This window comes from Dendrobates tinctorius, unplaced genomic scaffold, assembly GCF_039654945.1.
Source record: "Dendrobates tinctorius isolate UK_male_01 unplaced genomic scaffold, ASM3965494v1 ptg000016l, whole genome shotgun sequence".
In the NCBI taxonomy this organism is placed as follows: domain Eukaryota; kingdom Metazoa; phylum Chordata; class Amphibia; order Anura; family Dendrobatidae; genus Dendrobates; species Dendrobates tinctorius.
In genome coordinates, this window is record NW_027361684.1 from 34660619 (window position 1) to 34786112 (window position 125494).

Below are 125494 nucleotides of genomic sequence, written 5' to 3' on the forward strand. Positions count from 1 at the left end.
TGGCAAATCTGCTCTATGTATGCAGTCACCTCACAGACAGATGTCTTAAGGCCCCGTCACACTAAGCGATATCACTATAACGTCACTGGTATTGTGACGCAGCAGCAACATCGCTGTGTGTGATACCTCCGACCGGCTCCCCCGCTGATCGCGCGAGAACGTCCTGGGCCGTTTCTCGTCGTCAGCTTCCTGCTGTGGCGACGCATGGACGCGGGTGGGAGGACATCAGGATCGCCTCATCTGACAGTTAAGTAGCGTCCCCTGCGATGTCGCTGGTGAGATCTGCCTGTGTGACAGCTCACTAGCGACTACTTAGCGATGCACCAGCGATCCTGACCGGGTCATATCGTTGTCGGGATCACTGGTACATCGCTAAGTGTGATGGTACCTTTAGGCTATGTTCACACTAGGCGTTTTTTAGCGGTTTTATGTGTTTATAATATGCAAATGTTCAGCTGCGTTTCAAAATATCAGCGAACTTGATGAGATTTGAGAAATTTCATGCTCACATCTTGTTTTTTTATCGTCTATATTTTGTGCTTTGCATGGTGTTTTAGACAATAGCACATGTCACTTCTGTCACCCATTTAAAGTCATAGGTGGTGAAAAATACTGGAAATCCACAGTAAAAAATGCAGGTATCATGTTTTTCAGTATTTGTTGTGCCAGATGGAATAGTATGATGTCTTCACAGCCCAAGTATAATGTCCTTAATAGCCCCCTATTCAGTATAATGTCCCCCACAGCCCATCTATACAATATAATGTCCTCACAGCCACCTGTATATGGTGAACCAAGTGCATGGTGCCAAATACTGCTCATATAAGAGGGTGGTGGCAAACTCCTGCATGGGGGCCTACCGGAGGATTCTCCTGTTCTCCTATGGGCCAGTCCAAGCCTGAACTTGCCTCTCCCCGTCTGACCACACCTACTTACATTCCCTTCCCTCTCCTCTCCATGTGCGCAATCCCCATTCCACAAAGTTGCACACCCTCACAGAAATCTCAAGCACCTTGATTTACTCTCACTTTCTGAGCCCCTTCTCCCTCTGGACAACATAAGCTATTTGCATGATGCAGATGCTGCTGCTGCCGCATTATATAACTCCACAGCAGCTGCAGCTCTCGAATCAGTTGCACCCCTAACACATACCAAAGCTTTCACAATCAACAGGCAACCCTGGCACACCGGCCTGACTAAAGAACTGAAGCTGGCTTCCAGGGTTGCTGAGCGAAGATGGAAAAGATCCTATTCCAACGAGCACTTCATCGCATATAAACAGTCCCTCACCAATTTCAAGACCACACTGCAAAACAAACCTTATTGTCATCTCTCATATCCTCGCTGTTTCACAACCCTAAACAGCTATTCAACACTTCTAATTCTCTCCTCCGTCCCCATCACCTCCTCCCTCTACTCTCATCTCCGCTGAAGACTTTGCTTCATTCTTCCAGCAGATTGACAACATCAGAGAAAGCTTCAGCCTACATTCCCCACAGCCCCTCCTCATAACTACTCGGCTCTCTTCCAAAACCAGCTTTTCTGTCATTACAGAAGATAAACTTTCCTCTCTACACTATAGATCACATCTCACCACCTGTGCACTTGACCCCATCCCGTTCCACCTCATCCCAAACCTCACCAGTTTTCATTCCAATCCTAACTCATCTCTTCAACTATTCTCTAATAACTAATATCTACCTCTTCTGCTTTTAACTTGCCTCAATCACACTCATTAAAAAAAAAGCCCTCCCTTGACCCATTCTCTCTGTCTAGCCATTGCCCATATCACTTTTCTCTTATGCCTCAAAATTACTGGGACAGCATATCCATCTTGAACTGTCCTCCCACCTCTTCTCCTGCTCCCTCTTTGACCTGTTACAATCTGGCTTCCGACTCTCCCACTCACACATCACCACCTCATCTTGCCCCCTGTCTGTCAGTGTCTCCCAAGGTTCAGTCCTAGGACCCCTGCTCTTCTCCATCTACACTTTTGGCCTGGGACGGCTCATAGAGTCTCACAGCTTTCAGTAACACCTCTATGTTGATGACACACAGATCTGCCTCTCTGAACCCAATATTACTTCCTTACTAAACAGTGTCCCACAATGTCTGTCTACTATTTCATCCTTCTTTGCTTGAATTCTAAAACTTAATATGGACAAAACAGAATTCACCCGCTTTCCCCATCTCACTCAAATCCCCAATAGACCTATCCAAAGTCAATGGTTGCTCCCTATCCCCGGTCTCACAACCTTGCTGCCTCGAGGTAACTCTTGACTCTGCTCTCTCCTTCTAACCACATCTGTAAGCCCTTTCCATGTCCTGCCAACTCTAACTCAAAAATATCTCCCGGATCCTCAACCAAGAATCTGCAAAAACACTAGTGCTAGTGCATGCCCTTATCATTTTCTGTCTTGGCTACTGCAATCTACTACTCTGTGGCCTCCTTTTTGACACTCTCGGACCCCTTCAATCTATCCTAAACTCTGCTGCCCAACTAATCCATCTGTCCCCCCGCTATTCCCCAGCCTTTCCTCTCTGCCAATCCCTTCACTGGCTCCTCATTGCCCAGACACTCCAAAACCCTAACAATGACATACAAGCCATCCGCAACCTGTCTCCTCCATACTTCTGTGACCTAGTCTCCAGGTACTTACCTACATGCAACCTCCGATCCTCACAAGATCTCCTTCTCTACTCCCCTCTTATCTCCTCTTCCCAAAATTGCATACAAGATTTCTCTCATGCATCCTCCCTACTCGGGAACTCTCTACCCCAACATATCAGACTTTCAACTACCGAGGAAACCTTCAAAAGGAACCTGAAGACCTACCTCTTCTGACAAGTCTACAACCTGCAGTAACCCTCACTCCACTATAACGCTGCACGGACAGCTCTATTTTCACCTACTGTATCCTCACCCATCCCTTGTAGACTGTGAGCCTTCGCGGTCAGGGTCCTCTCTCCTGTACCAGTTGGTGACTTATATTGTTAATGATTATGGTACTTGTTTTTTGTTATGTATACCTCTTTTCACATGTAAAGAGCCATGGAATGAATAGCGATATAATAATACTCTTGTATTGTCTAATGCAGCCAGGCAATTGTTATGGATTAAACAGCAGTCTGGAGACATCCCTTTGAAAAACCACTTTTGTACTTTGACGTTTCAACTCTCAACCCTGCTTGGTTCTCAGCTGGAAGAAATTCTCAAGTCCAGTAGCGAAGGGAAACGTATGTATCTTTTCCCTAACACGTTTTTCTCCTTTTTGTTCCCAAGCCAAGAGATCTCCAAAGTTCCACAGAAAATTCTATAACAGGATACACTCCAGACACAAGTCTGATCCCACTGCCTCAAGAAAAAGTTCCAGAGATTGACATGTGATTCCCAAAGTTCACCTCTAATAGGAGGAAGATTGTCCTTGTTCTGTCTCATCTTGTCCATACCGTCATCAGATGTATGGGTATCAGCCTTTGTTAGAAGGGGCTATTCTCTGGAGCTAGAAAGTTTCCACCAAACCACTTCATTGTAAAAAGAAAGCATAACATCTAGTTGTCATGCATCTTATACAAAAATTTGTCAAAGGCGTGTCAAAGGCGCTTTAGAACAAGTGCCCTTTCATGCCATAGGTATGGATGTTTACTTTACAATTTTTTACTGTATCCAAACCAGGAGAGAATTTGCATTTAAAAATAGATTTGACTTACTTGAACAAATTTTAAATAAAGAAAAAGTTAAAAATTAAGTCTATTCATGTAGCCATTTTTATCTTACAAAAAACCCTCTCTCTCCACTATAGATCTCAAGGATATCTATCATCATGTCCCTGTTCTCCCAATTCACAGGAACTAGCTCAACATTTTTTTGTTTTCCACTTGAGATTTCGGTAGCTTGGAGAATATTTACAAAGAGGGCAGCAGTTTATTCTGCAGCCCTCAGACTGCAAGATGTCTGTCATTCCGTACATAGACAACTGGCTAATCAAGGCTTCTTTGGAATAACATCTGATTCAACATCTTCATACAACTCTCAATTGTCTAACAACTCATTGGTATCAACAAGAAATCCCAATTATGGCACAAGAAATAGAATAGGCACATCCATACAATACAAAAGCCTACAAGAAATGGGGAAGCCGATGCCCAATTGAACAAAACAAATAAATCTTTATTAATTTCGACAAAGAACAATAGACAACATGAATGCTAAAAAGAGAAACAGATGCAAAGTATGCTAGATCACTCCGAAAGTTGATGATACAGATCTTTCCTAAACATGATCCATATAAAGTGCCATTTATATACCCAACATTCGAATAAACAGGATAAAACACCAAATTAATAAATAGTGCAGTGCAGAAATGGCCAACTGCTAATTAGTCCAAAATACATACCATAAGTACAGTGCAATAAATAATGTCACAAATTCATAAAATTAGTCAATAAATAAGGTATGACATACAAAATATTAGCAGAAACAGTGTCAGTGTATAGGGGACAGTTGTTCAGGTGTGCAAAATTAAGACCAAGTGGTCTATAGGGGGTGCAAAAAAGCACAAAGTCCTTAAAAGTATTAAGAAGTTAATAAGTCACAACTATTTGGTCCTATTGATAAAGTGCAATGCAAAGTCTAAATAAAGTATAAACAATAAATAAAGATAGTAAAATTTAGTAGCATAAGTAAGGTGGAGTGCAAAGACTCAAAAGACCAAAAATGGTTATAAACATTGACATAACACCAAATAGTGTCAAATAGTGGAACATGACAAGCACTAAATAAATGAAGATCAAGGCATATAGAACCTAAGTGGTGATAGCAAAGATGTCATGTCATTCCGTACTTAGACGAATGGCTAATCAAGGCTTCTTCGGATTAAGATCTTATTCATCATCTTCTTACTGTTAGGCATCGGGTTCCTGCAGCTGCACAGCAGGAATCCAGAGCCTTGCATCCAGCGGTCTCCCATTCTCCGACGGCTCAAGAGCCTGCACAGCAGTCTCAGCGTCTCAGACGCTCTGCTCAGACCAGCTTTGTAGGACTGGTTGTTGCTGCCACATCTGGGTCAGCAAAAGCAGCGCAGGCTGTCCTGCAGCAAGCCACTCCAGTGGCTAAGTCCTCTCGTCACGCTACTGGGCATGCTCACGAGACGATCTCCCATTGGAGATCGGGAGTCACGTGCTCAGGTCCTTCTGATCTGATTGGTCCATCCCAGAGATCTGGAAGGTCCCGCACGGCTATAAAAGGTCCGCATAGTTGCTCGGCCATGCGCTAGTATAGACTTTACTTGCTACTGTGTGAATGATGATGGATGCATGTGCCTGCGAATGACTCATTAAGATCCCCTCCCTCTGATATTACATGTGTGGATAGGGACTTAGCCTTAGAGTCAGCGCCAGTCAGTGGCACGCTTCAGGCCACATTGCACATCTACACAGTGTTAGCGCCCGACAGTGCGCCCCCTCTTGGGCATTGTCGTGCAGCGGCTAGTTCAGTCGCCTCGCTGCAGTCACCAGCACTTGAGGCGTCCGCGGTAGCGACGCCGCTCGCATGGTAGGTCTAGACGGACACCGACCCTGAGTCTTGGGCCCGAGTCCTGTGACCATATACCGTGCGTGCACACTGCTGAGACCTGTGTGGTCAACAGGCTCGGCATTTATGTTTATGCCTTAAGGCGTCTCTGTGAACATAACAGAGACGTTCAACCCGTGTGCGATATACCGCCATATTGTGCGTCTGCCATTATATAGCAACAGTTTAACACCTCTGCACGGTGGACCCCGGGCGGCGAACGCACTTTCTATTATTTTATATTTAGTGCATTCCGCAGTCCCTAACACTTACTACTCTGAATTGCCTAACAACTCATGGGTTTCTCATCAACAAATACTCCCAGTTAACTTCTTTAAAAACTTCAAGTTTCTGGGATTTCTCAATAACACTCATGATATTAATTCTTTAAGATGACAGAATCCACAAGCCTCATGCAGCAGTGTCATCTCTGATTTATAGCTCTATGATCTCATTCCACATTCCAGTATGAGTGTTCTTTTCCTACTCACCTATGCAGCAGAAGCTGTCCAATAGGCAAAAGCTAATTTCCAAGCTCTTCAATCCAACATCTTCAACTTGGGTCAAGGACCCTTGTTCCCTGAACTTACTCATTAACATTCTCCCATCCACCAAAGAAAATCTGAGGTGGTAGGCATCTCTAGGTTTTCTATGGATAGACAAATCTCTTCTCCGCCACTGGCCTCTAGTTCTCACTTTGGAAGCATCCCACTTAGGTTGAGCTGCTCATGTAGGATATTGTGTTCAGAGAATTTTGACCTTGAAATAAGGTCTCCTCTTACACAACCTTAGAGATTTAAGAGTGGTCAAACTAGCACTGTTCCACTTCCACTCATGTCTTGTACCTTAACAAACTGAAAGGTACAAGAAGTCCAGTACTAGCAAACGAATGTCAACAGATATTCATCTGGGCTGAATTGCAGAGGTGTATCTAGGCTTTCTGGCACCCAGGGCAAGAATTCGGTTCGGCGCAACCCCCCACCCCAAGCACACATGCGATTTGCACACTTAGTCATGTACCGACGAGCTGCTCTCCCTAATGCTTTCAATGTTCAGTGAAAAACTGAGAGAAGCAGGAAGAGAAGCTCGTTGTCACAGAACCATAAGTATGAAAATCACATATGAGTGAAGTGTCCATGTGATGAGTTATGGAACCTTCAGAGCTGAATCCTGACATTGCAGGCTTCTGAATTCTCACAACGAATGCACTGCACACTTTTAGGATTCTCCCGTACCGGTGGCAAGAGTACACGGTCATGTCAGCACAAGCATGTGATTTACAGTTAGGTCCATATATACTTGGACAAAGACAACATTTTTCTAATTTTGGTTCTAGACATTACCACAATGAATTTTAAACAAAACAATTCAGATGGAGTTGAAGTTCAGACTTTCAGCTTTCATTTGAGGGTATCCACATTAAAATTGGATGAAGGGTTTATGAGTTTCAGCTCCTTAACATGTGCCACCCTCTTTTTAAAGGGACCAAAAGTAATTGGACAGATTAAATAATTGTAAATAAAATGTTCATTTCTAGTACTTGGTTGAAAACCCTTTGTTGGCAATGACTGCCTGAAGTCTTGAACTCATGGACATCACCAGACGCTGTGTTTCCTCCTTATTGATGCTCTGCCAGGCCTTCACTGCGGTGGTTTTCAGTTGCTGTTTGTTTGTGGACCTTTCTGTCTGAAGTTTAGTCTTTAACAAGTGAAATGCATGCTCAATTGGGTTGAGATCAGGTGATTGACTTGGCCATTTAAGAATATTCTACTTCTTTGCTTTAATAAACTCCTGGTTTGCTTTGGCTTTATGTTTTGGGTCATTGTCCATCTGTAGTATGAAACGACAACCAATCAGCTTCGCTGCATTTGGCTGGATCTGAGCCCACAGTATGGCTCTGAATACCTCAGAATTCATTCGGCTGCTTCTGTCCTGTGTCACATCATCAATAAACACTAGTGACCCAGTGCCACTGGCAGCCATGCATGCCCAAGCCATCACACTGCCTCTGCCGTGTTTTACAGATGATGTGGTATGCTTTGGATCATGAGCTGTACCACGCCTTCGCCATACTTTTCTCTTTCCATCATTCTGGTAGAGGTTGATCTTGGTTTCATCTGTCCAAAGAATGTTTTTCCAGAACTGTGCTGGCTTTTTAGATGTTTTTTAGCAAAATCCAGTCTAGCCTTTTGATTCTTGATGCTTATGAGTGGCCTGCACCGTGCAGTGAACCCTCTGTATTTACTTTCATGCAATCTTCTCTTTATGGTAGATTTGGATATTGATACGCCTACCTCCTGGAGAGTGATGTTCACTTGGTTGGCTGTTGTGAAGGGGTTTCTCTTCACCATGGAGATTATTCTGCGATCATCCACCACTGTTGTCTTCCGTGGGTGCCCAGGTCTTTTTGCATTGATGAGTTCACCAGTGCTTGCTTTCTTTCTCAGGATGTACCAAACTGTAGATTTTGCCACTCCTAATGTTGTAGCAATTTCTCGGATGGGTTTTTCTGTTTTTGCAGCTTAAGGATGGCTTGTTTCACCTGCATGGAGAGCGCCTTTGACCGCTGGTTTCTTTCACAGCAAAACCTTCCAAATGCAAGCACCACACCTCAAATCAACTCCAGGGCTTTTATCTGCTTAATTGAGAATTACATAACGAAGGGATTGCCCACACCTGTCCATGAAATAGCCTAGGAGTCAATAATCCAATTACTTTTCGTCTCTTTAAAAACAGGGTGGCACATGTTAAGGAGCTGAAACTCCTAAACCCTTCATCCAATTTTAATGTGGATACCCTCAAATGAAAGCTGAAAGTCTGAACTTCAACTGCATCTGAATTGTTTTGTTTAAAATTCATTGTGGTAATGTCTAGAACCAAAATTAGAAAAATGTTGTCTCTGTCCAAATATATATGGACCTAACTGTATATACTTCTGGCCACAATCCGACTAGACGTGCCTGGCCTCACTCCATTTTCATGGAGTGAGGTCACACGTGTCTAGTCAGCATGTGACCGCATGTATGTAAATTACCGGCACGAGAGAATCCTAACAGTGTTCAGTGAGCACTCTGAGAATACAGGAGTCTGCAGTCACATAGAATGTCTGCAGACTCAGCACAAACCTGGACAACTCCTTTAATGTTCCTAACAAATAAAAACATGAGAATTAGTCAGTATCACAAATAATATTTACATCCAGGTACCTTATAGATGACGTCGTCTCTGGAGTGGTTCTTCTTTTCTTCTTCTTGTCAAGACCCCATGATGAGTTTTTTCATCCACATCTCGTCACTGCAGACTTCCATCTTCTCCGGTCTACTGCAGCAAATCTCTGCAAGATAGAAGTGTCATTATAATGCCCCTAAGTAAAATTATCTGCAATATACTGTCGCCTCACACTATTTCCCTCCCTCCTCATACTGTCTCCTCTAATATCCCACCTGTTCACCATACTGTCTCCTCATATATTTACCCCCTCACTCTCTATACTGCCTGCTCACACATACCTGACTCCCCATACTGTCTGCACACATCCCATCACCCTCACTCCCCATACTGTGTCCACATACAACGGGTAAATGTAACGTCGGCGGCCGCGCCTGCCACCGTCCCACCAGCACCGGGTCCCGCCGCTGCATCATCTTACTCAGCCGCATCCTGCCGCGCTGCTTCCTGCTTCATGTGCGCTCCCTCCTCCTCCTTCCTCCCGGTCAGCTGCGGTCCCGCACATGCGCCTTAGGCCGCGGGCGCGCTCCCGTCTGATTTCTTAACCCTGCGGTGGGCGGCTGTTGGATCTCGGCCAGCCAATCACCTGCCAGCAGAAGATATATCAGGCGTCTCCCATAAGGGGAGGACGCCTGGTTATCGTGTTCCTTTCCCTGCAATAATCTGGCCGCCTATATCTAGTCTATAGTCTTTTCCTCAGTCTCATGTTCCCCCCTGTCCCAGCCTTCGTTGTCTCCGCCACTGTGTTCTATTTTCTGCCTCCCTGCCTGTCTTCCGTCCTGCCTGGTCCTTGTTCCACAGCCTATGTCCCCTCTGGTCTCCGTCTCAGTTCCGTCCTCCAGTGTCTGCCCCGCTCCCTGTCCAGTTCTCCTGCCTGCTGTCTGTCGTCCTAGTTGTTCCTGGTGCTAAACCGCTCCATGCCTCTCTCCACTCTTACTGCACGGAGTCCTGTACCTTGGTTCCTGTCTGGTATCCCGGTCCTGCCTGTAGCCACTCCGGTCCTTCGAGCCGCCCCTCTTGGTTCCAGCTGTCGCGGTGTCTGACCCCTGCGAGCCTGCCCCTAACGGTCCCTGTATAGGGGTCGGTTCCACCTGGCGCGCTCGCCCTGGGGGCCTCAGTTCTGTGACCCAGAGGGTCCACTCTCAGACGCTGCCAATCCCTGAAGCGTCACATCCGTTCACTCCCCATACTGTCTGCACCCATCCCCCTCACCCCCCATACTGTTTGCTCATACATACATACTCTTCGTTGTGTCCTCAAATCCCCCCACACACATTAAATCCCCCCATCCCCACTCCAAATCCCCCCACACACACTAAATCCCTCCTCCAAATCTCCCCACACATTAAGTACCCCCCATCCCCATGCCAATTCCCCCCACACATTAAGCACTCCCCAACCCCCACTCCAAATGCCCCCACACATTAAATAACCCCCCATCCGCACGCCAATTCCCCTCACACATTAAATAACCCCCCGCCCCCACTCTAAATCCCCCCACACATAAAGTGCCACCCATCCATTAAATAACCCCCATCCCCACGCCAATACTCCTCACACATTAAATAACACCCCCATCCCCACTCTAAATGCCCCCCCACACACAGTGTCCCCCATCCATTAAATAACCCCCATCCCCACTCTAAATCCCCCACACACATTAAATAACCCCCATCCACACACCAGTTCCCCTCACACATTAAATAACCCCCCCGCCCCCACTCTAAATCCCCACACACACAAAGTGCCCCATCCATTAAATAACCCCCCATCTCCACGCCAATTCCCCTCACACAAAGTGCCCCCCCTCCCTTAATCTTCGGTGGTTTCTTCAGCTCCACAGTGGAGCACACTTACCACCAGCATCATGGGCGCCGGCGAGTGACGTCAGTAGCGCGATCACATGACATGATCACGTTGCTGTCGTCGCTCTGACCCAGCGGTCAGAGCTTCAATTGTACTGGCACTCAATGCCGACTTTTATTCCCCATTGACTTGCATTGGGTTCGGGTTTCGGACGACACTTCGACTTTTTTTTGCCCTAGTCGGACCAGTTTCATCCGACTCAAATTTTGTTTCATTCGGGTTTCACGAAACCCGATCGGACCAAAGTCGCTCAACTCTACTCAGAAGCTAATAGTTTCCAGAAAAGTTAATAATACTCTAGCTGCTGCGACACAACCTCCTACCATTAAAGTGTTATTTTCAAGTTGTATGTTGAGTATCACACACTCTTTTACTTCCTGGTTTCTAGCATGGAGTTCATTTCACCTTGAGTGCTAGTTCTGGGGAGCAGTAGTATTAGCAGAACTATATAACTCAGCACAAGTTCTGCTATAATATATTCTCAGAAAGAGATTCTGAGGGATCCAATGGCTGGATATCCTTAAGGATAAAAATGTCCAGGAAGGATGGGAAATTTTGAAAAATTAGATTCTCAAAGCACAATCGTTAACAATTCCGAAGAGAGGGAAGAATAGGAAGCATTTAAGGAAACCAGGATGGATGAACACAGAACTTAAACACGAGCTAAAAAGGAAGAATATAATGCCGTCTGCAGAACCTGCAGGGGACTCATCTGATTATCTAAATCTGACAATGAATTAAGGCTTGCAAGAGATGTCAAAAGCAATAAAAAAAGGATTTTGGGAATATGTGAAAAGTAAAAGTCAAAGATGCTATAGAATTTTTACAAGATGAAAATGATGAAATCGTAATTAAGGATGTTGAGAAGGCCAAACTTTTAAATTCCTATTTTGCATCTGTTTTCTCTCAGAAAGGAAATGTAACATCAACTGATCTTCACTGTCCTATTAAAGAAATAGAAAAATCCCGGATATCTATAAACAGAAAGATTGTGAGGGAAGACTTAGCTAACATAAATGAATTCAAGTCTCCAGGTCCAGATGAATTACACCCCAGAGTACTGAAGGAGATAGCAGAAGAAATTTTTGAACCACTCTCCATAATCTTTTAAAATTCTTGGAGAACAGGAGAAGTCCCAGAAGACTGGAGAAGAGCAAATGTTGCTCCCATCTTCAAAAAGGGGAAGAAGGTAGACCCAGGGAACTATAGGCCCGTGAGTCTGACTTCTATACCAGGAAAGATTTTCGAACAAATTATTAAACAACATGTATGTAGATACCTGGATAAGAATGAAATGATTAACCAGTCAGCATGGGTTTGTAACTAATAAGTCATGTCAGACTAACTTAATTTCCTTCTATGTCAGAATTACTGACTGGGTGGATCAGGGAAATGCTGTAGATATTGTATATCTTGACTTGAGCAAAGCATTTAAACAAAGTATCTCACACCATCCTTATTAAAAAAAAATGACTAAGTATGGAATGGACAAGTCAACTGTTAAGTGGACTCATAACTGGCTTAGTGATCGGACCCAAAGAGTGGTCGTAAATGGCTGCACATCCACTTGGAAGAATGCCTCAAGTGAGGTACCATAGGGCTCTGTTCTGAACCCTGTATTGTTCAACATCTTTATCAATGATTTAAATGAAGGAATTGAGGGTACACTGATTAAATTTGCTAATGACACAAAGTTAGGCGGGATAGCTAATACTAGAGAAGAGAGAGGATTTAAAAAAAAAAAAAAAACGAGCAGTGGGCAGCAACTAACAGAAGGGTTTTAATAGGGAAAAATGCAAAATACTACATACTACATCTGGGCAATGAAAATGAGAAAAGCATATACATAATGGGAGGAATAGGGCTAAGGAACAGCACGTGTGAAAAAGACTTGGGTATACTAATAGATCATAAACTAAATATGAGTCAGTAGTCTGATGCATCAGCAAAAAGGCAAATACAATTCTGAGATGTATTAACAGAAGCATACAGTCTAGATCACATGAATTCACTATCCCCCTCTACTCCTCTTTTTTCAGACCTCATCTGGAATACAGTGTCCAGTTTTGGGCACCACATTTTAAAAAAGACAACAAACTGGAGCAAGTTCAGAGAAGAGCGACCAGAATGGTGAGCTGTCTGCAAACAATGTCCTATGAGGAACGGTTACAGGATTTGGAATGTTTAGCTTGCAAAAAAAGAAGACTGAGAGGAAACTTAATAGCTGTCTACAAACATCTCAGGGGCTGTCACATTGTAGAAGGATCATCTTTATTCTCATTTGTGCAAGGAAAGACTAGAAGCAATGGAATGAAACTGAATGGGAGGAGACACAGATTAGATATTAGAAAAAAACATTTTGACTGTGAGGGTGATCAATGAGTGGAACAGGCTGCCACGAGGAGGCGAGTTCTCCTTCCATGGAAGTCTTCAGAGGCTGGACAGACATCTGTCTGGGATGATTTAGTGAATCCTGCTTTGAGCAGGGGGTTGGACCAGATGACCCAGGAGGTCCCTTCCAACTCTATCGTTCTATGATATTCACCGATTAGTGGTTTGTTCTGGAGTCCACCCTATTATCACTTTATTTACAGAGAGAGACAACAGGCCATTTGAAAAAGCACACAGCTTCCAACAGTGAGAGCCATGATGGGGAAAAATAATCTGAAAGCAGTTAATGATGAGGGCTGATGATTTTGCAAAATTGTATAAGCTTGTCAAAAGCTGAGATGATGGGAAGGGAGGTGAGCAGCTAATTGCTGTATAGAAATCAATGGGCTGGAGAGAGATGATTAGTATATTAGGCATTAACCCCTCTCTTGGAATATAACTACTAAATACTTTTTAGTGGCCAAGCTGCATGCAAACCAGCTGTACACTATGAAAGATAAAAGCTTTAACAGCAAGGAGAATTACAGAAGACAGAAAAAGCAATTCAATTGCAAATTTGCTTATTTTCATGCTAAGTAAAGCAACTTAATAACTTGAGCATACCCCTTCAAGCTCTAGTTTAGAGTCTGGAACTTCTTCATCTCCTGGTGTAATCTTTAACAGTTAGCTTCAGGTTCCATTGTGTCTACACTGCGCACATTTATTAGACTATGTATTTTTGATAATTATATTATTGAACAACTACAGTGCTGTTGGTCAAACCAAAAGATAATCAACCTTAAACATCAATATTTAAGAGAGTAAAAACAGGATTTTTTAGGTTGCTTACCGTAAAATCTGTTTCTCGGAGCCTTCATTGGGGGACACAGAGACCATGGGTGTATGCTGCTGCCACTAGGAGGCTGACACTATGCACAAAAAAGTTAGCTCCTCCTCCGCCGTATACACCCCACCGACCGGCAGGAAATTCCTCAGTTAGTGAGAAAGCAGTAGGAGAAGTAACGGAATAGATTGAAAACAGAACGAACAACTCAACTGTAACCAATCGACAAACATAAGAACAGGAGTTGTAGAACATGGGAGGGTGCTGTGTCCCCCAATGAAGGCTCCGAGAAACAGATTTTACGGTAAGCAACCTAAAAAATCCTGTTTTCTCGTTCGCCTTATTGGGGGACACAGAGACCATGGGACGTCCCAAAGCAGTCCCTGGGGTGGGAAACAAACTTCCATCAGGCCAGTGGACTCACCACCGCGGCCTGCAGAATCCTTCTACCTAGGCTGGCGTCCGCCGAAGCATAGGTGTGGACCCTGTAGAATTTCACAAAAGTGTGAACCGAAGACCACGTTGCAGCTTTGCAAAGCTGCAGCGCGGAAGCTCTGTGGCGCACCGCCCAGGAGGCACCCACCGCCCGGGTAGAGTGCGCTCTGATCCCTGAAGGAGCTGCACGATGCTTGACCCGGTATGCCTCCAAAATTGCCGATCTGATCCAGCGAGCAATAGTGGCCTTTGAGGCTCGGTGACCTTTCCTTGCACCGTCTGGAATGATAAACAGAGAGTCTGATTTCCGCAAGGAAGATGTCCTGGCTAGATAGACTCTCAATGCCCTGACCAGGTCCAGCTTGTTCAAGGATCGCTCCCGAGGATGAGCTGGGCTCGGGCAGAAGGATGGCAGAACAATGTCCTCATTGAGGTGAAACGAAGATACCACCTTCGGAAGGAAAGAGGGCGGAGGCCGCAGAACTACCTTGTCCTGATGAAGTACCAAGAAGGGAGAGCGGCAAGAAAGGGCCGCTAATTCCGACACACGTCGGATGGAAGTAATGGCCACCAGAAAGGCCACCTTCCAAGAAAGGAGGGCAAGGGAAACATCCCTGAGAGGTTCAAAAGGAGGACCTTGCAGAACCCCAAGAACGAAATTAAGATCCCAAGGATCCACGGGCGCTCGGTACGGAGGAACCGTGTGAGCCACACCCTGAAGAAAGGTTTTGACCTGGGGCCGGGAGGCCAGCGTCTTCTGAAATAAAATGGACAGTGCCGAAACTTGACCCTTAAGGAACTGAGAGCAAGCCCCGCATCCAGCCCTGTCTGAAGAAACGCCAGAACAGAAGGAAGCGAAAAAACCATGGCCGCAATGTCATTGGCCTCACACCAGGAGAAATAGGCTTTCCAAGTACGGTAATAGATCTTGGAAGAGGAAGGCTTTCTGGCGCGGATCATGGTATGAATCACTCGATCAGAGAATCCTGCCCGTTTCAAAACCTCGGTCTCAACAGCCACGCCGTTAAATTGAGCGACCGAGAATTGGGGTGGCAAATCGGGCCTTGCGACAGCAGATCTGCCCTGTCGGGAAGCTTCCAGGGGGCGTCCGCGAGAAGGTTGACAATGTCCGCGAAGCAAGACCTTCTGGGCCAATTCGGGGCGATGAGGACGACTGGAATCCCTTCTGCCTTGATTTTCTTCAACAGCTTGGGAAGAAGAGGCAAGGGAGGGAACAGGTAGGGGAGCTCGAACTGTGACCAAGGAACGGCCAGAGCGTCGGCGCCCCCTGCCAGGGGGTCCCGAGACCTGGACACGAATTGTGGTACCTTCCTTTTGAGGAGAGACGCCATGAGGTCTACGTCCGGGGTTCCCCACCGACGGCAGAGCAGATGAAACACCTCCGGATGTAGGGACCATTCCCCTGCAGCGAGACCCTCGCGGCTTAGAAAATCGGCGGCCCAGTTGTCCACGCCGGGAATGTGAACCGCGGAAATTGTTGGAACAAAGGTCTCTGCCCATTGAAGAATTCTGGACACTTCCGCCAGGGCTGAGACACTCCGTGTCCCCCCTTGTCGGTTGATATACGCCACCGCTGTGGCATTGTCTGTTTGAATCCTGACAGGCAGGCCCTTGAGGCGCCGTTCCCAGTGGATGAGAGCCAGAAGGATCGCTTGTATCTCTAGGACATTGATCTGCAGAGCTGATTCCTGAGTCGACCATCGACCCTGAACAGTGTGATTGCGGAACACTGCACCCCAGCCGATGAGGCTGGCGTCAGTTGTGACAATCTGGGAAGAAAGGACCGCCCCGAGAGAATGAGGGGAGATGTCAACCACCAGTTGAGAGACCGCTTGATCCGGCATGAAAGACGAACCGGACGATCCAGAGACAGAGCCGACCTGTTCCACCTGGACAAAATGGCCTGCTGGAGGGGCCTGGCGTGAAAACTGGGCAAAGGGAACTGCCTCTATTGCTGCCACCATCTTCCCCAGAGTCCTCATGGCTGTCCTGAGAGATGAAAACCGTGCGATCTGTAGTGATCGGACGCCCTGCTGCAGGGAAAGAATCTTGTCTTGTGGGAGAAATACCCTTGACCGACGAGTGTCGAAAAGAAGGCCCAGAAACACAAGGCGTTGAGTAGGGATCAGACAGGATTTTTCCGGTTGACGATCCACCCAAAACTGGACAGGGTGTCTAGAACGATTGCCACACTTAGGCGGGCCTGATGAAAGGAGGGAGCCTTGATCAGAATATCGTCGAGATACGGAAAAAGAACAAGACCTCTGATCCTCAACAAGGCCATCAATGCCTCCATAATCTTCGTGAAGACCCTGGGAGCGGTGGCGAGCCCTAAAGGGAGCGCGACGAACTGATAATGTTCGTGGTGAATCGCAAACCACAGGAACTTCGGATGTCCGGGAAATATGGGCACGTGTAGATAGGCATCTTGGATGTCTATGGAACACATGAATTCCTGCTCCTCCATGGAGGCAATCACCGAGCGAACCGACTCCATCCGGAAGTGGCGGAGGCGAACTCTCTTGTTGAGTAACTTGAGATCCAAGATGGGTCGAACCGCCCCGTCCTTTTTCGGCACCACAAACAGGTTTAAATAAAACCCTGTGAATCGTTCCGATTCGGGAACGGGCACAATCACCCCGGAGCTGAGGAGAGAGGCGATGGCCGAACCGAACCCCGGGATCAAGGCAGGATCCCGTGGCGGACGGGATTGGAAGAAGCGATCCCGTGGAAGAGAAACGAACTCTATTTTGTATCCTGTCGATACAACCTCTCTGACCCAAGCGTCCTCTACTGAGGCGAACCAGACGTCGCTGAAGAAAAGAAGTCGACCTCCCAATTGGAAGGGACCCACGGAAGACCGATGATAGTCATGCGGACGTAGACCGTCCAGATCTAGATCTGGGTGGTCTTCCCTGGGAAGAGTGGGACCACCAGGACGGAGTGAGCCTGAAGGAGACCTTCTTTCTTTCCTGACGTGCTTGTGGCCTTTGCTGGTTGGAAGGGTTTTCCGCCGCATTGAAACGGCGGAAAGACCGAAAGGGACGGAACTGACGCCTTGGAGGAGGTCTGCGAGACTTGGATTGGGGGAGAAGAGAACTCGTACCTCCGGTAGCGTCCTTAATAATCTGGTCCAATTGGGACCCAAAGAGACGCACTCCTTGAAAAGGCAGATTAGTCAGACTTTTTAGAGGACAAGTCCGCCTGCCAGGCCTTGAGCCAAATTGTACGTCGGATTGCCACGATGTTGCTTGACGCCTGAACCGCGCAAGATGCGGCATCCAAGGAAGCAGAAAGCAGATAATCCCCCGCATGGGAAATCTGATTGGCGAGATCGGCCAAATGCTCCGGTTGTGCCTTATCCAGAATGCCCTGCCGAACGTCCTCTGCCCAAGCGGATATAGCCTTTGCTGCCCAAGATGAAGCAAAGACTGGACATACCGCCGCAGATGCCGCCTCGAAGGCAGACTTTGCTAGGGATTCTATGATTCTGTCATTAGAATCTTTTAGAGACGCTACACCCGACAGCGGAAGAACAGTATTATTAGAGAGTCTGGATACGGGAGGGTCCACTGAAGGAGAAGCGGCCCAGTTGTCCGTGAGCTCTTTAGCAAACGGATACAGCACGCCGAGACGCTTTCCTCTTTGAAAGCGTCTAGTCGGATCTTCCCTTTCCTTGGTAAAAATCTTCCCAAACTCGGAATGAAAGGGAAACACCCTGGAAGGTGTTTCCGCCCGTCTGAACGAAACCTCCTGATCTGAGGATTTCGCAGGGGCGTCAGTGATGTCGAAGGTATGGTGAAACGCGGCAATGAGGTTCTGCACCGTAACCTTCATGTTCGCATCCTGATCCGAATCCAGCTCTAAGACCCCTTCAGATTCCGAAAGCGCTTCACTTGACTCGGGAGAGGAGGCCCGAGAGGGAGACTGCTGGGGAGTATGGGGTGAGGTAGGGCGAGGAAAGGACTCCGCCTGGAGATCCTGCCTGGGTCTCTTGCGACTGACACTGGCTGGCTCAGATGGGACGTCCTGGGACGTGCTAGGTCCCGCAGAAGCTCCCAAGGGCAACTTATCCAGAACGGCTACTAGGGACCGAGACACCTTGGTGAGGTCTGCCACCGACTGTGATAGGGAGGAGGCCCAACCCGGCAAGGGGGGCTCACCCCTGGGGCTATGGATGGCTCCTGAGCGGCGTCGGGCTGTGCAGGGGAGGGCCGAAGAGCGGGTACGATCAGCCTTAGGGATAGACATTGTGAAAAACCTGAGGTAGTGCCGGAAGGTTGGGGGACAGAGGGCGGAGAAGGGTCAGTCTGCCGTGCAGAACTACTCACGGTCCGGTGTCCCCAAAAGCGATGCTGCTCGACCTGTCCGGGGATGCAGATCAGGGAGAAGTCCGGCTGGCCGTCCCTAAGAGGCAAAAAGCTGCTTGCAGAAACTGCTCAGGGGCTGGGGAGCCTCTCCAGCTGCGTCCGGCTGGCAGGCTGTGAAGATGGCGCCTGCCTGTAGAAAAGCGCGGGTCCCGGGGAAGGGCGGTCCTCGCAGGGTTAATAATTGCTGCCCTCTAGCCATAATATGCTGGGCAGGAGAGGGAAAGGCGGGGGGAGGGCCTGTGGAGAGCGGGAGTGAAGCCCGCTTAGTAGAAAGGGGCGGGGGGCGTGGCCGCGACGCTGCGGTAGGCCCGAACACAAGCCGGGGCCTAAATTAGTTGCGGCGGCCGCCTGTCAGCAGGGGGTCGGCGCGGAAGACGCGTCGCAACACCGGGCCGCGTCCCTGCCCAGAACTGCTCGACTCCAGCGCTACCCCTGCCGAGATGGAAAAAAGGGGGAAGCACAGAACGAGGCCCGTGAAGACCCGGGGCCTGCATGGATGCGGTGACCGTGGGGGGATGCGGGGCGTGCAGGGACCCTAACGTGGTCCCCCTGGCGACCGCTCCAAGAGAAAACGCAGGGGGAAGACTGACATACTCACCCAGGCAGGGGGCCTTACAATAAAGGTACCTGAAAATCCCACGCTGTCTGTCTCTATGAAATCCACGCCTCATCCAACCTTCAGGCTCTGGTAGGCGAGAGGGTGGGAGGCGGGGGGCAAGGACCGTCCGTGCGGCTGGCACCTACTTGTGCGAGGCTCCTGGTCCTGCTCCGGAGACCTATGAGGATACAGGGTGGCAGTACACGCCGTACTCATAGTCTCTTTGTGGGAGTACGGATGTGACTGTTCACTCCGTATCCCTCCGGAACCTGCAAAGAAATGACGCACACTGAGGTAGATATGGGTCTAATAAAAGACCCGTGTCCACCTCCTACTGACACTAAGCTAAACTGAGGAATTTCCTGCCGGTCGGTGGGGTGTATACGGCGGAGGAGGAGCTAACTTTTTTGTGCATAGTGTCAGCCTCCTAGTGGCAGCAGCATACACCCATGGTCTCTGTGTCCCCCAATAAGGCGAACGAGAAAGTGAGATGTTGTCTTTCTTAGGATATCTATCTGCAGGTGCTGGTCACAAAATTAGAATATCATCAAAAAGTTTATTTCAGTTCTTCAATACAAACGAGGAAACTCATTATATAGAGTCACTACAGCGTGATCTATTTCAAGTGTTTATTTCTGTTAATGTTGATGATTATGGCTTACAGCCAATGAAAACCCAAAAGTCATTATCTCAGTAAATTAGAATACTTTATAACACCAGATTGAAAAATGATTTTAAAATCCAAAATGTTGGCCTACTGAAATGTATGTTCAGTAAATGCACTCAATATTTGGTCGGGGCTCCTTTCACATCAAATACTGCATCAATGCGGCGTTTCATGGAGGCGATCAGCCTGTGGCCAACATTTTCTGAAAGCCTGGAGCCCCTCCGCAGAATCGCACCGAAGAACAATCCCTCCTCTCAGCCTGGAGCATTGCCCCACTTCTGCCACCACCACCACCAGCTGCCTGTAGCAGAGACCCTGCTCTATTGCAGCTCCCCAGCAAGCTACCGTGAAAGCAGACTATAAAACACCCATTTTATTAAAAACATTTTTTTCCTATTTTCTCATGGTCCAGTGCATCTTATAATCCACAAAATACGACATATAGCGTCTCCATTCCTCCACATACAGTATTTACTGTAAGGCCCCATCCCAAAAATCGATTTGTAGTTTGTAAATCTTATCCTCCTATAGACAGGATTTACAGCTCCACCTTTCTCCTATTCTCTTTCCTTGAGTCATTTGACTCTAAAGCTGCTGATTTAAAGGATTATTTCTTGTTAAAGAAGGAAAATGCTTTAAAGCTCATTAGGACTGTTAAATAGACAGTAAGAAAAATTGGATAAAGATCTTACAGGTAGGAAACAAATCTTTTACTATCCACTTTTTAATGCTAAAGCTTTTCCTGCTGGCTTTATGGCTGACAAATTCCTGCAGAAGTGAGATAAATCTGAAAAAAGTTACAATATTACATGCAGTCAAATCAAGACCCTCTATTATCTGGAGGGGAAAGTATGTGAATTATAGGATCATCCTCCTAAAGTTGACTTGGCCGTAGCCAAGCTCTCTCGGAAGTCTGTATTTCCTTCTGATAAATCCTCTTTGTTAAGAAATGCCATGAACAGTAAAACTGACATCTCCCGAAATAAAGCTTTTTCTTCAGGATTTTGTAGAACTTCCTTCCTGTCTTTTCCAGTTTCCAGAACGCTCAGAATTTGTGTCAGTGAATTTCACATCTAGAGAATAATTACTGGAAATGTTTCCCATTATGAAATCCTCCTCTGATTTTAGGTGACTTTCTTTTGGATTTCCTGTGCTTATTAGTGATGAGCGAGCGTGCTTGCCAATGCTCAATACTAGATCGAGCATCGGGGGTTCTCGGGTACACTCGTTACTTGATCGAGTATCGGGGATGCTCGAGCGCCATTCTCGAGTCTCCTCCCTGCATGTTTCGTGGCTGTTACATAGTAAACATAAACATATAAATAAGATATAAACATAGGGATTTTTGTGTACTCACCGTAAAATCCTTTTCTCCGAGCCATTCATTGGGGGACACATAGACAGTGGGTGTTATGCTGCTGCCACTAGGAGGACACTAAGCAATCAGAAAGAAAAAAGTTAACTCCTCCCCTGCAGTATACACCCCGCAGCTGGATGAGATATCTCCAGTTCAGTGAAAAAAGCAGTAGGAGCTTAAACAGTCAACAGTAACGAACTATGTCAAAACCTAAGAATGCTACAAATGTGCCAGTAGGCTAAACTGGGCGGGTGCTGTGTCCCCCAATGAATGGCTCGGAGAAAAGGATTTTACGGTGAGTACACAAAAATCCCTATTTCTCCTACGCCTCATTGGGGGATACAGAGACAGTGGGACGTCCTAAAGTAGTCCCTGGGTGGGGAGCATACATCTGCTAATACCCCATGTACCTCTGAGTTAAGACTGAGGTACTGCAGCTTGCAGGATGCGTCTCCCGAGAGCTGCATCTGCAGAGGCCTGAGATTTGGTAATGTTTTGAAAAGGTATGCAGACTGGACCAAGTTTCAGCCTTGCAGACCTGTTCTGCCGTGGCCTGGTGCCGAATGGCCCACGAGGCGCCCACTGACCGGGTAGAGTGCGCCTTAATCCCGGCAGGGGCGTTCCTGACACGGTAGGATTCCTGAATCACAGAGCGAATCCACCTGACTAGCGTTGCTTTGGACGCGGCTAGGCCTTTCCTATGCCCCTGAGGAAGTATGAACAGGGCATCTGACCTGTGGAAGGGAGCCGTCCGCGAGATGTACCGTCTCAGCGCCCTAACCACATCCAGGGTGTGGAGGGCCTTCTCAATGCGATGGACTGGTGCCGGACAAAAGGAAGGCAAAACAATTTCCTCATTGAGATGGAAAGAGGAAACGACCTTGGGCATGAAGGACGGGGACGTTCTGAGAACCACCTTGTCCTGATGAAAATTCAGGAATGGAGAACAGCAGGACAGAGCTGCCAATTCCGAAACTCGTCTGATTGACGTGATGGCTACTAGAAAGACCACTTTCCAAAAGAGGATAGTCAATGACACATCCTGCAGCGGTTCAAAAGGATCCTCTTGTAAGGCCCCAAGAACCAGGTTAAGGTCCCATGGTTCTAATGGATTCCTATAAGGAGGCGCTACATGGGAGACTCCTTGAATAAACGTCCTGACCTGAGGTTTGGTGGCAATTCTTTGTTGGAAAAGCACTGACAATGCCAAAATTTGGCCCTTGAGCGAGCTAAGCGCGAGACCTGATCTTAGTCCGGATTGAAGAAACTCCAATATTCTCGGAATGGAGAATACCAGAGGGGAACGACAATGATCCTTGCACCATGAAAAGAATATTTTCCAGGTGCGGTGATAGATACGTCTGGATACGGGCTTCCTAGCACTAATCATGGTGGAGATGACGTCAGGAGAGAATCCAGCCTGTGCTAAAATCCAGGATTCAACAGCCATGCCATCAAAGACAGGGCCCTGGAGTTCTGGTGGTAAATCGGGCCCTGAGAAAGCAGATCCGAGCGATCTGGAAGTCGCCAGGGAACGTCGGCGACTAGCTGTATTAGTTCTGCATACCATGCTCGGCACGGCCAATCTGGCGCGACTAGGATCACAGGCATTCCCTCTGCTCTGATCTTATTGACGACCCTCAGAAGCAAGGGAAGAGGGGGAAAGATGCATGGAAGCCGGAACCGATGCCATGGAAGCACCAGGGCATCCGCACCGATGGCGCATGGATTGCGCGATCGGACAATGAACCGAGAAACCTTGTTGTTTAGCCTGGAGGCCATGAGGTCCACATCCGGAGTCCCCCAACGAAGACAGATCTGGTGAAAGACTTCTGGGTGACGAGACCACTCTCCTGAGGCAATGCCTTGGCGACTGAGAAAATCTGCCCCCCAATTTTCCACGCCGGGGATGTGAATTGCTGAGATGGAGGAATGGTTGGTCTCAGCCCAATGGAGGATGTGACTCACATCGTGCGTGGCCATCTTGCTCCGGGTACCTCCCTGGCGGTTGATATACGCTACAGCCGTGGCATTGATTGGATCCTGATGGGGTGACCTGCGAGGAGATGGTGGAAACTCCGTAGAGCTAATCTGATCGCTCGAATCTCTAAGATGTTGATGGGGAGACGAGATTCTTGGGTTGACCAACGGCCCTGTGTCGTGTGGTGACGAAAGACCGCACCCCAGCCGAGAAGACTTGCGTCGGTGTTTACTATCAACCATCTTACTGGGAGAAAAGACCTTCCTTGATTCAGGGAGGACTTCAGAGTCCACCACTTGAGGGCTTGCCTGACCCGCAGGGACAGAAGGATCAGACGGTCCAGGGAGAACGGGTTCTTGTCCCAAGCTGACAGCAACTGGTGTTGTAAGGGACGCAGATGGAACTGTGCAAATGGAACTGATTCCATGGCAGCTACCATTTTTCCAAGAACTCCCATGCTGAAACAAATGGAGTGAGAAGCTGGACAGGAAAGAGTTCGCACTGCCTGTTGTAAAGCTTGCGTCTTTTCTGGAGGGAGAATGACCGACCCGCGGGAAACCGGTTTCAGGGAAGACTTTTCGAAGTTTATCTTCCACCCCAGGCGTGAAAGTGTATTTACTGTTTTCTCCACAGATTCTTCGCAGGCAGAAAGGGACGGACCCTTGATGAGCAGGTCGTCGAGATACGGTAACATTACTACTCCCCGAGAGTGGAGAATGGCCATGACAGCCGCCATGACCTTGGTAAAGACCCTGGAGGCAGTGGCGAGTCTGAAGGGCAAGGCCACAAACTGGAAGTGTTCCTCGTGAATTGCAAAGCGCAGGAGCTTCTGGTGAGATGGGCAGATCGGGATGTGAAGGTAAGCGTCCTTGATGTCTTTGGATGCTAGGAACTCTCCTTTTTCCATGGAAGCGACCACTGACCGGAGAGATTCCATTCGGAATCGCCGAACCGTGACCAACTGATTTAAGTTTGAGATCCAGAATGGGACGCATCGAGCAGTCTTTCTTTGGAACCACAAAAAGATTTGAATAAAATCCTCTGAACCTCTCGTGATGAGGGACCGGAATGATGACGCTGTCCCTTAAGAGAGCTTGAACAGCCCGAAGGAAGGCTCTTGTCTTTCCCTTGGGCAGAGAGGAAAGGAAAAAAACGAGTTGGAGGGGGAGAGGAAAACTATCTTGTATCCGGAGGACACTAGCTCCCTGACCCACTTGTCGTGGACGACCGCGAGCCAGTTGTGGCTGAAGGAAAGTAGACGGCCGCCTACTTTGTCGGTGTCCGCCAGATACCGCAACAAGTCATTGGGTAGATCTCTGAGACCTGGCTCCTTTGGAACCAGAAGCCCTAAGTCTGGGTTTCCAAGGACGGTTAGGTCTGTACGAGACCTGGGAGCCTCTGTCCCCGCGCAAAGATGGACCTGATCTGGAAGAGGAGGACCAACCGGAGTTGTTGCGAAAGGAACGAAAGCGCGCCGGCTGTTGGTTGCGAAACGGACTAGCAGCTTTTTGTTGAGGCATAAATTTACTCTTCCCCCGGTAGCATCAGAAATGAGTTGATCTAGTTTCTCTCCAAAAAGGCGACCTGTTTGAAACGGGAGAGAAGTCAAGGATCTTTTGGATGCGACATCCACTCGCCAGTCACGGAGCCATAGGGCTCTTCTAATGGAGACCGCATTAGCAGCAGTTTGAGCAGCGCAGTTGGCGGCGTCAAAAGAGGCGTCCACTACGAAGTCCGCTGCGTGAATTATCTGCCTGGCGACCGCGGTTGCTTCCGGAGGAAGATTACCTCCTTCCAGGACACCAATCAAGACCTCTGCCCAAGCGGCCATTGCTTTTGTGACCCAATTTGCCGGGAAAGATGGAAAAAGCGCTGCTCCTGAAGCTTCAAAAACTGAACGGGCAAGGTAGTCAATCGGACGATCGGAGGGGTTTTTAATCGAGGACCCCTCGGACACAGACAGAAGTGTCTTTGAAGCCAGGCGCTATACAGGCGGGTCCACCGGAGGAGACTGTAACCAATCCTTCATTAAGTCTGGGTCAAAGGGGTATTTAGCCTGAGTAGACTTGTGCCCTGTGAATCGCTTACGGACGATCTTTATGTTGCTGAACCACTTCCTTAAAGTCCGGATGGCTGGTAAATAATCTACGCACGCGCTTGGTTTTCTTAGGAGAAATAGGATGTGTTGGAGCGGGAACATTATCCTCATCCAACTTCAGGATCTTGTTAACTGATTCTATAAGAGAATCAAGTGACTCTTGATCAGATGGAGAATTCTGAGGGGCAGACGTGTCAATCAAAATCAGAGTCGTGCTCGCTGAGAACTCCAGGAGAGGGAGAGCGAGAGATAGGAGCCGCAGATGCAGAAGCGCGAACAGGGCTAGAGGAAGCGTCATGGGTCCGCTTTCTAGAGCCCCGACCATCCCTTGAATGAGAACGGCCCCTGCTGGTGGACGGTTCCCTTTCAACGCCAGAGCTTTCCTCGGGGGGTAAGGACGCCTTCTGGTTTAAAGAGCCCTCCCGAAGGGAGAATAACAGGATTTTTGGGTCGCTTACCGTAAAATCTGTTTCTCGGAGCCTTCATTGGGGGACACAGAAACCATGGGTTGTATGCTGCTGCCACTAGGAGGCTGACACTATGCATAGAAAAAGGTTAGCTCCTCCGCAGTATACACCCCACCGACCGGCAGTAATTTCCTCAGTTAGTGAGAAAGCAGTAGAAGTAACAGAATAGATTGAAACAGAACAGACAACTCAACTGTAAGAACAAACAACATGAAAACAGGAGTTGCAGAACATGGGAGGGTGCTGTGTCCCCCAGTGAAGGCTCCGAGAAACAGATTTTACGGTAAGCGACCCAAAAATCCTGTTTTCTCTATCGCTTCATTGGGGGACACAGAAACCATGGGACGTCCCAAAGCAGTCCCTGGGGAGGGAAAGCAAACTTCCATCAGGCCAGCGGACTCACCACCGCTGCCTGCAGGATCCTTCTTCCTAGGCTGGCATCCACCGAAGCGTAGGTGTGGACCCTGTAGAATTTCACAAACGTGTGAACAGATGACCAGGTTGCAGCTTTGCAAAGCTGCAGTGCGGAAGCTCTGTGGTGCACCGCCCAGGAGGCACCCACTGCCCGGGTAGAGTGAGCTCTAATTCCAGGAGGGGCCACTCGATGTTTGACCCGGTAGGCTTCCAAAATTGCTGATCTGATCCAGCGAGCAATAGTAGCTTTGAAGGCCGGCTGACCTTTCCGCGCCCCATCTGGAATGATGAAGAGAGAGTCTGTCTTCCGCAAAGGAGTCGTCCTAGCCAGGCAGACCTTCATCACCCTGACCAGGTCTAGCTTGTTCAAGGAGTGCTCCCGAGGGTGAGTTGGACCTGGACAAAAGGACGGGAGAACAATATCCTCATTCAGGTGGAAAGTGGACACCACCTTAGGAAGGAAAAAGGGCGGGGGCCGCAGGACCATCTTATCCTGGTGGAGCACCAAGAAAGGAGCGACAAGAAAGGGCCCCCAAACTCTGACACGCGCCGGATGGAGGTGATGGCCACCAGGAAGGCAACTTTCCAGGAAAGAGGGGAAAGGGAAACTTCCCTTAGAGGTTCGAAGGGAGAACCTTGTAGAACCTTGAGAACAAGATTAAGATCCCATGGATCCACAGGCGCGCAGTACGGAGGTGCCGCATGAGCCACTCCCTGAAGAAAGGTCTTGACCTGCGGATGGGAGGCCAACGTCTTCTGGAACAGAATGGAAAGCGCCGAGACTTGAGCCTTTAAGGAGCTGAGGGCAAGGCCCGCATCAAGGCCTCACTGGTGGAACGCTAGGACAGAATTGAGAGAAAAGGCCATGGGTGAAATGTCATTGGCCTCGCACCAAGCGAAATAGGCCTTCCATGTACGATAATAAATCTTGGAAGACGAAGGCTTTCTAGCCCGGATCATGGTGTGAATAACCCGATCTGAAAAACCTGAATGTTTCAGAACCGCGGTCTCAACAGCCATGCCGTGAAATTGAGCGGCCGAGAATTGGGGTGGCAAATCGGACCCTGAGACAGCAAATCTGCTCGGTCTTGAAGCTTCCAGGGGGCGTCCGCGAGCAGGTTGACGATGTCCGAGAAGCAAGCTCTTCTGGGCCAATCTGGAGCGATGAGGATGACCAGAACTCCTTCCACCTTGATTTTCTTCAACAGCTTGGGAAGAGGAAGGGGAGGGAACAGATAGGGGAACTTGAACTGAGACCAGGGAACGGTCAGAGCATCGGCGCCCTCTGCGAGAGGATCTCGGGCTCTGGATACGAACTGTTCATGCGAGACGCCAGTAGATCTACGTCCTGAGTCCCCCAACAACAAATCTGATGGAAGACGTCCGGATGTAAGAACCACTCTCCCGCCGCGAGACCCTCGCGGCTGAGAAAATCGGCGTCCCAGTTGTCCACGCCGGGAATGTGCACCGCGGAAATCGCTGGGACTGAAATCTCTGTCCAGTGAAGAATCTTGGACACTTCCGTTAGAGCAGAGGAACTCCCGTGTTCCCCCTTGGTGGTTGACATATGCCACTGCTGTAGCACTGTCCGTCTGAATCCGCATTGGCAGACCACTGAGAAGTCTTTCCCAGTGAGTGAGAGACAGATAAATCGCCCGTATCTCGAGGACGTTGATAGGCAGACTTATCTCTTGAGTCGACCACCGACCCTGAACAGTGTGATTGCGAAACACTGCACCCCAGCCGAGAAGGCTGGCGTCCGTTGTCACAATCTGCCAGTGAATCGGGAGGAATGACTGGCCTAGGGAAATGAAGGGTGACGTCAGCCACCAATTGAGGGATTGTTTGACTCGGGGCGAAAGGCGAAATGGACGATCCAGGGAAAGGACAGACCTGTTCCACTGAGACAGGATGGCTTGTTGAAGCAGTCTTGAATGAAATTGGGCAAAGGGGACTGCTTCGGCCGTCGCCACCATCTTTCCCAAAACCTTCATGGATGAGATGGAAGCCGAGTGCTCTGCAGTGATCGTATGTCTCGCCGCAGAGAGAACATCCTCTCTTGCGGAATAAAAACCCTTGCTCGACGGGTGTTGAACAATAGGCCTAGAAACACAAGGCGTTGAGTCGGAACCAGGCAGGACTTCTTTTTGTTGACGAGCCTCCGGAAATTGGACAGGGTGTCGAGAAGGATGGTAAGACTTTGGCGAGTCTGGTGAAAAGACGGAGCTTTGATTAGAATGTCGTCGAGGTACGGAAAAAGGACGAGACCTCTGCTCCTCAACGAGGCCATCAACGCCGCCAAGATCTTTGTAAATACTCTGGGCGCAGTGGCGAGACCGAATGGCAGGGTGACAAACTGGTAGTGGTCCTGGTGAATCGCGAAACGCAGGAATTTCTGATGCCCGGAAAAGATGGGAACAGGCAGATAGGCGTCTTGAATGTCTATTGAGCACATGAATTCCTGCGCTTCCATGGAAGCGATTACTGAACGAAGAGACTCCATTCTGAAATGTCGTAGGCGGACTCTTTTGTTCAGGAACTTGAGGTCCAGGATGGGCCGGACCGCGCCGCCTTTTTTCGGTACACGAACCACACAGAAAAAAGAGCGACCACAAGTCCAAAATTATTATGAAGTATCCATAAAAAAATCCTTTATTGTAAAAAGCATACAGATGAAAGAACGAATCACCACAATGTGAAAATTGGCTAAAAGCCCAAGTCGCTGACACATGCTGCGGACATCTCAAATAGAATGTAAATCATAGCTAAAAAGTATAATGTTTAAACACACACATAGGCAGCCCCATGTCATTAATAAGTAGACCATAGTAATAGATGAAATAACACAATTCAATGCTGACATATAAAGACACTCTAATAACTCTCAATATATATGTAATTGAACATACCTAATAAAGCCAAACGGCAATACAGAGAGGAGATGAGGGCAGAGGATGTACCAGCGTTAACCCGACGCGCGTTTCGGTGCTCTATGCTCCTTCCTCAGGGGGCATAGAGCTCCGAAATGCGCGTCGGGTTAACGCTGTGGTTCGTGTTTATATTTGCGATTAGTCCATATTTTGGTCCATTATCCCGGCATCATATTTATTTAGCATTGGTCCTATGCATTCATATATTATGATATTGGTGCGTTTCTTGAATTGTTCTCTCTCTTTTTTCGGTACAACAAACAGGTTTGAGTAAAACCCTGTGAAACGTTCTGACTCGGGAATGGGCACAATCACCCCGGAACTGAGGAGGGAGGCGATGGATGCAAAGAAACCTGGAACCAAGGCAGGGTCCTTTGGAGGTCGGGACTCGAAGAAACGATCCCGGGGCCGAGAGGTGAACGCTATCTTGTATCCTGAGGACACAACTTCCCTGACCCAAGCGTCTACTGAATCAAGCCAGACGTCTCTGAAGAAAAGGAGTCGATCGCCCAGTTGGGAAGGCGCCTCGGGGTTCCGTTGATAGTCATGCTGAAGTGGACCGTCCAGTTCTGGACCTGGAGGATCTTCCCTGGAAAGAGTGAGATCGCCAGGAGGGAGTGGGCCTAAAGGAGACTTTCTTCCTATCCTGGCGTGCTTGCGGCCTTTGTTGGTTGGAAAAGGATTCTGCCGTCGCGAAGCGGCGGAAAGACCGAAAGGGCCGAAACTGACGTCTTGGAGGAGGTCTACGAGGCTTGGACTGAGGAAGAAGAGAGCTTGTGCCTCCAGTGGCATCTTTAATAATCTGGTCCAGCTGGGATCCGAAAAGACGCGCTCCCTGAAAAGGCAGATTGGTAAGGGACTTTTTTTGAAGACAAATCCGCCTGCCAATCCTTGAGCCAAAAATTGTACGCCGGATTGCTACCATGTTGCTGGACGCTTGAGCTGCGCAAGATGCAGCATCCAAGGAGGCCGAGACCAGATAATCCCCTGCATGGGAGATCTGGTTGGCTAGCTCCGCCAAACGCTCTGGTTGGGCTTTATCTAAAATGCCCTGGTGGAGATCCTCCGCCCAAGTAGCTATGGCCTTAGCTACCCAAGTTGAAGCGAAGGCAGGGCTCAGCGCCATCGCAGCCGCATCGAACGCTGACTTAGGAATCCATGATCCTATCATTAGAATCCTTCAGAGACGCCTCACCTGAAATCGGGAGGACCGTGGTTGTTAGTCTGGACACGGGAGCGTCTACAGAGGGAGAGGCCGACCAATTGTCGGTGAGTTCTTTTGAAAATGGATACAGCATGCCGAGGCGCTTCCCTCTTTGAAAGCGCCTTGTCGGATTTTCTCTCTCCCTGGTAAGGAGCTTGTCAAACTCCGAGTGCGGGGCGAAGACTCTGGAAGGTGTTTCTGCCCGTCTGAACGAAACTTCCTGATCTGAGGGTTTTGCAGGGGAGTCTGTGATTTTGAAAGTGTGGTTAATCGTAGCAATGAGGCTCTGTACCGTAACCTTCATGTCCGCGTCATGGTCTGAATCCAGCTCTAAAATCTCCTCGGATGGCGCGTCCGAGAACGCCTCGCCTGACTCGGGTGAGGAGGCACGGGAAGGAGACTGCTGGGAAGGACTATGCGGTGAGATGGGGCGAGGGGAGGATTCCGGCCAGGAATCCTGCCTGGGCTTTTTGCGACTGATGCTGGCTGGCTCAAATGGAACCTCTCGTGCCCTGCTGGATACTGTAGAAGTGTCCAGGGGCAACTTATCAAGAACGGCCACCAGGGACTGAGACACCTTAGTAAGATCCGCCACTGATTGTGATAGAGAAGAAGCCCAGCCAGGAATGGGGGATTCACTCTCACGGGTAGCCATAGGGAGCTCCTGGGCGGCGGATTGAATGGGATTGCTGCAGTCGAGGCAGAGGGGAGTGGGCTGACCTGAGGGAAGCTTGCGTTTGCAAGAAGAACATGCCAAGAACTTGACTAAAGTGCCCATTTAAGCAGGGGGGCGAGAATGGTCAGGCTTAGAAGTAGACATAATGGGACAGTCACTGAAGGAGTACCGGAAGGTTGGGGTACAGGGAGGAGGGTGTCAGTCTGCAGAGGCAGAGCTACTCACGGTCCGTTGTCTTGTGGATAACCCCAGTAAGCGATGCTGCGCAGCTCGTGTACTTGCAGGGTAGCAGGAGAGTGCGGAGTCCGGCTGACCGTGTCCGGCTGCCAGATCAAAGAAAATGGCGGCCGCCAGAGGAGACTGAGGGAAAAGCGTGCTCTTTCTGAGACGACGAAGGGCGGAGCTAACCGCCGCTGAGAAAAAGGTACCGCCCGCTGTAAAAGATGGGCTGAGCGCTGTGACAGTGCGACAAGAGCATGAGAGGCGGTGGGCGGGCCTAGGACGGGCGGGAAGCCCGCCTGAGAATGACAGCGGGGGGCGTGGCCACGACGCTGTAGTTGGCCCAAAGTGAAGCCGGGGCCTAAATTAATAGCGGCGGCCGCCTGTCAGCACGGGGCGGTGCGGAGGTGACGCAGCCTGAACGCCGCTGAGAGAATCCAGGCCGCTGTGAAGGGAGCGGGCTGGAGGGCAAATGCGGAGGCTGCCTGGAGGCGTGGGATGGCCGCGGAAGCCCGCAGCACTGCCGCAGCCACCCGCCCCAAAGAAGACGTTGAAGCTGCGACCGTGCCGGCTGAGGAGAATGGGGGCCCAATACTCACCCTATCCCGGACCCGAGTTGAATAAAGTTACCTTGCTTGTCCTGAGTATGTCTGCTCCTCATCTGACAGGCTCTGGTAGGCGAGTGGGTGGGAGACGGAAGGCAAGGACCCTCTGTATCACTGACACGTATTCGTGTTGGCGGCCGCCCGGAGAGCTGCTGGTCCTGCTGCGGAGAGCTGTGAGGATACGGGGTGGCAGTACACGCCGTACTCACAGTCTCTTTGTGGGAGTACAGATGTGACTTTTCACTCTGTATCCCTCCGGATAACCTGAAACGATGCACATCGAGGTAGATATGGGTCTAAAGAAAGACCCGTGTCCACCTCCTACTGACACTAAGCTAAACTGAGGAAATTACTGCCAATCGGTGGGGTGTATACTGCGGAGGAGGAGCTAACCTTTTTCTATGCAGTGTCAGCCTCCTAGTGGCAGCAGCATACAACCCATGGATTCTGTGTCCCCCAATGAAGCGATAGAGAAATAGCCTGGGTCAGAGACTCTACCGATCGTGACAGGGACGCAGTCCACTCAGGGGTACTAGATGCAGGAGACCCGTCGGCAGGGGGCGATTGAGCGCAGGCCGGGTCGCAGTCAGTGCAGAACGGATTAGTCTGTGCACTAGGTAAGCCAGCCTTGCAAGAGGTACACACGGTAAAAAACGCAGTGTGCTTTTTAGCAACCCGCTTCGCTTCCTTAGATTGAGACATAGCGCTCCTGAAAGGGTTAACGGCAGTCTGCTGCAGCTAACGCGCTGGGAAGGGGTTAAGCTTTGATCTGGGGTAGATGCAGCTTACCCGGTCCTATCTTGTGTCCCCTGGGAGGAATGGCGGTGGCCCTGCAGTGACACCCGGTATCCGGCTGCTCGTGCTGAGGAAAAAAGGATATGGCCCCCGAGATTAGGAGCGCACGTCTCGTACAGGCTGAGAGGCGCCAGAGCGAGGAGGGGCGGCGCCAATAGCGCGGGGGCGGCGCTATTCCTGGATTTTGAGCCTACCCAAGGTAGGCGGGCCGGCGCCATTTAAATTGCGGCCTAGCAGGCCAGGAAGCCGGGGACTAAATTTTTCGTGCTACCCGCGGTAGCGCCGATGGGGGGGGCGCGACAGTGAGGGCCACGATAGCAGAGAACTCCTGGGTGCACCGCCGCTGACTACATCAGCGCTACTCCCGGGGGACAGGACCCGACCCCATACCTCCACTCCAGCGTTCAGCGCTGTCCGGTCCTCTATGCAAGCTCTCATCCTCCAGGATGAAGCAGAGCTGGAGTTCTTAAAGGGGCCACGCTCAATCGACCCTTCCTATGATAGGGGGATGGAGAGCTATGGGGCTGATTCAGGGCCTATGTAAGCGCTGTCCCAGTCTTCTACGTTACGTGCGCCTGCCCCGGACGGGAACTTCCATCAAGCATCATCGCCAAAGGTAATCAGCCCCAAAAACGTTGCAGGAAAGGCACGTGAAGGGTTACTCCACGTGCTTGCCTGTTGGTTAGGGGGAGAGCGGGCCGTAGAAAGGAACCATCGCCCCCTTCACTCCGTTAATTAAAAAATAAAAATTTACAGAAAATTCAAAAATAAAATAAAAACCGGTGGGGTCTGAAATCAGACCCAAGTGCCTCCTACAGACACTAAGCAAGAACTGGAGATATCTCATCCAGCTGCGGGATGTATACTGCAGGGGAGGAGTTAGCTTTTTTCTTTCTGATTGCTTAGTGTCCTCCTAGTGGCAGCAGCATAACACCCTTTGTCTCTGTGTCCCCCAATGAGGCGTAGGAGAAATGAAGGAATTGCCCACCATACACGGTAATGCTGATGCCATGTTGACTACTAGCATTGCTGTGATTGGACGGCTGCATCGCGTCATCAGGTCTTATGTAAGACCCGGAGACTCGATGTGCCGCACACTCTCCTCTGGAAGTTCAGGGAGAGTTGATCTAGGTGGGAGAGCTTAGATTAGAGCAGACATATAGGCAGTGATTAACTGCTTTTGCAGTACTTGTATACCCCTGCTGCACCATTAAAATAGAAGACCTCATCAGGGCTACATATTTTGTTTTTCTCTAGTAAGGCAATAAACCCTACCACCTATGCCTCTAATCCAAAACTATCCCTCCTCCACCTGCATTCAATGTAGGGATAGCTGGTGGAGGAGGGATAGTTTTGGGTTACATGCATGTAATATAGGTATACTGCTGCTGCAACCTAAAAACAAAACTCCTTTTCAGGGCTACATATTTTCTTTTCCCTATTAACACTGGAAAGTTTGCAGGCATACAGTATATTATATATCTAATATAAAATGTGCAAGAAGTGCGGTAAGGGACAGGGAAGTGGACATGCTGCGATGGTGCACAGAGAAGCCGTGGGCCAGGTGAAACTGTGCCTGCTTCGGAAGCACAACACGCTCATCCATGAGACCTAGCTTCCTCTCTCACTTTGCAGGGGGACACGGGACACCACTCTTAAAGCCAGAGCAGTGCAAACCGGTGGTCAGTCAGATATCAGATAATGCTTACGGTATGTTTCCCAGCACCACCCTATCTTTTACATGGTCCAGTCTCACTAGCCAAGAGTCTGGACCACGTAATCCTCAGCCTGATCCTTCCTCCCACCATGGTGAGTCCTAAATGCTAGCCTGCCCTGCTGCTAGTATTTTATCAGCCCAGGTTTTTAGGGCTGCCGGGGGCATAACTAATAGGCACATCCACCTGTAAAATGAAAATGCTGAGAGGCTGACTCTTATGAAAATGAACAAGGCTTGGATTGGCTCAGACTTCTTAATCGCATGGGATGAGACGCAAAACGTAAAGTCTATTCAAATGTTCCTTTTTTTTTGTGTTTCTCATGCACATCTTCCCACCCAAAAATGGGTGTTCAGGTCATGGTTTCTTCTTTTTATTGTCCTCCTGCTTCTCCTTCACTATATCAGCAGGGTGGGTCATCATGCGGCCCTCACTACAAATTTTTAGAGGGTCATCAGGCGGCACTCACTCAATTTTTGGAAGGTCATCATGCAGCCCTCGCTCAATTTTTAGAGGGCAAACAGGCAGCCCTTGCTCATAGAGGGTCTCAAGGCGGCCCTTGATTATAATTTTTAGAAGGTAAACAGGTTGTCCTCGCTCACAATTTTTAGAGTCTTCATACCACCCTCACCTAGTTTTTCCAGGGTGTGTACGAGGCCTACCTCTATAATTCCGCCTGAGGAAGCCCACGTGAAATGCACGTTGGGACTGTTTGGTCTGACGGCTCACAGGGATCAACATGGGCAAGGACCATTCTTGTTGCACTGTGCCACTTTATATACATATATAAAATGCATGGCCGCTAAATACTTCCGGGACATAAGAAACAGGCGTATGCGCACTACTGATTTTCAGCTTTGCCTTCAGTTGGGCAAAGCATACTGCGCACACGTGAGGTCACATTTCAATGCGCATGCGCGATATATTACGCAATCTGCAATCTTCACAGCGAAGAATGCGCACAGCAAGCCGAGGAGGGATGGAGTGACGGAAGAGAGGCAACGCCCATCGGACCGATTAACATACACAGCGGGACAAAAAGGTTTTTATGGGTGGGTGATACATGGGGAATCCCCAGGGGTTTCAAAACTAGTTGTGGAACGCATAGCTGACACTCAATTAAATATTTTTACCTAGTAGGCCAAAAATGTGACAGGGTCCCTGTAAGATGTCAGGACTATTATAATAAAATAAAATATTTTTGTAATTTTTAAACGGATGTTTTGTGTACTTCATGTTCTCTTCGTCTTGTATTTATGTATTGGAGTAAATTTGTTGACCTTGACAATCTTACCAATGGTCCTGAGGCCTTTAGTCACCCTTGTGCGATAGCTTATGTTCGGATATATCTATCCAATTTATATGGGAAGGTAGGATCCTTCTGCAATTAAAAATGCCTGAAAGTGAGGGGGTGGAGTGCTCAGAGAGCCTATGTATCAAAAAGACTAACCAGCAAACATAAATCAGGTGTGAACAGATGCTTATTAAGAGTAGACATTTCCATATATAACAAATAAAGTAGCACTCTGTAGCGCTATAGCATGGTTCTATTTGACACTGGGTAACCTCACCGGCAGTGCAGGTTCACGAGCCGCAGCACATCAATTTGTGAAAACAGAAATTTTCACAATAGAATGTATTGGATGAGGTTAATCCGCACGGTTCAGTGAACACAATGCGGAGTTAATTGCGTAGTTGAATGTACCCTTTGCCGTTTGGTTACAGCCTATGTAGGTTCATTCTGTGAACACACTTACATAGGCTGGTGAAAATGTGGGACATCACTTTAACCTTTGGATTACTGTCAGACCTAGGGTGAGTTTATTGGATTCATTTAAATTATTAAAGAATGTATTTTATATCAAATGAAGTGTGTGTGTGTTTGACGCTTTCATTTCAAGTTTAGTAATGAATGTGTCTGGCTGACAACTCTTCATTAACAAACCTCAAGTGGTTTGGTGTCAGCGAAAGCTTCTGACACAACCCCTAATCCATTTAGCTCTGGAATTACATGAATTTTTTTTTTTTAAAATATGCTTATTCAGCTACAAAAACGCATAAAAGCCGATTGCAAAAACGCACATATGTTCCTTTGCGTTTTTGCTGCCAACAAATTCCTAGAGATGCAGAAACATTGTTGTTTCAGGATAACCTGCAGCAGACAGTCTGTGGCTGCCTCCAGGTTCTCTTGCCCATTATAGAATTTTAAAAGCACCAACTGTCCTCTCCTATCTTAGTAATGGGAAAATCCATCTTCACTGAATACAGATTTAACCTATAAATTTGGAGTAAAAGAAGTAGACTTCTCTAATAAGATATATTACAAAGTTTATTTGTTTTCATGTGCACTATTAACGGTAATGCTTTAATGCAGTATTACATAATGACTGTCTTCCAGGCATAAGTGTGTGAATTTAGCCATCTAAATGGGAGTCAAAAAAAAGCTTTCCACAAGTAAAAACTAAAACATTTATAAAAAAAAACACTTTATTAAATCAATATTGTCATCTACATTGCAAAGATCTTGAAAATTCAGAGGTCCATACAGTTTCTACACAGTTGCAGTTAAACTACATAACAAAGACTCATTTATAGAAGCAAAATAGACAAGGGCTGCAAGACGGAAACTGAAGGGGTAGAATTCTGAGCACGAGCATAAAAAAGTCCCATGTTGAATATCAACAGAAGTTCTGATGTATCTGATAGACTGACTATGCGTACAAGTCTTCACGGTCAGCTGAGTAAACTTCTCCTTCCTGCAACAAGGCGAAGTTCAAAAAGTGCGATGGGCGATGAACTTCATGGTAAAATTCCTTGGGGTTAGCGAGCTGTAGTTCGTACTTCATGTTGGGATCATGTCTGACACCTAGGGATTAAGCAACAAAGTTGAAATCCATATCATGCACTTTATCCTACTTGTATAACCTGCATCTTCACTTAAAAACCAAGAATGCACAAGTGCAAAAACCTACCCATGAAGTTGTAGTTCCACGATCCCTGAGCTGGTACCATGAAGAAACCAAGGAAACGATCAGACAGCAGCATCTGCACTCTTTCATAGTGAGAAGGCAGGTAGCCTTTAGGATTGTTCCCTTTATCAGTATTTTGCCTTCCCCACTCATAACCACTCGGTGTAAGTTTGTAAGCAGTCAGGGTGCAGGATCCAGGAGTGAAGCTGTGGACCACACAACACAGTCATGTCAGAAATTATTGAAAAATGTATTTTAAAATGTCCTAATTTAGGAAGTTTCAGGAATAAAAAACATTGACTGGCTTTGGCATAAGGTGGAAAAACAACAACAACAAAAAAGAAACAATATATCACTATGACACACCTGCATGTTATAATAATTGTCTTCTCTCCATCCCAAGCTGGATTGTCAGCCATAACTTTAGCATGAGTGGTGACATCTTGTGGTGACAGCTGTGGAGACTCATTTGGCTGTGTGTGAACCCATCCCAGAGGCTCCATTTCCTGAAAAATTGAAAATCGTTCATATAAGCAGTAATTTAATTTAAAAAAAAATAATACGGAAAACACATGGTCCCTAAATTTACCTTTAGATACTCATGTTGAGGCAGCTGACTTGGCAAGTGAACAGTCTGGTGAGTTCCCCACTGTGGCACCATCACAATGCATCGGATTTCCTTCACTTGAGGGTTATCAGGTGGGCTCACGCCATACAGATAGCCAGCAATCTTTAAGAATATAAATTATCAAAAGCAAATTTATTAAAATATGACAGACATGTCCATGACCATCTGTTCTACACATATATAATAGATTTATATGTTGTAACCATAGGGCTTCTATTTGCTTCTAAAACATTTTATCCTATAGCAGCTTGTACACATTACTTACAAGATGTAGTTATGTGTTAAAGGGAACCTGTCATTAGATTAGAAGCACGGGCGCATGGCTTCTACTCACCCCGCTCCAGGTATTTGACAGGACTTCTGGCTATGTACATACATGGGAGAGACCTGTCAGTCATCTGGAGTGCCGCGGGCAGAAGCTGGCTTTAGGCCGCATTGGACTAGTCAGGTCTGGCCCAATAGTCCCCGGCTCGCTTATCAAACCTATGTTTTCTCTGAATCGCTGCTCTGGCAAGCTACATGGATATAGAAATACTGGATTTATACTGTTCTTTCTGTAAGTAACACTTACCTGAGCTCGCAGATCAGAAATGCAGATGAATTTCTTCAGCACATTCTTGGGCAAGATGTAGGTGTAACCAGTCTCCTTGATGTCATCTGACGACACATAGATGTGGTTGGTCCGAAGGTGAAGGTTAGCAGCAGAAATTGCTCTGCAAAAAAAAAAGATAAGAATACCAATAGAGTGAAAACCAATACTGGTGACATTAGGATGGAAGGGAGTGCAAAGGTTGTTCCATCTTTGGTCTCTAACACCTTGACGTATTTTTTGCCTGCCGTTTACAATTTCTATTACAGAAACCTTATTTTCCCCCCTCTGTGTGTTCTAAATACTTAAAAGGGAATTGGTTACCAGGTTTTTAGTACCACATATGAGAGCAAAGAGAAGCTGAATCCATTGATGTATCACTTAGGTTACTGGGTGCAGCCCCGTTCTCACACATTCAGAGCTTTTGAATTTAGAATGAAGCAGAGCTGAGAAAGCTAACTCCGTCCACACCAGGCTCTGTACATATAATGTTCATAGACAGTAAGCTGTTTATCACACGGGGGTGTTGCCAGACTAATGTAATAAATATTTCACAGTTAGTAAACCACAGCACACACTTTGACAAGTGACGCATCCCTGAATTCTGTGTTTCAGCGTCTTACTCCTGCGGTCTTCAAATTACATAGCAAAATCCTGTTGACAGATTCCCTTTGACTTTCAATAAGCTAGTCTATGAAAATTGTAATATATTTAATAGCACAAACTGAAAAATTAACACGTGCACATATACAAACGTGCCAACTCTATGAACAAGAGGCCTCCTATCATCCATGAAGGAAAAAATCATATCCAAGAACAAATTATTCTTAAATTATGCAGGTGACCCACAGCCAGATATGGCAAAATGCAATTATACGAGGATCCGGTCTCATGGGCAAATTAGCTCGCTGGTCAGAGAAGCCGGAAACGCATGCACATCTGTTACATAAGAGCTGTAGAACTACATAAATCCTGGCAACGAAGGAAAAAGGCCTCAATAGCAAAATGATGTTGAAATGAATAAAATGATAATCTATTACCTGACTCGCCATTCTGTCTTGGATGAAAAGGTCTGGGTCTCATAGTTGCTGGTGGTAGAAGTGATGATTTCATCTCCATGCTTGTTGACGGTGCGGGTCTGGGTGGCAGTGAGCTGAGACTGTTCTTTGGTCTGCTTCTCGATCTCCGCAATCTGCTGCCTCTGTTGGGACGGGGCAGAGATTTCCATACCCAGTATGATATCTCGGATTTCAGACTGTGTTAAAGAAGCCACATTTACACTGAAAAAAAAGGGGGGACACATTTTTCGTTAAGAAGTCATCAGAAAAGCTCTATCATTTGCTTCTGCCTGACAACTACACCAAATTTAAGGTCTATTTTAAAAAGATCTGGATGCACATAACAGCAATAGACTGAGGTCAGCTAAATAGGCAACTATTTTTTGTATCCCACACCCTAAACACATGCACACTTGACTCATCGTTCCTGTGGTAGGAAAAGAGGTGTCTGGCAGCAACTTATCTCCTGTTCAAGAAAAGGATGAGCATGTTGAAATCCAACATGCCTGATCATAAGATGGCTGGCTAGTCTCCACAAAATAAACAGGTTCATCCAACATCCATCCAATGTGTAATTTTAATAGAGAAGTAATTCTTACTTGTTCTTTTTGCCGTAGTCCGCCAAGATGAGATCCTTCAGCTGAACTTCCACTTTAATCCATTCCTCATCCGTTAGTGTGGGCCAGATATGATGAGGCTCAGTAATGGTAGTCTTGTCTGGCTTTAGGATCACCTTTGCACGGTCGTTGTTCACATGTAGTGCTCTCAGGATCAAAATCAGTCGAGAGAAAGCCTGCAAGACAAGGGACAAGAATCAGATCACTGGGAAAATATTCTACAGCAAGACATGGTGTGCCACCAATTCACATGGCTTCAGGACCGAACTACATTTAGCTCTCATGTGCCCACAAAAGTACTGCCAAGTACCGTGTATGAAGAGATCGTCTTCAGCCAATCATCGTAGAGATTGAAGAGAACCATTTGTGGCTCTGTGGCCTTCAATATCAGGTCTCCAAACTTCTCCACCTTCAGACAGGCTTGGAAAGGCAACTGCAGCTCAGATCCTTTGATTACAATATTAGGGAAGTCCAGTAAATGTACCTAAGGTTCAATGGAGGAGAACATCGAAACATCACTCAAGTCCACCCGCAAATAAATGCTTAAAACCTTTCACAAAATGAGAAAGGCTAAAAAAGGAATATATTAGATGTCTAATTTATTTTCTTACCTCAAGGGGATCCAACATGCCCTTTCTGGTGACAATAATTTGCTTGGGCTGCTCTTCTACTGGCAAGGAACGGATCAAAGCGGCAACTTCTTCTGCAGTTTTCCACTTGGCAAGCTGCAAAGGAAACGTGTTACAGTAATTGTAGAGCGCTCACGGTTAAAGTGTGTGTGTGTATATATATATATATATATATATAAAAAATTTTTTTATATAAGTCATGTAAATGGATAGCAGGGGTAATTTTCCAACTTAACTTTTGAAACATACCTGACCCAATCGTTTCTGTCCTGCCCATACGGATGTGTGAATAATTTTCAAGAACAGCTGTCCTGTCCTTGGATTAAAGATGAAAATTGCCCCATTGATGGGTTTTGTTGTCAAGTTGCCTTCAAAGGTCTAAAGACAGAACAGCATAATAAAAATCACACATTATTTCTTGCCTTTCACTCCAAGGCTAGGAAACTGCCACGAATCTTGCCATATGCCGTACCTTGTGAATGGTTACTCTGTACACGTTGGTGTCATCCACGAACCATATGATTTGATTGGAGAAGAGCTCGCCATAATTCTGGGAGGACAAGTATGGCTCAGTTGGCTCAGAAGAATACAACTGCAACCCTTTACGGATGCGCTCACGCAGCACATACAAGGCAGGGTTAGCTTTCATGATTTTGGCCATGGCTTGCTGTATCAGCGGTTTTCCTCCAGGGAACCAGTTTCCGTAGGCACTAGCAAGACAAAGAACTTTTGTTACATCCAAATACAGCAACACTTCTGGATCCTTTGTGTGAAAATTAAAAAAAATAAAATGAAAAAATAATGATCAAAGATTCTTACCTATGGAGGTTATATGCCAGGTCAATGGCAATCAGGACACCAGTGGGTGATGGGTAAATACTCATGTTATCAGTGGTGTAGTCCAAGAACTTTGCACGAGCATATCGCTCAATATCATGTGAATCATAGTCTCCCCATCTCAACTGGATATCAATCCAGTACTTCTGTGTCGTGGTGCTGTCCATTACATCCCTACAAGGAGGAACACGTGTGTTTAATGCAAAATTGCTCGATGTAATTGTTTTATCCAGGAGTTGTTGGGGGGGGGGGGGGAGGTGAAGGTAAAGTGTGTTGTACAGGATCAGAAAAACAAGGCCGCTTTCTTGAGAATCAAGATCACAAAGCATAGACACGTGTGGCACGGTTACTGGTATGAAAAAAAACAAACTTACTTTGAATCAGCAAGCAGAGATGGTCTGGACACATTCCACTTGTAAGAGGCAAAAAGCAGGATATCTGCACAAGATGAGTTCATCTTATAAGACTTCCTGGGGTGGATGGTTTCCTTCTGAACAGTTTCAATTTCCAGAGCATCAAGTTCCTGATCAAACACCTGAAACACAACAGTAATAGGAAACAGAATTAATCAATGTGGTTGCCTCACACAATGGAACACTAACCAAAACGGTACAAGACATTTTAAGTCAAAAATCACAGTATTTTTAAAGAGAATCTGTCACTAAGATCAACACCCCATCCCCCACCACATATGTGCATGTAGGTCTTGAAATGTAAATACATTGACACCTTTTTATCTCAAATCTGTTGCTGCAATAACAAGTAATTAGAGTTTTCATGCATCCTGCTAAGGCATTTGTATTGTGATTTGCTGTAAGGCTACTTTTCTGCGTTCTTATTTTTGACATTCTGTTCTTCTTTGGCATTAAGTGCTCTGGGTGTGACAGAGTACCTAACAAGCCTCTATAGGTTGTTTCCTCAGCAAGCACCAGTGTCTTTAGCTTAACTGAAAACTCACTGCGTCCACCTTCAGGTGCCACACAAGGGAGACAGCGAGCCATCAATCAAGGTAAAGAGGCTGGTGCTGGGCGGGAAAACAACCTCAAGAGGCAGAGGGATAGTAAAGGCCCCTTTACATTTAGCGATGCACCAGCGATCCAACCCGGTCAGGATCGCTGGTGCATCGCTAAATGGTCGCTAGTGAGCTGTCACACAGGCAGACCTCACAGCGATGCAGCAGCGACGCAGCGCACGATACTCACCTTTCACACACAGCGATCCAGACGTCCTCCCGCCCGCCTCCACCAGTCGTCACAGCAGGAAGCCCAACAGGAAGCGCCCGACGAGAAATGGAGCCGGACATTCTCGCGCGATCAGTGATGGACAGCGGGGGAGCCGGTCGGAGGTAAGTATCACACATAGCGATATCGCTATAACATCACAAAATCCGTGACGTTATAGCGATATCGCTATGTGTAAAACCCCCTTAAGGTGCTCTGTTACACCAAGAGCACTTAGCGTTTTCATTTATAAGCAAATAAGGGGTTAATTATTTGGGAATTCAGCAACAGATAGAAGATATAGGGGTTGATGGATTCACATTTAAAGATTTGTATTCCAATACTTACAGTTTGGGGAGAGGGGTGAGAAGGATTTTACTGACAAACTGCAATTATCTGTTTTTTAAACATTTGTGAAAAGTGTTTAAATACCGCTGTAAGAGAATCTGACTTACCTGACACAAATCCATGACAATGCTTTCATGGATCTTCTGCCACAAGTGAGCTCTGAATATCTGAATCAATGAGATCTTTAATGTTGGAATTTTGCCATGCATGAAAATGCCAGTCAAATCCAGTTGGACCTGGAATCCAACATACACCTGGAATATAGAAACCACATGTCAGTAAAACACCTTCAAATACAGCAGGTAATGGCATTTTAAACAAAACCTACTAGTTAATTCATGCTGGTCAAACCACAGGCAGCATGAATCAGAGGTTGGTGACATGGCTGCAGTCAGGTAAGTAGTTTGAAGACCTTGCTGAGGTCTATAGAAATAGATGTAAGTAGTCTAGTGCCGTCCCTGGCCGGCTTCTCCTTGAATTGGCATAGATGATTGACAGGTCTCGCCCATGCGTGAACATCGGGAGAGACCAGTCATACAACTAGAGTGGAGCAGAGCAAAGCCAGCTGAACTAGTCTCGTCTATTCCTATAGTCCCCGGCCAGGAGATCAAACCACGTTTACTCTGTAATGCCTGCAGTCAGGTTGATGCATGCTGCCTGTGGTTTGGCCAGTGTGAAATGACTGACAAGTTTCATTTAAATGTACTGCACGTACATTGGCTCTGTTGATCGTGGGTGACCACCAAAGAGTAAATCTTCTGTTAGGGATCTGATTCAGACCAGATCTCTGAGCATTGGTCAGCTTCTTCCACTTCATAGATTCTTCAAAGCCACTGGCTTTTTCCCTGATGACAGAAGCAACAAAACTTTAGGTGCTGAAGAGTAGTATTTCATGTATAGACAGCGTGAACATTAACATTGAAAAGTTAAACGATAAGTCAAGATCAGTGAAATTTTAAATAATGAAATGATCATTCCTTACCAGAAGAGACCCTCCCATGTAGGGAAGTAAGTGCCTTTAAACAATGTGTGCTCCAGGATGCCTTCCACTCCTCCGAGGGCCTGGATCATGTCTGTACGGTAGTTATTCAGATTCCATAGTTTCCCATCGTGTCTTTGATGTGTCCACCAGAATGGGTTTTGTTTCAACACCTATGGAGTGAGAAGTATGGATAAAATATTATGCTAAGCACAAACAATAGCCAAAATATCGATAATTACATTAAGCCACATTACCTGGTATTGTTTGAAATCTGTACGGACTCTCCAGCCTTTGTCATAGGCCAAAGTGTGCCGATCCTTCTGGAAGAGTGTGTTGATGCGTGGGATACCTCTATCCCATGAATCCTCCAAATCTTCCAGGGTAAGACGTCTGTAACAAAGGAACATAGCTCAACTCTCTGCTTTGCAACCACAAAACGTGTCTGTACAATTGTGGAAGGGTACAAGTACCTGTTCTGAGCAATGGCTTCCTGCCTCTTCAGCGCATATTCAGCCCAAACTCTCTGAGAATCGATAAACTCACTCTCCCACGGCTGGATGTAGCGATATAAGTTTGGAATGAGCTGGTCCTCTTCATGACTCATACCTGAGCGGAAATGGGTGATTCCAACATCTGTCTGTTTAGACCACCTGTACCGAAATGCAGGAAGAGAGGATCGGGAAAGGATTCCATGCATTGGAGAATAATAAATCTATATATATAAAAAAGATATTTAATGAGTCCTTAGTACTCTTTACCTGAGGTCAGATTGTGGGATAAGCACGTGCCCCATAGACAACATCCCCAAACCACCAAGCTCTTTGGGAGTGTAGAAGACCACTGGTGGGAAACGACTCGGCATTTTGGAGTTCAGACCAATCTTAATTCTGGTTTGAATTTTGTTCTCACATTTCACCAACAGATCAAGCAGCTCCTGGGTATTTACCACAGCCTCACGGAAGTAAGTCATGAGACCGATCAATGCAGTGTTCCACTTATTCACAATCTGGAGAAGAATGGAATTGCAATCATCAGCGGAAGAAATGTTAGCTACCCACACAAAAAATGGCCAAATATTCTTCTGCCAATGCCCTACACAAAAAAACACCAACATTTGTCTATCTAAAAACGTAAATTAATTTTGGCGCATATATATCAATTTGAATCAAACAAAAGTGGAGAATAATGCAATTTAATTGAAGGGATATTCCCAAACCGCAATGCGGTCTTTAATAGATCTGTACATTATTATAAGGAGTATTCGCATCTCCAAGATCCTATCTTAATATGTAGTAGATGTAATAATAATATTGTTAGCATATCTTCAAAAAGGGGAAGACGGTGGACCCAGGCAACTATAGGCCGGTGAGTCTGACTTCTATACCAGGAAAGATCTTTGCGCAAATTATTAAACAACATGTATGTCAGTACCTGGATAAGAATGAAGTGATTAAACAGAGTCAGCATGGGTTTGTAACTAATAAGTCATGTCAGACTAACTTAATTTCCTTCTATGACGGAATCACTGATTGGGTGGATCAAGGAAATGCTGTAGATATAGTATATCTTGACTTCAGCAAAGCATTTGACAAAGTCTCTCATACAATCCTTATTGAAAAAATGACTAGGTATGGAATGGACAAGGCAACTGTTAGGTGGATTCATAACTGGCTTAGTGATCGGACCCAAAGAGTGGTCGTAAATGGCTGCACATCCAGTTGGAAGAATGTCTCAAGTGGGGTACCACAGGGCTCTGTCCTGGGCCCTGTATTGTTCAACATCTTTATCAACGATTTAGATGAAGGAATTGAGGGTAAACTGATTAAATTTGCTGATGACACAAAGCTAGGAGGGATAGCTAATACTAGAGAAGAGAGAGAGAGGATTCAAAAAGATATAAATAAACTGGAGAAGTGGGCAGCAACTAACAGAATGGTTTTTAACAGGGAAAAATGCAAAGTACTACATCTGGGCAATAAAAATGAAAAAAGCATATACAGAATGGGAGGAATAGGCCTAAGCAAAAGCACATGTGAAAAAGACTTGGGTATACTAATAGATCACAGACTGAATATGAGTCAACAGTGTGATGCAGCAGCAAAAAAGGCAAATGCAATTCTAGGATGTATTAACAGAAGTATACAGTCTAGATCACGTGAAGTCATTATTTCCCTCTACTCCTCTTTGGTCAGACCTCATCTGGAATATTGTGTCCAGTTTTGGGCACCACATTTTAAAAAAGACATCAACAAATTGGAGCAAGTTCAGAAAAGAGCGACCAGAATGGTGACCGGTCTGCAAACCCTGTCTTATGAGGAAAGGTTGCAGGATTTGGGAATGTTTAGTTTGCAAGAGAGAAGACTGAGAGGAGACTTAATAGCTGTCTGCAAATATCTAAAGGGCTGTCACATTGTAGAAGGATCAACTTTATTCTCATTTGCACAAGGAAAGACTAGAAGCAAAGGGATGAAACTGAAGGGGAGGAGACACAGATACAGACATCTGACTGGGATGATTTAGCGAATCCTGCTTTGAGCAGGGGGTTGGACCAGATGGCCCAGGAGGTCCCTTCCAACTCTATGATTCTATATACCGCCAATAAGAAATGTAGTATAGTTCTTCAGATTCGCTATGTTGCTCTCTCCATGTAGGGCAAGAGCTTAGGTATCCTTGGTAACGACCACTAAGAGCTGTCTAACTGTCACTATATGACTTGTCATAGCCATGAATACCTAAGCAACTGCAACGCCCTACATGAGGTAAGCGACATAGCGAATCAGAAGAACTATACTAAATTTCTAATTGGAGGTATTTGCTAACATTATTAATATTACATCTACTACATATTGGGATAGGATCTTGGAGAGGAGAATACCCCTTTAATTTCTGCCAATGTAACTCATTTTTAAATTTGGTCCAATTTGCACATATCACTCCCTAATGATGCCCATCCTGTCTTTTTCCTGTCCAACTGCAATCATCCTGCTGTAGTTCCTCTGCTCCTTGTTGATCGTGCGCAGTGCTGTCTCCCAGCATAGATCTGGCATGCCTCCACCACTGACACACTATGTACTATACATTTACAATATACGCTATGCTTCTGTGCACTAGTCGGCCACATACATAACAATAGCTGCATGTGGTTTTACATCATATGATCAGTTAGTTCTGCACTCCAATCTGCTGTGTCCCCACAATAAAGACTGAAATAACCATAGTGGAAACTGCATTCTGCAGACAGATCAAAGAAATAAAACTGCAAATGACACTCCGTTGATGCACATGGCAGAAGATTATTGTCTGCCATGGGCACCAACAGAGCAGTATTCTATCATTATTATGTCACCTACAGATGGATGTGCGGAATTTTTTTTCTACTGCCTATTACTGAAAACTGCCAGCTGAATACTGCACTCGCCATGTTGGATTATTTCAAGCAGATATCCCTATTAGAAACATTGGTGAGCTTCCCACCCTTCCATTGTTTTCTTATTCCATCATTGATCTGTCTGCAGCACACATTAACCACGGCTCAGCTTTCCTGTGTTATCACAATGGTTATTTTGAGCTTTGCTGTGGGGACACAAAAGCGGAGTGCAGATCTGTTGTTAAAAAAAAAAAAAACGCACATGTAGCTATTGTGATGTATTAGGGAAGAGACAAAATCTGTGTGGCAGACCTGTATACAGCACTATACAGTGCACAGAAGAATAGGGTGTATAGAAGATTATGTTGAAGTTGTGTAGTGTAAGAAAAGCAGAGATGAGAACAATATAGCAGAGAGGTTGGGTTTGCAACACCGAGGAGAAGCAGTGTGTTGCTGGGAAATAAGGTTTTAGCAGTACACGAAGAACACTGCCCATTCAGCTCAGTGAAGCCAGATGCACAGAGAGGCAAGATGGAGATGAAAAAAGGCACAAAAGGTACTATTATTATTATACATTTTTTATAGCGCCATTTATTCCATGGCGCTTTACATGTGAAAAGGGGAAATATATATACAGGTACAATAAACATGTGTAAGACAAGGGACATACAAGTACACTAGAAAGAATCTATGTTGGGCTTGCTCTCTATATTAACAATAAGCTGACTGTGCTTTGTGCCAACTAATGCGGTTAGGGAATAACCCTTTAAAAGGTTTGACAAAACCCATTTATATACAGCAGAAAAAACCCAGCAGCAAGTTTTAGGTATACTCTAGATTTTTAATTGAGACCAGTGGCAACATCTTGTTGCACATTTTCAGGCAAGACACTCCCCAACAGTAAAGAAAGAGCAAACGTCTGTTCTCTTTGCCAGACGTCACATAAGGGTGAACATTAAACTACGTAGCTAAAAACAGGATTTTTGGTTGCTTACCATAAAATCTGTTTCTGGGAGCCTTCATTGGGGGACACAGGAACCATGGGTGTATGCTGCTGCCACTAGGAGGCACTGACACTATGCACATAAAAAAAGTTAGCTCCTCCTCCGCAATATACACCCCACCGACTGCAGTAAATTAATCAGTTAGTGAGAAAGCAGTAGGAGAAGCAACAGAATAGAGGACAGATAACTCAACTGTAACCGTAACACACAGGACAAATAACAGGAGTTGTAAAACATGAGAGGGTGCTGTGTCCCCCAATGAAGGCTCCGAGAAACAGAAGCAACCAAAATTCCTGTTTTCTCCATCGCTTCATTAGGGGAGACAGGAACCATGGGACGTCCCAAAGCAGTCCCTGGGGAAAAAAAAAAAAAAAAAAATCAAACTTCCACTAGGTCAGAGAACTCACCACCGCCGCCTGCAATATGCTTCAGTCGAGGCTGGCGTCCGCCAAAGCGTAGGTGTGGACCTAGCAAAATTTTGCTAATAGAAGACCAGGTTGCAGCCTTGCAAAGCTGCAGCGCGGAAGCCTTGTGGTGCACCGCCCAGGAGGTGCCCACTGCCCGAGTAGAGTGAGCCTTAAACCCAGGAGGGGGCACTCTGATCATGACTCAGTAAAAGTTTCCAAAATTGCCGATCTGATCCAGCGAGCAATAGCCACCTTGGAGGCCGGCAGGCCTTTTCGCGCACCATCCGGAATGACGAAAAGGGAGTCTGTCTTCCGGAAACAAGCCGTTCTACCCAAATAGACCTCCATCGTCCTGAATAGGTCTAGCTTGTTCAAGGAGAAGTCCAGAGGATGAATTGGACCGGGACAAAAGGAAGGTAAAACGATGTCCTCATTTAGGAAAGCGGATACCACCTTTGGACGGTAGGATGGCGGAGGCCGCAGAACCACCTTATCCTGGTGAAGTACCCAAAGAGGGGAGCAACAAGGGCCCCAACTCCGAGACGTGCCGGATGGAGGTGATGGCCACGAGAAAGGCCACTTTCCAGAAGAGAAAGGACAGGGAAACTTCCTTGAGAGGTTTAAAGGGCACACCCTGTAAGGCCTCTAAGACTAGATTGAGATCCCAGGGATCCAAGGGAGCCCGACACAGGGGTGCTGCATGAGCTACCCCCTTAAGAAAAGTCTTGACCTGCGGTCGCTAGGATAACGTCTTCTGGAAAAGAATAGAAAGCGCAGATACTTGACCCTTTAGAGAACTAAGGGCAAGACCCGTGTCCAGGCCCGCCTGGAGGAATGCTAGAATAGAAGGGAATGAAAAAGGACAAAGGCGGGATTGTGATTGGACTCGCACCAACTGAAATAGGCTTTCCACGTGCGATAGTATATTCTGGAAGACGAGGGCTTCCTAGCCCGGATCATTGTGTGAATTACCCGATCTGGAAAACCTGACTCTTTCAGAACCGCGGTTTCAACTGCCACGCCGTCCAATTAAGTGACCGAATATTGGGGTGGCGGATCGGACCCAGAGACAGCAGATCTGATCTGTCTGGCAGCTTCCAGGGAGCGTCCGCGAGAAGGTTGACGAAGTCCGCGAACCAAGACCTTCTGGGCTGAACAGGTGCGAAGAAAATGACTGGTACCCCTTCCGCCTTGATCTTCTTCAACAGCTTGGGAAGAAGAAGAGGAGGGAACAGATAGGGAAGCACAAACTGAGACCAAGGAATGGTCAGAGCATCGGCGCCCACTGCGAGAGGCTCTCGGGTCCTGGAAACAAACCGTGGGGCTTTCCTGTTCAGACAAGACGCCATAAGGTCCACATCCGGGGTCCCCCAACGAAGGCAAATTTGGTGAAGGATCTCTGATGCAGGGACCATTCCCCTGCCACGATGCTCTCACGGCTGAGAAAGTTGGCGGCCCAAGTGTCCACGCCAGGAATGTGCACAGTGGATATCGCTGGAACCGTCACCTCTGCCCAATGCAGGATTTTGGAGACCTCGGCTAACGCCAAGGAACACCGAGTCCCTCCCTGGTGGTTGTCATATGCCACCGCTGTGGCATTGTCCGTCTGGATCCGGACTGGCAGACCCTTGAGAAGCTTTTCCCAGTGAAGTAGGGACAGAAAAATTGCCCGTATCTGTAGGACGTTGATCGACAGAACAGCTTTTTGCGCCGACCAACGACCCTGAACGGTGAGATGATGAAACACCGCACCCCAGCCGAGAAGGCTGGCGTCCGTCGTCACAACTTGCCAGTGGACCGGAAGGAAGGACCAGCCCTGGGAGATGAGTGGTGATGTCAGCCACCAATTGAGGGACTGTTTGGCACAGAAAGAGTCTCGAATCCGACAATGCAGGGAAGAGACAGACCTGTTCCACTGCGACAGGATGGCCTGCTGAAGCGGTCTTGAGTCACCACCATCCTTCCTAGAACCGTCAAGGCTGTACGGAAGGACGTAAGCCAGGGGTCCTGCAGCCAGCGAACATCCCGCCGTAACAGTATGCCTAGAAACACAAGATGTGTTGGAACAAGGCAGGACTTTTTTCCTGTTGAAGATCCACCCGAATCGGAACCGGGTGTTGAGAACGATGGTTAGACTTTCGTGAGCCTGGGGCAAGGATGGAGCATTGATGAGGATGTCGTCGAGGTACGGAAAGAGCACGAGACCTCTGAGCCTCAAGATGGCCATTAACGCTGTCATATTCGTAAAAACCCTGGGAACAGTGGCGAGACTGAACGGCAGGGTAACAAACTGGAAATGCGCTCGATGTATCGCGAAGCGTAGGGACTTCTAATGTCCTGAGAAGATATGGACGTGCAGATAGGCGTCCTGAATGTCTATGGAGCACAGGATTTCCTGCGCCTCCATGGAAGCGATTACTGATTGAAGAGACTCCATCCTGAAATGTTGCAGATTCAGTAATTTGAGATCCAGAATGGCCTGAACCGCGCTGCCTTTTTTCGGCACTACATACAGGTTTGAGCAGAAATCTGTGAAGCGTTCAGTTTCTGGTATGGGTACAAACACCCCCAAACTGAGGAGAGAGGCGATGGATGCAAAGAAACCCAGGACTGAAGTGGGGTCTCTTGGAGGTCAGGATTCGAAGAAGCGATCCCAGGCCGAGAAACAAATTCTATCTTGTATCCTGAGGATACAACCTCCCTGACCCAAGCGTCTTCCACCGAGACGAGCCAGACGTCCCTGGAGGAAAGGAGACAGCCGCCCAACGGGGTGGTGCGCTGGGGTTTTGTCGACAGTCATGCAGAGGTAGACCTTCCAGGTCTGGACCTGGAGGACCTACCCTTGAAGGAAAGGGAGGGCGCCAGGAAGGAGTGGGCCTAAAAGAAAACCTTCTTCCTATCTTGGCACGCTTGCGGTCTCTGTTGGATGGAAAAAGGCTCTGTCGTTGCGACCCGACGGAAGGGCCGAAACTGCCGTTATGGAAGAGGCCGACAGGGTTTGGACTGGGGAAGAAGAGAGCTTGTGCCCCCTGTGGCGATTTTAATAATCTGGTCCAGCCTGGTGCCGCGATCCCTGAAAAGGTAGGCTGGTAAGGGACTTCCTTGATGATAAGTCCACCTGCCAGGCCATAAGCCAAACTGTACGCCGAAATGCAACAACGTTGCTGGACGCCTGAACAGCGCAAGACGCGGCATCCAGGGAGGCAGAGACCAAATCTGGTTGGCAAGCTCTGCCAGCTGCTCTGGTTGGGCTCTCGCCAGAAAGCCTTGGTGGAGATCCTCAGCCCATTTGGCTATGGCCCTTGAAACCCAAGTGGAAGCCGAGGACAGACCTAGCGCAGACGCGGCCGCTTCGAAAGCTGACTTCGCAAAAGATTCTATAATTTTGTCATTAGAATCTCTCAAAGATGCTCCACCAGAAATCGGAAGAACGGTGTTGAGATAGTCTAGTGACCGGCGAGTCCACGTAAGGAGAAGCTGACCAGTTGGCGGTGAGCTCGTGAGGAAAAGGATATAACACGCCAAGGCGCTTTCCTCTTTGAAAGCGTCTTGTCGGATTTTCTCTTTCCCTGGCGAGAAGCTTCTCGAACACAGAATGAGGAGCGAAGACCTTGGAAGGTGGTTTAGACTGTCTGAACGAAACCTCCTGATCTGCGGGTTCCGCAGAAGTCTTTGATGCCAAATGTCTGGTTGATTGCTCCAATGAGGCTCTGAACCATATCCCTCATGTTAGCGATATGGTCCGAATCTAGCTCCAAAACGTCCTCATAGGGCGCATCTGAGAATGCCTCGCCTGACTCGGGGATGAGGACCGGGACGAAGGAGGTCGTAGGGATGGACTGTGGGGCGAGATGGAATGGGAAGAGGAATTAGACCGATGCACCTGTCTGGATCTTTCTCGGCTAAAGTTGCTAGGTTCCGACGGAGCTTCCTGTGGAAGTCTGCAGGGACAACTTATCAAGCACAGACACCAGGGTCTGAGACACCCTGATGAAATCCGCCACAGATTGAGACAGAGGAAGCCCACCCTGGGATAAGGGCACCATGCTCTCACGTGGGTCAACTGTGGGCTCCTGGATGGAGAGAGAGAGGACCACAGTGGAGGAAGAGGAGGAAGATGGAGAACGAAGTGGCTTAGAATTAGACATGATGAACAATCCCACTAAGCGCTGCCAGAAGGTTAGGGGACAGGAGAGCAGAGGAGGGTGTCAGTCTGCAGTGCAGAGCTACTCACGGCAGATGTCCTGTAGGAGACTTCCCGGCTGTAGAGAAGGGTCAGGCAGGTCCCATAGATGGATTCGGCTCCCCTGTACACCAGCCGGAAAATGGCATCTGCCAGGAGACGCAGGGCAGAACGCGCGTGCTGTGAGGGGAGAGGGCGGCCAGAAACCGGGAGGCCCACTCACAGCTAAACGCGGGGCCCGGAGGAGCAATATGGCGGCGGCTCCAGCCCACAGTGGAGGCTGAGGGTAGTGGGCGGAGCTTAACACCACACAGGAAGAGGAGAGAGACACAGGCGGGAAAAAAGCTCGCCCGGAACAGAGAGGAAGAGGGCGGAGGCAGGGCTATAACTAGGCCCAAGATGAAGCCGGGACCTAGATTACAGCCGGCTGCCGCCGGAGTAGGAGGGGGCCCGCGGAGGTCATAAAACAGCACCAAACGGTTCACCACAGTGGCGCCAGGGTGCTAAAAGTGGCGCAAACAAAGCGCCATGACGCCGCTTAGACAGGCTGCAAGGGGGCACAAAGAACAGGAAGCCTCTGTGTGCCAAAACACCCTCTCTTCCCCAAAGGTTCTGCAAAGCAGTGCTGAGGCCCCCAAACCAGCCGCAAGGTATGAACTGCGCTAGCCGCTTGAATAAAGGGGTTTTTTTTCCTCTTCTTCTCCCGTTTTCTTCTCCTCTTCAGCACCTGGGGAGAAAAGAGGGAAAGTACCTCCACAATCACGAAAATCGGACATCCGGAATCCATGTTGCGGGACGTCCGTGTCTCCTCGACCGACAGACTCTGGTGGGCGAGTGGGTGGGAGACGGAGGCAGGACTGGGTATTCTTTCTCTTGCGGATCACCTAAACACGCATCTGTGTTAGGGATTTTGGGGTCCTGCCGAACAGACAGATGAGGATACGGGGTGGCAGTACACGCCATACTCAGTCTCTGCGTGGGAGTACAGTTGTGACCGTTCACACTGTATCCCTCCAGTACCTGAAAAGGAACGACGCACATTAGGTAGATATGGGTCTCAAGAGAGGCCCGTGTCCACCTCCTACCTGACACTAAGCTAAACTGATTAATTTACTGCAGTCGGTGGGGTGTATACTGCGGAAGAGGAGCTAACTTTTTATATGCATAGTGTCAGCGCCTCCTAGTGGCAGCAGCATACACCCATGGTTCCTGTGTCCCCCAATGAAGCGATGGAGAAACAGTCATTTGCACAACAAAATACTCCACAAGAACAATGCAAAGTTAGCAATTTATAAAACGCCAACCTTGGTAAAAGTTGTTGAACCTGAAGCCATGAGAATCTGCCGCACTCTGTTGTGAAACCTCTGCATGGATTCATCATCAACCCGCAAGAAACACTGGGCAGTCCGCTCTTTGGTCACCTACAAAGATTAAGTCAATAATAAATGTATTCCCAGAAAAAAAAAATAAAAAAAAAAAACTTGGAAGTCTATTCATTTCTTAAAAAAAAACCAAAACACACACACACTTTATTCATACCTCATTCTGTAAATTCCAGACACCATCCTTATGAGTGAATTCCTCATAACTTGTACGACACTTGGGGAGAATCCTGCACTCAAAGCCGCACATATTGAACAACAGATTGGGATTGTCTTTACTGTACACAGACACAAAACTGTTTTCCCACTGTACGGTTGTGACAGAACGAGGCAGACGGTTTTTAATGTCCCAGAAAACAGCGCGACCACTAGAAGAAGAAATGCAAGGTTGAATGATTACATTGCAGGAAAAAAATAAGATGTGGGTATACTCAAAGTACACACAACTTACAGATTGACATCATGCTTCATGAGCCGCATCCTGGCATCTCGTGGCCAACATTTCTTATTATTATAGCCCACAATATTCTCGTTGTTGGGATCTGGATGCTCTGTAAGATATCTCTGGATGAGATCTCTGGCCTCGTCAGCAGAAAACCTACGAGGTAAATACATGTTAGCTTCTTAACAATGAAGATTATTTAGTTCTTGTTAGAGATATTGGCCACGTTTCACACTTACCGGAAAAATATGTGAATGCGATCAATGTATCTGCAATACAAGCGAATAGGATGAGCAGATTCTGTGGCCACATCTTGGAAGCTTAAGAAGTCGTTTGGCATCTGAGGTGGGCCAGCCATCTCGCTGGCTCTGTGCAAGCCCAGAACTAACAGGTCCATCACCAAACCGTAGTATTGCACAATGAAAGAAGCAAACTGCAAGCCACGAATGATGCCATACGAGTTTGTGTGATTCATGTCCTGCACAAAACAAACTGGTGAGAGCCCTTCATATCCAAGATCATTATAACAGGATACAGCATTATGATCACAAATGTTGCACATCTGTTTCAGCACATGGAGGGAGATCCATACTTACTTTGTAATTTATCACCACGTTATTTTTTGCAGTCATGTAATCGGCAATGTTGTGATCCACAATGAGACGCAGGAGACGATTCAGCAGTGTCAAGTCGATCTTTTCATACATTTTCTCAAACCGTGACTCCAGCATGACATTGCATTCTCCTTCAGTGGTGTCCCACACATCCTGCAGGTTGTTGATACCTAAACACAAAAAATTATTAACATGATTTATGGGATTTAAAAATTGTACAGTTTATAATTCGTGTTGAGCGAACATGCTCGGATAAGGTACAACCTGGGCATGCTCGGATAACAAGTGTCTTCTGGGTGCTATAATAATATTTTTTGAGTCCCCGCAGCTCCATGTCCCACGGCTGTTAGGCAATCCCTGCATGTATTGCGGCTGTCTAACAGCCATGAGACATGCAGCCGTGGGGACTCAAACATATTATTGGAGCTTGCAAGAGACACTTTGATAGCACCCGAGCATGCTCGGATAACCTTATCCGAGCATGTTCGCTCTACATTAATTATAAATACAGAAAAACTTTAGAACTCTAACACAAACTAGCATTTTTCATACCTTGGCACCATTTGTACACAAGCAAAGGAGGTGGCTCTGTGTCCGCAGGTTTGATCCAAGGAGGGAAAAGACGTCTTTTGTCAGCTTCGTACCACAGGTACTGATCCAGGTAAGCGTCTGTAATCTTCTCAAGGGGCTCCACATCATAAACTGGGACCAAGTGACTGTAAAGATCCATGAATTCAATCCCCACCTATAAGAGAACACAAAGGTTTAGGGCAAAGCCTTTACCAGTATGAATTGGATAAAGAATGAAAAGGGATATTTAGTAGTGGATTGTGAGGCCACATCTAGAATATGGGATCCAGTTTTGGGCTCCACATTTAAAAAAAAAAAAAAAAGATATTGGGACATTCGAGTCAGGTCAAAGGTGGGCAACTAGATTATTACAAGGGATGAAAGTCCTCCCATATAATGAGAGGTTGGAAAAGTTTGGCTTGTTCAGCTTAGAACAAAAAAAACCGTCTCAGAGGACATGTGTGGTCAATACAAGGGACTGGCACATGACATTCCTTCCAAAGACCAGAGGGACATTCATTACATGTGGAAGAAATGAGATTCTGGCAGCTAAATCGGAAACGGTTCTTTACAGTTAGAGCTGTAGACTGTGGATTGCCACAAGAGATAGTAATTTAATTTACTATATCGGCATTTTAAAAGCGCTAGATACTTTTCTCACAAAAAATGACACTATAGGTTATAAATAATCTAGTGATACGTTGAGAAAAAAAAAAAAAAAAAGACATGGGTCTATGTTACCATAAAAATAAAAAGTGATGATGCAATATTTAATCCTTCATGCAAGTAGTCATCTAATTGCCTGGTGATACAGAATTAAACTTTACCTCCTTGAAGGCTCTTTGAGTGAGCAAGTGACGCTTTATCCTAGACAAGGCTTCATGAGGATTGTCGTAAGCTTGCTCGATTAAGCCCAGCTCTTCTCTCTGGGACTGATTTAGACGGGACTTCACACTAACATGAAAAAAACAAAATTATAACTCAAGTAAGAGCCATTACATACCTTAAAAATAAGCAGATTTAAGCAACCCAAATTTAGCCATTTTACCTGTACGCCTCCTTCAGTCTCTCCAGAGCAAGAATGAGAAGTTTGGTGTCATGCTTGTATGAAAGCGGAGGGAATGGAATAGGAGAAAACCTCCTGCTCTCCAGCCAGTGGACTGTGGTGGTATACACAGCTACAGCCTCTTCTGCGGTGATGTATGGCCCATCCTGCAGACCAGGGCACAGATTAGCACAGATACGACTAAAGTGATGAAACAGAAATATATTGGGGACAGGTGCTCACCTTCAGATAGTTGTGCTGTCTCTCTTGCTCTGCTTTGAGATAAAGTCGTGTCAATCGGCCCAGATTCTTTTTGCAAACAGTTTTGTCCACAGTCGCACCGCGGCGAATGCGCTCTCGGTTGTAATGAGCAGTATTTGTCCACCAGTCGGCTTTAGCCTTCACGTAACGAAGAATCATATTCTCAATGGGTGTTGGAAGACCTGGCACCTAGAAGAAATAAAGAAATAACACCAAAATAATTTAATTCAGAAACTAATTAGGTCATCAACACTGTGACAAATACATTTACAGGATTATTTTCTTTTCAAATAAAAAGTTAAAACCATTTTGCACTCACTTTCCAAGGAATGTTTGCCTTCCAGCATCTCCAGGCTTCACTCAAGTGCTGCAAGATGGTCCTAGCCTTGTTCTGCTTAATGCCTTCTGGCATCATGTCCAAGATGTCATGCATGACAGCAGCGCGGAGTTCAAGGTCAAAATGAGACTCTACTCTCTGTTTCGTCACAGTTTTTGCTACCCCTTTAGAATGACGACCTGAAGGAAAGGCATCACAAAAAAAGTCAATAAAAAAATAATAATCAAGACGATTGTTTCAATTCACTCCCTGATCATTGTCACCGGGATATATAATCCAATACTTACTGGACACTTCAGATCATCAAGTCATAAACTAACTCCAGATTCTTGGACTCGTTAACCCAGGGGTGGGGAACCTTTCTTCTGCCAAGGGCTATTTAGGATATTTAAAACATCCTCCCAGGGGCGTAAAATTTGAGTGCTAATTCTGCCCACTAAGGCTACTTTCACATTAGCGTTTTTTAGTGCTGCGCTTCATGCGCAATAGAAACGCATGCAAAAAAACGCATCATGCGTTTGCTTTTTTAGGCGCATGCGTTTTAACCAGTTTCTAGCCATGTTAACTCTTAAAATCCATGCGATGTTAAACGCAGGCGTGCGCATGTCCATGCGCACGCCTGCCTTCCCATAGACTGTAAATGTGCTATTTTGGCGCATTCCGTGCGCATGCGTTTTTTTGTCACAGGTTGGAAGGACCAAAAATGCAACAGGTTGCGTCCAGCGCGCCTAGGCGCACACTACAAAAAAAAGCATGAGCACAAAAAAGCATACGAACACGTGCAAACGCTAGACCATGCGCCCCCATGTTAAACATAAGGGCGCATGGCGCATGCACGCACACGATGCGCTGCGCTAAAAATGGAGATTTTTGTGTACGCACCGTAAAATCTCTTTCTCTTAGCCTCTAATTGGGGGGACACAGAACCATGGGTGTTATGCTGCTGTCCACTAGGAGGCGACACTATGCATATTCTGAAAAAGATTAACTTTGGCTCCTCCTCTGCAGTATACACCCCTGGACGGCGTCAGCCTTCTCCAGTTTTGTGCAAAAGCATTAGGAGGAACGTAACCAAATAACATAACCATGCCTGTAAGAAGGCCACTATGTACGAGCTCAAAGAACAATATGAGAACTCAACCGTAAATAACGGCCCATAAGGGCAAAAGGGTGGGAGCTGTGTCCCCCAATTAGAGGCTAAGAGAAAGAGATTTTACGGTGAGTACACAAAAATCTCCTTTACTCTGTCGCCTCATTGGGGGACACAGAACCATGGGACGTCCCAAAGCAGTCCCTGGGTGGTAAGCAATGGACGAATAATGTGCTAGCAGGTCCCTAAATTTGGGGTACTGCCGCCTGCAGAACCAGTCTACCCAGGCTCGCGTCCGCTGAGGACTGGGTATGAACACTGTAGTGTTTCGTAAACGTGTGTAGGCTAGTCCAAGTGGCCGCCTTACACACTTGTTGTGCCGAAGCCTGATGCCGAATGGCCCAGGAGGCCCCTACTGCCTGTGTAGAGTGTGCCGTGATACCGGCCGGAAGAGGGGAACTGTTAAGTCGGTAGGCCTCATGTATGGTGGACTTGATCCACCTGGCAAGGGTAGCCTTGGAAGCCGGCAGTCCCTTGCGACTACCTTCTGGAAGAATGAAGAGGGAATCAGACTTTCGGAAAGGTGCAGTCCTGGATACGTAAATCCGCAATGCTCTGACGAGGTCAAGCGTATGCACAGCCTTCTCCACTCTATGAACCGGAACCGGGCAAAGGGATGGCAGTGACATCTCTTCATTAAGGTGAAAGTTGGACACAACCTTCGGAAGGAAGGATGGTACCGTGCGGAGAACCACCTTGTCCTGGTGAAAGGCTAGGAAAGGCCGTCTGCAGGAAAGTGCTGACAATTCAGACACTCTGCGTAACGAGGTGATCGCCACTAGAAAAACCACTTTCTGAGACAGAAGGGAGAGTGAAACTCCTCTAAGAGGTTCGAAGGGTGGAGCTTGCAATGCTGTCAGGACCAGATTGAGGTCCCATGTATCCAGCGGACGTTTGTAGGGAGGAACCAATCGGGAAACTCCCTGGATGAAAGTCCTTACTTGCGGTTTAATAGCAATGCGCTTTTGAAAAACAACTGAAAGCGCCAACACCTGACTCTTAAGCGAGCCTAAGGATAGCTTGGCGTCTAGGCCCGATTGAAGAAAACCTAGTACCTTCGGGAGGGAATAAGGGAGTGGGACTTGTCCATGAGATTCGCACCAAGAAAAGAAAGCTCTCCAGGTACGATAATAGATCTTGGCGGAGGCAGGCTTCCTTGCCCTGATCATAGTTGCAATGACTGCCGGTGAAAAACCTGCCTGGGTTAGAATCCAGGTTTCAAGGGCCATGCCGTCAAATTGAGAGCCCCTGAATTCTGATGGAAGAACGGACCTTGAGACAGAAGGTCGTGATGGTCGGGTAGACGCCAGGGGACGTCTGCTGTAAGTTGAACGATGTCGGCGTACCATGTACGTCTGGGCCAGTCTGGCGCGATGAGGATGGTTGGAACTCCCTCTTGCTTGATCTTCCTCACGACCCTGGAGATTAGGGGGAGGGGTGGAAAAATGTACAGGAGTCGGAACTGGGACCAGTCCTGGACCAGGGCATCCGCTCCGAGCGACCGCGGGTCGTGTGTCCTGGCCATGAAATTGGGGACCTTGGTATTGAGATGGGATGCCATTAGATCCACCTCCGGGGTTCCCCAGCGTTGACAGATCTGGTAAAAAATCTCGGGATGGAGAGACCACTCCCCCGAGTCCATTCCTTGCCTGCTGAGGAAGTCGGCTTCCCAGTTTTCTACACCCGGAATGTGGACCGCAGAAAGTACCGACCTCGTGTCTTCCGCCCAGCGGAGGATATGCGCCACTTCTCTCATCGCCTGGGCGCTGCGGGTCCCGCCTTGGTGGTTCACGTATGCCACGGCCGTGGCATTGTCCGACTGTATCCGTATGTGCGAGGCTGCAAGCAATTGATGAAAGGCTCTCAGTGCCAAGAGGATGGCCCTGATTTCCAGAATATTGATGGGCAATGTCACTTCCCTCGGTGACCACTTGCCTTGTGCCCTGTGATGTAGGTGCACCGCCCCCCAGCCTGTCAGGCTTGCATCGGTAGTCAGGATCTTCCATTGTCCTGAGAGAAAGGGCTTCCCTCGTATAAGCGAGGTTGGTTTGAGCCACCAATGCAGGGACCTCCTGGTTGACGACATCAACCTGAACTCCCTGTCGAGGGAAAAGGGATTCCTGTCCCAAGATCTGAGTATGGCTAGTTGAAGGACCCTGAGATGAAACTGGGCAAATGGCACTGCCTCTATTGCTGCTGCCATCCGGCCGAGGACTCTCATGGCAAACCGGAGAGATCGAGGAGGACTGCGAAGGAGTGTGCGAACTCCCAGATGGATGGCCAGTGTCTTGTCCTTGGGAAGGAGCACCAGGCCCCTGGAGGTGTCGAATAACATTCCAAGGAATGTTAGAGTCTGACTTGGGATAGTCGACGATTTCTGTAGGTTGACTAGCCATCCCAGGCGACTCAGTGTGTCTATTGTGATTGAGACACTGACCTCGCAGTCTTTGAAAGTGGGAGACTTGATGAGGAGGTCGTCCAGGTATGGGATGACTAGAATGCCTCTTGAGTGCAGAACGTCCATGGTGGCTGCCACGACTTTGGTGAACGTTCTTGGAGCCGTGGCGAGTCCGAACGGAAGGGCGACAAACTGGTAGTGGTTTTGGTTGACCGCGAACCTGAGAAACCTTTGGTGGGCGGGAGCAATTGGTATGTGCAGATACGCATCCTGTATGTCTATGGAGGCAAGGTATTCTCCCCGCTCCATGGATGCAATGATGGACTGGAGGGACTCCATGCGGAAATGATGGACCCGCACGTAACTGTTGAGCTGTTTTAGGTCCAGTATGGGTCGGACGCTGCCTCCTTTCTTGGGGACTACGAACAGATTTCAGTAGAACCCTCGGAATCTCTCGTTCGCGGGAACCGGCACCACAACTCCTGCTTGAAGGAGAGAGGAGACCGCTTGGTGGAAAGCACGAGCCTTGTCTGGTGGTGTTGGAGGAATAGAAAGGAAGAACCGGTTCGGTGGAGCGGAAGTGAACTCTATCTTGTATCCGGAAGACACTATTTCCCTGACCCACCTGTCTTCTGTAATAGGCAGCCAGACTTGCTGGAAGAGTAAAAGTCGGCCACCTACTGGTGGGGTGTCTTCCGGAGTTCGGGAGTCATGATGAAGCGAAGTTCTGAGGTTTTCCTCCCTTGGGATTCGCTTGGCCTGCTTTCGACTGCCAAGACCTGTCCGGTCGCTGCTGCGTCCGTGGGTTGTCCCTGCGTGGAGAGCGGTTACGGTTTTGCGCTGGGCGCGAGACGGACCAGCCCGAGGAATTCCGAAAGGATCGGAATCGCGTCTGGTTTCTTCGTTTAAATGTGCGTTTTGGTTTTAGTTGAGGGAGAGAGGTATTCTTACCCCCAGTGGCATTGGCTATCAATGTGTCCAACTTTTCGCCGAAAAGTCTTCCAGTAGGATACGGAAGTCGCGTGAGGGACTTCTTTGATCCGCTTTCCATTCTCGCAGCCAGAGGATGCGTCGGATCGTGATGGCGTTTGATGCTATTCCCGCTACACCTCTTGCGGAATCCAGGGCTGCTACCACGGCTATCTGGACCGCTTGGTCCGAGAGCTCGGGATTTGAAGCTTGAAGACCCTCCTGTAGTTTTTTGGCCCAAGCCAGGATGGCCTTGGCCGCCCAAACTGAAGCAAACGCAGGGCCCAGAGAGGCGCCTGCCGCTTCGAAAATAGAACGAGCCATGCGTTCTACTTGCCGGTCTGCTGTGTCCCTGAGAGTTGAGCTATCTGGCAGAGAGAGTAAGGTCTGCGCTGCTAGCCTAGAAACCGGGGGGTCCACTTCAGGTGGATCTGTCCATTGTTTGGTGTCTGTCTGTGTGAAGGGGTACTTCGCTTCCAAATATTTGCGATTAGCAAATTTTTTCTCAGGCTGCGCAAACTGTTTGGTAAGTATTTTCTCAAACTCATGGTGATTAGGGAAGACCTTAGGTGGTTTCTGAACACTTTCGAAGCAAATCCTATGTTCTGGGACTTCCGGGGCCGCCTCTGGAATTTTTAGCACCCGATGAATGGCAGAGATTATGTCCTCAACTAGCGCTGTATTGCTAGGGGGAGAAGGTACCACGGACCTCTCCGTTTCGTTATCTGAGTCGGAGTCACAGATGCCCTCCGAATCCTATGCCTCGATAAGGTGATCCCTGGAGGGCGACCTGGGGCGGGGGTCTTCTGTGGTGGGGGATCTCTGTGGTAAATTGCACTGTCTGTGACAGGGGACTGCCTAGGAGACCTGGAATGACGCTGTCTCTCCCTGGGGGGGGACGACTCAGGTGATCGAGACCTGTGGGTCCGCTTACGTCTGTGAGAGTCAGAAGCAGCATGTTCCTGAGACAAGCTGTCCGTTTGCTGTGTAACGTCCATAGCTGGGGCCCGACTCTGCAGAGCTTGCAGCAATGTGGCAGTTAGGTTGTCTATGGACTGTGTCATAGACTGTGACATCTGAGTTGCCCATTCCGGCGTGGCCTCTGACACTGAAGCGTCAGTAGGGACTCCCTGGGGTTCTGACCCAGAGTTCTGGATGCAGTCCCGGCAGTGCGGATACGTGCTGCCACTAGGGAGCGTGGCTTTGCAGGCTGTGCAGAATGCATAGAAACATTCCTGCCTGGTTCTCTTCCTTGAGCCCGGCATAGTGCACAGAGGCTGGCTATCAGGGATCGTACAGGGGTGGCTACGCAGAGGGAACCCACAGAGAGCCTTCTAGGAAGTATGGATTCACAGCTGAGTAATGAGAACCCAGCTGTGAGCTTACCCCACCGGTGTGCCCCTAGGTCCAGCGCCGACAGATCCCAGTTCTATGCCCCCCGTAGACCGCTGTGATGCTCCTCTCCTGGATCTCATCCAAAAAAAAGATGGCCACCGGGACGCTGAGGAGAGGGAGGAGGGGGCGGAGAGCTGAAAAGGGCGCGCTGGGCTGTGTAAAAACGCGCCCTTTCTGCCTCAATCCGCCCCTTCTATGACACTCTAGCGTGTCATTTTAGACATCCGGTCTAAATTAGAGGCCTGATGCCCAGGAGGGCTCCAGAGTGGCGCGGTAGTCCGGGGGGGGGGGGGCGGATTTGTACCAAACCCCCCCTTAATGGTCGACTGGATAGCGGTGGGGGTAGCGGGGGAAGCAGTTCTTGTATGGGGGGCCCCTGGAGCGCTATGGAGCTGCTGCTGCTGCAGAGACAGGGACGCAGAAATGCCCCGTCTCTGCTGTGCCATACCAGTCCGCACCCTCCCCCTGCCCCAACAGGATCCCTCAGCTGGTCTGGGGTCCCTGGAAGCTGCGGAATGATGCCTATTCTTCGACCCTACCTGAGGCGTCTCAACCTAATGCCCCCTGCGGGGGATTAGGGAGGGTGCGTCTGTCACCGTCAGGGGGTCTTCATCCTTGCCTCAACCCCAACCCAGACCCCAAAGGAGGGGAAGGAGGGGGGGGGGGACTCAACTTCGGACCCGTACCCGCAGGACTGGGGAAGGAGCGACATGGGGAATAGCCATCTCAACTTCAACCGGGTACCCCTAAAAAGGGGGCCAAGGAAGGAGCCATGCCGGGAGTCTCGCTGGAGACCCACTTTTCTTCATCTGTTCCTGATGGAAAAAAAAAAAAGAACGGAAAAAAAGGTGTGCCTCCTTGCGACACTAAGCAAAAACTGGAGAAGGCTGACGCCGTCCAGGGGTGTATACTGCAGAGGAGGAGCCAAAGTTAATCTTTTTCAGATTATGCATAGTGTCGCCTCCTAGTGGACAGCAGCATAACACCCATGGTTCTGTGTCCCCCAATGAGGCGACAGAGTAAACGCTAGTGTGAAACCAGCCTAAGTACCGCCTGACGCCAGGACTGGTGTCAAGACGTAATCTTTCATTGCATGCGCCTCAGCATTCAGTAGTGAGCACTGGGTGTGCGTGCTCACAGGGCCAGCGGCCATCAAAATACAAATGCAGGTCCAAGCACTGAGGTCCCTGGGAATCTGCTTAGAGGCCAGAAAAAAGGTCATCAAGGGTCGTAAACAGCCTGCAGGTCTGAGGTTCCTCATCCCTGCTTAAACCATTATATATATTGACCCTTCACTTGTTGCTTTTGGTGTGTGTGTATGCAGGAAACATCAACCTAAATGCCAATTCCCATAACATAGGTATACAAATAGGAATGAGCGGACCAGTCTCTCTCTCTCACTCACTCACTCCCAAAGTGTAAAATGTACTTCCAGGAGAAGCCCGTGTTCAGAGTCCAGCATCAGTTTGGGACTGCTCATCTCTATATACAAATAAATAACCATTCTCATGAATTCTTGCAGCTATATTTGCCTGGTAAGGCCACATTTATTACGATTACATTTTTCCCTATGAACAGCATATAATAAAAATAAAAGTCACAAATACTAGTAGCCTAATGACTTACCCTCAAATTGTCTGGCCAGCAGATTTCCAAGCCACCTTTCCAGCAAAGGAGTGATCCCACGCATGAAGAACAGCCAGACTCTCCAGCCTGCCGCCCAGAAGCCGCAGCCAGGTCCTTTTCCAACAGGGCCCTAAACAGAACAAAGAAAGGGTTTTAAAATTGTGACACAGGTAAAACATTTTTAGTAGAATGGTTATTAACATGCAAAACTCACTGTATTGAATCTGTAGTAGATGAGATGTTTCAAGTCTTTGCACATTCGGATTTGTCTCATGAGTTTGTACTTGTATCTGTACATTCCCGTTAGCTGCCCGACATGGGCAAAGATGTACTGCAAACCGTCTGCTAGCTGGTAATGGAAATATAATTAGTACATTTCTATGACACACATTTATCATATGTAAGATGTTCCGAGAAACCACTGCTAGTCACAGTCCACTACTAATAATCACCTGGAAAGCGTCAACATTTCCCAACCTGTACTGCACATGGCTATCTACAACCAGTTTGGTCAGACGCAGAACTTCTCGGCACAAGTGGAAAGCGTTGCCAAACCGAGATTTCTTACGCTCCTAGATGGAAAAAAAAAATGCAAACAATCACTAATTGTTTTAATTTAAAAAGTAATTGTTCCTTCCAGAATAAACTATCTTGTGTGAAAATGAGGATTAACACCATTTCTGGCCATTTTATGACTAGTATCCTGAATTGTCACCAGTTTTTCCCCTTTGTAGGCCCTCTGTCTTTCTCTCTCTTTATTTGCAATCAACTCCTACTCTCCTCCACACTTATTCGTTCCTCACACAATCGCCTCCAAGATTTCTCCTGAATATCCCCTATCCTCTGGAATGCCATGCCTCAACATGTCCGATTATCCACCACCCTCGGATCCTTCAAACGGAACCTGAAAACCCATCTTTTCAGGAAAGCTTAGACTGCAATAACCATTCTGCCGCCTCACCACCGTCCGAGCTGCCGCACCTCCGACCTTCTGTCTTTTCCCCGCTATCCTGTAGAATGTAAGTCCGCAAGGACAGGGTCTTCTCCCCTCTGTACCAGTCTGTCATTGTAAATTTGTTGTGGAAACTTGTTTACTGTTAACGATATCTATAACTTTGTATGTAACCCCCCTTCTCATGTACAGCACCATGGAATTCATGGCGCTATATAAAAAAAAAATAATAATAATAATAAATATTATTATTATTATTATTATTATTATTATTATTATTATTATTATTAACTCTGAGCTGGTGGGAATAGGTTAATGGTTGTGATCATTCCCATACACAGCCATGAAGGATTCCTGCTATTTATTCTTTTAGCACACAGAAAAGTAGCAGTGGCACGGAGGACATAATACTGCAGTCCTGAGCTGTCTAGATGTGAATCAAGCTCTAATGGGAGTTAAAAGACTTGTCAGAAAGCTCAGTATCATTTTTGCATGTCTCCCTGTGCACGTTTCCTCACCTCACCAGAGTATAGTGGGCTATGTTCCATAACATCCCATGAAGCTAGAAGTCCATCTTGTCTGAGCAAAATGGATTTGAGCATTTTTTTTTTTTTCAGTGTAGATGACAAGTTCAGGAGGGAGAGGCTAGATGAAGAAGTGGCTCATAAGTGGGGAAGGAAGCAGATTTCTCTGCATAAATCAATAGTACAGACACTAATATATCTTATCAAATATAAAAAGGAGGAAATTTCAGGAAGTTAAATAAGCTGTGAATAGTTGGAGGTCATCAGATCTAACATTTATGGACCAACAATGGGTAATATTAGGAATAATTTCCACACGCTTTATGTTGAATATAGTTTAGGCTTTCAGAATTAGTACTTTCATCAGGTAATAAGTATGGAGAGCCTACCTTTGTGGTCAGTGTTTTCACAGGTTTCAGATTGAAGTTATAGTCCAAATGAAGATAGTTAAGGTTCTTTCTGTGAATCAACAGGTTTAACATGTTGTAGCCCTGCCGGCACACCTGTAGCCCCACTTCAACCCAGTCTAGCTTTGTGGACTGGAAGAACTTTGTTGCTTTGAATGACCGGAAAAGATATCTGAGAAAAAAAAAATTGAAATATTGATAAATAATGCAGTTTAATTAAGCAACAAAAATCAATGAACTAAAACCGGTTTGCATACCTCTTCTTCTGTGCTTTGGGTGGTCTGTGTTTGAGAGCGTTGAGAACATAATACTTCAGAAGTTTTTGGTAAGACACTCTAACTTTGACTGGCTGACCTGCAGGACAATGCTCACGATACCTAGGATAAATACAATATTAAATTACATGTATAAAGCACAACCTTTTTGTTTCCTAGAATTACAGCACTTACCAATTCTTTACAAGTGGTATGTCAACAGCCCGCCGAGTTCTACCAGACCGGAGATTGAATGGACGTGGAGCCCAAAGTAACGCAATGCCATTGGCGGTGTTGTCTGTATACAGAGGTGTTTCTTTGAGGAAGGGCTCAACATATTCTGGCAACTCAAACTCTTCATCATCATCCGGTAAGGGCTCTTGACTCTGAGAAGACAAAGATAAGAAACCACTCAGCCCATTTGCATTATAAGAAATGGTGACAGAAAGCTATAGGAAAAAACACAAGCAAAAAGTTATAGTTGTCCTAAAAAAAAAAAAAAAAAAAAAAAAAATTTCACTGCATTTTTTCATTTAAATTGACATCTCCTTCTCTTGATTCTGCACCACTGATTCTAGAACTGTTTTTTTTTTCTTCTGTGCCCCTCCATTCTAGAGTTATGCTTTCTGAAAATAAATGGTGCAAATTTTCCCTGTACAGCATCAAACTTGTGGGTGTTTACTTTTTCTCCTGTTTGATGTTGGCCAATCAAAACTCAACCACGCCCACAGAGTTCTATGGTATACGCCCAGTTTGTGGGAGGAAAAATTTGCATCTACATTTCCAGGGAAGGAGCATAACTTTGGAACGAAAGGGTGCAAAAGAAAAAGAAAAGGAGATTTTTGTGTACTCACCGTAAAATCTCTTAGCCTCTAATTGGGGGACACAGAACCATGGGTGCTGTCCACTAGGAGGTGACACTATGCATAATCTGAAAAAGATTAACTATGGCTCCTCCTCTGCAGTATACACCCCTGGACGGCGTCAGCCTTCTCCAGTTTTGTGCAAAAGCATTAGGAGGATGTTAACAGAAATAACATAACTATGCCTGTAATAAGGCTACCATGTACGAGCTCAAAGAAAAATATGAGAACTCAACCGTAACAACGGCCCGTAAGGGCAACAGGGTGGGAGCGGTGTCCCCCAATTAGAGGCTAAGAGAAAGAGATTTTACGGTGAGTACACAAAAATCTCCTTTACTCTGTCGCCTCATTGGGGGATACAGAACCATGGGACGTCTCAAAGCAGTCCCTGGGTGGGAAGCAATGAACAAATATTGTGCAGACAGGTCCCTAAACTTGGGGCACCTCCGCCTGCAGAACCAGTCTACCCAGGCTCGCGTCCGCTGAAGACTGGGTATGGACTCTGTAGTGTTTCGTAAACGTGTGTAGACTAGTCCAAGTGGCAGCCTTACACACTTGTTGTGCCGAAGCCTGGTGCCGAATGGCCCAGGAGGCCCCTACCGCCCGTGTAGAGTGTGCCGTAATACCGTCCGGAAGAGGAGAATTTTTAAGGCGGTAAGCCTCTTGTATGGTGGATTTGATCCACCTGGCAAGGGTAGCTTTGGAAGCCGGAAGACCCTGACGGACACCTTCCGGAAGAAGGAAAAGGGAATCAGACCTCCGGAAGGGCGCAGTCCTAGACACGTATATACGCAATGCCCTGACGAGGTCAAGCGTATGCAGAGCCTTCTCCACTCTATGAACCGGGCAAAGGGATGGCAGAGAAATTTCCTCATTAAGGTGGAAGTTGGACACAACCTTCGGAAGGATGGGACCGTACGGAGAACCACCTTGTCCTGGTGAAAAGCCAGGAAGGGCTGTCTGCAGGAGAGTGCTGACAGTTCAGACACCCTGCGTAGCGAAGTAATTGCCACCAGAAAGACCACCTTCTGGGATAGAAGGCGGAGTGGGACTTCCTTAACCCTCCGTTAGGAACAATGGATCTGACAGGCGCAGTTCTTCTACTTTCATTTCTCCCTTCTCACCAGATTTTCAGGAAACCCCCTCCCTCTAGATAGTCTCCTGGCTCTAGCTGCTGTGTGAAACCTGATACCACAGTTGGTCTGCAGAGCTTCAGGAAGGAAGATATAGCTGTGCTGGCTTCTCAGGCTCATTGGTCCCGAACACATCACACTTTCTAAGGTTGGTATGTAATGTTTTTAGTCATTACTATTGTTTATTTAGCTTGTTTTATGAATGGATAGAGAAAGGTTTGTGGATATTTCATATAAATAAGGCAGATTTTCTTACAAATGAAAGTGTACTTCTCAGGAGTTTTGAAATTTGTGTATATCAAAGTTATTACTTTTATGTTGAGTAAATGGGTTTGTTTTGCACCTGATAATGTGTAGTCTCTTTTATTACATCCCTATGAAGGTCTCTGATCACTTTTAGATCACTGAAATTGAGAAAATTAGATATTCTAGGCATTTTTCTAGCCTGCGCTTGACAGGCACATTGTTCCATTACGAGTTAGTGCGAATATTGTTCCTGACGGAGGGTTAAGGGGTTCGAAAGGTGGTCCCTGCAATGCTGTGAGGACCAGGTTGAGGTCCCACGTTTCCAGTGGATGTCTGTAGGGGGGAACCAAATCGGGAAACCCCCTGAAGAAAGGTCCTTACTTGCAGCCTGTTAGCAATGCGTCTCTGAAAAAACACAGAGCGCTGACACCTGTCCCTTAAGCGAGCCGAGGGACAGCTTGGCGTCCAAACCCGATTGGAGAAACCCAAGTACTTTGGGAAGGGAATAAGGGAGTGGGCTCTGGCTGCGAGATTTGCACCAGGTAAAGAAGGCTCTCCAAGTACGGTAATAAATCTTGGCGGAGGCTGGCTTCCGTGCCCTGATCATGGTTCTAATGACATCTGGTGAGAGCCCTGCCTGGGTTAGAACCCAGGTCTCAAGGGCCACGCCGTCAAATTGAGAGCCCCCGAGTTCTGGTGGTAGAACAGGCCTTGTGACAGAAGATCAGGACGGTCGGGGAGACGCCAGGGGGCGTCTGCTGTAAGTTGTACGATGTCAGCGTACCATGTACGTCTGGGCCAGTCCGGCGCGATTAGGATGGTTGGAACTCCCTCTTGTTTGATCTTCCTCACCACTCTGGATATGAGGGGGAGAGGTGGAAAGATGTACAGAAGCTGGAACTGGGTCCAGACCTGAACCAGGGCATCTGCTCCGAGCGACCGCGGATCGTGTGTTCTGGCCATGAACTTGGAGACCTTGGCATTGAGATGGGATGCCATGAGGTCCACGTCCGGGGTCCCCCAGCAATGGCAGATCTGGCGAAAAATTTCGGGGTGGAGAGACCACTCTCCCGAATCCATTCCTCGTCTCCTGAGGAAGTCGGCTTCCCAGTTGTCCACACCCGGGATGTGGACCGCAGAGAGTACCGACCCCGTGTCTTCCGCCCAGTGGAGAATATGTATCACCTCTTTCATCGCCTGAGTACTGCGGGTGCCGCCTTGGTGGTTCACATATGCCAATGCCGTGGCATTGTCTGACTGTACTCTGATATGAGAGGCAGCCAGTAAGTGACGAAAGGCTCTCAACGCCAGGAAGATGGCCCGAACTTCCAGGATACTGATAGGCATGTTCGCTTCCACTGGTGACCACTTGCCCTGTAATGTAGGTGCACCGCACCCCAACCCGTCAGGCTCGCGTCGGGTGGTAAGGACCTTCCATTGACCTGTGAGAAAGGATTTCCCCATTGCAAGCGAGATTGGCTTGAGCCACCAGTGCAGGGACCTCCTGGTTGACGATGTTAGTCGGAACTCCCTGTCGAGGGAAAAAGGGTTCCTGTCCCAGGACCTGAGAATGGCTAGTTGGAGAGGCCTGAGGTGAAACTGGGCAAATGGGACTGCTTCCATTGCTGCCGCCATCCTGCCGAGCTCTCTCATGGCAATCCGGAGAGATCGCTGGGGCTGCGGAGGAGGATGCGAACTCCTAGGCGGAGAGCCAATGCCTTGACCTTAGGAACGAGCACCAGACCCCTGGAGGTGTTGAATAGCATCCCCAGGAAGGTCAGAGACTGACTCTGGGTAGTCGATGACTTTTGTAGGTTGACTAACCAGCCCAGGCGACTCAGAGTGTTGATTGTGATTGAGACGCTGATCTCGCAGTCTTTAAAGTGGATGCCTTGATGAGGAGATCGTCCAGGTATGGAACGACTACTATGCCTCTGGAGTGTAGAACGTCCATGGTGGCTGCCATGATCTTGGTAAACGTTCTTGGAGCCGTGACGAGTCCGAACGGGAGAGCCACGAACTGGTAGTGGTCCTGATTGATTGTGAACCTGAGAAATCTTTGATGGGCGGGAGCAATCGGTATATGCAGGTATGCGTCTTGTATGTCTATGGAGGCGAGATATTCTCCCTGCTCCATGGACGCAATGATGGACCGAAGGGACTCCATGCGAAAATGACGAACCCGTACGTGTTTATTGAGTTGTTTTAGGTCCAATATGGGCCGTACGCTGCCTCCTTTCTTGGGGACTACGAATAGATTGGAGTAGAACCCTCAGAAACACTCGGCTGCAGGAACCAGTACTATGACTCCTGCTTGGAGAAGGGAAGAAACCGCTTGGTGAAAGGCACGAGCCTTGGCTGGCGGGTTTGGGGGAACAGAGAGGAAGAATCGGTTCGGTGGGTTGGAAGTGAACGCTATCTTATATCCGGAAGACACTATTTCCCTGACCCACCTGTCTTCTGTAATAGGCAGCCAGACTTGCTGAAAGGGCAAAAGTTGTCCGCCTACGGATGGGATGTCTTCCGGAGTTAGTGAGTCATGATGAGGAGAAAGTCTGAGGTTTCCCTCCTTTGGGCTTCGACTGGCCTGCTTTTGACTGCCAGGTCTTGTCCGGCCTTTGCGGCGGCCATGAGTCATCCCTGCGCGGGGAACGGTTACGATTTTGTGCTGGACGCGAGACTGACCAGCCCGAAGAATTCCGAAAGGATCGGAATCGTGTTTGGTTAGGCCTTTTATAAGTGCGTTTAGGCTTTAGTGGGGGGAGAAAGGTACTCTTATCCAACGCCACCGGGGGTATGATTGCGTCCAACTTTTCACCGAAAAGCCGCCCAGAGGTACGGGAGGTGCGTGAGGGATTTCTTTGAGGCCGCATCCGCTTTCCATTCCCGCAGCCAGAGGATACGCCGAATGGTGATGGCGTTGGATGCTATCCCCGCTACACCCCTTGCAGAATCCAGAGCTGCATGAAGCATGTCATCTCCTACCACTGCTATTTGAACCGCTTGGTCCGACAGCTCAGGGGTTGATACATGGAGGCCGGCTTGTAATTTTTTTGGCCCAAGCCAGAATGGCCTTGGCAGCCCAAACTGAAGCGAACGCGGGAGCCAGGGAGGCCCCTGCAGCCTCAAAAATGGAACGAGCCATGCATTCAACCTGCCGGTCTGCTGCGTCCCTGAGGGTTAAGCTTTCCGGCAATGAGAGCAGGGTCTGTGCTGCTAGTCTAGAAACTGGGGGGTCCACTTCGGGTGGATCTGTCCATTCCTTGGTATCCTTCTGTGGGAAGGGATACCTTGCCTCGAAATATTTGCGATTGGCGAATTTTTTCTCAGGCTGTGAAAACTGCTTGTTAAGGATCGCCTTAAATTCTGGGTGATTAGAGAAGACCTTAGGTGGTTTCAGAACACCTTCAAAGGAAATCTTGTGTTCTGGCGCTTCTGGGGGCGGATCAGAAATATCCAGCACCCGATGAATGGAAGAGATTACGTCCTCGACTAGCGCTGTATTGCTAGGGGGAATTGGTATCAGGGACCCCTCCGTCTCGTTGTCTGAGTCGGAGTCACAGATGCCTTCCGAATCTTGTGTATTGCTGAGGCGTCCCCTGGTGGGTGAACCAGGGTGGAGGTTTTCTGTGGTTGGGGATCGCCGTGGAGATCCGCGTTTTCTGTCCCTGGTAGGGGACGGTCTAGGTGACCTGGAACTACGGTGTCTCTCCCTCGAGGGGGATGACCGTGTGCTATGGGATGACGCAGATGAACGCGATCTGTGGGACCGCTTGCGTCTGGGTGCGTCAGGAACAGCATGTCCCTGAGTCGCGCTCTCCCTTTGCTGGGTAACATTCATAGCCGAGGTATGACCCTGCAGAGCCTGAAGCAATGCGGAGGTTAGGTTATCTATAAACTGCGTCATAGATTGTGACATCTGGGTAGCCCATTCCGGCGTGGTAGCCGATACCGAGGCATTGGTAGGGGCTTCTTGGGGTTCTGACCCAGTATTCTGAATACCGGCCCGGCAGTGCGGGTACCTGCTGCCACTGGGTAGATTGGTTTTGCAGGCTGTGCAGAATGCATAAAAACAATCCTGCCTGGTTCTCTTGGACCTTGAGCCCGGCATAGTGCAAGAGTGCAGAAGGGCTGGCTATTGCAGAGGACCCTACAGGGGTGGCTATGCAAAGGAAACCTATAAAGGGAGCCTTATGGGAGATATGGACTTCACAGCTTAGTAAAAAACCCAGCTGTGATCTTACCCCACCAGTTTGACCCTAGGTCCAGCGCCGAAGATCCACAGTACTGTTCCCCCCGGAGACTGGCGTCCTGCTGAGCTCTCTGTCCTGCAGCAGAAATGGCCACCGAGAAAAGGGGAAAGAGAATAAGGGGAAGGGGAAGGAGAAGAAGGGGGCGGAGAGCTGAAAAAAAGCGCGCAGAGCTGTGTGGAAACACGACCTTTCTGCTTCAATCCGCCCCCTCTATGACACTGCAGAGTGTCATATTTGTCATCAGGGGGGCGGAGAGGAGGCGGTGGCGTCAGCTAGGTCGAAGCCGCGGCCTAAATTAAGTGCCTGATGCCCAGGAAGGCTCCAGGCCGGCGCAGAAGTCCCAGAGGGGGTCGGATCTGAACCGGACCCCCCGGATTGAAACGCAGGATAGCGGTAGGGTTATAAGCGGATGGGGTGCCCTGTGAGGGGTCCCCCTGAAGCACTATAGAGCTGGTGCTGCCGCAGAGACAGGGGCGCAGGGAGCCCTGTGTCTCTAATGTGCCATGCCTGCCTGCCTGCACTCCCCCCGGCCCAGACAGGAGCCCGCAGCTGTGCTGGGGTCCCTGGATGCAGCTGCAGTGTGCTGGCTCATTACTGGGAGCTGCAGAGAGCTGCCTGTAGAGACCCTACCTGAGGCGTCTCAACCTAATGCCCCCCGAGGGGGATTAGGGAGGGTGCTGCTGCATCAGGGGGCTTCATCCTCGACCCAGAACCCAAGGGAACTGGGGAAGGAGGGGGGCTCTCGACTTCGAACCAGCACCCGAGGGACTGGGGAAGGAGCTGCATGGGGAATAACCATCTTGACTTCAACCGGGCACCACATAATAGGGGAACGAGGAAGGAGCCATGTCGGGAGTCTCACAAGAGACCCACTTTTCTTCGTCTGTAATCCCGTCGAAAAAACGGGAGTGGAAAAAAAATCTATGCGACACTAAGCAAAAACTGGAGAAGGCTGACGCCGTCCGGGGGTGTATACGGCAGAGGAGGAGCCATAGTTAATCTTTTTCAGATTATGCATAGTGTCGCCTCCTAGTGGACAGCAGCATAACACCCATGGTTGTGTCCCCCAATGAGGCGACAGAGTAAAACAGTTTCAGAAACAGTGGAGCAGCAGCAATTGGGTAAGGTGCTCAGTTTAAATTAAAAACCCAGTGAAAAAATATCATTAAATAAGATGAAATGACAAATTGAAGTGCAATATTTGCGAACTGCAGTGCAAGCCAACGGTAAAGAAAAAACGTTTAGTAAGTGAAGAAAAAAAAATGGTGACATGGTTAACATTAGTGAGAACACGAGCTTACAGAAATGACTGATTCTACAATATTTGAGGTTGCGTACCTTTACAGAGTGTCTGTGTGATATGGGATTAATGAGAGGATCAAAATAAAATGCTGGAAGGTCAGGATCCTCCGTTTTAATGAACACCACATTTGGAGTGTGGTACCTGTAAGATGACAAAGAACACAGTCAGCAGCAAGTTTCTTGCAAATGTGGCTCAGCTTCACATAGGATGTGGATGGTGTCTAACCAAGTCAAGTGCACATGATGGGGCAGATTGTTGTACAGATAGGGGAATGCAATCTTGTACTCGGTGCGGATCGGCTGGCGAATAATGATTTTATTGATGTCATTGAATTCATTCCAGTCTTCATCCCTAAAGATGAATTTAAAAAAAGGTCAATTACCTAGAAATCAGTATATTAAGTCACAAAACCGCAGTGGAAAGCAAGCCTTCTCTTACTGTAAGTTAATGTCCCGAACCAAAGGCTCAAATTTGGGACCACCAGGAATCGCCATATTCAACGCCTTGGATGTGAAGAAGGCTTTCAAGTCAAACAAATAAAAGTAGTTATCATCCACTAGATCCGTGAGCAGCTGATTGGCCAGCCGGTACAATGTAGACATCATCGGAAGAGTGAACTGCCAGCGCTGGTATGTTGTACCATTTACATATCTGTAAGGAAAACCGAATAATAGATGGTTGAACATTATGCCTCGAGTAAAAGTGAATTTTCTAAAAGAGGACATTTAATAATACTCTTACTTTCTGTTGTCTCTAAGTGGCTGGTGATCATAGAACCAGTCCATGACCGGAGCGTCCTCCTCATTGTCCAGCTCTAGCTGAATGGCCTCCAGGGGCTCAACATCAAGGATGTTATCAGCGTAATCCAGAGGGGGCTCCTCATCATCAAAAGGAGGGAACCTCATCCTCTTAAAGTGTCGTCGATCTCGCTTTTCTCTTCTCATCATAATCCACATTGACCTGAGATAAAACATCAAAGAAAAATATAAGAAGACTACAAAAGGTGTAAACTACTAAATTCAGTGCTTTACTTCTAGCAATAGGTGGAGGTATAAGCTCATGGATGACAACAATCATCTAATGACACGCCTTTCACCTTAAATCGGTTTGTCATGCCTCAGCAGAAAAATGTGAAGTACACACACTATCACTATTCCTCTGTATTCCAGTCTGTTGTGGACTTGCAGATTGCTTGGACATCTGCCTCGATCCACAAGTATCCCAACACCAAACTCGGACAGAGTCCAGCAATGTACAGCTGATCACATAAGACTTAACACTCTTTTTGTGATGAATAATTCAGAGGTGTAGGGTGGCTATATAATTCAGCCCTGGATGTGCAATAGAATCCTCTAAAGAATCCTAGAGGAAAAATGAGTTGGGAGGCACGTAATGGAAAATAGGGATTTTTGTGTACTCACCGTAAAATCCTTTTCTCTGAGCCAATCATTAGGGGACACAGAGACCGTGGGTGTTATGCTGCTGGCCACTAGGAGGACACTAAGTAAACCAGAAAAAAGTTAGCTCCTCCCCTGCAGTATACACCCTCTCAATGGCTGAGATTCTCCAGTTCGGTGAAAAAAGCAGTAGGAGCATAAACAGTTAACAATAACCATAACAATATCAACGCCTAAGAATGCTACAGTGGGCCAATAGGCTAAAAAGGGTGGGTGCAGTGTCCCCCAATGATTGGCTCGGAGAAAAGGATTTTACGGTGAGTACACAAAAATCCCTATTTCTCCTACGCCTCATTGGGGGACACAGAGACCGTGGGACATCCTAAAGCAGTCCCTGGGTGGGGAGCATACATATGCTAATACCCCATGTACCACTGAGTGAACACCGTGGTACTGCCGATTGCAGGCAGCGTCTGCCGAGAGCTGCATCCACAGAAGCCGGAGAATGAATTAGGCAATGTTTGTAAAGGTACGCAAGCTGGACCAAGTCGCAGCCTTACGGAGAGGCCTGAGAATGAATGTAACTTTTTGTAAAAGTATGCAGACTGGACGAAGTCGCAGCCTTGCAGACCTGTTCTGCCGAGGCCTGGTGCCGAAAGATCGAAGAAGCGCTCACTCACCGGGTAGAGCGCACCTTAATCCCCGCTGGGACAGGCGCGTTCCTGACACGGTAGGATACCTGAATCGCCAAGCGAATCAACCTGGCTAGACCCTTCCTATGCCCGTCTGGAAGTATGAACAGGGCATCTGACTTGTGGAAAGGAGCCATCCACGAGATGTACCGTCTCAGCGCCCTAACCACATCCAGGGTGTGGAGGGCCTTCTCAATGCGATGGACTGGCGCCGGAACAAAGGGAAGGCAAAACAATTTCCCCGTTGAGATGGCAAGAGGAGAGGACCTTGTCCAGGAAGGACGGGAACGTCCTGAGAACTACCTTTTCCTGATAAAAATTCAGAAACGAATAACAGCAGGAAAGGGCTGCCAATTCCGAAACTCGTCTGATTGACGTAGTTGCCACTAGAGAGACCACGTTCCAAGAGAGGACGATCAGTGACAAGTCCTGCAGCAGTTCGAAAAGGAACATCCTGAAAGGCCCCGAGAACCGGGTTAAGGCTCCATGAGTCAAATGGTCTTCTATAAAGAGACGCCACATGGGAAACTCCCTGAATGAACATCTTGAGCTGAAGCTTGGTGGCAATTTGTGTTGGAAATGCACTGACAAGGTGGAAATTTTGCCGTTGAGCGAGCTAAGCGCAAGGCCTGATATTAATCCAGATTGAAGGAATTCCAATATGGCCAGAATGAAAAATACCAGAGGTGATCGACCATGAACCTTGCACCACAAAAAAAAAGGAAGGTTGTCTAGGTGCGGTGATAGATGCGCATGGACACAGGCTTCCTGGTACTAATCATGGTGGAAATCACGTCGTGAAGGAAACCAGCCTGAGCTAAAAACCAGGATTCAACAGCCACACCGTCAAAGACAGGACCCCGGAGTTCTGGTGGTAAATCGGGCCTTGCAAGAGTAGATCCATATGATATGAAAGTCGCCAGGAGACGTCGGCGACTAGTTGTATTAGTTCTGCATACCATGCTTGACGCGACTAGGATCACTGGCACTACCTCCGCTCTGATCCTCTTGATGACCCTCGGAAACAAGGAAAGGGGGGGGGGGGATGTACAGGAGCTGGAACCAGAGCTGTGGTGGAACTAGAGCGTCCGTTCCGATGGCGCAAGGATCGCGCGATCAGAAAATGAACCGAGAAACCTTGTTGTTTAGTCTTGAGGCCATGAGATCCACATCCGAAGTCCTCCAACGATGACAAATCTGCTGAAAGAGTTCCGGATGAAGAGACTACCTCCCCGAGGCAATGCCTTGGTGACCGAGAAAATCTATATTCTAATTTTCCAAGCCCGGGATGTGGCTTGCTGAGATGGGCGAATGGTTGGTCTCAGACCTACGGAAGATGAAACTCACTTCGTGCATGCCATCCTGCCCCGAAAACCTCCCTGACGGTTGATATACGCTACAGCCGTTGCGTTGTCGGATTCAGACCTGATGGGGAGACCTGCGAAGAGATGGCGGAGACTCCTTAGAGCTAATCTGATTGTTCTTATCCCCCCAAAGTTAATGGGGAGACGTGACTCTCGGGTTGACCAATGACCTTGTGCCGTGAGGTGACGAGGGACCGCACCCCAACTGAGGAGACTTGCATCGGAGGTTACTACCAACCATCTTACTGTGGGTAAAGACCTCCTTTGATTCAGGGAGGACCTCGGTGTCTACTCCCTGAGGGCTTGTCTGTCCGGCAGGGACGGAGGAATCCGACGGTCCAGGGAGAACGGGTTCTCGTCCAAAGCTAACAGCACTGCATGTTGTAAGGGACGGAGGTGGAACTGTGCAAATGGAACTGCTTCCATCACTGCCACCATCCTTCCGAGATCTCATGCTGAAAACGAATGGAGAGAGAAACTGGTCGAGAAAGAGGCCGCTCTGCTTGTTGTAAGGCTTGGGTCTCTCCTGGAGGGAGAGTGGTGAATCCGCGGGAAGTGTGAGCCGGTCCTGGGAAAGACTTTTTGCAGTCTATCTTCCGCCCTAGGCGGGAAAGAGTATTTACTGTTATCCACAGATTCCTTGCAGACTGGAAGGGACCGACCCTTGATGAGCAGGTCGTCCAGATACGGTAACAGTACCATTCCCCGAGGGTGAAGAATGGGCATGACAGCCGCCATGACTTTGGTAAAGACCCTGGGAGAGGTGGCGAGTCTGAAGGGCAAGGTCACGAACTGGAAGTGTTCATCGTGAGTTGCAAAACGCAGGAGCTACTGGAGGGAAGGGCAGATCAGCCCGATGTGAAGGCAAGCGTTCTTGACGTCAATGGATGATAGGAACTGTCCCTTTTCCATGGGAGCAACAACTGAACAGAGAGATTCCATTTGGAATCGCCGTACCGTGACAAGGTGATTACCAATTGAGATCCAGAGATGGGTCGCATGGACCCATCCTCTTTTAGAACCACAAAAGAAGGACTGAATAAAATCTTCTGAACCCTTCGTGAATGGGGACCGGAATGATGACTCCGTCCCTTAAAAGAACCTGAACAGCCCGAAGGAAGGCTCTGGTCTTTCTCTTGGAGAAAGAAGAAAGGTAAACTCAAGTTGGAAGGGGGGGGGGGGGGGGGAGAAACTGTATATTATATCCAAAGAACACCAGCTTCCTGACCCATTTGTCATCATTAGGTAGATCTATTAGATCTGGCTCCCCTAGATCCAGAAGCCCTAGGCCTGGGTTTCCAAGAACGGTTAGATCTGTATGAGATCTGGGAGCCTCTGTCTCCGCGCGGGGACAGACCTGATCCGAAAGAGAAGGTAGAGGAGGACCAACTGGAATTGTTGCGAGAAAATAGAAACACGTCGGCTGTTGGAGCGAAAACGGCCAAACAGCCCTTTGTTGAGGAAGGAATTCACTTGTCTTCTCCTCCGGTAGTATCAGAAATTTGCTGGTCCAGTCTCTCTACAAAAAGATGACCCGCTTGAAAAGGGGGGAGAAGTAAACAAACTTTTAGATGTCGCATCCGCCCACCAGCCGCGGAGCCCTGGGGCTCTTCCAATGGAGATCGCATTAGCGGCAGTATGAGCCGCGCAATTGGCGGCCTGAAAAGAAGCGTCTACTACAAATTTCGCTGTGTGAATCATCTGGCTGGCGACAGAGGTTGTCTCCGGAGGAAGATTGGTGCCCTGGAAGGCAGTAATCAGGACTTCTGCCCAAGCGGCCTTGCCTTAGTGACCTAAACTGCGGCGAAGGATGGAACAAACGCCGCTCCTGAAGCTTCTAAAAAAATTGAACGGGCAAGGTAGTCAATTTGATGATCGGAGGGGTTTCTGACCGAGGAACCCTCAGAAACAGATAGGAGCGTTGTGGAAGCAAGATGCGGTACAGGAGGGTCCACCGGAGGGATCTGTAATCGATCCTTCATTAGGTCTGGATCAAAAGGGTATTTAGCCAGAGTAAACTTTTGCCCAGTGAACCACTTATGGCTGATCCCTATGATACTGGACGGCAGATAAATAACCAGCGCACACGCTTATTCCTTAAATGAGGAGCGCTGGAGCGGGAATATTTTCCTCATTCAACCTCAGAATCCTGTTGACTGATTCTATAAGAGAATCAAGCGACTCTTGACCAGTTGGGGGATTCTGAGGGGCTGACGTGACAGATACAAAATCAGAGTTATGTTCGCTGTGAACCTCAGGAGAGGGCGAGCGAGAGACAGGAGTCGCTAATGCTGAGGCGCGAATGCAACTTGGGGACGCGCCATGAGCCCGCTTTGGCAGAGACAGTTCTCCCGGAGGGGGAATATAGCCTTGGCCAGAGGCTCCACCGACCGTGACAGGGATGCAGCCCACTCGGGGGTACCAGACGCAGGAGGCCCGTCAGCAGCTGCGAGGGGCGTTGGAGCACAGGTCGGGGCGCGGTTTGGACTCAGCCCGGGTCGCGGTCCGTGCATAACGGATTAGCTTGAGCACTGGAGAGTCATGCTCGCTGTGGTAAGGCCGACTTGCAGGTAGTACACACGGTAGAAAAGTGCAGTGTGCTTCTTAGCGGCCCGTTTAGCATAGCGCTCCAGAAAGGATTAACGGCAGAGTCTGACTGCAGCTGCAGGGAATGTGCCGGGAAGGGATTAAGCTTTAATCTGAGGGCAGATGCAGCTTACCCACGGTCCTGTGTTATGTCCCCTGGGAGGAAAACGGTGGCCCTGTGGTGTCACCCGGAATTCAGATGCTCCTGAAACGGTTAACTGCAGCAGAGGTAACAGACATGGCCTCCGAGATTAGAATTGCGCGTCTCATTTGGAATGAGAGGCGCCAAGAGGAGGGGGCAGTGACGATAGCACGGGCGGCGCTATTCAAATTGCGGCCTAGTGGGCCAGAAAAGCAGAGGACTAAATTTTTGGCCTACCCACTGTAGGTGCCGGGGGTGGCGCTATCGAGGGCGGCGCTATTTAGATTGCAGCCTAGCAGGCTGAAAAAGCCGGAGGCTAAATTTCTGGTCTCCCCGCGGTAAGCGCCGGGCGAGGGGGGCTGTGACCGGGCGCCAGTGTACCGCCGCTGACGCTAAGTCAGCGCTTCTCCTGGGGACAAGGACCCGACCCCATACCTCCACTCCTGTGCTCAGTCAGGTCGTCGCTGTCCAGGGTGTTTCAGTCTCATCCTCCAGGCGATGTAGCAGAGCTGGAGGAGGTTTTACAGGGGGGTATTGCTCAATCAATCCACCCTGTGGTAGGGGGACGGAGAGCTCTGGGGCCGATTCAGGGCATCCGAAAAAGCGCTGTTCAGGTCTGCTCCATGCACTCCTGTGCTACGTCCTGTTGCGCTTGCCCTCGTATCCGTGGAATACCGACCATAAGGGAACCATCGTCAGAGGAATCAGCCCCATTCGTCGCAGGAAAGTGTACGAGAAGGGTTACTCCACGTGCTTGCCAGTTGTTGGTTCGGGGGAGCGGGCCGTTGAAAGGAACCGTCGCCCTCTTCACTCCATTAATTAAAAAATAAAAATCTACAGAAAATTCAAAAATTAAATAGGTGGGGTCTGAAACCAGACCCAAGTGCCTCCTACAGACACTAAGCAAGAACTGGAGAATCTCAGCCAGCGAGAGGGTGTATACTGCAGGGGAAGAGCTAACTTTTTCTGGTTTACTTAGTGTCCTCCTAGTGGCCAGCAGCATAACACCCACGGTCTCTGTGTCCCCCAATGAGGCGCAGGAGAAATATAGGGTTATGTACATGTAGGGATAGCTGTGAACTGCCCTTGTTAGGGCCGAGCTATTATTAATACCATCATACCCAACCAAGTCCAGAGGAAATAGAAGATACAGCGATAAACTTCACATTTATTAAAGTTTGTTAAATTCTAAAAAAAAACAAAAAAAAAAAAAAAAACACACAGTACGGCTTGGATATCTATTTAGCGGGATCTTAAAGAGGGCTGACCACTGTCAGGGACATCATTGTCACTGATCCACAAAATGCAGGTATACTTTATTTGAATTGTCTATGTACATTATGCTACCTGTCTTTGATCAGATACTAGTACAGGGTTACATGACCTGAAGAGAGGAGTTTTACATTTACACTGGTCTTTGGATATTAGCACCCTTCTTCTATGGGATGATCACTATGGGGATTTATTTATGTGCTATTCAAAGTAATTGTGGCTTTGATTTTATTCATTCATTGAGTAAAAGTTTGATTTTATTACACGTCCCACTAATTACTATTCCTGATCCACAAGTATCGCAACACCAAACTTAGAGAGTCCAAAAATGCAGAGACGATCCCATAAGAATTAAGTATCAGAAAATATAGGAGTCCATGAACTTACCTACATGTCTCGGCAGGTTATACCTTATTCATGGCCAACAGAGTCTTGATCACGTTTATTCTAATCACTGTTAATTGTCCATGCTGAATATTACACATCATTACTAGTGATGAGCGCACGTGCTCCGATAAGGTATAATCCAGGCATGCTTGGGTGTTATCCAAGTAACACTGGTGTGCTTGAATAATATGCTTGGCTCCCGGCGGCTGCATGTGTGAGGCTCTGAGCCATGTTCCTGTTCTGTTTGACTTGCCCTTACTTTTGCCCTTATCAAAGATGGAGTAAGTAGCTTCACAAGGGGCCATCTTGTTCCTGTTTGACTTTGCCCTTACTTTTGCCCTTATCAAAGATGGAGTAAGTAGCTTCACAAGGGGCCATCTTGTTCCTGTTTGACTCTTCCTGTTTCCTGCCTGCTGTGTACAAAAGGGACTCAGCACATTATACTTGTGCTTGTGTATCTGGATCTTCACCTGCTGCCAAGCTTGGAGAACTCGCATTGTGCCTGCTTCTTCTATACCTTGGGATTCCCCGTTTGTTACTTACCTGCCGTCCTGCCTGACCGCCTCTGCTCTGCTTCATTCATCTCTGCGGCCTGCTCTCCGCTTGAAGCCTGGTCCAGGCTCAGGACTTTAGGACTGTGTGCTCCCGGACCTCAGACTCTCGCCAGTTGGTTCGTACAGACTCTACCTGTTGCCAGAACTTATATCTGCTTACCGTGTAATACTGAAGCCTGCTTCCTGCAATACCCCTGAACTATCTTTGCATAGTACTGTGACCTGTTGCTACAATACAATACTGAACCTTTGAACATATACTGTGTCTGTCTTCTCTGACCCATGCTACCGAGTTCCATAGAACCTATAGTACCAATTTGACAGGATACACAAGCCAATAATATGGAGCTCGCTGGGTCAGATTCTGTGGAAGTAAGCCTTAAAAAGATATGCACATTTATCTCAGGACTTCAAGGGGAGCTTCAGGCTACCAAAACAAAATTGTCGGCACTAGAGACTCAAGCTAACCATAATGCTACCATAGCCGATACGTCCATTCAGGCGTTAGCTACTCGTCTCTCAAAACTAGAGACTACAGTTTCAGCCCCAGCCGCAACCCCACCTTCGATTCCAGCTTTCCCTAAACTCCCGCCATTCAGGTTCGGTGGCGAAAGAGAAAAGTTCCGAGGGTTCCTAAATCAGTGTCAGCTGTATTTTGCTGCGCATGCGGCTCAGTTTCCAACAGGACGAGACAAGGTGTTAGCTATGATAATGCTGTTAACCAACAAGGCTCTTGCTTGGGCAAATCCCCTGATTGAAACTAATGATGTCTGTTTGAATTCTTTAAATGACTTTATTTCCGCAATGTGTCAGATGTTCGATGACCCCAACCGAAGTGCCACAGCAGAGACTGCATTGCTGGCCCTCCATCAGGGAAAGCGTCCTGTCGTAGAATACGCGATGGAATTTCGGAGGTGGGTGTTGGATACCACATGGTGCGACTCAGCAAAATACGCAGTGTTTAGGAGGGGGTTATCTGCCGCAATTAAAGACGATTTGGCTAGAGGCGAGTCACCCACTGCCCTGGGAGACTTCATAAACCATTGCATTCGTATTGATATTCGTCTTGCAGAACGCCGGCAAGAGAGATGGGCAGATGCTAACCGCAGTAATTTTTTAACCTTGCCGTCTCCCTCCAGGGAAGCTCAGAACAAGTCTTTCCTCCCGGTTGAGTCAGAACCTATGCAGGTCGATGCAGTCCGGAGAAGTCCTCCTGACCCACGCAAGGAGCACCGTTTTAGAGAAAATTTATGCTTCTATTGTGGAAAATCAGGTCACTATATTTCAAATTGTCCCGGTAAGAATCGCAAGACCACGGCTGCGGTAATAGAATGTGACTTTTCGGATGTATCTTCAGTAGTTTCCCACTCAAACCCTCCTAGGAAGGAAATAGTCGACTGGAATCACGACTTCTCCGACTGTACTTCAGAAATATTCTCACCGGTGAATGCAGCCATCTCATCAGTAAGTTCCACTACTTCGACCTTGGACGGCTCAAGGAAGGACTCGCACTGTTATATCCCCATCAAGATATGGACCCAGTCCCAGTGGATTACTAGTTTCGCTATGGTTGACTCAGGGGCCAGCGGCAATTTTATGGACATTACATTCGCTAAAAAACACAGTATATGTTCACAAAGGAGGATTTCTCCGGTATTGATGGAAACTGTGGATGGTTCCCCACTGGTATCCGGGCCCGTAGACCTTGAAACAACGTCACTGAAAGTCCGTATGGGGGCGGATCACTCAGAAAGACTGTCCTTGTTAATTTCTTCCCCTCATTTTCCCATAATCCTAGGATTACCATGGCTACGACTGCAAAACCCTACCATCAATTGGGAGACGAAAGAAATACAGTTTCCAAGAAGACAGATATCATCTAAAGAACCAGCTTTAGTTGGGTCAGCATGCTCAGTTGACCTAAATCTACCAATAGAGTATCAGGATTTCATCGATGTATGTGACAAAAAAAATGCAGACAAATTAACTCCACATCGGCCGTACGATTGCCCCGTGGAACTGCTACCTGGTGCCGCGATTCCGTTCGGTAACATTTACCCTTTGGCTGGGCCAGAACTAAAAGCCCTTAGGGAGTATATCGATGAGAACCTAGCCAAGGGATTTATACGACCATCTTCCTCTCCAGCGGGTGCCCCAATCTTCTTCGCAAAAAAAAAAAGGATGGTTCACTCCGCCCATGTATTGATTACCGAGAACTCAACAAAATTACGATCAGGAACTCCTATCCACTTCCATTAATTCCTGAACTACTTGAAAGGGTGCGACACTCTAAAATCTTCACGAAATTAGATCTCCGTGGAGCATACAATCTAGTACGGATCCGCCCCGGTGACGAGTGGAAAACAGCCTTCCGGTCACGCTATGGGCATTTTGAGTACCTCGTCATGTCTTTTGGTCTCCGTAATGCGCCGGCTACATTTCAACACTTGGTGAATGACATTTTCAGAGACATACTCGATATTTTTGTTGTTGTTTATTTGGATGACATTTTGATCTTTTCCAGCAACATCGAGGAGCATCAGCAGCACGTGAGAGTAGTCTTGGATCGTGTACGGCAGAATCACTTGTATATCAAGTTGGAGAAATGTGAATTTCACAAGACGGAAATCCAATTCTTGGGGTATGTTATCTCTCCTCAGGGTCTCAGCATGGATGCCAGTAAAACTCAAGCCATTCAGGAGTGGCCAATTCCCAAGTCTGTGAAAGAAGTACAACGATTTATTGGATTCGCTAATTTTTACAGACGATTCATTAAAAATTTTTCGGAGATCGTCATACCCATCACCCAATTGACCCGGAAGAAGATACCATTTGTCTGGTCACCGCAAGCGCAGACAGCATTTTCCAAGTTAAAAGCTAAATTCACATCAGCACCGATCCTCGTACACCCGGATCCGGATCGAGCTTTCATAATGGAAGTAAACGCTTCCGACTGTGCGATAGGGGCCATACTCTCACAAAGAACAGGTGAGAAAGATCTTTTACACCCTTGTGCCTTTCTTTCCCAGAAATTGTCGCCCGCAGACAGAAATTACGATGTCGGGAATAAAGAGCTATTGGCCATTATAACCGCATTCAAGGAATGGAGGCATGTACTACAGGGAGCATCTCACCAGATTGTTGTATTTACGGATCATCGGAACCTCGAATTCATGAGATCGGCAAGGTGTCTAAAACCTAGACAGGCCCGATGGACTTTATTTCTTAATCAGTTTGACTTCATTGTTTCCTACAGGCCAGGCTCTCGTAATGGGAAGGCCGATGCACTATCTAGGATTCACTCAGGAAACGTAACTCCAGCATTACCTCCGAGGACTATACTCTCAGAAAGAAACTTCATAGGAGTGTTACACAATCAAGATCTATTAACAGGTATTAAGGAAGCCTACGTGGAGACCCACTACTGATCCGACCCCTCAATCAGGTAAACCTAACCTTGAAAAACAGACTTTGGTTTCAGTGGCAACGCCTGTATATTCCGGAAACGGTCAGACTAAGTGTACTAAAATTAATGCATGACTCAAAGATCGCCGGTCATAGAGGAGTCCAGAAGACTCAGGAATTCTTGTCTCGCTTCTTTTGGTGGCCGACCTACCGGAGAGACGTTCAACATTACGTCTCGTCATGTGAGGTATGTGCAAGATCAAAGGTTCCCCGCTCCTCACCTACGGGACTGTTACAACCCCTCCCTATTCCATCTCGCCCTTGGGGGTCTGTTTCAATGGATTTCATTGTAGAATTGCCTACTTCTAAGGGGAAAAACACTATCCTAGTAGTGGTCGACCGTTTGACCAAGGCTGCCCATTTCATTCCCTGTATCGGTCTTCCGACAGCCAAACAGACAGCGGACCTCATCGTACAAAATGTTTTTCGGCTACATGGATTTCCTGACGAAGTGATATCAGATCGAGGGGTCCAATTTACCTCAAAATTTTGGCGAAGCTTCTGTGCCGCCCTGGACATCAAGGTAAATCTATCATCTGCTTTTCATCCGCAGTCTAACGGACAAACGGAACGGACTAATCAAACCTTGGAGCAGTATTTACGTTGCTACGTATGCCACTTGCAAGATGATTGGGTAAACTTACTCCCGATGGCCGAATTTACATATAACAACTCGCAGAGTGCCTCCACCAAGCAGTCTCCTTTCTTCGCCAATAAGGGGTATCATCCCAGCATCCTCCCTCGACTCCCGATAGACATGTCTGTACCCGCAGCAGCTGACCGAATTACGTGTTTACAACAGAATTTAGAGTCTTTGAAACAAACGCTGGCTACAGCTCAAGAGAGATACAAGAGAGCTGCAGACAGGTTCCGTAAACCAGCACCAACATACAAAGTAGGAGACATGGTCTGGCTTTCGACAAGAAATTTGAAATTAAGGATTCCGACATCTAAGTTGGGACAGAAATATGTTGGCCCATACAAAATCGACAACATAGTGAGTCCTGTAGCCTGCCGTCTTAAGTTGCCTACATCTTTGAAAATACACCGTTTTTCATGTCTCCTTGCTTAAACCGGTAGTACCGAATACTTTTCCTGGACGTACACCTGTTCCTGGACGTACACCTGTTCCACCTGGTCCAGTTCTCATTGACGGGCAAGAAGAATTTATCGTGGAAGGGATCATCGACTCTCGGATCCATAGGGGGAAACTGCAGTACTTCGTGAAATGGCAGGGTTACCCATCGGAGGAGAATTCCTGGGAACCTCAGGAGAACATTCGAGCTCCCCGTCTGATCCAACGGTTCCACAGCCGATACCCCAATAAACCTGATCTAAGGTCGTCCGGAGGACATCCTTGAAGGAGGGAATAGTGTGAGGCTCTGAGCCATGTTCCTGTTCTGTTTGACTTTGCCCTTACTTTTGCCCTTATCAAAGATGGAGTAAGTAGCTTCACAAGGGGCCATCTTGTTCCTGTTTGACTTTGCCCTTACTTTTGCCCTTATCAAAGATGGAGTAAGTAGCTTCACAAGGGGCCATCTTGTTCCTGTTTGACTCTTCCTGTTTCCTGCCTGCTGTGTACAAAAGGGACTCAGCACATTATACCTGTGCTTGTGTATCTGGATCTTCACCTGCTGCCAAGCTTGGAGAACTCGCATTGTGCCTGCTTCTTCTATACCTCGGGATTCCCCGTTTGTTACTTACCTGCCGTCCTGCCAGACCGCCTCTCCTGTCCGGATCTGCTCTGCTTCATTCATCTCGGAGGCCTGCTCTCCGCTTGAAGCCTGGTCCAGGCTCAGGACTTTAGGACTGTGTGCTCCCGGACCTCAGACTCTCGCCAGTTGGTTCGTACAGACTCTACCTGTTGCCAGAACTTATATCTGCTTACCGTGTAATACTGAAGCCTGCTTCCTGCAATACCCCTGAACTATCTTTGCATAGTACTGTGACCTGTTGCTACAATACAATACTGAACCTTTGAACATATACTGTGTCTGTCTTCTCTGACCCATGCTACCGAGTTCCATAGAACCTATAGTACCAATTTGACAGCATGATTTGTGGCTGTTAGACAGATACAATACTTGCAGGGATTGCTTGTTTGTTTCTAAGAGACTCAAAACATGCAGCCGCAGGAACCCGAACATATTATTCTCGAGTACTACAAGATCGACAGATAACACATTATTTGAGCTCGTTAGCTCATCCTTATTCATTACCAGACACACACAAACCTCATCCAAGCTCTTACCCCCATTGTGCTATGTAGACTGGCTCAATAACCCAGGGAATCTCATTGACAAATGAAATGGCTCCTGTGATATGGTACAGCACCGGCACATCTCTAATCTGCTCCCACGGCATGGGCATATTCTCCAGCAGTTTCAGCACGGCATGAGGCATGTACTTCAGAGCTCTGGAAATAAAGACACAGTAGTTTCTTGTCATGTAATAGAAGTGATGGAATGTTAGCTCATTCTGTATTTATCTACATTTTCTCCATGCATCAACCCTTCTCCGGCCGCTTACCCAAGGTAGACTCTCTTATCATGCCGGAACTTTCTGTTGGTCATGTCTCCGTGGTCGCGGATGATTTTACGGACATGTTCTGGTGGCATGTCCTCCTTCTGAGCATCCACAAAGCCAAATTTCCTTTTCTCTGCATAACGCTTGGCCTGTAGCTGCTGCCATTTCCGTGCTAAAAAACGAAGAGAAGATAACAAGTGATTTTGGAGTTTCCACCAGGGCTGTGGAGTCGGTAAGCCACAGTTGCGACTCCGACTCCTGGATTTTATCAGGCTCCGACTCAGATTCCGGCTCCTTCATAAATGGCCAATTCATAACAACAAATTTACTGTTGTAAAATATTAAACATCGTGCTTATTCAGTTTCTCACCATCATATAAGTAATCAGACCACTTAGAGCAAAAACTACATTTATTAGAATACAATTAGAATATAGCAAATAACTTTTATAAACTTTTCTAAACTGTAAGTAAATATGCAATAAACACTGTTATGCAGTTAATAAGAAGAAATCTATAAATTTGTCCTCAGAAAAAGTATTGCCTCTGTCAGATCCTCCTTCATGGATGCCCTCAAATCTGATCTAATTATTTTGAGAGCAGAGAACAACCTCTCTACACTAACTTGTGTTGGTGGCAAAGCAGTAACCACTCGGGCAACATCTCTGACAATGTCAGGATACAGAGGAATCGCTTGTTGCACTGTTATTTTTGATGAACGGTCAAATTTCTCAATTTCTTTTAGTGCACATGAAAAATTCTGCTGAAATGTACTGGCTGTGTTCCTTGATGGGGATGACTCTTCTTCTATGCGGGAACGCTTTGCACGGTCCTTGTGATCCAAATATTTTTCGAAATTAAATTCTTCATCAGTTGATGATGAGGGTGAAGATGTGGCAGGACGACCAAATGCTTCTTGTTCCTCCTGACTGTTCTGCAACCCTTTCATCCTTACTGCTATTTCAAACAGAGCTTCTTTTCCTTTACTTAGCTGTTGATCATCTAGAAGAATCAACAGCTAAGTAAGCAGCATTGGGTCTACATAAACAGCTGCCAAAAGAATGTTATTTTGTAATAGTAGCTCCTCTCTCCGTTTCATTGATGTAGCAATGCCACTTGCAATTAACCCTCCTCTTTGGGACATTCGAAACATCAGGTTCTTCCACTCCTTTAATAAAATAACTAGAGTTAAGTCCTCTGCTTGTAATTTTTTAGTCACTGTAAATGGGTGCTCTAGCAATTTTTCCAGCTCAGTCACCTGATTCCACTGACTTTCATTTAGCGTCAGTTGAGGGTTAGCCATGTCTACAAGAAAGGTTTTCAGTTCAACCAAGCGCTGAATCATTAAGTAAGTACTGCCCCATCGTGTGGCTTGATCAATAATTGCCCCTTTTCCAGCACGTCTCTTCAAAATTGAGTCAACTTTAGGGGTTCTGGCAACAGTAGCCAATTTTCTCACCTTGCCAATCAGTGCAGCAGCATGTCTTTCTTGCAGACTGTCTCTTATAGCCAGCTGTAGCGTTTGCACAACACAGCGCATGTGATGAATGAAAGAACATATTGACACAGTTTCAACAAGATCATCTAAATTATCATGTTGCTGTTCATCAGAAGCAACTTCAGTTTGCTCCTCAGTTACAATACTGTGTTCCTCTATTTCAAACATTTGTGTCTGTGGACCCAGAATGTTCTTCTAGCTGCTGGTCACCATCATTACTCTCATTCATTAGCTTAATAGTACTTATATTTGAAGCATTGTCAGTTACGACAGAAAGAACTTGCTCTTTTTTAAGTTCATAGTCTTGCAGAACCTTTTCCACCAAGACCTGGAGAAACTCACTGGTGTGATGAGCTTTGGTGTCTTTTACTGCCAATGTCTTGGTAACTATTTAATTTTTGTCACAAACAAATCGGACATTGATGGCAAAATAGTTCACTCTGTGAAGTGTGCAGGCATCCATTTTAAGAAACAGAAAGCGTCCCATGAGAGTTTTTTTTAAGTTCTTCCTTTTGTTTAAAAGCTTCTTCAATTACTAATTTTCTAATACTCTCTCTCTCTCCAGAGAAACACCAAGCTTGCGGGCCATTTCCCCATTCAGACACATAAAAGCTGGTCGTGAAAATAATGAAATGGGCACACTATCCTTTACAACGAGCTCTATGATCTGTTTTTTAAATGTATCTACTGTCATTGTCACAGTAACTTTGTCACTGACAAAATATCTTGCAACTGATGGCTGCAAAGTTCTCTGCTCCTTTGTTTGGCTGGAAGAGCTGGGCACTGGTTCATTGGTTTGGATGCAGTCTCTCTCATCCACTGCTTTCAGTACTTCTGGATGAAAGCGCTGTCAATGTCTCTATAGATTAGAAGCTCTGGTAGGAGCATTTTTATATTTGCCTGAATATGCACTCAGCTTGGCTTCACAGCATTTGTTTTCGTCTGGATCATTTGTCATACACTGACAGACATAATGTTTTCTATCTTGAGTGATGGTGAAATGTTCAAATACAGCTGATTTAATGTGATGCTTCTTTGACATTCTCAGGTTTTTAATTCTGCATTCACAATCCAAATGACAATTGTTTTTCCTAAAAACAATTGTACAAAATTATTGCCAGGTCGTACAACTGATATAGTGGTCAGTAATACTGTTATTATTCCTCATGTACTCACAGTTAACTGATGCAAAGTTTGTTGAAAGGATAATACTTCTTACAGTCTTCCTCTTCTGAGTAGCAGGCAGCTGTGAGATGCTTGGAAGACGCACACCTAGTATGATCTAGTCTAGAGGAGGAGCTTTACTACTAAGAATTTGCAACACATTTTCACTTTCAGTTTCATACATTGTAAGTAGGGGGGTTGGGGCAGCATGAGGTTAACCAAGTATAAGATTAGATAAAAAAATATATATAAAGTGTAAAGCACTTTATATATATTTTTTTTTCTACTGGCTAACACGGTACCAAACCACTTTTTTCGGAAGATTAGATAAGGGCAGTGGAGAACAGTGACACACAAGAAGTAAGAAATGTCTCTCTCTCCAGCAGAACTGCTTATCACTGTTGTTCATAGTTTTATAGAACATATATATTTGAGTAACATTTATAAAATTCATATGAAATTCAATTATGAAATATTAATACTTTTTTTTAAAGCTGGAGTCGGAGTCGGTACATTTCTACCGACTCCAACCAAAACTAACTCCGACTCCACAGCCCTGGTTTCCACACCTTCTCTTTTACCCCAATAGATCCACATATCTGGTTCAATGCTAACCCTTTACCGCTCACCTTTCTCCTGCAACTTCTCCTCAGACATGTAATCAGGTGCAGGTGGGGCCAGTCCAGGCACTGGGGGTAACCCCGGCCTATAGGGAAACATCCCAGCCATGGTGTGTCGAGCTGAAAAACAAAGAAAAAAAAAAATGACATACTTTAGACCCAAAGAATAAAAAAATATATATAACATACAAAGAGTAAAAAGATGACATCCTGGAGCAAAGCCATCACCTACTATGAAAGCTGAGGATACAACCTTTTGAAAACCCACCAACCTTGAGCATGGAGAGGTCACATGCAAATTTAGCATTGCATCCGCCTCATGGTGCCACCCAGATGTGCAGAGAAATTAGCTCAGTTCACTTAATTAGGGCAGCAGCAAAGCAGATCAAAAGCAATGACCCTGTGCAAACAGTTACTAAAGGGACGATATCATCAGAAAATTCCAAATAAAAAGCCTTTAAACAGTAAAACTTAGGGTGTGTGCAGACGCTGCGGAATCCGCTGCGGATTAATCCGCACGGATTTTGCAAAAACCGCAGATAAACCGCAGGTCAAAAGACCTGCGGATTATCTGCGGTTTTGACTGCGGTTTGGTCCTGCAGATTCACCATCTCCACAATGGTGGAGATAGGATTCCGCAGAAAGAATTGACATGTCAATTCTTTCTGCGGTTTCAAAACCGCAGCAAATCCGCGCGGATTTTTCCGCAACGTCTACACAGCGGTTTTTTTTTTACCATTCATTTGAATGGTACTGTACACCGCAGCTAAAACTGCTGCGGGTCCGCAGCGGCCAAAACCACTGCGGAAACGCAGCGGATTCCGCAGCGTGTGCACATACCCTTAAACAAAAATGAGACACAAGTGTTAAAATGAATGTGCTCTATGGGTCAGTACACCACTCTATGAGCGATAGGTGGTGGCTCAGGACTTACACTGATCTGATGCACTTTGCAGCCCCTATAATATTTCTAGATGATAGGTTACACTGTAAAACTTTGTATCAGTGCTACCCATTTATAACATACAGGGTGATAAAGTTCTTTGAAAAGGAGAATTATACTTGCTGTAATGGAACAAGAGCAATAATTTACACCAAGAAACCAAAAACATGAACTAACCAAAACTTCTCACAGCTGACATCTGCTACAATTGCATCCAGTCTGAGCAATCTGTAATCTCAATAGACCAAATGGATTAACACACTGTAGCACAGTTCCCGAGAGAGCAGGTGTTCAAGCCTCAGTTTTAGCTCACAGAAGTTATAAAACCAAGTACAACTTGTTTTCCCTTTTAAAGTTTAAAGGCGACCTGTCACAGGGGCAAAAGAGGCCAGTGACAAAACTGGATGCGTAATTGGGGACAGCTCCTCTGTAAAGGGGTTGCAGCCTTTCTGCTGCAGTTATGGGTGGGATTCAGACCTCACCTGACAGTTATAGTATCCTATGGGGCATTAATGCTTATCGCTGCTATCACATCTCCTAGAAGCATTTTACACGGCACCGATCCTCAGAATAGAGGGGGCAGTGCTGACCATGTCTGCCATTCCTTCTTCCTCCTGTCTCCTCTGCCACATTAATGCTTATCGCTGACCATGTCTGCCATTCCTTCTTCCTCCTGTCTCCTCTGCCACATTAATGCTTATCGCTGACCATGTCTGCCATTCCTTCTTCCTCCTGTCTCCTCTGCCACATTAATGCTTATCGCTGACCATGTCCGCCATTCCTTCTTCCTCCTGTCTCCTCTGCCCCAGTAATGCTCAGCACTAGTGATGAGCGAGTATACTCGTTGCTCAGGTTTTCCCGAGCATGCTCAGGTGTCCTCCGTGTATTTTGGCGTGCTCGGAGACTTAGTTTTCATCATCTAATTTGCATGATTTGCGGCTACTAGACAGCCTGAATACATGTGTGGAATGCCTGTTTGTTATGAAATTCCCACATGTATGCTGAATACATGTGAGAATTTCATAACAAACAGGCATTCCACACATGTATTCAGGCTGTCTAGTAGCCGCAAATCATGCAGATTAGATGATGAAAACTAAGTCTCCGCGCACGCCAAAATACACGGAGGGCACCCGAGCATGCTTGGGGAGTCCCGAGCAACGAGTATACTCGCTCATCACTAGCCATGTCCGCCATTCCTTCTTCCTGAGTCCTGTCCCATTCACTAGAATGAAGCTTTACTGCAGTTTTCTCTGCAGGAGATCATCACAGTGCAGGGAAAAGGCAGAGAGGGGCTGCAGTCCGGGGGAGGACAGGAAACCAGCTATGTCACCTCCCAGCAGGTAGATAGGGACTCCCCTCCTGACCTGCCGCCAGCACCCCGGCTATAGGAGCACAGCGCGTTACTAACACGGGAGGGGGACACCGCGATCTTTGTGATCCAGGACACAGGTCCCCACCGGATCAGGTGCAGGAGCTTCCCCAACACCTTAGGCCTGAAGCCTCTGCCCACACATGGCCAGGATCCAACATGGCCGCAGGGGACACATCACACAGCGCTAACCTGCAGCGCTCCCTCAGGTACCAACCTGCCTGTCCGCCTCCTCTCCTCAGTCCTTATCGGTGAGATCCGCCACCAGAACAACTACGATGGCGGATAATCGCAGCGCACACGATTCGGACCGTGACCCGGATGTAGAAAGATGCAACACGCGTCACCACGCAGAGCTCTGCACCAATAGGAAGACGGCGTGGCTGCGTACCCGGAAATGATAACATCGGAAGGAGGCGGTGTAGTGTCTTGTGCTAGCAGGGGTAGATTGCGCCAAGTTGTGCTTGGCTGACGGTCACAGTCGACGTGTTGTGCTCTCCCCGTTATTAACCCTTTCACGGGCAGATCATGGTCTTTTTATTGCTTCCTCTGTGAGACAAATCTGTCATTTTCCCACCTGCACAGCCGTATGAGGGGTATTTTTTTTGTGTGGGATTTAACCCCTTAATGACCGGAGATTTTCCGGTTTTGCCTTTTCATTTTTTGCTCCCCTTCTCAGAGCCATACCTTTTTTTACTTTTTGTCAGTATGGCCGTGTGAGGGCTTGTTTTTAGCAGGATGAGTTGAACTTTTGAACGACACCATTGGGAAAAAAAATTCCAAGTGCGGTGAAATTGCAAAAAAAAAAAGTGCAATCCCACAGTTGTTTTTTTGTTTGGCTTTTTTCTAGGTTCACTAAATGGTAAAACTGACCTGCCATTATGATTCTCCAGGTCATTACGAGTTCACAGACACCAAACATGTCTAGGTTCTTTTTTATCTAAGTGATGGAAAAAAAAAATTACAAACTTTTCTAAAAAAAAAATTGTGTCATTTTCCGAGACCCATAGCGTCTCCAGTTTTTGTGATCTCGGACTGGGTGAAGCCTTAGTTTTTGCGTGCCGAGCGGACGTTTCTAACTATACCATTTTTGTGCCGATACAATCTTTTGATCGCCCGTTATTGCATTTTAATGCAATGTCACGGCAACCAAAAAAAGTAATTCTGGCGTTTTGATTTTTTTTTCGCTACACCGTTTAGCGATTGTTAAACTTTTTTTATTCATAGATCGGGTGATTCTGAACGCAGCGATACCAAATATGTCTGTTTGATTTTTGTTGTTGATTTTAACTTTTTTTATTTTTTTCATATTTTTAAAAACTTTTTTTTTTTCCTTTTGGCATGGGAGTCTAGAAGCTGCCATAGCATGATCGCCTCTGCTGCATAGAGGCGATGCTTAGATCACCTCTATGTAGCAGATTTACTGCATTGCTATGAGTTCTGACCACCGGGCAAGGAAAGATGCAAAATTTTGCTTAACATTTTTTCACTCGGGAACCAACCACAGCCCTCCAAAATTACTATAATCCACTTCAGCAATTTTCATAAATTACTGCAGAAATGTGTACCCGCTCATATATAGCTTATATTTGTTTCTGGTGCTAAGTCAGCCTAGAGGTGTGCCAAATTTCTAGTGTGCCTCTGAATAAGTGTGAGACCCTACCACAGCCCTGCTGTGAAGGAAATGACCTTTATTCTCCCTGCAGCATTTGGCGTTCATTCATAGGGGTGGCGTCAGTGCGGATTCAGTCACTGCTCTGTGCGTAGAGCGCGGCGGCTTTATCCACACGCCAAAATGAGGAAATGGTTGCACTCCGTTGCATTAAGGCATGTCAATGTGAAATACATGACGTGTGAATAGCGTAATGGCTTTTGACATTTAGGAAAACACATGAGATACTTAGCACAAAATTTGGCCAAAAAATGTGAGCCCATTCACCAATGTCAAGGTGATGTCATTGAATGGGTCCCTGACCTGACTGCCTAATGTGAACACTTACCTCTGGCAATAACTTGGTAAAGCCTGTATTTATAGGAAGGTCGGAACCAAATGTGATTGGATGTAATTAAAACCACAGCATGGTGAAGGGCGGCGTGCTCAGTCAGAAAGCTAGCATACAAATAACAGAAAACTGACGGCACATCAAGAGCTAGTCACTTCATGTTAAAAGTCAAGCCGCGCTTAGGATCAGTAATAAAACGCACCTTGTATAAGCATATGATTAACTGTACTAGATATGCCGTAAAGTGTCATCAACTGGGAGATAATACCCTCTAGCTAAGGAAAAAATGACCATATCATATCAAACAAATGGAAGTGTCAGGACCATTTGTCACCAAACTGTGCCTCCTGTAAACACCTATGCATATGCAAATGAACAACTATGCTGCATCAATGCAGTGTAAATAGTATATATCAAAAGTCCATGCACTCTAGCTCAGGGGAAAGAAAGGGTTACCATACCCTAAGCATCAATTGATAGACTGCTCAAATGTCGCTGAACTAAAGGCACTGAGCGAAGTCCACATGTAAATGTCTCCAGATAGTGGGCAGATCACTATAGAGACCCAAGCACTCAATGCAGCCGCTGTCTCACCTGTGCACTGGAGGTTACAACGCTCTGCACCGTGGTAGTGCTTCGTGACGCGCCCGAATGGATGCAGGTGCCAGGTTTCCCGAGGCTGAGGCGGTGTAATGGTGTAGCATTATACCGCTGCAGAGCAGAGCCAAGGAAGCGTCCCTGGATGCCGCACGGGAAATCCAAAAACAAAAATGGCCGACAGCCAGAGTGCATGTACTTCTGATATACACTATTTACACTGAATTGATGCAGCATAGTTCGTGGTGTTTACAGGCAGGCACAGTTTGGTGATAAATGGTCCTACTGACATCGCCAATTATTTGATATGATATGGTAATTTTTTTCCTTAGCTAGAGGGTATTATCTCCCAATTGATGACACTTTACGGCATATATAGTATATGCTTATATAAGGTGCGTTTTATTACTGATCCTAAGCGCGGCTTCACTTTTAATTTATTCTCATCACTGACAAGTTCTGGCACTATTCTTGTCGTGTTGCCAGCAGGTCTGGTTTTTAGGCTCCAGTAGGGCTTTGAGTGCCAGTGTTACCTTTTTTCGTGTAGTCACTTCATGTATTTCATTGTGAAATACATGAAGTGTGAATAGCGTAATGGCTTTTGAAATTGAGAAACAGCCATTACACTATTCACACTTCATGTATTTCACATTGACATGCCTTAATGCAATTGAGTGCAACCATTTCCTCATTTTGATTTTTAAGCTGGTTTTTGGTATGCTCTTGTTCAGACTAGCTCTTGATGTCCCGTCAGTTTTCTGTTATTTGTATCCACATGCCAGTCAGTGCCGGGTTGACGGTTACAGTCGCCGCTCTCTAAATACAGAGAGGTGACTGAATCTGCACTGACGCCACCCTTATAACTGAATGCTGCCAGGGAGAATAAAGTTAATTTCCTTCCGACAGTGGGGCTCACAGTGTGGGCGCCGGCCAGGTTCAGAATGCTATTAACCTGCAGGTTAATAGCATTTTTTCACATGACAGGTTCCCTTTAAGACAATGCAGACATATCTTATTAAGTTCCCACTTCGTCTTTAAGTTCCTCACTATTTCTAAAGCCGGAAATGGAATAAAAAATCTGGCAAAATTATAATGAAACTGAAAATAACTCCTGAACTAGAACTGTTCCCTCAGTTGGGAGTTTGGTAGCAAGAACCAGTGCAAGTAATTCTTTGTTAGCCAATTACTGAGGCAGCACAATGACCCGTCGCCCTCAACGGTACAAATAAGACAGGGCACATTTGTGACAAATAAGACTACACCCCTAAACTAGAAACTGTAAGGTACAAGGGATGAGAACCAGATGCTTTACAAATATAGGACAAGCACTTACATAACCTTCTCTAGTATGGAGATTCATTTACATAAGATTATGAAACACACATTCCCTTGCAAATTACATATTTATAAGTTTTTTTCACTTGCAGGCTAATATTCCCGTAGGGTAGGTTTTCCATTGGGCTTTTTACTGGTACAGTATTTATTTTTGTTGGCTTTTTTTCTGCATAGATCAGAGCCCACACAACCATGCAGAACACTCCAGTGGAATTTATAGTGTCATCAAGCCTACTATACATGTCAGCTATTTACTGGCAGGGGAACACGTGAATACAAAAAAAACATCTATTGTCAGAGTGCCGAACTGAAGGAAGGCTGTACGAGGATGCAAAATGATATCAGAATACAAGGCCATTGTACTAATGTTAATGACGCTCCAAGATCTTGATCTGAGAATAAGAATTTTAGTGTCTGCTGTATAAAGTAAAAGTGCAGGATGAGAATGCATTGGGAGTCTGTTACAGTAAAGCTCTGTTCACATCAGCATTTTGTGCCCTGTCAGAGGCACAAAACCGGCACTGTTAGGTTCATCACATGATGGACAACAATGGTACCGGACAGACTTCGTTAACTTCTAACTGAGTTGTTTGGATTCGGTCATGGTGTCTATCATTTTACCGAAAGAAACAGTGCTGCGTTAGATGTGATTGAGTGGAAGTGTCCCACTCGTGGATGGTGGAAGGACTGCAGACATACACAGACAGATAAGACTTTAACAAATTTACCAAGGCTGCGAGCTTCTTAGTTGCAAAGTATAAGACAACGTACCTGATTCTTATAGGTTCCCACATTTCAGGTCTCTCCAGAGTTGCTCAATTGGGTTTAGATCAGGGCTCTGGCTGGGCCAGTCAAGAATGGTCACAGAGTTGTTCCGAAGCCACTCCTTTGTTATTTTAGCTGTGTATGGTCTTTGTCTTGTTGGAAGGTGAACCTTCGGCCAAGTCTGAGGTCCAGAGCACTCTGGAAGAGGTTTTCAACCAGGATATCTCTTTACTTGGTCACATTCATGTTTCCTTCAATTGCAACCAGTTGTCCTGTCCCTGCAGCTGTAAAACACCCCCACAGCATGATGCTGCTGCTGCTGCCACCACCATGTTTCACTTTTAGGATTGTATTGGGCAGGTGATGATCAGGGCCTGGTTATCTCCACACATACCTCTTAGAATTATCACCAAAAAGGTCTATCTTTGTCTCATCAGACCAGAGAATCTTATTTCTCATAGTCTGGGAGTCCTTCATGTGTTTTTTAGCAAACTCTATGCGGACTTTCATATGTCTGGCACTGAGGAGAGGCTTCCGTCAGGCCACTCTGCTATAGAGGCCCGACTGGTGGAGGGCTGTATTGATAGTTGACTTTGTGGAACTTTCTCCCATCTCCCTACTGCATCTGTGGAGCTCAGCCACAGTGATCTTGGGGTTCTTCTTTATCTCTCTCACCAAGGCTCTTCTCCCTCGATTGCTCAGTTTGGCTGGACGGCCAGGTCTAGGAAAACTTCTGGTGGTCCCAAACTTCTTCCATTTAAGGAATATAGAGGCTACTGTGCTCTTAGTAGCCTTGAGTACTGCAGAAATTCTTTTGTAACCTTGACCAGATCTGTACCTTGCCACCATTCTGTCTCTGAGCTCCTTGGCCAGTTCCTTGGACCTCAAAATTCTCATTTGGTCTGACATGACTGTGAGCTCTTATATAAACAGGTGTGTGCCTTTCCAAATCAAGTCCTATCAGTTTAATTAAACACAGCTGGACTCCAATGAAGGAGTAGAACCATCTCAAGGAGAATCACAAGGAAATAAACAGCATGTGACTTAAATATGTGTGTGTCTGAGCAAAGGATCTGAATACTTATGACCATGTGATATTTCGGTTTTTCTTTTTTTAATACATTTGCAAAATATTCTACATTTCTGCTTTTTTTCCAGCCAAGATGGGGTACAGAGTGTACATTAATGAGAAATAAAACCCTTTTTTGAATTTACCAAATGGCTGCAATGAAACAAAGTGTGAAAAATGTAAAGGGATCTGAATACTTTCCGTACCCACTGCATATAGGATAGTAATCTTGGAATGTATAGTGTCCTTTATTGGTTGGCTTCTCTCCAAGTGTTTTTCATTTTCCCTTTTAGCTCTGTCCTATTCCATTTTGGCATGGTCTTTATATGTTCACCTTTTACCTACCTCATTTGCTGGCTATACTTCCATAGTATACTTCCGTAGATCTGTTTATGCAGTTCCAAACAGCTAGGGGTTTATCTTGTCGGGTAACCCCCAGTTGTTTTTCCTGCTGTGTACCTGTGAGTTTTCCTCCCCAGCACCTTTCACTTTGCCAAGTTTGGGGGTCTTGGAGGTTTCACTTATTCTGTTATGTTTTCGTGGTACTCTTCATTTATTCCTGTCTATCCTTTGTGAACATTCTTTAGTTTCTCCCTCTGGGTTCTCATGTCTCTCTGCATGCTTTCTTGTACCTTTGTTGAATTTATATTTGACCTCCCATCTGGTTCCTCTTGATTTCTTGACTCTTGGCCTAATTTATGACAACCCTGACAAAGTCACTGTGGCTGAAACCAACATCTGTCTATTGGTTCAGGGAGTTTGTACTTTAGAGCTGAGGACTACTTCTCAGATGCTGGGTAGTAGAGACCTCCTGGAATGACCTCACTCTTTGGAGTCAGTTCTGCCAAGGACTTTCAGAACAGATTAAAGAAATGATTTATTACAGTTCCTGTCCACAATCTGTGGAGGAAGCTACAGTTTAAACCAGAAGTTTACATACACTATATAAAAAGACACATATGCATGTTTTTCTCAATATCTGGCAAGAGATCAGAATAAACCTTTCTTGTTTTAGATCAATTAGTATTACCATAATCTATATATATAAAATTGAATGTATGTGTGTATCACCAACCAATCACGAAGCATCTTTCATTTCATCAGAGCTGTTTAAAAGAAGCTGACCTGTGATTGGTTGCTATGAGCAACAGTTTTTCCACGACAACACCTCAGCAGACACTGACCAGGTGAAAGAAATCTAGCATCCCCGGGAACATAAGCTCCCAGCCATTGTCTGCCCCCCAGAAAGGAGCAGAGAGCACAATACAGAAATGAAACCCTTCCCTCCCGTGCCCATATACCCATCACACATCCTCCATCCCATAGGCACATCTTCCCTCTTAAAGGGATCTCCGTTATGGAAGTTAGGGCAAATCCCTCAGCGCTATGATTCTGACCACAGGCTTCTATCAAAGGGATCATTGGTATGGAAGTCAGGGCAAATCCATCCAGTGCTTTGGTTTTGACCCCAGGCCTCTCTTAAAGGGATCCCCGGTATGGAAGTTAGAACCGTTCCACTCAGTGCTGTGGTTCTGACCTCAGGGTCTCTTAAAGGGATCATTGGTATGGAAGTCAGAGCAAATCCATCCAGCGCTTTGATTTTGACCCCAGGCTTCTCTTAAAGGGATCCCCGATATGGAAGTTAGAACCACTGCACTCAGCGCTGTGGTTCTGACCCCAGGGTCTCTTAAAAGGATCATTGGTATGGAAGTTAGGGCAATTCCACTAAGCACTCTGGTTCTGACCCCAGGCCTCTCTTAAATGGATCTCCGGTATGGAAGTTAGGATCGTTCCACTCAGCTCTGTGGTTCTGACCCCAGGCCCCTCTCAAAGGGATCCCCGGTACGGAAGTGAGGGCAATTCCACTCAGCGTTCTGGTTCTGACCCCAGGCTCTCTTAAAGGGATCCCCAGTATGGAAGTCAGGGCAATTGCCTTCAAATGCTCTGGTACTGACCCCATGCTCTCTTAAAGGGATCTCCTGTATGGAAGTTAGGGCAAATCCCTCAGCGCACTGATTCTGACCCCAGGATTCTATTAAAGGGATCACTGGTATGCAAGTCAGGGCAAATCCACTCAGCGCTCTGGTTCTCATCCCAGGCTCTCTTAAAAGGATCCCCGGTATGGAAGTTAGGGCATTTCCACTCAGCGCTTTGGTTCTTACCCCAGGCCCCTCTTAAAGGGATCCCCGGTATGGAAGTGAGGGCAAATCCACTCTGCGCTCTGATTCTCATCCCCAGGCTTCAATTAAAGGGATCATTGGTATGGAAGTCAGGGCAAATCCACTCAGTGCTCTGGTTCTGATGCCAGGCTTCTCATAAAGGGATCCCCGCTATGGAAGTTAAGACCGTTCCACTCAGCGCTCTGGTTCTAACCCCAGGCTGACAGGATGATGTGGGATATTAGTGGTAGTAGTCCGATGGCTCTGGCTGACGGGATGATGTGGGATATTAGGGGTAGTAGTCCGGTGGCTCTGGCTGACGGGATGATGTGGGATATTAGGGGTAGTAGTCCGGTGACTCTGGCTGACGGGATGATGTGGGATATTAGGGGTAGTAGTCCGGTGGCTCTGATGGGATAATGTGGGATATTAGTGATAGTTGTCCGGTGGCTTTGGCTGATGGGATAATGTGGGATAATAGGGGTAGTAGTCCGGTGGCTTTGACGGGATGATGTGGGATATTAGGGGTAGTAGTTCGGTGGCTCTGACGGGATGATGCGGGATATTAGTGGTAGTAGTCTGGTGGCTCTGGCTGACGGGATGATGTGGGGTATTAGGGGTAGTAGTCCGGTGGCTCTGGCTGATGAGACGATGTGGGATATTAGGGATAGTAATCCTGTAGCTCTGGCTGACGGGATGATGTGGAATATTATAGGGAATGTGGCTATGCGCAGTGGGCTATACACTCAGCTTCATATACAGTGGGGAAAAAAAGTATTTAGTCAGTCAGCAATAGTGCAAGTTCCACCACTTAAAAAGATGAGAGGCGTCTGTAATTTACATCATAGGTAGACCTCAACTATGGGAGACAAACTGAGAAAAAAAAATCCAGAAAATCACATTGTCTGTTTTTTTTTTCATTTTATTTGCATATTATGGTGGAAAATAAGTATTTGGTCAAATACAAACAATCAAGATTTCTGGCTCTCACAGACCTGTAACTTCTTCTTTAAGAGTCTCCTCTTTCCTCCACTCATTACCTGTAGTAATGGCACCTGTTTAAACTTGTTATCAGTACAAAAAGACTCCTGTGCACACCCTCAAACAGTCTGACTCCAAACTCCACTATGGTGAAGACCAAAGAGCTGTCAAAGGACACCAGAAACAAAATTGTAGCCCTGCACCAGGCTGGGAAGACTGAATCTGCAATAGCCAACCAGCTTGGAGTGAAGAAATCAACTGTGGGAGCAATAATTAGAAAATGGAAGACATACAAGACCACTGATAATCTCCCTCGATCTGGTGCGCCACGCAAAATCTCACCCCGTGGGGTCAGAATGATCACAAGAACGGTGAGCAAAAATCCCAGAACCACGCGGGGGGACCTAGTGAATGAACTGCAGAGAGCTGGGACCAATGTAACAAGGCCTACCATAAGTAACACACTACGCCACCATGGACTCAGATCCTGCAGTGCCAGACGTGTCCCACTGCTTAAGCCTGTACATGTCCGGGCCCGTCTGAAGGTTGCTAGAGAGCATTTGGATGATCCAGAGGAGTTTTGGGAGAATGTCCTATGGTCTGATGAAACCAAACTGGAACTGTTTGGTAGAAACACAACTTGTCGTGTTTGGAGGAAAAAGAATACTGAGTTGCATTCATCAAACACCATACCTACTGTAAAGCATGGTGGTGGAAATATCATGCTTTGGGGCTGTTTCTCTGCAAAGGGGCCAGGACGACTGATCTGGGTACATGAAAGAATGAATGGGGCCATGTATCGTGAGATTTTGAGTGCAAACCTTCCATCAGCAAGGGCATTGAAGATGAAACGTGGCTGGGTCTTTCAACATGACAATGATCCAAAGCACACCGCCAGGGCAACGAAGGAGTGGCTTCGTAAGAAGCATTTCAAGGTCCTGGAGTGGCCTAGCCAGTCTCCAGATCTCAACCCTATAGAAAACCTTTGGAGGGAGTTGAAAGTCCGTGTTGCCAAGCGAAAAGCCAAAAACATCACTGCTCTAGAGGAGATCTGCATGGAGGAATGGGCCAACATACCAACAACAGTGTGTGGCAACCTTGTGAAGACTTACAGAAAACGTTTGACCTCTGTCATTGCCAACAAAGGATATATCACAAAGTATTGAGATGAAATTTTGTTTCTGACCAAATACTTATTTTCCACCATAATATGCAAATAAAATGAAAAAAAAACAGACAATGTGATTTTCTGGATTTTTTTTTCTCAGTTTGTCTCCCATAGTTGAGGTCTACCTATGATGTAAATTACAGACGCCTTTCATCTTTTTAAGTGGTGGAACTTGCACTATTGCTGACTGACTAAATACTTTTTTTCCCCACTGTATATATATTGTGACGGAGTCAGCTATCGCTGAGTCATTTTCTAGAGTGGACCCTCTGGGTCGTGGCACCCACCCACCGAGGGCGAGCTGACCTTGTGAGGAACCACCCCCTATACAGGGAGTGTCAGGGGCAAGACCAAGGGGGTGAGCCACCTAGACTGCTGGAACCAGACGGCCGGCTCAAGGAAGACACGAGTGTCTGACAACAAGGGACATGCAAAAAACAAGACAAGGCATGGGTTCAAGGTATCTTCATTAAGGCGAACTCAGGGTAACAACAGGTGCAAAATGTGATAACAGGAAAACAGCAAGGTGCGTGCGTGGCACGCCAAGGTCCATGGCATGGTACGTGCTAGATGGCACGCCTAGGTACAAGCAAGGCTCGATGGCGTTGGACTCCGGACAGCTGGCAACGAACGACAGGATCAGGGCATCAGGCTGCGGACATCAGCTCCGGACATCAGGCCGCAGTCGTCAGGCTTACAATCTCTTGCAGCGATCGGCAGGTTCCGGGCATCCGGCAGGGTTCAGGCAAGGAGGCACAACAGAGCTCCAGACATGGTGCGTGTTAGGGAACACGCCAAGGTCCAAGGCAAAGTTCAAGGCAGGGTGTGTGCTAGGGCACACCAGGGTCCAAGGCAAGGTGCAAGGCAGGGTGCGTGCTAAGGACACGCCAGGGTCCAAGGCAAGGTGCAAGGCAGGGTTCAACACACTAGGCATGGTGCGTGTTTAGGGGACACGCCAGGGTCAGGGTTCAAGACAAGGACCTGCGCGTGCCGAGGGACACGCCAGGGTAAGGGCTCAAGACATAGTCCTGCGCCTGCAGAGGGGCATGCCAGGGTAAGGTTCAAGTCGGGCCTGCGTGTGCTAGGAAACACGCCAGGGTTCAGGCTAAGGCAAGGGCCTGCTTGTGCTAGGAGGCACGCCAGGGTTCAGGCTAGGGCCTGTGCGTGCAAGAGGGCACGACAGGGTACAAGGCAGGACCTGCACGTGCTTTTAGAGAAGCACGGGGAGGTATGCCAAGGAGCAGGCTAGGGCCTGTGCGTGCTATTAGAGAAGCACGCAATGCACAGTGCGGGGCAGCGTGGGTGCAAGGAAGATCAGAGCATGGCTGGGGCACTGGCTAGCTGGTTGGGCTGAGGCTCGGACCGGCGGCAAGACTGAGGCGAGCACGGCTGAAGCACAACAGGCGGACACAGCTTAGTCACTGGCCGACGAGCACGGCTGAGGCACAAGCAGGCGGGCACGGCTGAGGCACAAACAGGTGGGCGAGGGAAGGCCAGGCACGTGCAAAGGGCACGCGGAGAAACAAGGCACGGCAAGAAACAGGGCAAGGCAAGGCAAAGTACAGAACAAAGAGCGGAACGTAGGCAGAAGCACAGAGCCGGGTCAGAGAGAGTATAGGGCTAGCAGCGGAGCGTAGGCCGAAACCCAGAGCCGGGTCAAGGGAGGACCTTGAGACTAGCCAGGAAATGTGCTAGAGAGCACCATAGGACAGAGTCTAGCAGTGGAGGGTAGGCGGAAGCCCAGAGCCGAGTCAAGGCAGAAACTTGAGACTAGACATGGAATGTGCTAGCGAGCACCAGAAGACAGAGTAAGGAAAACCAGGCAAAGACAGGGAACGAGAGAAGTACTACAAGGCTCAGAATAGCAAAGACCAGACATGGCGAAACAAGCAAAGGCAGAGAACATAGGAAGTACTACAAGTCCAAGAATAGCAGAGACAAGACAAGGCGAAACAGGCAAAGGCAGAGGACAGAGGAAGTACTACAAGGCAAAGAATAACAAAGACAAGACATGGCACAAAAGACAACGCAAGACGTGGCACGAGACAAGAGGCAGAATACAAGCACAGAGCGTGTGCAGAGATGCACAACAGGGCAGAGTGCAGGGGCACAGAACACAGGTAGCGACCGAGCAGACCAAGCAGCCATGCAGTGAAGCAACACGATACTCAGGCCCTGACCATAGGAAGGGGTGGGTCTGATATAGGGCATTAGCACCTGCACTTCCGGGTCAGATCCTCCAGGATCATAGAGAGACTAGCTAGATCAGATTCTGCTGGACCATAGAGAGGGTCTCATGATCAGGGCCTCCAGGACCATAGAGAGGATTGCTGGATCAGATACTGCTGGACATAGAAAGGGTCACATGATCAGGGACTCCAGAACCATAGGGAGGATTGCTGGATCAGATTCTGCTGGACCATAGTGACGATCACAGCAGGCAGATCAGAGATGGGCGCGCACACAGCCATGCAGCCATGAGGTGAGGTGCGCATGCACACTGCTCCAGGAGTGACGCAGCACAACATTCATGAGGTGCACGTGCACACTGCTCCAGGGATCATGCAGCATAATAGTCATGAGGTGCGTGTGCACACAGCTCCAGGGGTTATGCAGCACACAAGATATGACGGGCAAGACAGGTGCGCTTGCACACTGCTCCAGGAGTCATGCGGCATATCAGACATGGCGGGCATGACATATATAAAGATATAATCATTACAATTTGTTATAACTAACTGTAGTTAGTTACTATGCCCGGGCAACGCCGGGTTGTTAATCTAGTTATTAATATTTTCCAAATGCCAGAATAATTAGAGAGTGCATATTTTAAGGCATTTTTATGCTATATTCAGAGATTTCTCTCTATGTACTGTTGGGTCTGTCTCAGCCTCTGCTTCTAGGTCTGCCAAGGCTGTGGAGACACAAGCCTGTCTTTGACTGGAAACCCGGAGAAGTACTCCGTTGAGGACAGCAGTGCCATGAGACTTTTCTACTTCCCATTAGTCCTACTCGACTTTTACCTGGCTTGCCTGCTGCATGTTGAACATATGTTGATGTCTTGGACAAAAAGGAGGCTGAAATGCTACCACCTCATAGGCCGTATGACTGACCTATCGATCTTCTTCCTGTGTTTCCCCTCCACAAGGTCGAATCTCTTTATCTGGAAGTCTTCTGGGTTGGAGGATTCTTCCTTGTAAAGAAAAAGGACGGTTTTCTTCGACCCTGTATCGGTAATAGGGAACTCACCCAAATTACTATAAAAAATAAATATGCTCTGCCTCTCATCTCCAAGCTGTTTGATCCTCTTAAAGGTTCCAGAGGCTTCACGAAACTTGACTCCGGTGGGGAGTATATCCTAATTCGAATACACCAGGGAGATGAATGGAAGACGGCCTTTAATACCTGCGATGGTCATAATGAGTATCGTGTAATGCTGCTTTTAACTCTGTAATGCTCTTGCAGTCTTTCAAGAACTGGTGAACGAAATCTTCCAGGATCCTCTCCACACGTGTGTGGTAGTTTACTTAGATGATATTTTGGTATTCCCTTCAGACCTGCCTTCCCACCAGAGGGATGTTTGCCAGGTTCTGCAGTGATTAAGGAAGAACCATCTGTACACCAAGTATGAAAACTGGATCTTCGAGTAGACTTCTCTTCTGTTTCTTGGGTATGTAATCTCAGAGACCAGCCTGAAAATGGATCCCAAAAAGATGTCCCCTGTTGTGAATTCACTTTCTGGCCTACCTCTGGTTGTTGGTGAAGGTAGTGGAGATGGTTGTATTGACAGAGGGGTCGCGAGTTCTCTTTCCGGGCTCCCTCTGGTGGTTACAGGAGGTAATGGAGTTGATCTAATTAACAGAGGCCTGCCACCTGATAATGAGGAGGACGATTGGACATTGGGAGTTTCTGACTGGATTTAAGACTGCCGAATCCCTCTATCCCTGCTGGTGATATTTTCCTGCCTCCTGAGGTCTTAGTTTCCAGCTCAGTCCCTGCATGCTCAAGCCAAGTGTTCTTTTGCTATTGTTCACATTTGATATGGTTTTGTCTATTTCAGTTTTGTGTGGTCAGTCAGCCCCGGCTGGGGCTGTGCTGAATTTCCATCCTTATGTTATTGTTTGTGCCAGTTTGTGTTTGTCCCTTATTAGATTGGCCTCTCTTTGTTCTGTTTTCAGAATATACCAGAGTGCTGATATAGTGGGCGAAGTCTAGTGACTTCAGTATTTTTTCTATCAGACGTGTTGACGCACTTTTTCAAGCCTTGGGGTTGTTGTATGATGAACCTAATTGTCACGCCGTTCTGGTTGTCTAATGTCACGTGCCCCGTCCTGTGTGACACGGCCCGCAGGCCAGTAACTGAAACAACAGGATGTGGCACGTGTACCTGTCCTGTGTGACACGGCCCGCAGGCCTGGTAACTAATACAACAAGGGGAAAGGAAACAGTTAACAATGGTGGGCCCTGCGATAGGGAAAGGGGACGTGGAGACCTCCTGCACTCCCCTGAGTCAGAGTCCCTAACGCTCCTAACGTTCCCTATGCCGGTTCTGCACCGGGCGCCGCTCAGGAACCTGTAGCCCTGACACACCCTACACCTATACCTTGCTAGGGAGCTGGGTGGCGCAGGCACTGGCCCCACTGCTGTACTAACACCAACATGAGGAAAAGTGACAAACAGGGAAACACTTAGTTTAGCTCTGTTGCTAATGCTCCCAGCAACACAGTCCAACACCTGAGTGCATCTTCCTCCGACCGCGTCCAACACCTGGGTGCAGCTTTACAGCAACAGCGTCCAGCACTGAGTGCCGCCTTGGAGCAACAGAGTCCAGCACCTGAGTGCAACTGCCAGCAACCGAGTCCAGCACCTGAGTGCAGCTTTTCAGTAACAGAGTCCAGCAAACTGAGTGCAGCTCTACACCATAGCTGCCACTCCACCAAGCTTTGCAAGAATTCTTCACTGACACCATAGCTGCCACTCCACCATGCTTTACACGAACTCCTCGCTGACACCATAGCTGCCACTCCAGGACTCTGAGCTGCCTTGGACTCTCCTCCAGCTCCTTCCTTCACCCAGGCTGGTAGGAGAATCAATAATAATATCACCAATGTGAGTGAGCACAACTGACACACCTATAATGAGCAAACACACCTCTTAGTGATTCCAGTGCAATTACACTAACAACCACCGGGGGCAAACTAGAACTAAAAACACCAGTGCAATGACCATACTGGCCACCGGGGGCAAAACTATCTCTAAGCACAGAAAACATCAAGTGCAATGACACTTGTGGCCACCGGGGCAAAGCCAAACCTGAGCAAACACCTCAAAGAAAAAAAAAGGTTACCAGTGCTTTTATCTGACATGATCCAGCATGGATCATGACATCTGCTTGTCGGCGTGACAATTCATGTGTTTGCTTTAACCCCTTACTCCTTTCCCCCTAATTGAGTTGGGATACTGCTGGCTTTTACCTGTATGGAGCCTGCTCACTTCCCTGCTCTGCTGCGTAGCTGCACAAGTGGTATTAGGTCTTTGCTCTGCTGCTTGACCATTCGCATGTGCGGTCCCTGGTCGCCGCTGTGGAAGTTGTCTGCGGGTTGTGAGGTCATTTGCAGCTGGTGCATGACTTTCCACGTGTGTCTAGGCTTGCAGACGATGCCAGGTACTCTAAGCTGCAGTTCCTGCACTGACTGTGCTGCAATGGTTTCTGTGTGTGCTTAGGGTGAGCGCAGCCACACCTCCCCTGCTTTTATCAGGGTTAGTGTGTGTACTTGAAATGCTGTCCCCAGCCAATTGCTGAGGGGCAGCTCCTTTATAAACTTGCCCTGCCCTATGGGCGGGGCCAGAGCTACTCACTACTCACAAAGCTCCTGGACTTTGCCATGTGTGTCTGTGTCTCTGGACCTCGTCTGTCTCGCTTATGGTACCAAAGTCCCTGCCTTGATTCCTGCTTTGTCCTGTACCCTCGCCCTGCCCCGGAGGCGGTATATCTGGGCCTTGATCCTGTACCTGACCCTGTCTAAATTCGCCCTGGCCTGGAGGCGGTGTATCCAGGCTTGAATCCTTGATCCTGTACCTGACCATGTCTGAACTGTCTGCTGTGTTATGTTCCTGGAATCCCTCTGTGTTTGGAGCCCTGCACCCAGTGACTCTGAGACTCTTGTAACCGGTGTTCTTGCTGAGCATCTACTATGCTGTGCTCTGACTACCATGCGGTGCTAGCTCCATGCAGGCCCAGCAATCCTGCGGTGCTAGCACCATCCCGCTTGAGTTCCTTCCTAGGTCCGATGCCCGAAGCCTGACGACCGCAGTCTGGAAACCTGATTACTGCTGCCTGGAGCTTGATGACTGCAATGGTGCCTGTAGGTCGTGTTGGATGTCCATAACCAAACGACTCTTGTCTGATGTCTGCCAGTGACTCTGATATCCTGTGGGTGACCCTGATGTCCTGATGACCTCGTGTGTCCTGATGACCTTCTTGTGTCCTGATGACCTCGTGTACCCTGATGTCCTGCCTGTGTCCTGATGTCCCGCGTATGAGTGCCTCGGTGATCCGATGGTGCCTTGGGGTCCACTGGGTGGTACCCTTCTGGGAGGTGTGGAATCAGGAGCCTGGTTTAGCCCTGTTTTGTCTATGTACTGTGACTTTACTTTAAGTAAACTTTACTTTATTTATACCTGAAGTTGTGCGGTGTTACCTAGTCCTACGTGTCTTGTTTGTCCACATGCTCAGCCGCCACAGAATCCCGATCGCTGCCCTTCCCTAGTTTGAGTAGGCCCGGGTCCCCCTCTGTGGTATACAGGGTCCTCGCCATCGGCGTGGAGGTGCCTGCTGGGCCGCGTCTGCGGCTGCAGTCGTGATACTAATGCTATTGATCAAGCTGAGAAAACCTTATTGGCATTAAACCAGGGTCAGGATTCTGCAGAGTTATACTGTCAAAAATTCCAAAAGTGGGCGGTCCTTACTACATGGAATGACGGTGCCTTAGCAGCTTTCTTTCGGAAGGGTTTATCAGAAACCGTAAAAGATGTTATGGTGGGATTTACTGTTCCCTCTGGTCTTGATGATTCTATGTCATTAGCCATTCAAGTTGATCGGCGTCTACGTGAACATAAACTACACGAGAGGCATTGCCGCCTTTTGAACAAAAGTCTGAACCCATGCAATGTGATAGGGTTTTGTCTAGGGCGCAACGTCAGGAGTTTAGAAGGCATAATATGCTGTGGTTTTTTTCTGTGGGGATGCCTCTCATACTATTGCTGTCTGCCCTAAATGAGAGAAACGTTTTGCGCAGACATTTGCTGTGGGCAGTGTACAACCTAAGTTCCTTTTGGCAATTACTCTGATCTGCTCCTTATCTACATTTTCCGCTAAGGCTTTTGTGGATTCAGGAGCAGCTTTGAATCTGATGGATTTGGACTTTGCTAAACGTTGTGGTTTCCCCATGATACCCCTGCGGACTCCTATCCCTTTGAGGGGTATTGATGCTACTTAGAGTTGAGCGACTTTGGTCGGATCGGGTTTCATGAAACAAAATTTGTTTCAGATGAAACTGGTCCAACTAGGGCAAAAAAAGTCGGAGTTTCGTCCGAAACCCGACCCCAATGCAAGTCAATGGGGAATAAAAGTCGGCATTGAGTGGATGAATGTCATCCGCTCAATGCCAACTTTTATTTCCCATTGACTTGCATTGGGGTTGGGTTTGGACGAAACTCCGACTTTTTTTTGCCCTAGTCGGACTAGTTTCATCTGAAACAAATTTTGTTTCATGAAACCTGATCCAACCAAAGTCGCTCAACTCTAATGCTACTCCTTTGGTGGAGAATAAACCCCAGTTTTGGACCCAGGTGTTAATGCGGGTCGCCCCGGACCACCAAGAAAATTGTAAATTTTTGGTGCTGCACAATTTGCATGATAGGTTTGTTCTAGGTTTTCCCTGGTTGCAAACTCATAATCCTGTTTTGGATTGGAAATCTGTGTCTGTGGTGAGTTGGGGTTGTCAGTGTGTTCTTAATGACACTCCTGCTTTCGTCACCTCTCCCCAGTCTCATGATATTCCTGATTATTTGGCTGATTTTTCTGATGCATTCAGTGAGAGTAAGTCTGCATCTTTGCCTCCTCATAGGAGTTATGACTGTGCAATTGAATTGATGCCCGGGTGTAAATTTCCCAAAGGTCAGCTTTTCAACTTATCGGTACCCGAACATGATGCTATGCGATCTTATATCAAGGAGTCATTGGAGAAGGGTCATATTAGTCCATCCTCTTAACCCTTAGGTGCTGGGGGTTTTTTGTGACCAAGAAAGATGGTTCATTAAGGCCTTGTATTGACTATCGTTCCCTTAAAAAATCACTGATAAATATCAGTACCCGTTACCCCTGATTTCTGATTTATTTTCCAGAGTTAAAAGTGCCTGCTGGTTTACCAAGCTTGACCTCAGGGGGCGTATAATCTTATTCGCATCAAGCACGGGGATGAATGAAAGACGGTCTTTAATACTCCAGAGGGACATTTCGAGTACCTGGTGATGCCTTTTGGCCTCACTAATGCCCCTTCTGTCTCCCAATCTTTTATGAACGATATTTTCCGGGACTTTGTGGATAAGTTTTTGATCATTTATCTGGATGATATTTTGATCTTTTCCAGTAATTGAGATTCTCATGTGGAACATGTCCGGACTGTGTTCCGAATTTTGAGGGAAAATTCCCTGCATGTTAAGGGATCGAAATGCCTCTTTGGTGTACAGAGGATTTCATTTTTGGGATTTATTTTGTCTCTGTCGGCTATTGAAATGGACCCGGCCAAGGTACAGGCCATTTATGATTGGGTTCAGCCCACTTCTTTGAAGGCTCTCCAGAAGTTTTTGGGTTTTGCTAATTTCTATCGTAAATTTATAGGTAATTTTTCTGGTATTGTTAAACCACTGACTGATCTGACCAAAAAGGGCGCTGATGTGGTGAATTGGTCTCCAGAGGCAGTCTCGGCATTTCAGGAGCTTAAGCAGTGATTCACTTCTGCTCCGGTTCTACGGCAACCTGATGTCTCACTTCCATTTCAGGTGGAGGTAGATGCTTCTGAGATTGGTGCAGGAGCTGTTTTGTCCCCAAAAGATCCGGTAACTTCTAAAATGAATTTCTGTGCCTTCTTTTCTCGAAAATTCTCCCCATCTGAACGTAATTATGACGTGGGGAATCGGGAATTGTTGGCCATGAAATGGGCATTTGAAGAGTGGAGACATTGGTTGGAGGGAGCTAGACATCAAGTTGTGGTTCTCACCGACCACAAGAATTTGATTTATCTTGAATCAGCTAAACGCTTGAATCCTAGACAGGCTAGGTGGGCCTTGTTTTTCACGCATTTTAATTTTGTGGTCTCTTATCTTCCGGGCACTAAAAATGTTAAGGCGGACGCCCTTTCTAGGAGTTTCTTTGCGGATTCTCTTATTGTGACCAAGCCTACTGTCATTCTAGGTTAGGGGATAGTTCTTTCCGCCATAACTAAAGAAGAATATAATGATGTCTGCAGAACCTGCAGGGCACAAATCAGATTATCTAAAGCTGACAATGAATTGAGGCTTACAAGAGATGTCAAAAGCAATAATAAAGGATTTTGGGGATATATCAAAAGTAAAAGAAAAGTCAAAGATGCTATAAGATTTTTACAGGATGAAAATTATGAAATGGTAGGACTGGATGTTGAGAAGGCCGAACTTTTAAATTCCTATTTTGCATCTGTTTTCTCTCAGAAAGGAAATGTAACATCAACTGTTCTTCACTGTCCTGTTAAGGGAATATAAGAATCCAGGTTATCTATAAACAGAAAGATAGTGAGGAAACACTTAACTAACCTAAATGAATTCAAGTCTCCAGGTCCAGATGAATTACACCCCAGAGTACTGAAGGAGATAGCAGAATAAATTTTTGAACCCCTCTCCATAATCTTTGAAAATTCTTGGAGAACAGGAGAAGTCCCAGAAGACTGGAGAAGAGCAAATGTTGTTCCTATCTTCAACAAGGGGAAGAAGGTGGACCCAGGCAACTATAGGCCGGTGAGTCTGACTTCTATACCAGGAAAGATCTTTGAACAAATTATTAAACAACATATATGTCAGTACCTGGATAAGAATGAAGTGATTAAACAGAGTCAGCATGGGTTTGTAACTAATAAGTCATGTCAGACTAACTTAATTTCCTTCTATGACGGAATCACTGATTGGGAGGATCAAGGAAATGCTGTATAGTATATCTTGACTTCAGCAAAGCATTTGACAAAGTATCTCATACAATCCTTATTGAAAAAATGACTAAGTATGGAATGGACAAGGCAACTGTTAGGTGGATTCATAACTGGCTTAGTGATCGGACCCAAAGAGTGGTCGTAAATGGCTGCACATCCAGTTGGAAGAATGTCTCAAGTGGGGTACCACAGGGCTCTGTCCTGGGCCCTGTATTGTTCAACATCTTTATCAACGATTTAGATGAAGGAATTGAGGGTAAACTGATTAACTTTGCTGATGACACAAAGCTAGGAGGGATAGCTAATACTAGAGAAGAGAGAGAGATGATTCAAAAAGATATAAATAAACTGGAGCAGTGGGCAGCAACTAACAGAATGGTTTTTGAACAGGGAAAAATGCAAAGTACTACATCTGGGCAATAAAAATGAAAAAAGCATATACAGAATGGGAGGAATAGGGCTAAGCAACAGCACATGTGAAAAAGACTTGGGTATACTAATAGATCACAGACTGAATATGAGTCAACAGTGTGATGCAGCAGCAAAAAAGGCAAATGCAATTCTAGGATGTATTAACAGAAGCATACAGTCTAGATCACGTGAAGTCATTATTGCCCTCTACTCCTCTTTGGTCAGACCTCATCTGGAATATTGTGTCCAGTTTTGGGCACCACATTTTAAAAAAAGACATCAACAAACTGGAGCAAGTTCAGAAAAGAGTGACCAGAATGGTGACCGGTCTGCAAACCCTGTCGTATGAGGAAAGGTTGCAGGATTTGGGAATGTTTAGTTTGCAAAAGAGAAGACTGACAGGAGACTTAATAGCTGTCTACAAATATCTAAAGGGATGTCACATTGTAGAAGGATCATCTTTATTCTCATTTGCACAAGGAAAGACTAGAAGCAATGGGATGAAACTGAATGGGAGGAGACAGATTAGATATTAGAAAAAAACTTTTTGACAGTTAGAGTGATCAATGAGTGGAACAGGATGCCACGAGAAGTGGTGAGTTCTCCTTCAATGGAAGTCTTCAAACAGAGGCTGGACAGACATCTGACTTGGATGATTTAGCGAATCCTGCTTTGAGCAGGGGGTTGGACCAGATGGCCCAGGAGGTCCCTTCCAACTCTACGATTCTATGATTCTATGATCACCCGATTTGAGACGTGCCCTGGAAGAATTTCAGGAAGACAAACCTGAGCGATGCCCTATGGGAAAATTGTATGTTCCTGACCAGTGGAGGAAGAGAGTAATGTCTGAAATTCATTGCTCCGTGTTGGCTGGTCATCTAGGTATTTTTGGTACCAGAGATTTGGTGAGTCGGTCTTTTTGGTGGCCTGCCTTATCTCGTGATGTCAGGAATTTTGTGAAGTCCTGTGGGACTTGTTCTCGGTCTAAACCCTGTTCTCGTTCTAGTGGGTTGATGCCCCTGCCGGTGCCCAAGAGGCCATGGACCCATATCTCAATGGATTTTATTTCTGATCTTCCTGTCTCTCAGAGAATGACTGTCATCTGGGTGATTTGTGATAGATTTTCTAAGGTGATCCATCTTGTACCACTCCCAAAGTTGCCATCTTCTTCAGAGTTGGTGCCCTTGTTTTTACAACAGGTGGTTCGTAGAGTTGAGCGACTTTGGTCGGATTGGGTTTCATGAAACAAAATTTGTTTCAGATGAAACTGGTCCGACTAGGGCAAAAAAAGTCGGAGTTTCGTCCGAAACCCAACCCCAATGCAAGTCAATGGGGAATAAAAGTCGGCATTGAGTGGATGAATGTCATGTGCTCAATGCCAACTTTTATTTCCCATTGACTTGCATTGGGGTCGGGTTTCGGACGAAACTCCGACTTTTTTTTGCCCTAGTCGGACCAGTTTCATCTGAAACAAATTTTGTTTCATGAAACCCGATCCGACCAAAGTCGCTCAACTCTAGTGGTTCGGTTGCATGGGATTCCTGAGAACATTGTGTCGGACAGAGGAGTCCAGTTTGTTTCCAGATTTTGGAGAACTTTTTGTTCCAATCTAGGAATTCAGTTATCTTTCTCCTCTGCGTTTCATCCTCAGACCAATGGGCAGACTGAGAGAACAAACCAGACTTTGAGTCCTATTTGAGATGTTTTATATCTGCTGATCAGGATGACAGGGTCTCATTTTTGCCCTTGGCCGAATTCACGCTAAACAATAGAGCTAGTTCTGCCACTTTGATGTCACCCTTTTTCTGTAACTTTGAGTTTCATCCTCGATTTTCTTCAGGGCAAGTGGCATCTTCGACCTGCCCAAGTGTGGACACTGTGGTAGAGAGAATGCAGCAGATTTGGGACCAAGTGGTGGATAAGTTGTCCCTCTCTCAGGAAAAAGCCCAGCGGTTTTCCAACCGGTATAGAACCATTGGTCCCCGGTTAAAGTGGGTGATATGGTTTGGTTGTCGTCAAAGAATATTCCCATGAAGGTTGGGTCTCCAAAGTTGAAGCCAAGATTCATTGGACCTTATAAGATTTTGGAGATTCTTAATCCTGTTTCTTTTCGGTTGGCTCTTCCAGTTACGTTTAAGATCCATAACGTGTTTCATAAATCTCTGTTGAAGAGGTTTATGGAGCCAGTAGTTCCTATGGCGGCACCTCCTGACCCTGTATTGGTTAAAGGCAATGTGGAATATGAGGTAGAGAAAATATTGGATTCTCGTTTGGCTAGACGGAGACTCCAGTACTTGGTCAAATGGAGGGGTTATGGCCAGGAGGATAATTCTTGGGTCTCTGCTTCTGACATTCATGTCGATAGATTGGTTTGTGCTTTTCACCGGGCCCATCCTGATCGGCCTGGTGGCGTGGATGAGGGTTCGGTGACCCCTCCTCAAGGGGGGGTACTGTTGTGAATTCACTTCCTGGCCTACCTCTGGTTGCTGGTGAAGGTAGTGGAGATGGTTGTATTGACAGAGGGGTCGCGAGTTCTCTTTCCGCCTCCCTCTGGTGGTTACAGGAGGTAATGGAGTTGATCTATTTAACAGAGGCCTGCCACCTGATAATGAGGAGGACGATTGGACATTGGGAGTTTCTGACTGGATTTAAGACAGCCGAATCCCTCTATCCCTGCTGGTGATTTTTTCCTGCCTCCTGAGGTCTTAGTTTCCAGCTCAGTCCCTGCATGCTCAAGCTAAGTGTTCTTTTGCTATTGTTCACATTTGATTTGGTTTTGTCTATTTCAGTTTTGTGTGGTCAGCCAGCCCCGGCTGGGGCTGTGCTGAATTTCCATCCTTATGTTATTGTTTGTGCCAGTTTGTTTTTGTCCCTTATTAGATTGGCCACTCTTTGCTCTGTTTTCAGAATATACCAGAGTGCTGATATAGTGAGCGAAGTCTAGTGACTTCAGTATTTTTTCTATCTGACGTGTTGGGCATTTTTTGCAGGGTTTTTTGCGTGATTGCAGAAAGTGTCTTGCCTTTCCTGTGCTGTCTAGTTAGTTTGGGCCCCATCGTTTGCTCAGCCTATTTTCCTACTTGCGTTTGTGTTTTCATCTTGTCTCACTGACAATATATGTTTGGGGGCTATCTATTCCTTTGGGGTCTGCTCTGGGGCAGTTTAGATTTCCCCTTTCTTGCTTTAGGCTTATTTAGTTCTCCGGCTGTGTCGAGGCGTCTAGAATCATCGTAGGTATGCTCCACGGCTACTGCTAGTTGTGTGGATAGGATCAGGGGTCTGCAATCCGCTTAGTTACCAACCTCTCTGGTTTTCTGTGGCTTAGCTTGGTCTTGCTTTCCTCCTCGGTGACCCAATCATAACAGTCCCCCATCTTGAAGTAGCCCTGTCCTAACGATCAAAGCTATCCAGTGGTTTCTCGGATTCCCAAACTACTATCGCCAGTTCAGTCCTCATTTCTCCTCTCCCGCTTCATATTGTCCCAGATAGAGGCGTGCAGTTTACTTCTTGCTTCTGGAAACCTACTTGCAAACTGCTGAATAACACTTTTGATTTCTCTTCAGCCTATCATCCTCAATCCAATGGCCAGGTAGAGCGGGTCAATCAGATGCTGACCAACTTCCTGCGGACTTTTGGCAATTCCCACCAGTGAATTGGCCAAATTCCTGCCTTGGGCCGAATTCTCATACAGGAACCAAACAACCATGTGAGTGAATCTTCTGATAAATCTCAGATTTTTGTGCTTTACGGTCAGCATCCCTATATTCCATTTCCTGTTTCTACTACTTTCAACATTCCTGCCAATGAATCCCTCATCAAGGGATTTTCTAAGATCTGGAAGGACCCCTAGACCACCTTATTGAAATCCCCTTATTGAAAAGGCAAGCAGACAAAAAATGTCTGGATCCGCCTCTGTTTTGTACTGGGGACAAGGTTTGGCTGTTGTCTAAGTATGTCCGTCTCAAGATACCCTCGTATAAATTGGGTATTCACTTCATTGGTCCATTTGAGGTTCTAAAATAGACTAATTCAGTAGCCTACAAGCGCAAACTCCTGGACTCTTTACAGATTTCCAATTCATTCCATGTGTTTCTCCTCAAGCCTGTCGTCCTCAGTTCTTTCTTCCTCCGATTCTCAGTCAAACCGAGGTTGAGCTGCCATTGTCAAGGAAGACACTTGCTGCTGTTGGGATGGAAGGCTTTCTTTTGCAAACAAATAATAGATACCTACATCCTTGGCTTTTTACTCCCAGAAGTTCTCTCAAAGTGGCGTCTAATTATGGTATAGGTTGACATGGAGCCTCTGGTGATTAAAAAAGCCTTTGAGGTCCACGAGGGGCGGGAGGGGCGAAATATGATGCGAGGTGGCGCGGCTGGTGGGGGTGGTTTTCCCACCGAACTGAGGCACTGCTGTATAATTTTGTTTCTTGTTTATTTGTGGATCCATGTTGTTTGTAGGCTCAATTTATATAAGTAACTGTGTTTTGAGCTCTTCTCCTTTCTATTTTTTCTTACAGAGGAAGAATTTTGCACTTTAAATAATATCTGCTTTCCATGTAACTATTTACTGGTTATATAAGATGTCATATTTTTTCTGTATTGATTCCTGGATGTTTAATAAAAAAAGATCTGATCTAAAAAAAAAAAAGCCTTTGAGGAATGTAGACATTGGCTGGAGGGGGCAAGACAAGGTCTTAAGCGATCATAAGAACCTGTTGTATAATGATGCTTTTAAGGGCCTAAACACCAGACAGGTTCTATGTGCCCTTTTTTTGCTCGGTTTGAGAATGTCAAGGCTGATGCTTTGACCTTTTTCCAGACTTAAGGGTGAAAATACATTCAAGATTCTTAGTGAGAGGGTGGTGACAGGTGTCCTGGGGATAGATCTCAGACAGTGCATTCATGATTCTTAAGACAGTGCGCCAGAAGGTTTCCCATAAACAAACTTTATGTACTGCTTTCCATTTTGGCTGGACATCCAGGTTCTTCTGCCACTTGGAGATTTCTTTCTAGGTCCTTTTGGTGGCAGAATGCTAGTAAGGATGTTGATCAGTATGTCCAAAAATGCAGAGTCTGTGACAGGGCTAAAGCCTCTCATCAGGCTCCAGCGGCTTGCAACAGTATTCACCAACCTTGGCATTTTTTGTGTTTTAGTACTTCACAACCTGGAATTTCATAGGTTTTTTTAAGGGTTTGCATCAATTCATATTATTCATATAAAGAACATGTCTACAACTGTGAACACTTGGTTTTCTTTTTTTTGGGAAGCAAACAACAAATAGGACAAAATAACTGAAAACTTCAGTGTGCATAACTATTCACTCTCCTAAAGTCAGTACTTTGTAGAGCTTCATTTTGCATCAATTCCAGCTGCAATTCGCTTTGGATAAGTCTCTATGAGCTTTCCACATCTGGCCACTGAGATTTTTGCTCATCCTCAAGGCAAAATTGCTCCAACTGTTTCAAGTTAGATGGTTTCCTCTCGTGAACCACAGTCTTCAAATCTGACCACAGATTCTCAACTGGATTAAGGTCTGTGCTTTGACTAGACCACGCCAAAACATTTACACGTTTCACCTTGTCTTGTTGGATGGTGAACCTCCATCCCAGTCTCAAATCACTGACAGACTGATAGGTTTTACTCAAGAATATCACTGTATTTTGCACCATCCAACTTCCTCTCAACTTGGACCATTTTCCCTGTCCCTGCTGCTGAAAAACATCACCTCCATGTTTCTGTGTGGGGGTGGTGTTCTTGAGGTAATGAGTGGTGTTGATTTGTCACCTGTAGCGTTTACCTTTGTAAAAGTTCAATTTTGGTCTCATCTGGCCACAGCACCTTCCTCCATACATTTGGAGAGTCTCCCAGTTTTCTTTTGGCAAACTCAAAATAAGGCTTACAATTTATGAGTGTAAGTAAAGCCTTTTTCTCCCCATTCTTCCATAAAGGCCACCTCTTTGGAGTTTACGGCTTATTGTGGTCATATGGACAGATACTCCAGTCTCTGCTTGAGAAAGCTGCAGCTCCTTCAGGGTTACCTTTGGTCTCTGTGCTGCCTCTCTGATTAATGCCATCCTTGCTTGGGCTGAGAGTTTTGGTGGGCAGCCCTTTCTTGGTAAGTTTGTCGTGATATCATGTTCTTTTCATTTGATGATGATGGATTTGATTGTGCTCCAGGGGATTATCAGAGATTGGGATTTTTTTTTATAGCCCAACCCTAACTTGTATTTCTCAACAACTTTGTCCCTGACTTGTTTGGCGATCTCCTTGGTGTTCATGGTGGTATGGCTAGTGGTGTTGCAGCCTCTGTGGCCTTTCAGAAAAGTAATGTATGTACTGACAGACCATGTGACACTTAGATTGCACACAGATGAACTCCCTTTGCACCAGAAATGTTTAGGGATTTCATAGCAAAAGGGGTAGTAAATAAATATGTCAATTTTTAGTTATTTGATCCCATAAATTTAAAGTATGCCTATATTTTTCTCACTTCACCAACTTAGACTGTCTAATACTGATGCATCACATACAAATCAGATTACAAAAATATTTAAAACACCGGTTGTAATGTAACGAAATAGGTAAAAAGCCAAGGGAGGTGAATACTTTCACAAGCTACTGTATCTCTTGCCTAACAAGGTTTTGTCGCAGCCTTGGATTCAACTTGTCTATGGACCTTGCAACCGATTGGCCTCTCCGTAATACCGTCAGTCGTGTGGGTGGTAGTGGAGCTTTTCAGCAAAATAGCGCATTTGTTCCCACTTCAAAAGTTATAAATTGACAACTCTTAGCAACCTTCATTTATCATATCATTAAATTGCATGGTGTTCCCAAATATATCATTTCCGATAGAGGGGTTCAATCTCTGGCTAACTTTTTAAGTCGTTTTTGCTCAATATTAGGTATTAAGCTGAAGGACAAGAAGAAAGTATGAACTAAGAGGTAGAACAGTATTTTAGATGTTTTTGTTTCATCTAATCAGGAAGACTAGGTGGAATTCCTACAATTTGCTGAATTTGCTATAAAAAAAACTGTAACTCTACGGCTACTTGGACCTCACTTTTTTTTTTTAGCTGCAGGGATTTTCATTCAGTATTTGGGAACTTTTGAGGGTTACAAGCCGCCGTACCAGGCCAAAAGAGTTGCCAAGCGGAGATATAGGGAGGCTCCTACCTTTAGGGTAGGGGATTTTGCATGATTGTACTAAAAACTCTAAGTTTAAAGGTCGCATCTAGAAAGTTTGTTCCTACATTTGTAGGTCCTTATATGATTCTTAAAGTGCACCTGTCACCTCTTTTTGCTGCTATAAGATGTGGCCACCACCTTTCAGGGCTTATCTACAGCATTCTATAATGCTGTAGATAAGCCCCCGGTGCGACCTGCAAGAGAAGAAAAATAAGTTTTATTATACTCACCAGGTGGGGGCGGTCCGGTCCGATGGGTGTCGCAGGTCTGGGTCCGGCGCCTCCCATTTTCTTGCGACGCCCTGCTTGCATCGTCGCTCACTGGCATTGTGCTCCTGCACAGGCGCACTTCTCTGCCCTGTTGAGGGCAGAGCAAACTACTGCAGTGCGAAGGCGCCGGGAAAGGTCAGAGAGGCCCTGCGTCCTTTTAGTCTCTATCCAAATGCTGATGATTTCTTTTGTCTTGGTTTTCCTTTCTTGGTTGGGTTTTTCTCCAGGAGTTTTCCATTTCCCCTTTTGTCTCTGTCCTATCGCATTTTGGGATGGGCTTTATATGTTCACCTTTCACCTACCTTTCTTTCTGGCAATACTTCCATACAAATAAACCACGATATAGATAAGGTACTGTAGCATTACATCTGTGGATATTCACTATGCAAATACTGAATAACCTACTAATAAATGTGAATAACCAGTCAAAAAGATATATTAATATAAAAAGGTAACCTTATTTTACGGGGCGGTGCAGCCCGATGCTGCGGGAGTCTCTGGTGCCTAGCGGTGCTAAGGGGGTGTCCGGTGCTGCCAGGACTCTGCCGACATTTTGTGACAGGCCAGAGCCCTGGCAGTTCCATGGTTTCCTGTATGGTGGACTCTGGGAAAATGGCCGCCGCATGCGCAGAATAGGCCTCTTTCACACATCCGTCTGTCACCATCAGTCAAAATCCACCGTTTTGCAAAAAAAAGGATCCGCCATTTTTCTTGGCGGATCCGTTTTTCTTCCCATTGACTTGCTTTATCGGCGGATCTTGACGGATGGACATCCGTAGGATCCGTTTCTTCACGGATCCGCCAAAATTTTGGCGTCCACTGACATGAATGGACGGACACTGAAACGTTTTTTTGCTGGCCGGATCCGCATTTGCCTTTGACGGAAATTAAATTGCCTTTGACGGAAATTTAACCCTAAATCCCGTTCTGGCGGCTGAGAAATTTTCTCTCTCTCGTTCCTTTAAAATGCAACCTTACACGGATCCGTCAACACAACGGTCCGGTGCCACAGATTCGTTTTTCGCCATTTTAGCGGATTTCGACTGAGCTGAAAAATGGATGTGTGAAACAGGCCTTAGAAATGAGATTTAAGCGCTCACAATTCCCTATCAGTATGTCTTTGGAGTGTGGGAGGAAACCGGAGAACCCGGAGGATACCCACGCAAACATGGGGAGAACATACAAACTCCTTGCAGATATTGTCCTTGGTGGGATTTGAACCCAGGACTCCAGCACTGCTAGGCTGCAGTGCTAACCACTGAGATACCGTGCTGCCCTAACACTTCAACTGTAAGAGAAAGAATCTTAAAAAAACACATTGTATGATTTTCAAATAATCAAATTTATTTGTTGGTCTTTTCTGTTTTACACTGTTTGGTCTAACTCAGTAATAAATATCAAGATGTCATCATCTCCCATCATCAGTTTAGTGCTGAAGCATTCTTTGTATACTTATGATTGCATCATTCTTCAGCGCATCCATCTTCCTTGGGCAGTTAGAGAGAGGTTATCCACTGTTTTTACTAGGGCCTTTTGTAGTCTGTACAGGAACCAGTTGGGTACAGGAGCAGCTTCTCCCTTTGAGAGCACGATAACACTGAATCCCTAATTCATTAAAGCTTTTAAGCCAAAATAGTGGCGTAAGAGCTTTGAAAAGTTGAAACATTTTGAAACCATTCAGAATTGCACCTAAATTTTGTTTCTCCCATTTTGGCGGAGCTGGGACGAGGTAGGGCAAAACAGGGGCATGACACCATAACTCGTCTAATTCATGATGTGCTGTGGCATTCTGTACACCAGAAATCTCACTCCAGTTCCTGTCTGGAGTAAGATTTCTGCCGTAGCACACAGAGGCCCATGAGACTCGTCAGACGCTCCAGACACATAAAGAAGAATGCACCTCTTCATGAATCAGTAATGTTTGAATCCATCACGC

At 47.0% G+C, this 125494-nt stretch overlaps 1 protein-coding gene across 1 annotated transcript; it reads right to left on the minus strand.

The window, feature by feature from the left end:
• Positions 1-36743: 36743 nt before the first annotated feature.
• Positions 36744-95746, minus strand: PRPF8 (pre-mRNA processing factor 8). The gene is made up of 43 exons (XM_073565664.1): positions 95593-95746; positions 93070-93180; positions 89783-89951; positions 89505-89669; positions 76136-76354; positions 75833-76045; positions 75620-75745; positions 75430-75535; positions 67792-67982; positions 67600-67719; positions 67325-67514; positions 65912-66031; positions 65674-65808; positions 65460-65589; positions 57904-58100; positions 57567-57773; positions 57327-57490; positions 57106-57232; positions 56261-56453; positions 55691-55878; positions 55334-55572; positions 55104-55250; positions 54810-55020; positions 54575-54691; positions 45068-45315; positions 44780-44959; positions 44564-44699; positions 44310-44479; positions 44043-44172; positions 43435-43581; positions 42134-42294; positions 41742-41933; positions 41395-41632; positions 41172-41300; positions 40905-41018; positions 40604-40777; positions 40276-40469; positions 39659-39898; positions 38601-38742; positions 37991-38131; positions 37768-37907; positions 37405-37607; positions 36744-37298 (listed from the first exon to the last, which is right to left on the minus strand). The coding sequence occupies exons 2-43, from the start codon at positions 93167-93169 to the stop codon at positions 37144-37146; spliced, it is 7008 nt and encodes a 2335-aa protein (XP_073421765.1). The 5' UTR covers positions 93170-93180; positions 95593-95746; the 3' UTR covers positions 36744-37143.
• Between the last annotated feature and the right edge of the window lie 29748 nt (positions 95747-125494).

Excerpts from the sequence above, each read along its gene's own strand:
- PRPF8 (XM_073565664.1), bottom strand. The coding sequence starts at position 93,169 with ATGGCTGGGATGTTTCCCTATAGGCCGGGGTTACCCCCAGTGCCTGGA. Across the intron at positions 67,983-75,429 it reads CACACAGACACTCTGTAAAG|AGTCAAGAGCCCTTACCGGA; the intron begins GTACGCAACCTC and ends TTGTCTTCTCAG. Across the intron at positions 38,132-38,600 it reads TTTCTGATCTGCGAGCTCAG|ATTGCTGGCTATCTGTATGG; the intron begins GTAAGTGTTACT and ends ATATTCTTAAAG.